Source organism: Columba livia, chromosome 5 (genome assembly GCF_036013475.1).
Source record: "Columba livia isolate bColLiv1 breed racing homer chromosome 5, bColLiv1.pat.W.v2, whole genome shotgun sequence".
Taxonomy (NCBI): Eukaryota; Metazoa; Chordata; class Aves; order Columbiformes; family Columbidae; genus Columba; species Columba livia.
Genome location: NC_088606.1, coordinates 47,576,185 through 47,713,368, shown reverse-complemented (window position 1 = coordinate 47,713,368; position 137,184 = coordinate 47,576,185). Strand labels below are relative to the sequence as shown.

At 40.1% G+C, this 137,184-nt stretch overlaps 4 protein-coding genes across 15 annotated transcripts in view; 2 read left to right on the top strand and 2 right to left on the bottom strand.

Moving 5' to 3' along the window:
• The window catches only part of TRAF6 (TNF receptor associated factor 6), a 26,168-nt gene extending 16,076 nt beyond the window's left edge, over positions 1-10,092 (bottom strand). For 2 of the 6 annotated variants that reach the window (XM_065064829.1, XM_065064831.1), the window contains exons 1-3: positions 9,945-10,081; positions 3,326-3,513; positions 945-1,271 (exon numbers count right to left, since the gene is read on the bottom strand). In XM_065064829.1, coding sequence (XP_064920901.1) covers positions 945-1,240 — 296 coding nt within the window. In that variant the 5' untranslated portion in view covers positions 1,241-1,271; positions 3,326-3,513; positions 9,945-10,081. Of the gene's footprint in view, positions 1-944; positions 1,272-3,325; positions 3,514-9,930 lie in introns of all 6 variants that reach the window. The other 4 variants (XM_065064830.1, XM_065064833.1, XM_065064832.1 and 1 more) reach the window with 2 other exon arrangements.
• Positions 10,093-17,162: 7,070 nt separating this feature from the next.
• On the top strand, positions 17,163-25,282 carry RAG1 (recombination activating 1). The gene has a single exon (XM_005500242.3). It carries the CDS (start codon positions 17,269-17,271, stop codon positions 20,452-20,454), a length of 3,186 nt encoding a protein of 1,061 aa, XP_005500299.3. The 5' UTR covers positions 17,163-17,268; the 3' UTR covers positions 20,455-25,282.
• Positions 25,283-26,108: 826 nt separating this feature from the next.
• Positions 26,109-66,746, bottom strand: RAG2 (recombination activating 2). Of its 2 annotated transcripts, none has more exons than XM_065064837.1 (2): positions 66,643-66,746; positions 26,109-31,478 (listed from the first exon to the last, which is right to left on the bottom strand). In XM_065064837.1, the coding sequence occupies exon 2, from the start codon at positions 31,462-31,464 to the stop codon at positions 29,857-29,859; it is 1,608 nt and encodes a 535-aa protein (XP_064920909.1). In that variant the 5' UTR covers positions 31,465-31,478; positions 66,643-66,746; the 3' UTR covers positions 26,109-29,856. The 2 variants fall into 2 exon arrangements, with proteins under 2 accessions (XP_064920909.1, XP_064920907.1); XM_065064835.1 differs by lacking the exon at positions 66,643-66,746 and adding an exon at positions 35,913-37,297.
• Positions 31,723-90,721, top strand: IFTAP (intraflagellar transport associated protein). Of its 6 annotated transcripts, XR_010473038.1 has the most exons (9): positions 31,725-31,897; positions 43,184-43,336; positions 56,275-56,432; positions 58,671-58,742; positions 58,928-59,032; positions 60,069-60,123; positions 67,459-67,589; positions 75,617-75,876; positions 89,377-90,721. XR_010473038.1 is itself a non-coding variant. In XM_065064858.1 (8 exons), exons 2-8 carry the CDS (start codon positions 43,234-43,236, stop codon positions 75,767-75,769), a joined length of 774 nt encoding a protein of 257 aa, XP_064920930.1. In that variant the 5' UTR covers positions 31,724-31,897; positions 43,184-43,233; the 3' UTR covers positions 75,770-81,875. The 6 variants fall into 6 exon arrangements, 5 of the variants coding, with proteins under 5 accessions (XP_064920932.1, XP_064920931.1, XP_064920930.1 ...); XM_065064858.1 differs by lacking the exon at positions 89,377-90,721 and having other exon boundaries at positions 31,724-31,897; positions 67,462-67,589; positions 75,617-81,875; XM_065064857.1 differs by lacking the exon at positions 89,377-90,721 and having other exon boundaries at positions 31,724-31,897; positions 43,154-43,336; positions 75,617-81,875.
• Positions 90,722-137,184: the final 46,463 nt, after the last annotated feature.

The following is a 137,184-nucleotide window of genomic DNA, read 5'->3' as shown; positions in this document are numbered from 1 at the left end:
ACATTGTCCTTAAAGTGCTCTGCTTTGGTAAGTGAATTTCACAGTATCACAGTATCACAGTATGTTTGGGATTGGAAGGGACCTCAAAAGATCATCTAGTCCAATCCCCCTGCTGGAGCAGGAACGCCTAGGTGAGGTCGCACAGGAACATGTCCAGGCGGGTTTTGAATGTCTCCAGAGAAGGAGACTCCACAACCTCCCTGGGCAGCCTGTTCCAGTGCTCTGTTACCCTCACTGAGAAGAAGTTTTTTCTCAAATTTAAGCAGAACCTCTTGTGTTCCAGCTTGATCCCATTACCCCTTGTCCTATCATTGTTGGCCACCGAGAAGAGCCTGGCTCCATCCTCATGGCACTCACCCTTTATATATTTATAAACATTAATGAGGTCCCCCCTTAGTCTCCTCTTCTCCAAACTAAAGAGACCCAGCTCCCTCAGCCTTTCTTCATAAGGGAGGTGCTCCACTCCCTTAATCATCTTCTTTGCCCTACGCTGGACCCTCTCCAGCAGTTCCCTGTCCTTCTGGAACTGAGGGGCCCAGAACTGGACACAATATTCCAGATGTGGTCTCATCAGGGCGGAGTAGAGGGGAAGGAGGACCTCTCTCGATCTACTAGCCACCCCCCTTCTAATACACCCCAGGATGCCATTGGCCTTCCTGGCCACAAGGGCACAGTGATGGCTCATGGGCATCCTGTTGTCCACCAGGACCCCCAGGTCCCTTTCCCCTACACTGCTCTCTAATATGTAATTTCCCAACCTATACTGGAACCTGGGGTTGTTCCTGCCCAGATGCAGGACTCTACACTTACCCTTGTTAAATTTCATCAGGTTATTCCCCGCCCAACTCTCCAGCCTGTCCAGGTCCCGCTGGATGGCAGCACAGCCTTCTGGTGTGTCAGCCACACCTCCCAGCTTAAAGTAACTTCCATAAATTTTCCTTTACCTTATTGATTTGACAATGCAGCCTTTGCAGAAACGGTGTCCACACGGTGTCTGCACTGCTTCCCGAAGAGCCATCAAACAGATTGGACATTCATATTTACTTTCCAAGGGCGGATCAAACTCCACATCATATCCTTGTGGTTCCTCTGTGAAAGAACTTGGAGGGTTTCCAGTCCCACTGCTGATGCTTATGCTGTCTTCTTTTGCTCCAACGCTGCAGGCACTGGCCATGGCTGCACAGCAGCCACTTTCCACGTCTTGGGCTCCACAACTGTTATCACTATATAGCAAGCTCATAGTAGCTAATCAAGTGCTACACAGAAATGCTCTGCAAGGTGACAAAAATATGTATTAATTTCAAATATTCCAAGATCTTCCTTTCCAGTCGAGAACAAATCCTATTTCTGACCAGGAATGCTGGAATAGTGATAGAGATTTGGTTCCACTCAAAATGACTGGTTTTGTCTTCTCCCAGTTTCTGTATCTATCTTTTTTACTTATCTTGTGATACATAGGAATGTGTACTGCATCCTGTCAGGCTAATTCAAACACAAACACTTTCTGTATTCACTTTCATCTGACTACCTAATTTCTGTAGAAAGAGGAATACTATTTCTTCTTGCTGCATTTACCGAAAATCCCTCTTTACCCTTTCAGTATTATTTACTTCTAAAGCATTCAAATAAAATTTGCATGAAAAATGCTGTACAAAACTAGGTTTTATTGGATGAAATAGCTCAATTCCATATTTTCCTTTAAGTGAATAAATGTTACTTAATTTTTTTTGTATATAGCAATTTACAGTATACGTTTCAAATCAGTTTAGGTGTATGTCCATAAATAGAATGCACATCCAAGTACCCAAATGAAGCAGATGCTGTGTTGCAAATGAAGTTCATATACACAACACTGCTTATAACATTTTAAAACTGCCAATAGGACTTTAAATTGAGTAAGAAGCTACACGAGATAAGGCTAATACTTCCACAGAATAACAGCTATTTGCAAATTAGTAGTAGTTGAAAAAAGTTCTTGCTCTCCTTTCCCTCTTCCAGTCTAGCTGGCATGGAGAACAAGGGACATGACTGGCAGAACAGAAGATAAAAGTCACATTTCCTTGAAGACTGATGAATGGTACAGTGAAGCCTGTTTTAAAATACTGTTCACAAAGCATGCTGAACTCACAGGTATGAAATAAAAAACATACTGGTATCTCCAAACAGATTGACAATGTTTCTACACAGAATGAGGGAACTTAAAAGAAGCCGTAAACAACAAATACAAATTCTAAAAGTCCAAGAAATTTTCCTCTCCCTGATTTTTTTAATGGTACAACCATTTTCTTAGAATCCTAATGTGTTTAGTTTTCTATAGATGACATTTCTCTGAAACATAGAGGTTATCTCCAGGTACAAGGCATTATGAGTAGGCTGAGGGTTACAGAGACAGGTATGCAAAACAAGCCCACTAAGCCCGGATTTGATCTGTTTTGCATAGCAGTATAAGCAAAGTTCTCTTGCAATGTTCACCTGCTGCATTCACGGTAATACCATCACATCATTTAAAGCATATTAGTGATGGAAATCGAAGGATTAATCAAGAGCTGAACTGTAAGGAATGTTGATCTGCATCACTACTGCAGACTCTGGGGCAGTGAGAGATGCAGAATGAATAAGGTTACCTTGACCACAAGCTCACAAAACCAAACTACTTCCTGCCTTGATCAGAATTTGAACATCACAAGTCATTTTAACAAAATGTTCATGGATAGGAGGAGGAGATACAGGTAGTTTTATTTGGGCACTTATTACATGACACCTGAAGATTACATCAACAGAAATACTAATCACACAAAAACTCAACTAGCATTTACTGGAAATATATTTTGAACACATGCAACACTACAGAATGTGCTTTAGGCCACGTACATGATAAACAATTAGCAATACTACCCATGCTAACAGTGTATGAGCTATTTTTTTTTCAGTTATCCAGACCAAAAAGAAAAACAACAAAAAAGGCAGATGTACCGAAGAAAATCAAACAGGCAAAGCTGCCATATTTCAGTCAGTTACAGTTATAACCAAACCTGTTGTGTAAATATGTGACTTTGCATGTTGTTGAGGTATGCAGAGGTATAAGGAGTATCTGAAGAGCAACGTTCTTGGCATTTCTAAAATACTGTTAAGGTACAGAATCTCAAAGCAGAGTTTGACAGTTTATAGAGTTGTACTGAACTGGTCAGCAATGCTCATTTTATGCAGAAATTACAGCAGAGCTGTTTGCATCCAAAGAGTAATGTCATAGATTAAAGGAATCATTTTGGTTGGAAAAGACATTTAATATCAAGTTCAACCATTAACCTAGCACTGTATTCCTTACCACTGCCCAAATCTCTGCAGCAAACCAAGCCTCGCCATCCTGTAAATTGGGTGGTCTCCCTCTCGCCGCCTCACTTATGTGTGAAGATCCCCATGGAGGGTAGACACCTTTCCGCACTGAAACCCTCAGTGTCAGGAGCTGGCAGTGTGTGCAGAGAGCCCCACAGCCACGGGCAGAAGACCCTACACCTAATGAAACAAGAATAACAATTTAAAACAAAACTTGGCTTTTTTGCTTTGTTTTTTTCTCTCCCCTTCAGCCTTGAGGCCTCCCACATGCCTCAGTGCCACCCTCCCCAGGCCTCCCTGCTCCTCATGACTGCTTCAGGGGCAGAGATTTGTGGGGTGGCTGGGGAGCAGGCCCTTGACAGGCATCTACCCTGCCTCTGAGGGGACTTTGCCTGGGCCCAGGCTGGAAACAAGAAACAAAATTACTTCTATTGTTGTTCTCTGACTCCGCGTATTATCCTATACATTATCTATCACAACAGGCTTTTATAATCAAGGCTCCTAAACACAACAGCAAAACAAAATAAACACCAGCTAAATTCTCAGCAGTTTCTTCAGGCATAGTCCAACCATAATCAATTTAATCCCATGGAACTGAGGAGCTCCCCCAATGACTGAGAATGGAAGCAGAAAAATCAATGCTTAGAAAGATTCTCTGCAACAGAAAGATTTTTTTAGACTGCCATCAGTACGTCTCTTTGTCTCTGAAGAAAAAAAAAAATCCAAAAAAACCCCAAACAACAACTTGTTTCTGTTGTTAAACTAACATAACTTCTATTTAACAGCCGCTGCAGAGCATGAGCCATATTTCACAAAAAAACACAGGAAGTAAGTTAGGCCAATGGAGTGGGAATGTTGGTGTGCAGGATATCAGAATCTACAGGCGAGCCTAGGACTGAAAAATGCATATTATTCTAAGCCATAAGGGTATATTTAGTAAGACTAAGAAAGGGAAGAGGAACATGTATCCCTTTACCAGTATCACAAAGGAATTCAGGAAGCTGCAAAGAGGAAAATATAATAGCTTTACCCAAATTCAGCTGTCACATTAATTGCAAAGAAGCGCACAAATCTTCTCTTGGGCTGTTCCTCGTAAAAATAGATAATGTTTGAAATATTGTTCTCATAAGGAAGAAAACAAGATCTGACTCAGTACAATCTTGATAGTTGAACACTTTTCAGATTTAAGCGCTGTGCAAGTAGTGTTCTCTTTGCCAATTTTTTTTCTACAAAGCAAGTATGTACATTCAGTTTACAGAAACAAAAATCCTATACCAGAGTAATTTTAATGTATGAGTCACCGCAACCGGTCAACATCCGAGTCTTCGCACAAAAATCCCCTTGTTCAGTGATACAATCCACTCCCACATGGAGCTTTTTGTCTACATATGAACAAGGGGTTCATAAAAAAAGAAATACAAGTATCAATGGCTCCTCTTTTTAAATAGGGAAATTCAGGCACAAAGAGGCAACTTAAACAAGGTTTAAACAAGCCAGATTTTTAATTTTGTTCATGTTTTATATAAGATAGGATTCCTCCTCCTACTCTCATCCATCTAATCTTATCTGTGAGGAAAATCCTTCTCTTCCACGTGCATTTACAGGTGTGGGGGAAAGCAGAATTTTCCAAATCAAAATCCACAGTGTTGTTACTCAGACCATCAACAGGCCTGATTGCTCTACCAGTTTAAAACAATTCATTTACAAGTTGTAACTACTGTAGTATGAATTAGTTCTATTTCCTGTGGCACTTTTTTTTACCCTCCAAGAGTAGGAACATAGATTCAACCTTCTTGAATAGAACTGTGCTAGAGCAAAACCAATTAGAGAAGAGTATACTTTGAATGTTGATGTCTTTCCCCTGATGAAGGCAGAACAGACAATTCATGAGCCTACTGCAGAAATTTTGCATGTTCCTCCCCTGGAGAATTTAAAAAAATTTCAGGCTAGAAGGGGATGGATTTTAAAACTCAAGCCAGTATGTCTGCCAAAATTCACATCAAATTGCTACCCTTTTAAATACAAAATAGATTACCAGTGAAGTAAAACAAACATCCCCCCAAACCACATTATTTTTTCTTCCTATTTATAATAGTTGTGATTCTTCCTTTGTGCTGAACAAAACTGAGTAAAATACAACAATATGTGAATATTAATTTAGAATGTATACATCACAGCCTTTAGAATCTATGCTTTTTTTTGTCATTGGTAGTTTAATACATTAAACATTTTGGTAGCCTGCTTTATGAACTTTTCTTTTTGGACAATATCCAGCCTTCAGATCAAGGAACAACTGAAATTAAACTGGATCATTCCATAGTAATTCATGTTTTCACTAGTGTGAAGTTCCTCAGGCAGATAGAGCATTAAAACTATGTTTGGTAACGCACCTGAAACACCCTTTTCTAGAGCTAGGAAGTCCTACCAGACTTGCCCTGTAGACAGATAATGGGTTTTAGCTTGCACACGTGAGGTACCCAAAGTCTTTGCACCAGCAAAGGTTGATTTCTCTCTCTGAGGCAACAGCTGTATTGTTTGATAATGGAAAGGAAGGTGCTTTCCAGGCCAAATGGTAATGGACAGAATTTGTTCGATCATTATTTCTGCTGCAGAGTCTGGAATGCCCTAAGGATCAAACCTTCATGCCCCAGAAAAGACACAGATAAGACTATAGTGAGTCCCCATACTCTTCCAACCTCAAGATCAAATCACAAAGAAAGTAAGTATCCTGTGCTATATTGGTATTTACACTGCTGCACTACAAAGTGATTAGGTTGATCTGAGAGAGCACAGTCAGATCAGAAGAGCAAACCCCCGCAAGAATAACGTACCTCATGATTGACAAAAACAATTGCAAAAGAGAATTAAAAATCACCCATATTTTAAATTAATGCACACACCAAAACTCAGTACTCTAATTTCAAGAGTCCCATAGTATAATAGAGTTTAGGTAGGACTTTCACGTATTTTTCATGCTCCAAAGCGCCACAGGATTAATTCAGAAACTTCTCTAAATCGAAAAATACTACTGGTACCAGAAGACATCTTCAGATTGCTTGGGAAATTACACTATAATTAGGATAAAAAGGTGGAAACAAAAGTAGGTGTTGTATCCTATTTGCACTAAAATATGAAACAATACCTTCAAGCATTTGGCAAAGGTGAAGAAACACTGTACAGAGAGAGTATCAGTTACCGTGAAATAGAAAAGGTTGAATATAAATCATTAATTATTAAGTACAATTAATTTCTACATGCCCTTTCCAAGAAAATTCCTACTGAGTAGCCATATAAATAAGAAAAATCAATGCAGAAATCTACTGGAAATTCCTTTTCTTATTTGAAGTTCATGAACTTAATTATCTGCTAGCAGCCTGGCCAGCACACAGTCAGCAGGGGAAATACCTTCAACACCACATGGACAGAAAAACGTGCCGAACTTTTCTGTTTTCTTCTTTTGCCTTGCTGAGAAGAGTTTTGTAAATATAGTTTTCTGGGTCATGAGACTGACAGACCAGTGGAGTGACTTCAGATAACTTGTTTATGAAGTGCTACTTGCAACACCTATTCCCAGGCAAATTAATCAATGGTCTACTGACAACTGATAAGCGCTGTGTGTTTGCATTATGAGGTTTGCAACTGTCATCACTGTGGCCTTATCCAGGCAGAACATATAAAATAATGCAAGTTCCTTTTAATTAATACTTTTAAAACACTTCAATTTCAAAGCTATCAATGGCTAGACAAGTCAAAGCAATAGGAAATCTGGGCAGAACTCACAACTGCGAAAAACAAATTCTCATTTCTTGTAAAAGCCTGCAAGTATATCGCAAACCTTTTGTTGAGATATCAACTCTTTTTCGTAACAGCATTAATTATTAAGACTCCCAATTCTTTTGGATAACTTAAAATAAGAATTTTTCTTTGAGGCAAACATAATTGAACAACAATATTAAAAGCTCATTAGACATTATGAAGAGCTCCTGCCACTGAAGTAGAGTGGCTTTCAGGGGTTTCTGAAGCTTTCCAGGTGACTTCTTGGAGGGAATGCAGTCAGGCTTTATTGACATATGTATTTTTATGCTTAAGTGTTACTTATGAAAATAGATGGTGGCATATTCCCACTTATGGTCATATTTTATCCTGCTTAAGTATGTCAAAACAAATTTAATTCTAGTGAACAGTGGAAGTGCACTATACTGTATTTAACACCAAAATCTTCCATGGGCTTTTCCATAATCAAAACCAACCCAAACCAGAATCCCCCAAACTCTACTCAAACTTCTTAACTTCTAGAGACATTTTACTGAGAATTGTTCAGATTAACAAATGCAAGCAAAGCATTGTTACTGAAAATAATGATACTCCTTCATTATTTGGCAGAGATTTTGCTCTTCTGGGTCTCTGCTCTCCCTTTGCACACTGAGAACACTCTGAGATATGCATTGTGCCCTTCTGTATCTCTCAGTAGATCTGCAGAGAATTTAAGATGCTTCCATAATGGGGACAAAGTAAACATCAGGACAGAAAGTACTTCAAAAAGAAGCAGGGAAAAAATATGGCTATGAACAAATGTCATTTCTGTGAGGCACAGTGTCCAGGCTAGATTTAATTACCATCTCAACAAGGATTAAACTTGTATCTGGCATTAGTTAAACTATTTGAGATCTTGGGAAAAGAAACAGTGAATCAAGTATACACTCTGGAACAACTAAAATATTTCTGCTTTTCACTCTACCTTATGTTTACTTTTATTTTCTATTTGACATGCTTTATACCCATTTATCATTAGTTTTCACAGTCTGCAACTCAAACTTTCAAATATTTGTTTAGCTAATTTGTGCTGCTGAGATTCAAAAGTTACTCTTCTTGACATAATAAACTCAACAAGTGAAGAAAAGGCATGTTCACCCCAGACTTTTTCATTCTATAAGCACTTGGCTCAGGAGCGAAGCGAGGTCCTCATTGCCAGGCAGAGTCCCCTTTTTGCCGAGCCCGGGCGGACCGTGGTGCGAAACCCTATGGCCTCTTGTGCGAGAGCCAAGTTCTATAAGCACAAGTAACTACTGTGTGCATTGTCTTTTTAAATATAGTAGTGCATTTTAAAAAATACTATTTTGCAATACTACAGAAGTTAAAAAGCCATTTGTGTCTTGATGACTTCCCATTCAGTGAAGCCTGACTGAGCTCCACAGATCTTTAGCTACTGGGAAAAGCTGAAGGTAATGTGGAATACGCAGAAGAATTACCTCCAAAGTGATACCTGCCATGAAAATAATCCAAGTGCTTTTATCAGCATACTTCCATTACCTTTTTTCCCTCTTATCCTAGTGGGAGTAGTTTTATGGCCCTTTCATACTATGGAACAATAAAGCAGTTTGCTTGCAAGTGTTAATACAGTTGGCAAAAACAAGGTAAAATGTACAGGAGATGTTAAACAAGCTGTTAGTGAAGCCAGTAACTGTTTCTGCTCCTCATTCCTTTTCCTACTTCTCCCTCAATGGAAGCTTTAAATCAATACTTTCTTAATCATTTTGTCAATGGTATCTAAGTTACAATAAAAACCACACAGCTCACCGGTAGCTCTGCAGCAGCCAGAGCTTGTCAGAGGCAAACACAGAGGAATACTCTTGACTAGCTTTAACTACTAGTTATAAGGGATATAATTAGAACATTTTCCTCCCACCTAAAGCTGAGATTTCTGTTTAAGTATGAAAAGGCTCAGTATGACCTACCTAAACCAGATGAAATTCATGTAAAGTACTATTGAAGTCATAACTTATGACTCGTCCTAATAAGTTTACCATAAATATTAAGTACTGCCAGTCTCTACTGAAAAACAGAGCCATCGGTTTTAGAAACAGTAACCTGTTTTGCAAATTATCCCTGCACACCTTTAAAATGTTCCCAAACAATGTATTGAGCATTTCCATTTCACAGTTGGAAAAACAGAACCCACTTTTAAGGTTACGTACTCGAGGCTGCACAGGAACTAACAATTCAGACTACAACTCGGAAGCTACCCGTTGCTAATGTTCCTACAGCTCACCCGAGCAGTTAAAAGGCAACCCCTCAGTAAATCAGCATAACTGAGCCCCTGCCGCGGACACGCACTGCTTGGCCTACAGCTACCCTGCAGCCACAGCACAGTTTCAGTTTCGGAGCAGCACAGGCTGGCGAGGCCCAGCAACCGCCCTCCTCCACCGCAGGCCCTCCTCACCGGCAAGTCCCGGACCGACACCGGCGTGAGCCGAGCCGCCGCGCCCTGCTCTCGCACAAGAGGCCATAGGGTTTCGCGCCACGGTCCGCCCGGGCTCGGCAAAAAGGGGACTCCGCCCGGCAACAAGGACCGCGCTTCGCTCCCGAGCCAACAGCCCCAGCCTGGGTGGGAAAACGCTCCGCGTCGCGGGCTGATACACGCCTGCAACGGCCCGCGCCGGCGGAGTCACAACCGGCCCCTCGCTTGCCAGAGTCCGGCGAGCCAGATCCGCCGCGATCCTCGCTGCAGAACCGCGGGCAGGCCCCGCCGCAGCCGCCGCCCGCAGGTCCCGGGCGGGCCAGCTGCCGCCTAGCAGCGCGCCACCCCTCACGGCCTACCTGCCCCTACTCACCGCCGACCCGCGGCCCCACCGGCCGCTCCCCGCCGGCGCCACTTCCGCCTTCTCCTCGGGAGGCCGACAGGCGGCTGTCGCTCAGACCAACCGGAGCGCACCGAGGCACCACGTCCGCTGCAACGCCCCCTGTCGCCGCGGAGGGGGCACGGCAGTAGGGTAGTGGCGGTGAGGTCGGTACAGGCCCTCGGGCCCCGCCCGCGGGCAGCGCTCCAGGTCGCGCGGGCTGCCCCGCGGTGCGGCACCGGGAAGCTTTTGTCAGTGTCAGGAGGCGGCGTACCGCTCTGTGTGCACCGGAGCGGGCAGCCTCGCCCCAGCTGCGGAAATGTGAGGCTGTCATCCCCTGCATAAAAAAGAAATAAACTGTCCCCAGTGTTTGTGTCAGCGATGAATTTTACTGCCATGCCAGTTTTCACTCTGCGCTGCTGAGGTTTCCATGAATAACCTTCAGGATTCACTCAGCTGCGCTGCAAGTGCTGTTAAAAATGAGGCAATGAAAGCTGGTTGAGGGGAGTTTTTGTGAATGGCCTAGGATTCGCAAAAAAAGCCATTTCCCAATGTAAAAAAAATTCTTAGTAGAAATACTTTTCTCTCTCAATCTGAAGCACTGAGGTTAATCTTCCCAAGTGGCTTCCGACAATGGGCGATTTTAAGGGAGTGGAAAACCGGGACAGTTCATTTCCTTAAAAAAGAACGAGGTGGATTTAGTCGTTTGCATCGGTGAGTTTTCTTGGTAAGAATCTCCAACCTACACATCTTTAATTCAACAAGCACTTATGTTCCCGCTGTTTGAGGGGATATGATCTGGAGAGGTTGTGGGGCCATAGTTCTCCTGTGATTTTCAGAGTCTCTGGCTACATGTCATGCTCCCTGGAAGCTGGGAACCAGTGGCTGGTGCAATTGCTAAGCCACCTGTCTCCCTCCTAGTGCTGACCTCCCAGGTGCAGGCAGAGTGCTACTTCTGGAGCAAAGGTGCATGCCAGACCCTAACATGCCATTCCAAGCATTGTTTTTGTCCAAAACATACATTTTTTTGTTAGAACCTGCCAGGAAGCTAAGAGTTAGAGGAGAGAGATACCTGGGTCATCAAACAGAGCTCCAACGTACCACAAGAAAGAAATTGTTATATTGAGAATAAATAAAAAAAATAAAACTTTGTGCAGTCTTTCCTGGACAACTGGCTGAATTTCAGAACTACCCTTTTTCTTCTGCCAAGTGAACAAACTCTATGTTACTTTCAGTAGCTGTAAAATGAGGAAATTTATCATTACATAGCTTTGTAACATGTATGTCCTTAGATGGAGTGTTTTCTGTGGCTGAAAAATACTATTTTTAGTAATCTTTAAAGTACCCAGAGCACTCATGTCCAGCTTATTTTAATTAAGGATTCAAGGAACTTATCTGGAGGTTTTATTCCAAGTGTAAATGTAATGTCTTTATTCAGAGCAGTTTCCAAATCTGAATGATTTATGGGAAGCTTAAGCTCATAATCACATATTAATGCTCATGCTGTAACACAAACCAGTGCAAAAATGCTTTTCTCCACTCGATGGTGCCAATTGCACAGCGAAAACATTTTCCATCACTGGATCTGTGCGGCTCTAACTGTTGAGCAATTATGCTCAGATGTAAAACTCACCCAAAGCTGTAGCAATTCAAGATCAATTAAAACCTTCAGTAGCCTACAGTATCCCTACGAGACAATGATTTTTCAAGGTGATTTTCTGGGTACTTTGGAAGTAAAGCACTTGACTAGGCTTACATATGCTCATGTGGTTCCCTGGATAACTAAGCTGCTGCCTGTACGGTGGTGTTTGCACAAGAGCTCAGGATCCCAGGGGAACAGGGCAGGTAGCCACCTATCCTGGGTGAAGTTTTGAATAGGCACCCCAGAGCGAGAGATCTGCTGAACTGCTTCTCAAAGAGCCCCAAATCCCTCAATACCAACAATGCATACTCTCAAGGAACTGCATCTGCCATTTCAAGATAAAGGAAGAAACTGGTATGTAACTGCAGAGCATGACTCTGATTGACATCTGGTATTGCAGCCCAATCTGATATATATTTGAAAAGGTCTCTCCAAATGCTAGGGAGTGAATAGTGAAAATAGGCAAGTTTTTAGGAAGTACAGGCAAAACTGGGACAGCAGAAGAGCTGAGCTCAGAACCTTGCCACCTAGTGCTCTCAGAGGTCTATAAACGCCTCAGCCGTGACATCTTTGCCCCATGCTCCCTTGGCCTGGAATAACCTCTATGAATTCTGTTCTGTCTTATTCTGACACTTCCATTGGTTGTTTCTGATTGGGATTTATTTCACATTAGGGTTTTGTGTGAGTCAGCATCTGAGCAATGATATCAAGGTTTGGCCCCAAACTTTGTTTCCTTTCTCCATGCATTACACACTCCATACATACTTTGTTTACTTTCTCCATATATTACTTGCTTTGGCATGAATCATTACACTTTGTTCCTGAGGGACTGTTTGCCTCTCTGTGGCACACAGACTCAGAACCTCTTCAAGACATCATCTTACAAGAATGGCTTGGGGAAGAGTGGCTGGAAAGCTGCCTGGTGGAAAAGGACCTGGGGGTGTTGATTGGACAGCTGGCTGAACATGAGCCAGCAGTGTGCCCAGGTGGCCAAAAAGGCCAACAGCTTGCTGGCCTACATCAGGAATAGTATGACCAGCAGGACCAGGGAAGTGAATCGTTCCCCTGTACTAGGCACTGGTGAGGCCCCACCTTGAATAATAGGTTCAGTTTTGGGCCCCTCACTACAAGAAAGACATTGAGGTGCTGGTGTGACTTCAGAGCAGGGCAACAAAACTGGCAAAGGGTCTGGGGCACAAGTCTTAGAGGAGCAGCTGAGGGAACTGGGGCTGTTCAGCCTGGAGAAAAGGAGGCTCAGAGTAGACCTTATCACTCTCTACAACTACCTGAAAGGAGGTTGTAGTGAGGTGGGTGTCAGTCCCTTTTCCCAAGTAGCAAGTGATAGGACAAGAGGAAATGGCCTCAAGTTCCACTGGGGGAGGTTTAGATTGGATATTAGGAAAAAATTTCTTCACAGAAAGGGTTGTCAAGCATTGAAACAGGTTGCCCAGGTAACTGGTGGAGTCACCAATGCTGGAGGTATTTAAAAGACTTGTTCATGCGGTGCTTAGGGACATGGTTTAGTAGTGGGCTTGGCAGTGTTAGGTTTATGGTTGGACTTGACCTTAAGTGTCTTTTCCAACCTATACGATTCTACGATTCTAAGAATTGGAAGCATCATAAGATCAGAGGGGATAATAGAAAGAGAATCTCCTTAACTCTTTCAGCTACAGCAGATGTCAAATATTACAATTTTTGCTGATTTTCCCTCTGGCTGCCATCAGTGTTTGTAAGACACTGCCAAGTAGGAGCTGTATTAACTGGGAAATCCCGAGCTGCAGTGAAAGCACAGTGTCTTCCCTCATAGTCACCTTGTCAAGGAAGAGCGTGCAAGTCAGAAATGGATTTGTGTCCTGTAGGATCACAAAGCCGCCTGATAAAGGGAAGCTTGGGTAGGTGCTTATGTAGTTATGCTGCTATTTCAAATTCCCACTTCTGCAGTGTGAACTCCTGTTCACATTTGGAAGGACTTGATAGATTGCTAGAATTTTTGCACAATATTATTGTGGAAATTGAAACTTTCAGGGTGCCCTCGTGTGGCAAAATTTGGTTTCTTTCCAATTTGAGTCAGTTTTTGAGACAGTTGCTCTGTGGAAACTAAGCATGGGTGTTCGACTGGGCTTCTCCAGAAAAAATACTTTACTGCCTACTCTTTGTGGCCACTTGTGGCTTAGTGTGGTATCTACCAGCTACTCAGTATGTATATAACTAGCTTTTATATTGTTGATTTGTCCTCCCTACACCCTCCCAGGGCCTTTAAGACCCTGGACGCACATCACCAAAGAGCTAATATCCTTGAAAATTATAATAAATACTGATATCAGGAGAAAGGATATTTTGAGATCCCCATTGTCAACTGACTTAAACCCCAGAAACAGGGCTGCTGTTGACCTGAGGAAGTGGACCATTGGCGTCCATTGAAATAGCTTTGATGTGGGATAGTGGTGTGACCAGACACCAAGTTCTCCTCTCTGAGAGTTAACAGTGAAGAAAACAGCTCTGAAACTATAAAGAAGAAAGCCAAATGCAAAATTTTGTGTTATAAAACAGTGCAGGTGCTTTTCAGAGAGAGAGTGCATATTTATCTCAGAGCCCAGAGGTCTCACACATTGTTTATATGAATTTTGTGGTTAAGCCTCATAAATTGCCAGGTGCCACCTGGATTTCAGAGTTCTGTATTGTGTTTAGTTGAAGTAACCTGTGGTTAGCACCAGGGTGGTATTGGGAGCTCGGAGAGACAGGGCTAAGTGAGATAAACAGCACTCAGTGTCTTTAAAAAGCAGAGAGAACACAGAAAGACCGAGAGCATGCATGAGAAAGTGAACAAGCTTGACATTTGGAGCAAACTGGGCAGACATAGCAGCAGCTCTTCAAACTGACAGTGAGCTAAAGGTAGGCTGGCAGTCCTAATGACAGCATCCCAGATGCTTGTAGGACATTGGAACGTTGGTTCCTTTTCTTGGTTTAATGTGGATGTCAATGATTTTATTTTATATGTGCTTCCTCACCTCAGAGGTTCTTCTGTTCATTTTGATGAGACTATCTATAAAGCAAGGTCTTCCTTGATGTAAGTAAAAGTATTGCAATCTTGCTTATCTCCAGAAATGTATGAAATGTTGTGATCTGGGAAGAAAAGGGATTTCCTTTCCCTTTTCAGGATAAAAAGAGGTGATATTGAACACAGACGTCAGAGTTGATTAAATGACCACAGCTGGGATTCATGTCAAGGGTTCACTCCCTAAGAATCTGAGTTGGGTAGGCAGGGCGAAGAAAGATTGTTCAGTGTTACCCCCAGCTAGAAGAACAGAACACAGGAAAATTTAGCATGAGTAGCAGGAAATGTTTCTAGCACTAGGAATGCTTCTAGCTCTCCCAAGAGAGCTGCTGAAGTCTCTGCTGCCTAGGAGCTAGGCAATTCAAAGCATTTGATAAGTAGTCAGCAATTGATAAACTGGCAACGATTATCTGCTGCAGGTCACCTGAAAGGGCTTCTTTGTCATTCACTTCTTCCAGGGCATGCTCAATGAAAGAGAAAAAAAATTAAAACAATGCTTGAACTTTTAGCAGGGGTAAGCCCTGTCTGATTTATTGGAGTTGGTGATTAGTAGCAAGAGTTAGGTCATGGGTTTGGAGATGAATATCGCACTATGGTGGCAACAGTGAAAGAAGAGTTAGAAGAGTAGCAAAAGTATTTAATATTTTGCTCTAAATGTACTCCATGCTGGCTGTTTCTTTATAATGATTTAGGTACTGCTCTGAGGAAGCATCATTGCCCATGGTATAAGAGGTTCTGAAGGTGCTGGTGGAGACGGTGAAATTACTCAAAATTTCATAGACTGTTAGGTAGAAGAAAAGGATTTGCGGACAGTATAAGGCAACTAGCTATACAATTACTCTGTAGATAATAGGAACACAGGACTATTCAGGGGCAAATGGGTTATTGCTCAGTGGATAGATTTTATGAAGTCTGTCACAGGATGCAGCCAAGAAAGCAAGACAGTTATAATGCTCTAAATACATCTGGGCACAGCTGCACATCACAGATCTATGAATAGCAGAACAGAAGCAAGCATGTTGCCAGGCTGGATCAGTGATGGACAGCAGGGGACCACGGTGTGGACGGAGATACTTAGCAGTGTAGGCACCTGGACGAAGCAATGCAGGCAGATGGGGAAACAGTATGGGCAGCTTGTTCTCAGTGGGATGAAATGAAGAGAAGCTGGGAAGAAAACAAACCTAAATTTTAGTTGCCAAGGCCTAATGAGTGATCTTGAAGTTAAACACAGCCCTTAAGGAAAGAGCTAGCAGACTGATACGTTATCCTGGATTTGGAACTTAATCAAAGCATGCAGTCCTTTCCCAATGGATTCTGAAAGACTGTACTGAAATGATGCTTTATTGAAAGGTTATAAATGAAATAATATCAGAAACACCCTAGGCATCATCACATAAGACCATGACTTGTGTGTATTTCTTATGAAGGACGTCTTCCTAATAGATACTGAACTGAGATACTGAGCAAGTTATGTGAATTGCTAAGTGGCAATATAATCAGTTAAAGAAACCACAGCTGTACCTACATGATTTCCAGTTCTAGCATATATTATTAATGTAGACTTTCCCTAATTTTTATTACTCATACCAACCACATCAGTAAAAAAATAAGATAAATCAGAAAATATAATTGAGTCTTCTCTATACTGTCTGTTTACTTTGTGCACTTCTCATAGTGAGGTAATGAAATAGTCACTTCTATTGTTGTTTCTACACAATTTTGTTTTCTAAGTCTGATGCTATAGCAAAAGTTTCAATGTATGAGGTGAAAGTCTTGTATTTATTTTTATACAAAACCATATTTCCATGGCAACGACATTCATATTACTTTTGGCTGCATTTCTGTGAAAGCTAAAATTGGGGTCAAATTTGAACAGACTTTTTCAGCTTTCCAATACCATTTATCCTTACAGAGAGAGTTCTCAGCAGGGTACTTAAACAGACTACTAATTTACAATGTATAAATATTCTCTCTGGAGCAAATATGCAGCCAGCATAAATCTCCTTTAGAGTCCAGAGAACTGTAGCACTTCGCATCAACAGAGGATATATTCCTCCTGCTTTAATGAAGCTACTCACATTCATTAAGCACATGCTAAAGTACCTTACAAAACTGGTTCCTGAATAAAATCTACACTGGGATGAAGTAGCATGTGGTACTCTGCCAATGTAGAATGGCAGGTATTAGACACTTCAGATCAAGGACTAACAAGTGGTGTGAGCACAGTGGTCTTGCTGATAGAGCATGAGGCAGAAAAAAAAAAATCTGTATTTCAGACAGCAATTGAGTTCAGTTTCATATTAAAAAGTCACCAAACTTTCAGAATGTAATTCTGTCATCTATAGTAGCTTTCCTTATGGTAAGGTCAGTCAGGTATAAGAAGGAAGGGGCAGATTTGGATATTTGTACTGGATGATTAATAGCTTTATGTAAGGTTGATTAGTGATCTAATAGACATGTGAATGCTTCAGGATCAAAGTCAAAACACATTTGGGTGCTTATCAGAGATACTGAGTGGACAGTCATGTCTGGGCCTCTCAATTCAGTAAGCATCTTGGACAAGTTGTACACTTTCAAAGAATTTCTCAGTTCAAGTGATTAGAACTGTTCTATGAAAAACCATGGCATTATTATTAATTTTGGAAGATAAACTTACAGCTTCTTTCTCTTTCTCAGGTAATCTGGTTTATGCCGCATTGCAGATGTCAGTAGACTCACAAATGGACCTGCCTGAAGAAATTCAGCATCCATATACAAAATTTTCTGAATGGAAATTCAAACTCTTTAAAGTGAGACCATTTAAAAAAACACCTTCTGATAACAGCCAGCACATAAACAAAGATCAGGCAAAAGAGATTGCTTCTTCATACAAAAAAGTTATACTGCATAAAGATGAAACAGTGCCAAAAGGTGAAAAGATGGACTTAATGGGCAATAGGCAGGCACTTGAGAAAGATGACATGAAAACACAAGACAATGAAGCTCATCAGAACAATCTGAGGCAACTTTGCCGTATCTGTGGAGTTTCACTTCAAACTGGTTGTTACAAGAGAACTCATCCAGTGCATGGGCCAGTGGATGATGAAACTCTGTGCCTTCTGAGAAAGAAAGAGAAAAAAGCAACCTCTTGGCCAGATCTTATTGCTAAGGTTTTTAAGATTGATGTGCGAGGGGATGTTGATACTATCCATCCCACTAGATTTTGTCACAACTGCTGGAGTATTATCCATAGGAAATTCAGTAATACTCCATGTGAAGTATATTTTCCCAGGAACAGCACAGTGGAGTGGCAACCCCACTCCCCAAAATGTGTTGTATGCCACACTACCAGTCGGGGAGTTAAGAGGAAAAGCCAGCCACCCAGTATACAACATGACAAACGTGTGAAGACCCTTGCAGAATGTGCTCAAATAAGCAGAGGTGTAAAGAACCAAGCACAGATAAACAACAAAAATGTAATGAAAGAGAGAATCAATTGCAAGAACATACATCTCAGCACCAAGCTGCTTGCAGTTGATTACCCAGTAGATTTCATTAAATCCATCTCTTGCCAGATCTGTGAGCATATTTTGGCAGATCCAGTGGAAACAACATGTAGGCACTTGTTTTGCAGAACTTGCATCCTTAAATGTATCAAGGTTATGGGCAGCTATTGCCCCTCCTGCTGGTATCCTTGCTTTCCTACTGATCTGGTAACCCCAGTCAAATCCTTCCTAAACATTCTTGCTAACTTGGGTATAAGATGCCCTGTAAAGGAATGTGATGAAGAGATCTTGCATGGAAAATACAGCCAACACCTCTCCAGCCACAAGGAGATGAAAGATAGAGAGCTCTACAGCCACATCAATAAAGGTGGCCGGCCAAGGCAGCATCTCTTGTCTTTGACAAGGAGAGCTCAGAAACATCGTCTGAGAGAACTGAAACGTCAAGTCAAGGCTTTTGCTGAGAAAGAAGAGGGCGGTGACATAAAGGCTGTATGTATGACTTTGTTCCTGCTAGCTTTAAGAGCTAAAAATGAACACAAACAAGCAGATGAATTGGAGGCTATAATGCAAGGGAGGGGATCTGGACTTCACCCTGCTGTCTGCCTGGCAATCCGAGTCAACACATTTCTCAGCTGTAGCCAATATCATAAAATGTATAGAACGGTAAAAGCTGTCACTGGGAGGCAGATCTTCCAACCTTTGCATGCTCTTCGCACAGCTGAGAAAGCCCTCCTACCGGGTTATCATCCATTCGAATGGAAACCTCCCTTGAAAAATGTATCCACTAATACAGAAGTAGGAATTATAGATGGACTATCAGGATTGTCAGTCTCAATTGATGACTACCCAGTAGACACAATTGCAAAGAGATTCCGATATGATGCAGCCTTGGTTTGTGCTTTAAAAGACATGGAGGAGGAGATCTTGGAAGGCATGAAAGCAAAAAACCTGGATGACTATTTGAACGGTCCTTTCACTGTGGTAGTAAAAGAGTCCTGTGATGGAATGGGAGATGTCAGCGAGAAGCATGGAAGTGGGCCTGCTGTCCCAGAGAAGGCTGTTCGCTTTTCTTTCACAATCATGAACATTGCTATAGCACATGGGGATGAAATCAAGAGGATCTTTGAAGAAGCAAAGCCCAATTCAGAGTTGTGTTGCAAGCCCTTGTGCCTTATGCTGGCTGACGAATCAGATCATGAAACTCTGACAGCCATCTTGAGCCCCCTCATAGCAGAAAGAGAGGCTATGAAAAACAGTGAACTACTGCTTGAAATGGGAGGCATCCTGAGAACATTCAAATTCATCTTTAGGGGTACAGGATATGATGAGAAACTTGTGCGGGAAGTGGAAGGGCTGGAAGCTTCAGGTTCCACTTACATTTGTACCCTGTGTGATGCAACCCGTCTGGAGGCGTCCCAGAATTTGGTCTTACACTCCATAACCAGGAGCCATGCTGAAAATCTGGAGAGATATGAAATATGGAGGTCCAATCCATATCATGAATCTGTTGATGAGCTCCGTGACAGAGTGAAGGGTGTTTCAGCCAAACCTTTTATTGAGACTGTTCCCTCCATAGATGCATTGCACTGCGACATTGGCAATGCAACAGAATTCTACAGGATTTTCCAGATGGAGATCGGTGAAGTTTACAAGAATCCTGATGCATCTAAAGAGGAGCGGAAGAGGTGGCAGCTGACTCTTGACAAACACCTCAGGAAGAAGATGAACCTGAAGCCTATGATGAGGATGAGTGGAAATTTTGCTAGAAAGCTCATGTCCAAAGAGACAGTAGAGGCAGTATGTGAATTAATAAAGTGTGAGGAAAGGCATGAAGCCCTAAAAGAATTAATGGACCTTTATCTGAAGATGAAGCCAGTGTGGCGATCTTCATGCCCTGCCAAGGAGTGTCCAGAATTGCTGTGCCAGTATAGCTACAATTCACAGAGTTTTGCTGAGCTCCTGTCTACAAAGTTCAAGTACAGATATGAAGGCAAGATTACAAATTATTTCCACAAAACCCTTGCTCATGTTCCTGAAATAATTGAAAGAGATGGGTCCATTGGGGCCTGGGCAAGTGAAGGAAATGAGTCTGGAAACAAACTATTCAGGAGGTTCCGAAAAATGAATGCCAGGCAGTCTAAATGCTATGAGATGGAGGACGTCTTGAAACATCACTGGTTATATACCTCCAAGTACCTCCAGAAGTTCATGAATGCTCATAAAACATTAAAAAGCCAGGGCTTCACCATTGATCCAGAGGAAAGTTTAGGTGGCTCCTTGCCATTGGAGGTATCAGAAAGCAATGATTCAGCAGAACTCTAAATGTAGAGTGCATTTGGTATTGAGTTTGTGATGGTGTCTTCCTGCAAGTAGGCAGCTTCTTTTGCAGGCCTGTAGAGATACAGGGAAGTCTGAAATGACCACTTTTACATTTCCTGTTAAATGTGCTGAGTGGAGTTTAATAAACACCATGTCTGTCAGGAGTTTCCAAGAGGCAATGCAGTGATGCATTTACCAGTTGTTATGTGAGATGAAAGCAGAAACAAATTGCAAAGAAGGGTCTTCAGTATATTTTGGTCTTATTTGTGAGAAAGCAAAAGTAAACAAGGTTTTATATAAAGTAGTATTTTGGAATGAATATGATTCTGGAGAGTTATGACAGTTCCTGCAAACAGAAGCATGGCTATTTGTTCTGTTTGTCTTACTTTTTTAGAGGGTTTGATTATTTTATTGACAGTCCTTTGGCTTTTTAAAGTAAAGATTCATCAGTGAGACACTTGGGTAAGTGTTTTGGGACAAAGTTCAGTTATTTTTTTATAAAATACTTACTAAAGAGGCAAACTTTGATCTCACAAGCTCTAAAAAAATATTTTTAACATTTATATTGTAGTACTTCTTAGGAGCACATAGTGGTATCAACATGCTAATTTACTATAGGGAGATATAGGAAAGGTAGTTGGAACTTTTAAATTATATTTTTATTGTAGTCTGTTTACTCTAAAATGTAAACTTGTGCTCTTAAAACAGGACTTAGAGTGCCATATGGTTATCTCACTATACAAAGTACATTCAAGCTCTGCTATGTAGCTTGTTGCTTCATAAACATTTTAGATTTCTATGGTAACTTCAGTATATAGTACAATATGTATTAGTAGAGTTTTATTGGGTGAATTCTTGGCCTCACTGAAGTCACCAGTAAATAATAATTAATACCAGCAGGCCCACAGTTTCGACAAGTCACTTAGCACACCCATTTCTCGAGAGACAGATATTACCTTGATCAGATACATGGCAGTGTTCTGATCATCTTCTCTATTAGGATATTTCACTGACTGCTGCTGATATGTTCCAACTGTATCCAATAACAAGCTTTTTCAAGCCTGGGACAGACCACACTCACAGTCTTATTTTCCAAATCTGTAAAAGAAGAATTACATTTATTAACCTCAAAGCTGCTTCGCATGCAAGATTAGTAAAAAAGCAATGAACTGTCTTGAAATTACTGCACACTGTATTTTATATTATTACAGCAATATTTAGTTGGCATTCCTTTGTATTATAGTAGATGATTAGATGAACCATTTTGTTTGTGGATTCTTTTAGATCCATATGAATATACTAAATACCACTTCAGAAGTATATTCATATACTAAAATTATATTATTTTAATTCAATGACATGTTCATGAAATATACTGAAAAGTACCTGAGATGCCCTAAAATCCTCTAGCGTTTCAGATTTGCACCTATAGCTAGGGCATTACTGTATTTGCAGTAATATTACTGAAACTAGATTAAATGCTGAAACAATCAAAAGATGGATCTGAAAGAATCCACTTTTTATTTTTACGTGGCAGAAGCTGGTTTGTGAGTGTAAGTGAACAACAAACTTAAGGAATTAATGGTCTGATGTTTGTTTAGTAGCATCTTGTTCATGTTATTTACTATACCTTTGAGGGTCTGGTATTTACCATTTATGGGCAATGAAAAAGTAGATTCAAGCATTAGTAATTAGTACAAATAGTTTCATCCTGATTATGTCTTTCTTTCAATTTTATTAATTAAAATACTAATCTTTAAAGTATTTTGTAATTTAGGATAATGTTTTAATATGGTTTCTTTAAACATAGTTTAACATTATGTCAAAATTTGCAGTTGGAAACAATGCCTTTTACTTAAAACATTTAATTTTCTAAGCAGTCATAAGGACTGCAGTGTCTTTTGTATGGTGGACCATTTGCATCTACTGAGTGTTCCTTTCTAGATTTTTTTTTTAATTATTTGAATAGAACAAGTATTTCTCATAGAGCATAAATACGTTTACATAAGCATCATTCCTTACGAAGAAATGCAGACAATGTGTTTTCCAGGGAGTATAAATATCAGGTACAAAGTGCACCCTTTAGCAGTAAATGCAGATGGGGGATATGTGCTCTTACCAGCTGAGAAATGCTGCTCTAGACCATTGGCAAATGACTAAAGCAATGTTGGAAGCTTGCCTCACTGTTGATTTCTTATTTTTATTTTTCAAGGGCATCTTTCATTATCCCATAGCCTAGAAGGTTACACCTCTTCTGTCACCCTCCTCCCTTTTTGTGAAATAGTTATTTAGCCTCTGATCATTTCAGACATCTGATTTACGAGCAGAACATAGGCAATTGTTGCTGCACCACTGGACATGGAGGGCTGTGACACCCAGCAGGCACAAGAAAGAAAGGGTGGATGCCTTCATCTTCAGCCTTCATCTTCAAACCAGACCTTCTCCTGCTACAGCTATCAGCTGAGCACTGCTGGCAACTGCTTATGTTCTTGTAGCCCAACCACAGGCAAAATAAAATGTTAAGAGCTTAAATCAGTAGGAATAAAAGAATCACAGAAAGGCTGGTGCTGGAAGTGACCTCTGGAAATCATATAGTCCAACCCACCTGCTAAAGCAGGTTCACCTAGAGTAGATTGCATGGAAATGTGTCCAGGCGGGTTTTGAATGTCTCCAGAGAAGGAGACTCTCCAACCTCTCTGGGCAACCTGTTCCTGTGCTTTGTCACCCTCAAAGTAAAGAAGTTTCTCCTCATGTTTATATGGAACCTCCTACATTTCAGTCTGTGCCTGTTGCCCCTCATCCTATCATTGGGCAACACTGAAAAGAGTCTGGTCCCATCTTCTTGACACCCACCCTTCAGGTATTTATAGGCATTGATAAGATCCCCTCTCTGCCTTTTGCAGGCTGAACAGACCCAGCTCTCTCAGTCTCTCCTCATAAGAAGGATGCTCCAGACCCTTAATCATCTTCGTAGCTTTCCACTGGACTCCCTCCAGTTGTTCTTTGTCCTTCTTAAACTGAGGAGCCCAGAACTGGATACGGTACTCCAGATGTGGTCTCACCAGAGCACCGTAGAGGGGGAGAATGAAGACTGCATTTTATTTGCCCTTTGGACTGGTCAAAGAGTGCACAGGTACTAGTGCTTTTAGCCACAACACCTGGATCTCCTGGAATAGTGTGTCCATAGATGTGGTAGATGCCACATCCCTGGAAACATTCAAGTTCAGGTTGGATGTGACTCTGAGCAACCTGATCTAGTTGAAGATGTCCCTGCTCATTGCAGAGAGGTTGGACAGGATGACCTTTGAAAGTCCCTTCCAACCCAAACTATTCTATGATTCTGTATAGTTTGTATTTTTGCTTGGCATTTATTTCATTATGCAAATAGTTGCTCACTTTTTTCTCTGCATGTATATTTCAGACAACTGTATTACTTTATGTTTTATCCTTGACTGTGCTTGAATAACCCAGGGCCAAGTTTAACAATCTTGACTCACCTCATGGTGATTTTCACTCAATTTAAGTGGTATATACAGTTTTTGCTGCCTTTTGCACAGGGATGAGTTTCACTCCCAAGTAATCCAGACCCATTAATTGCAATACATATGTGCCACTGGAGTGACAGACCAGACTTTTTTCATTTTGCACATGTAATTTCAGTGGCTCTGCTGAAATTTTTTAATTCCAAATTCACTTTAACAAGCTACTGATTTAACAGCAAGTGATTCATCTCACTGCCTTCAAAAAGGGTTGACTAACTTCCACCCATATATGTAAGATTTCTCAAGACAGGGCTTATATCCTGAGATAACCTGTCAGCCTGAACACAACCTGGATGGGGGCAAAGGAATGCAGTGGCACGTGAAAGTGTTCTTTTGTGAAATATCATTAAGCCATTAAGACACATTTCACATTCTACCAGTTCTGGGCAGGATAGCTGACACACAGATCCACTACTATTATTTTTAAATTTTATTTTCTTTCTTTACACTTGAATCTATTTCAATCTTCCTTTTCCCCATTGTTGACATCTGTAAATCAAGAGACTCTCTTTGAACTCATTAGAACAAACAGCACTAAAAGGGTAAGTACCTGCAAGTGAAGCTTTTGTAAACAGGGATAATAATGCTGCATGCACATAGCTATACATCAGAAGGCAAACAAATTCTGACTGCAGACAGGTGCATCATTTGCTTATGCAGTCTGTTATTAAGCTTTTTGATTTTGAAGAGACTTTAGAAAAATTGAGTCACTTTTATTTATAGTAGTCTTTCAAACCTTCAGTAATTCACGAGAAATAATTTTCTTGTTCTGGAATTATACTGACTGCAGTTTTTATAAATCACATTATATATCTTGTTTTGCTTGGTTTTATTCAAGCACTTTGTATTGTGAATTGCCATGTTATGAAACAATGTGAACTATAGTAAAAGCCATGATTCTGGTCTCACATAAATTTTTCCTCACAGGAATAATTCTATTGACTTAAAGCAAATCAGCTTTGACTTTTAGTCAGGTAGTTCAGAAACAAATTCTAGATATTTACAGCATCCTAATTTCTGACTACATGGAGTACTGTGCTTTGTATCACTACACAACTTCATAATTTTACTTTTTTTACTGTATTACAGTTTCTTAATTTATGAAACCTGTTTAAAATAAAGGTCTTGTAAATATTGACATTTCTGCCTTTGTATTTCTTACCTATTTTTCAACTATGCAGATCATTTAATGGTTACAGTCTTACGTTTCATTCAAATTGTGGATGCTTTTCATATTTAGGCTGTTCTAATACCCAGAGACAGCTGTGATTCCAGCCCTGTTCTGGAAGTCAGTAAATTAACACAAATGAAGACTACTCTGAGCCTCAGCAGTCCTTTTAGCATCTTTCCTTACAGGCAACTGTTTGACAGAAAACTAAACTAATTTAAAACCCATTTTATTTAGTCTGTAAATGGCTTTTGCTTCATTACCATGCCCACATGTGTTTAAAATCAGCCTTGCACTGTTATGTCTATGTTAATATGTTAAGCCTCTTTACTGGCTTCTGCCCATCCTTTGCATCAAATTTTGGCCCTTCATCATAAACTGAACTGCAAAGATTAGTTCCAATCTACCTTTAAATTCATGATTTGTAGCTTCCCTTTATTGCACTTCAGAAAACCTTTCTTCCCTGCAATGATATCTCAGGGTCAAAAGACTTACATAAACCAACTGGTTTGGATGGAATTAAAGATGAGCAAATTAAGCTACCTGATTTCTTTGTGCAATCAAGTAATTAGACATCTAATTGCTGGACTTTATATCACCAACTTAGTTATTTCAGCTGACCTTGAATAAAAAATGTTGGATGAAAACACAGAACCCATGTCAAACAAAAAAAAAAAAGCCTCAGAGATTTTCCTGGTAAATTAGGATGATTTAACTCCTTTATCCCTAAATCTATAATAACTGACTGAATTTTACTCTCCATGTATTCCTATTAGAATTGGGATCAGATTAAGCATTATGAGGCCTGTCACTGCTTTTCTTCAGAGTACTGCTTTAGGTGACCGAATATGGCATAATTTTCAAACATCCGACAAGCTGCAACTCTTAAGTATGGGAGCTTTTTTACCTTCTGCATCAAGCTTAATGTTGTCCATAATACAAAAAGACACATTAGAAAGGATTTAATTAGTACCTTTTCTAGTAGCATTGGGAGAGACATCAAGAAGTGCATTTTCAATGTGCAGCTCTTCCTCTGAAGATGAGCATTCTGAGCCAGTGTACAAAGGAATACACAATAACTACCACCTGAAGGAGGTCCTGCACACCTGTGGTAGTAGCCAGTGTCCTCTTCTTCCTGTATATGTGTATGTATTGAGAAATCTGAAGGTTTATAAGGTTATTGCCTTACTTTTTTAAAAGAAAGAATGGGCTTCATTATCACAATTTTCAAAGGCCAAGCAGATACATCAAACTGGAGTTTGATTTTCAGAGGCTGTTGCTCAAGCCTTCCCTAAAGTTAGTCTTGTTTGACGTGGGCTAAAATAGGAAACCAAATATGGAAGGAGCTATAGCCAGCAATCGTGAAAAAAAAAGAAGCCAGTAGTTTTGTCTTTAATACATTGAGTCTAGCAGTTAATAACATTACAGATTCCTTTTCAATTTGAATTCAATCTTTTCCTTTTGCTTTGGGCTTCTCATTGTATTATTTCCACTCCTTTCAATGGTCTGTTTCTACAATTAGTCACTGTCAACTATGACACATGCTTTAGTGCTGCCACTGAAGACTGTGTTGTGCCTTTCCTGTAGATTAATCAGGCACTTCAGGGTCCAAGCACCTTTCAGGAGCAGTTAAATCCATTATTATTCTCATAAAGTTGGTAAAAACAACATAGTGTTTCTAAAATATAGCTGGGAAACATGATGCTGCTTGTTGTGGTTACAAAACACACAGGTCAGTTGGACACAGATACAATAGACATTTACTTCTGCACTCAAATCTACTTCATTTTATCTTCTAATTCTAACCTGCCTGATGAGGAAACATCTCATATTGATTAGTTGGTTTTGAGACAAGCAATGCTCTAACAAGTACATGACTCAAAAGTGTCAACAGAATTATCAGGGTTGATTCTGCAGTCTTGAACACTATGTCAAGTGTCTTCTTTACAGGCTGATGTTCATATATATCTCTTTATGTTTGAGTCCTTTGGAATATGATATTTTACTTTGACTTCCTTCTTCTGCAGTGGCTACAGCCTCTGAGCTGTGATTAATGCTGCTTGTACTGCCCTTCACTATGAGGCTGGGATATGGTTTGACCTAACAATTTCTCCCACTTACACAAATAAGTCATGCATTTTAAAAAAACACAGCTCAAGCATACGATACATTAACATTATGGGTCTGATAAGGCAGATTGTAATGCCTGACTGTGAATTGCCTTTTTCATAGCCACAGCCTTAAAGAAGAGAACAACTCGGATAAGAATTGAAAGGGGCTGCAACATGTTCTTGTGCTTACTGCGTACTGAGTGTACCTGCCCTCGGCTCATAGGAGCTCAGGGAGTCCCTGCAGCTTCAGGAGTCAGTTCTGCAAACTCAAGAGATACTGCAACAACATACGGTAACCACACCACCAGAGCCTCAGCCATCAGGCTTTATCTCAGGTTGAATGTCACTTTTGCTAGGCCAGTATCAAGCTTTCCCTTTGGAAAACATTTCCACCATTTTATTTGTCTGTACTATCAGACAAATTTGTCACGCAATGTGGGCTCTGAGGAATTTGATATAATGATAGTAACTGGGAGAAGTAACAGGCAAAAACACGATTGGGCATTGCCAGAGAGTTCAGTAATTGTGGGCAGTCTTGTTCTTGTTAAATGGTGAAGGGGCAGGGAGTGGAGCTTTTTTGTGAGAGCATATTGTCTCCCTTTGCTAGTATTGTGATGATGTGGCTTTAATTTTTGTGTGTGTGGTGTGGTTTTTTTTTTTTTCTTTGGTTAATGTAAATGAAGTGTATGAAGAGTGTGTGATAAATATATATTTTAATGACAATTCAGCTGAGTAAGACTTACAATTAACCTACAAAAGACATTAACTATTGAATTTCATCAGTTTGAAGGGACTTTATATGGGCATTATATTAATTTATTCCTTTGAAAAACATATAGCACTATATACTCTGAGCTTAAGTAAAGTAGCATGACAAAGGAAACAGGAAGTTGGCATTGAACTCTATGAATTTATAGCAATATCAAGCTGGTGAGAGGGGAGTCAAGGTGAGATACTTCCCATTTATAAGCTCTGCCTAAACTATAGCCTCTCTCAGCACACGAAAAGCTTGGAAATAGAAAATTTCTATGGTTGCCCTTTATCTGCTGTTGACTTAGTTGTGAAGGTTTTAAGAGGAGTACTGTGCATACCTGTCTGTGTTGACAGGAATACTCTGCTACACATGCTACACATACAGTATAAAAGAGTGGCTGCTCAGGGTCTGCACACAGCGATCAAATGGCTGACAGCTGCTCCTGGTTTTCTTTTTTATTCAGGGGTCTGCCATGAGACCTGGACTGTGAGTACTGAGCTATTATCACCGCTCACAAATGTTGAGCTGATTTTTTAAAAATACATTTGGAACGGTAATAGAAATAAAAAAATAAAGTCAAGAATTATGAGGTTTTACAAATAGTCAATAAAAGAATCCACGAAAAAGCCAGTAATCTCTTGGGCTATTCAACCTCGACAACGTCCTTTTCACCCTGAATCCAATATTCTCGTTGTCCTTTGAGCAGCCAGTTGCATTTGTTTCCACTCTCAAAATGCTCCACTGTCTCAACCAGTCACTCCGAGCTACAGCTTTCACTTCTAAGCTTTCACACTCTACACAGTCACCCTGGGAGAGCAGAGAAAGAAATGCATAGTGCAGGACCTGGAGTAAATGATCGAAGTCCTGTTCTTCAGAAGAAACAACTTCTGAAGTCAGTGGGAGCTCACAGCATGGGGTGGCTGTGAAGCTAGACCCCTTATCAGAATTCAGGTGGACCTCCCAAGCACACATGCTGTCCTTTTGTAGAATTTGGGATTTATAGTGTTTTATTTACCCTGTATGCGAAAAAAAAAGGCAGTAATTTTTATCATAAACTTTATTAGCTCACTAAATTTTTAAATATACAAACAAGTTGTTGAGCACAGTGGTTTAAAAAAACAATTTGATTTTTGCTATGATACTCCACAACTGTAGCCAAAACTGACATGCAATCATTCAGTACCTCTCAACATCAAAAATTAATTATCCAGAATTAAATGCTCTATATGTAAACTTTCTATAATGGAAGTCCACAAAGAAAACTGACCTTCAGCACCTGAATAGTTCATTATTTCTGACACAAGGGACTTTAGCCACCACTTCAATTTAAAAACAGAGTAATTAGACTAATTTTATTTCATTATAGCAACATAAAATTGGAGTAATAATAAATTAGGCCAAATATTTATAGAACTACTCACTAAATTAAAAAAATAAAAAGGGTAATATCCTGCTCTTTATGGACACATGCTAACACCACTGAGTACATGGGATAATGTCTTATACTACTGGCAGTTCCATTAACCTCTCTGGGGATAACTGAGGAGTAAGTTATGGCATAAAATATAGCACAAAGTTACCAGTATCTGGCTATGTGTCTGCACAATGCCCCCTATGACGGGGTTCCTATCTGGATGTTACAAAACTACACATAAGAGACAAAATAAATTCATGAACTTTGAAATGTAACTGAAATATTGACATAATTGAAATCAATTGACTAGAAATATCTGTTTGAGCTTCAATATCCCATTCTGTTTCAACCATTACTAGCTGTCTTTGAATGTGAATTTACCTCTTCCCAGGTGAATACAAATCAGCAGCATAAATCTATTCAAACAATCTCCGAAGAAACGACTTTTTCATGGGTGCTGTTAACTTCATAATTGATTTTCTGCGCAATGGTTTCATAGGTTGCTTTTTTGGGTGCACCACTTTTTTGGGAGTTTGTAGCCCTTTATTAAGGTCAACATGCTCATTGCAGAAGTACTTGACATTTGACTCTGAGAGATGTAGGAGCATGCTCTCTGAGAGATCCATACATTGTGCGTGGACCCAGTGGCCAGCCCTGCTGGAACACAGGATCATTGCAGGCTTGTTGAGTTCTGTTGAATAGAAAGGGACCCAGGTGTTGATGTCAATATTGCAACTGGCAGAGCAGGTGATCCAGTAGCCTGTTTCTGATTCATCTTCTTCATCATCTTCATTGTAAGTGTCAGTATCATCAACATCAAAGCTATTGGCCTCAGCACTAAAACAAAACTCTTCTGAATCTTCAAATGGAGTGGAGTCTCCAGGGTCTTCAGTTGACGTCTGACTGCAAATTTGTGCTGTCAGTTCTTCCTCCTTGTCCTTTTCTGCTCCTTTGCATCTCAAAATGTAGAAGTAGTTTGCATCTGAGATGAACTGTTTGTTGGCCCCTGGAATGCCCAGCAATACAGACCCTTTGCCCATATCACAGCCAAACCACATCCTGCAATGTTTAATATCTGGTGTCCAGTCTGGGTTGGCCCTTTTAACAATCTCTATCTTATTATCTTCCAGAACTATGGTGTTACACACCAACCGTTTCTGGTTGTCAGACTGGTACCCGCCGACAAGGACAAATTCATCATCACTGGTTTGAGTCACTATAGCACTTGACACAGATATCCCTCCCGGCAAGATGGTGCAGGTCACAGCTGGGCTGCCCAGTGGGAGATCAACTTTTAGCTTGTACAAGCTAGGCAATCTCGTGTTATTTTGAAGTGAATGGCCTCCCAAAATGTAGACTGTATCATTTCTGGCAAGTGAAACGTGGAAAGCAAATCCGTCTTGAAGCTCTGGAAGTATGTATGATGTACAGCATCCAAACTCAAAATCAATGAGAAACACAGATGGCAAACAGTCAACTACACTGTTCCATTTTTCAGTGGTTCTTTGTGCCAGAGGAGTATATGATCTCCCTCCAAATACAACGCTTATGCTTTTTCCCCGGCTATGAACTACATTAATTGTATGGCCATATCTAGCTTCAGGGACATCTCCACCCAAGTCTTTCTCAATGCATTGGAACGTGGTTTTCTTGCTATTTTTGCTTACCAGACTTATAACATAAAGCTTATCAGAAAGGTCATTGTTAGGTGTTTTCCCACCGTGAATGATATACTGGTACTCATCAGGCTCTGCATTGCCTCTGTGTGTGCAAAGAGCAGGATAGCGCAGAGGGGGGAGGTAACAGGAATCTTTAGAGAAGAAGGCAGGTTTCAGTTTGAGCTCATTCTGTTTTATATCAAGGAGGAAAACACCAGTGGGACAGGATCTCTTTGGCCATCCTTTCTGTCCAAAAAAGAAAACATCCCCATGAAAATTCAGGAGAGAGAAGCCTGGCTGAAGCAAGGCCGAATTACTGACAGCTGATACCACCTGCAATGACATTTCATCTGCTGACTGGGCCATCCTGTGATCAATATCTGAGAAAGAAACACAAACGAAACAGATGAAACATGCTTTAGACCTTATGAGAGTTGCTAACAGTACTTGAACAAATCGTATTAAAGTTGTATTTCAGTTCACACTTTGAGACCCAAAAAGAGATAATTTTCTGCAGCTCAAGACGTGAATCAAGCAAGAGCTGTGTACCAGTGCCGCGGGATTTTGTACCAATTTTTGCCTCTTAGCCAGTAAAACCTGAACATTTGAGTCTGCGCTGGGGCGACCTCCCAGCTCCGGGCCCGGCAACTCCCACGGAAATGGCGGCCCCGCCGCCTGCTGGGGCCCGTAGTTCGCGCTGGGTGCGTCGGCGCGGCCTGGCCCGGCGCGGTGGGGAGTTTCCTGGACGTCGCTCCGGTGTGAGGAGGCGGGAGTGGAGGGATTAGCGGTCAGGCTGCGGGTGAGTGCAGCTATGGGGTCGGGGCTGCCATCAGGCGAGTCTACTGGCGATGGGATTCGGCTCCCAGGCACCCGGGAGCGGAGGGATCAGCGCCGGGGTTGACACAAGGCAGGATGTTTCCTGCCCGTTTCTCGCCCCGAGGCGGCTGGGCCGTCCGGGGTTTCCGGCCTGGTGCGCTGGAGCCGCCCGGGGGCCGCAGTCCGCCTCAGCACGCATGGCGGGATCTGCAGAGAAGGGGCGCGGATCCCACGGCCCCTGGGGGCCTGCCGGGAGGCAGCCACCTGCCTGCGCCTCGCTCCGTCCTTGGAGGCGCCTGCCTGAGGGGCTCGCTTGCTCCCCGAGAACGGCACTTGTGGGAAGGGTGGGCAGTTCCCCTCCCATCCAGGCCCCCGAGCCCGGCTTCTGGCCGGGAACACGCCGTCGTGCTCCGTAGTCAGTGAGCTGAAGTAGCTGAATGCAAACTTCAGTTGAACGTTTTGCAGGCTTACAAGGAAAACATCAAATTTGTTGAAGACGTTTAGGAGCAGTCGATGCCAGCTGTATTTCTAACCATGTATGTGTGGCTGAAGCAGCAGACGTAGGAGCTGTTAGTGCTGGGGTGAATCTCACACACTTGTGCTGCAGAACTCGCTGCTTGGGTTTATTGTGTGACTTGGGAGACTTGCTGCCAGCTGTTTTCATAATGTGATCAAATTCTCTATCTTTGATGTTTCCTGTCTGCTGATGCTTTTGTGAGTAGGTTTCAACAGGTATCCTCTACTTTTTTACCTGTTTGTTCGAAAATCTAAAAGATTTTGTGCAGTCAGCCTGGATAATTACACTGGCAAGAGCTTTGAAGAGCATAGACACCAGAGAGGGAAACAACTGCTTGGTTCCCTGGCACTGCCCTTTGATGATTGCAGAGTTGTGCCTTTTAGTAAATATCCAAGTTCACTGTCCCAGGCTTTGCCAAATCCCCAAAATTTAAAGATGTGACTAGCTTTCAAATACAATATTTGAAAAAAACCGAAAACTCTACATTTTAAAATATAATTCCGTGCTTTTAAATCTTTTGGAGTCATATTTTCCTTGCTCCTGCTTTGCATTTCCTATAACAACAAAACCAAGACACATAGGGTTTCTTTTTTAAGGAAGGATTGGTATCTTCTAGTTATATGACATCAAAACCTGCAGACTCTGGAACAAGATAATGTACAGTGAGAGTCACTGTAAAATCCCGGGGACTGGTGACACTGGCTACATGAAATTGCTCTCAGCTGGTGTTCTCATGCACCATAGGAACTGCTGTACCACATTCTTGTACTGTCTGCCTGCTCCACTTTCTAGTACGCAAACTGCTTTGCTAAAATATGGATTTGCCATTAAAAGCTTTCAAAGGTAGGTGAGCCTGGTCATATGTGCTTAGGCCAGAGCATTTTGGCAGAGTAGGCATAGCCACTGCTGAGTCTATTTTAAAAATAATCCATGGAATAGCTGTCTTTTAGCATGCTGTGGATTCATGCAAACGTCATGGTCAAGTTCTGTTCACTGTATAGCCAGTCCTAATGCCTCTGCCCAGAACGTGCTATATTTTCTGTATTTAGATGCCTTTTCAGAAGCACTGCACTGTAGGTGAAGTTCAGTTATGAGTTAAATAAATGAGCGAACCCTGTTCTGAGCATGTCAGTATACGCAACAGTTTTTGTTCTTATTATCTGCATGAGAAATATTTGCAACGTCATTTTACCTTCAGGTGATACACTATACAGGAATCTCTGCTGCTTGTTTCTTATAGCTATTCAAAAATGCTGTCATTAGAGGAGCTTGCACTAAGTTTGTTTTACTGCATTAGATCTCCTTTGTCTCTTCTTTCATATTGTGTGGTTACTTAGCATCTTTCCATAAGCACACCTCTTAAGTTAGTGTTCCAGATTGTAGCATTAGTGTTCTACATTTGACTACTTGTTTATACTTGAAGTCTTAACAAGACTATTAAAAATGGCTAACAGTTTAACTGAAATGTTAGTATTCATCTTATATCCTTCCATATACCTCAGGAATCTCCAAATATGACAACTGTTAGTGTCCACAATGTCACAAACTATTTCCCAAATATCAAGCAGTACTCAGTTCTGAAGAGTACTCTATCTGGAGAGACTGTTGTAGATACAGAGTGGAGAGAAGACCAATGAAAATGAGTCTGTGAGACTGATAGACACACAGAACTTACTGGTTAAACACATTGAAACACACTTAAACACATTTACTTCTTGTCATCCCTTAATATTTCTTGAACTTTACTTAAGCAAGCAGTTAATTAAGTAACATCTTAGATTCTCTGACAGAAGTAGCTCCTTAGGCACTTGCTGGAATTGCTCTGGCTTTTGAGATTGTTTCATGCTAATTATGGTGTGTTAATACAGCGTGGCTGATCTTTAACTATGCTGACCTCCACCATTATTCTTCCAACACCACTGATTCCTTTGGGCCAATGCTCATCTGACCCTGAGCAGCTTCAGGGAGTCTAAAAGGTTGAAATCTAACCTTATAACCAAAAAGTTTGAAGTTTTTTTGCGGCTTTATGCTCAAAACCATGTCACTGTGAAGTCAGATTAGTGTTAGTGCCACCATGGAGGGAAACAGTAAATGCCTTTACTGTGGTGCAGCACAAGATGAGGGGAAAAGACACTATGAGAAGTAAAGATACATAAATAGAGAAGGGTGGAATTACATAAACAATTACCAGTTGTGGTGGCTTTAGTCATGCTTCATCATATTTGGCTCCAAAGATTATACAATAAGTGAGAATCTCAGCATTACTTTTATAACCCCTGTTTTTCAGAAGTGAACTGTAGAGATCTGAGCTAGAACTCGGCTAACAGAAAAAAAACTAATATTCTTGTCTGAAATTTATGATTTTGAGCCTTTTTTTCAGATAATAAGCGTTTGTATGGCAACAAGAGATTACAAGGAATTCAGATTTAGATAGATTCGTTAAGAGATTTGTTTACAGAAAGAACAAATGAAGAAAGAAGGTTCTTTTTAAAAGCACTAGCTAATGTAATTTGAAATGTGCATATTATGGAAATAGATTGGGACATAGTTACAATTTTGTATGTGGAGTATTATTTCAGAAACTGTATTAAATGTTCACTGAGGAATATAGGATGAATGTATTTTAGAAACAAGGGGTAGGATTCAGGTGCCTAATATCAAGCAACATTTCATATGCCTTTGTATATTCTTCTTGTCTTCTAGCTTCTGCTATAGAAGGCAGCATGTCTCCCATAGGTCCTGTGTCCTAGGTCCTAGTAACTCTATGGTTTGTAAAATGTCACTAGATTAGTATATTTAGGCACTAAGTCACTCCCAAACTGTGTTTACTACTTATTGTTCTCTTTGACCCTCTGTAGTAATTGTTCACCTATGTGCTGTGCCTGTCACCCAGTTAGGCAGCAAATACATTTTAAGTAGGAGAACAAGGAGGAATTAGTCTTGTTGTTTAGTGTGACATTTCATATTAATATTTTTCTACATTAAAAAAATACCATATTCATAATAATTTCACAGTAATATAAACACTACCAAATAATGAATTATTTGATCCTACGAACTGTAGCAAACAGCACTGATGGGTCACTGAGAGAATGGATTGCAGAACAGCATGTAATCTTAGTTGATAAATGCTCATTGCTGATCATTAAATTCTGTCATTAGTTTGCAGTTATTTTTAACTTGGCATGAACACAGATAGCTATGTTAGAATTAAATTTATTCTGCAATATTGTATATTGGGTTTTTTTCTCTATCTGATCTGCAGTCTCTCCCTTTGCGGAATGAAAAAGCATACCCCTGAAAAGCAAGTGCTGGCTGTTCCGAAATTCTTCACAATCAAAATCATATCCAGACACACACAGAGCTTTTAAGTCCTCTGTAAATAGGCTTAAGGAAGGAAATCTTTCTACAGTATTTCTCAAAACATTCACTGAGTGTATCAACCAAGGTTGCTTTGGGCAAAACAATAAGTTAGACATACCTGGCTGATAGGGCCTTTTTGCGTCTCCTCTGAAATCTTTCTATGTAAGTGGGATTCAAATGTGAGCACTTTGGGGAATCTTCTCTGACAGCACAGGGTGCTTGTAGCATGGAGAGACAGCCTGATGGAGGGGAACCTATCTTCTTAATTTGCAGATGTGCTCCTGAGAACTCAGTCTACTGTGGCTAACTGACTGTGACGGTTGTTTTTTGTTTTGGTTTGGTTTGTTGTTTTTGTTTTTTTTTTTTTCTTTTTCCTTTCTTCAGATGGCACAACAAGAAACCCACCAGCCTCCAGAAGGTTTAACTCTTTGTAGTAGAACCAGACCAGAATAACAGTAGATGTTAGTTAGATTTTAAATGTCTGCAGTGTATGCTCCTTTGTAGTTTATTTTTCACATTGCTAAGCCTGTCCAGCTCATTATTTTTTTTGGAATTTTTTAGTGCTATTGGAATATAAAAATGTAATCTAAAGTAATTTTTGAGTTGAAAGAAAAATAATTTCAATTGCTAATGAAAGAAAACAACTCCTGCTGATAGGCGTAGTGTTGCTCTCCCCAGGAATGCTCCCCTGCAAGTAGGTCATGACATTGAAACAGAGCAGAGGAAAAGACAAATGCATGCAACTCAGTGAGTGAGGGCTGACTAAAAGTCCAATTTAAGGTCCACTGAAGTCATTATGGATGTCTTTTTTACTACTTCAGTGGCCCTCTGATTAGACCTTAAAAGACTAAAAAATTTTGTATCCTTCTGTGGCTTTTTTTCATCAGTTTCACAGGGCTTTTCTCAAAACAAAAAAAAATTAGACTCTGGAAAGTCCTCTGGGAACATATATCCTTTCAACAACTAGCAGTGCTGGGACATGAGAGTATAAGCCACTTCCACAACATAGCACAGCAAATGAACAGAAAAACCTGGAAAACAGTTCATTCTTTATATCTCACTTCTTTTGTTTTCCTGGAGCTACTTTACCCACTCCTGAGTTACAACATCTGCTGCACAGTATTTTAGAAATACCTCATCTTCCATTTCAAACTGCTGTGAGAAGTAGAAAGAGCTTGAAATGAAATTTGATCAGTATAGCAAAGCAAACATACTGAATGTTTGTGAAAATTGTCTTGAGACCTTGAATAACTGTAATGCAGATAGGATGTGGTGATGTTTCTCATGTGAAATACGGCAGCTCTAAGGAGCTGTGCCTTGTAGCATCCATATGGGCCTATTACTTCTGAAAGAAAGATGAAAGTAGACTGTACTACAGAGTTGAATGCTGAAGAACTTGACTTCACCCAACTTTAAGGGCATTCAGATCACATTTATTTCTGTTTTCAGTAGCGCCTAGACAATGTTTGACAGCTTCTTATCTGCGTGCTTGACACAGGCTGATTCTTGTTTGGGTCTGTGATCAAAGATCTACTGGCAAAGGAGACACAAATATTTAAGTGAAAAAATCCAATCGCGAATTGTGTCTTATTTAATATTTTACATTCATTTTATTCTCCTTCTGCCAATTGACATGCTTTATCTTTAGAAATTCTTTTTCCAGTTACTTTGGCTGAGAAGATGGAGAAATTAAAGTTTGTTGGCAACAGCATGTCAGTTTTAGATGAGAACATGGCCTGTCCAAGCTGGTCTTCTGTAACTGTCAGGGACAAACTGCTTTGGAGGAGGTGCAGGAAGTAGCTTCAAAATAATGTGTCTACGAGGTGGGAAAATCATGTTCAGAACTGTGCAGGTCATAGCAAGAATATCTAGGATTTGCATCCTGAATTTATTTGGCAGACAACCCATGCAGAAATGAATAAATAGACTATCCTTCACAATTTTTGTTTTAATAACATTGACATAGGCAGTATGTTTTCAATTTTCTGTCTCATCTAAAAACATCAGTAAACAGTATTTAACATGTGAGGGACAGGGCTTTATTTGGAGTCCTCATCTAAAACAGTTGATTGAATCCAGCAGTGCTTTGACTATCAAATCCAGGACGATTGCACTCCAGTGTGCAGTGGCTACTCCTGTCATAGGCCTTCAGGTGCTCTTTAGAGGGAGCAGTGCTGTTGAAGCCATTGGAAATTTGTTAAAAAAAACTCTACTCATGTATAGGACTGCCATAATAGCTCTGAAATCAAACTGGATCAGTGTGCTTGCTTGCAATTAGAGCCCTTATATACATATATTTCCCTTAAGAGCTCATGGAAGCTAGGCACAAGAGGCACATGTTTTTGACCATTGCGAAGGTTGTCTCTGAGGCTCAGTAATGCGCTTATGCAACCAAATGCAGCTCCCATTCACACAAATTGCTGATGCCCTTAAGGCCTCCTGTTGAAGGCAGTGGCAAACATCCAGTTGATTTAAACAGAATTAGCTGTTGCAGATTACATTGAATTGAGAGATGCTGCAAGAAACCTCATCTGAAAGTTTTTGTCCTTTGTAATTGGAACTTGTTCTTTTAGTTTGTTCCCATAGTTCAGTTGACCCACACCTGCTTGGGGCCAGAGCTTGCTGCCATCAGGTTTACTCCAGGAGCTCTACCTCCCTGCAGGTGGTGGGTAGTGGGGAGGAGGAGGGAGAAAAGTAGAGCAGGACAGTAGAGCAGGGAGGGCTTTTTTTTGCAACTGTAGTTTTGCAGCTGTCTAGACAAGAAGGAAACAGTTGTCTGTGTTCTGGAAGGTGGGTAACATTCCTGTGCTGCCCCACTGAAAATGTTTTATGTCTTTCTTGGGGCAGAAACTCCCAGACTCACTTCTTTTACTTGGCCCACTTTTGAAGTGCCATCCTGGGATAGTGGACAGTCCATAGCTAGCCACAAACATTTATTAAGGACAGGCTTGAGTTCCAGATTTGCATGCCTCTGCACCTTGAACACTGATGAGAGAGGTGATTGTCTCGCCCTATTCTGCTCTGGTACGACCTCACAGGGAGTACTGTGTGCAGTTTTGGACACCACACTATGAAAAGGATATAAAGCTACTGGAGTGCCCAGAAGAGGGCCACAAATTTGTTGAAGGGTTTAAAGGGGAAGCTGTATGAGGAGTGGCTAAAGTCACTTGGTTTGTTCAGCCTGGAGAAGAGGAGACTGAAGGGAGACCTCATTGCTGTCTACAGCTTCCTCACAAGGGGAGGAGGAGGGGCAGGCGTTGTTCTCTTCTCTGTGGTGACCAGTGATAGGACCCAAGGGAATGTCAGGAATATGTGCCAGGAGAGGTTTAGGTTGGACATTAGGAAAAGGCTCTTCACCCAGAGGGCGGTGGAGCACTGGAAAAGGCTCCCCAGGGAGGTCGTCATGGCCCCAAGCGTGACAGTGTTCAAGAGGAGACTGGACAACACCCTGAGACCTATGGTGTGGTGTGACATGTGTGGTTACTGTGCTAGCTCTATAGCAAACAAAGATAAAGCACTGTCCAGCAGTAACAGATTATGATATGTAAAAATAATGTATTTGTGTTCAATCTGATTTGTGCAGACAGTAGTTATAAAATCTTGACATCAGCTGTATCTAGTGACGTTTTCCATGAACCTCTGAATATCCCTGTTTTTATTGAGAATGACTTTTAGGAGAGCAAATTCATAGTGTGGACACCTGACTTTAGCTTATTCCAGAAACACTAGGGAAGTATTTTTTTTTTTACAGAAAAATAAAATTATGTGAGGTTTTAGTGAATTTGTAGAAAGGATTAGCTTATTGTTGCTTCCATTTAAAATTCAGAATCTTGATTTTTCTTTCTTTGCCTGTGTTATATTTAAAAGAAACACAATAAAGCATTTAAAAATGCACCATAAAACAGGAAGCCTATATTCCACCACATTTTCTCTTTAATACAACTAATAACTGCATAATCGAAATCATGCTAATACTCACTTGCCCTGCCTTTGTGATTCAGTACAGAGATTTCTGGTTTGGCTTAAACTGCTGGGAAGAAGACTACATTTTAAGAAATAAAATTGATTTTGCACAATTTGGATGAATGAGCAGGAGTGAAATGCAAAAGTAAGAAAGTATAGTTGCTGCTTGAATGCATCACATAGTGGTATTTGACTCTAACTATCCAGGGCCAGCATGGGGAAGGGGCCAAATATCCTTGCCGTACTTTCTTTGAAACCTCCAAGTTAGTTTGATGACTTTTGGGAAAAAGAAGATAAGGTTTTTATTTCAGTAGTAGTTACTCTCTGGCAGAACAATGCAGCCCTTTCATTCTAGAGGTATGATTGTATCCAGTTCATAAATTGTGGATGATTCCAATCCATTGTTGTACATTTTTTTCTTTTTTTCATAGAGTCATAGAATCATACAATAGTTTGAGTTGGAAGGGACCCCCCCCTCCACCAGCTGGGGCACCTTCCACTAGATCAGGTTGCTCAAATGCCCAGCCAGCCTGGCCTTGAACACTTCCAGGGGTGGGACATCCACAGCTTCTCTGGGCAGCCTGTTCCAGTGTCTCAGCACCCTCATAATGAAGGGTTTCTTCCTTATCTCTAATAGAAATCTAGCTTCTTTCAGTTTAAAGACATTACCCCTTGTCCTATCACTACATGCCCATGTAAAAAGTCCCTCTCCAGCTTTCTTGTACCCCACCTTTAGGTGCTGCAAAGCTGCTATAAGGTCTCTGCAGAGTCTTCTCTTCAGGCTGAACAGCCCAGACTCTCTCAGCCTGCCTTCATAGGAGGGGTACTCCAGCCCTCTGATCATCTTGGTGGCCTCCTCTGGACTCACTCCAACAGGCCTGTGCCCTTTTTATGTTGGGGGCCCCAGAGCTGGATGCAGTACTGCAGGTGGGGTCTCACAAGATCAGAATAGTTGGCGGGGGTCTCATATAGTGATGCCTGTAACAACTATATTTACTATAGGAGAGCTACTCTGGATTTATTGCTTTGACTTGGGTAAAAATTTGGCCTACTTCCTGGTTAAAAAAGTCTTGAAAAAGTAGTCTTTTCCCATGCTTGGAATATCCAGGGAATTTTCTCTGGTTTTTTTTTAGAGTGATACTGTTTTGGTGATGCTTCTCCCAATGCATACATATTGAAGTGCATGCTAGATGAAAATTTATAGGCTCAGTGACATACATGTTTAAAACCTTTAAGGATAACTTCCTACTCTCCATACATCGGGAGATTTCAGGTATTAAATGTTAGATTATATTCTAATAGCATCCAGTGCTTGCTTTTTCATGAGGGTGATGTTCAGGATTTTACGCTCAGAGTTTGGCTAAAACTTTGTTAAGTTGAATTCACCACTGCATTCCCTAGCTAACTGTGATGAGTCAAAAGCTGGTGTTTATCCGAAGTCTGTTGCTTGTTTACAGCTTAACAGGTAGAGGATATTAAAATCTGAAGTTTCCCAGGTTCTGTAGGGAGCAGAGGCTGCAGAGCAGAGTGAGAATTGAGCTATACCATTTTGCTAACACCTGGTCTGGATGCTTAATCTTAGACAGATGGCCTGGTGGCTGTAGAACTTGGCATTCAGTGAGAAAGCTGCCATTCAGCTTGGGTAAAGATAAAATAGTTTACCCAAATTGCTTATCAATTTTCTAGCTTTCTAGAGCATTTTAGAGTAAAAAAAATCTAAGCTTTATTGCCAGCCCTCCTCTGATTTGTTTATGTCATTTAAGCTCTTGCTGACTCAGTTTTTTGATCTGTTATTTGGTATAATATTAGCTTGCTCTTCCTCATGGGACTATTGTGAAGTTTATTTCATTAGTTTTTATAAAGGACTTTGAGATCCTAGATGCCAGATGCCAAAGAAAACCAAAATGGTTATTGCCATTTTCTTGATTAATTATATTCATTATTTTCCTTTGCACTAGCCTTACAAATCACTCCAGACTTTCATATAATGAAGTTTACCTCAACGACTGTAATGACAGAAAAATAATGAGGAGTAGAAGGCATTGCGTGCCTCTGAAACTACTGTAACTTGCATAAACCACTGTGGGAGTCTGGTGAATTATATTCTGCTTGGTCTGTCCACAGAGAGATTAATACTGGTTCGTTTTTTTTTGTAAAACATTAGAAAACTGCAACTTTAGGTCATGTGGGCTTGCGTGTATACACATCTTTGGAACATTAGTCTTCTTTACAAGCTGACAATCCAACAAATTTATACCTTGGCATTAGAAATCATGCACTGTTTTCTTGCTGGGCTCTAAACAATTTTTGTTCAATCTTATTTAACTTAAAAATTAGATTTGTAGCCTTTCTTTAGTGTAGGTGATTGGAAGTTTTGCCGAAGAATTAAGTTTTCATTCCAAAAAGGTGCTTTTTCATGCTGTGGTAAATCAAGAGAAGAAACATGGGAACACGTGAAAATCAGGCACTTAATGTATCGTATATTCTTGTATCTTTATCATGTTTATGTATGTAAGCTGGTTATTTTTTAGTGAAGTTGCCACCGTGTGGGACAACGTGGCCATTACATGTGTCTACGTCCTCATCTGTGCTTTTCTGCTTCTAGTAGTCTGGTCCTATGTGTACAAAAAATCAGTAATACTATTAATTATTTGGCATCACACAGCTGTTAAAATGTATTTACACAGCTTTTATAAGTGAGGGTCAGGATTAACTTAAGCATACTTCACCGAGAGCTGCTTCAGGGCCATTACTTCCCCTAGTGTCTGGTGAAGTGATGAAGATGGGCTGGAAGACTGTTGCTATGTGACTGAAGAGTGGAGCTTTCAGGTCCAGAAAAGCTTTGGTGGGGTTCTCTCAGCTCTCCACATTTGTTCTCTTCTCAGGGGTGGCGCTCACCTTCTACATGGCTGCCCAGCTCCATCATACCGTCTCCATCCTGTGTATTGTCTCAGCGTAAACACACATCTCATAATGATTTAACATGCTCTCCAAAATCTGGGTTTAGTGGCTTTGATGACACAGTGAACAGCGCACCTGCAGAATGATGGATTCAGTCCAAGTTTTGAATGTACAGGTGTCCCAGTTCTTAAATCAAGCACACAAGTGGTGTTACTGTTTCTGCAAAAACGACAGGGGTCCTAAGACTAAAGGGGGATGAACACCACTGAGAGACGCTGGGCCGTATTACCTGAGTACATACATTTCAGGCAGAGGTGATTACAGTCTTTCCCTTTGCACTTAAAATGACTATGTTCACTTGAATTTTGGGGGAAATGTTGTGTGGAGTCCCACTGACAATATCAGAACTTCACAAGAAGAGAAGAAAAAATTTACATTCTGGTGCTCATCTGTGTGAATTAGGGACTCGTTGGTTAATTTGTTTTCTGCCTACAGGTACGTAAGACTCTCTTCTTTCTATTGCAGAAGCAGCCTACTAAGGCAGATATACCTGTTCGACTGTCAAGTTGTGGATCATGGGAGAACAACTGTCAAACAACAGCATCCTTGATCAATTTAGTGATAGCCATGAGCAGTCATATGAAGAGTTTCTAAATACATTCACTTATCTTTTGAAAGGTATGTAATTCCCCAAATCTCCCATTAGAAATTGCAGCCAGAAGGGAAGGTAAAAAGAAGAGCAGTAGTATTTTAGTGTTGTTCTGTTACTTACTTGCTTTGTGACCTTAGGCAAATCCTTTTGATATTTTTGTTTCTCCTATAAGCAGTAGGATCCCTGAGGATGACTTTCCTTAGCTTGGTTCACAGACTGCTAAGGTAGGTCAGGTGTTTAACCATGTTTTGCTTGCCTTAGGGATGTGGGGAGTGTGCGCTATTTGGAACGATGGGCTTTTCCTAAGTATGTTCTACATTATTTTGCTAGAGAAGTTCCCATAAAAGAAGAAGAGGCTGAGAAAAGTGCTTAATAGTATGAGATGGCCTAAAATTATAGGTGTGCAATTTGGATACTTCCACAGATTTACTAATACTGGCTCTCTGTGTTATGCTGTTGTGTGTGCCAAGCTAACAGATAACAAGGACGAAGGCACATCAGGACATCAGGTTAGGACAATTACACTGAAACAGTCTCATACTCTGCAGATAAATATAGGTGGGGCTTAACCTTGATCTGACCATTGGTGAATTACAGGCAGTTCAGATCTGGATCCAAATTCTGTAGCTCACGTTCATTGCTTTTGGCCACGTTAAGTAAGGTATTATAAAAATAACTGTGAGCTGCATATTACTCACAATTCTCTTCACCACAGCTTTGCACTAAAAATGATGTCCTCATCTGTCACGGAGGTACCCCGAGGTTAGCTTAAGGGACAACAGGGTCCAAAACAACTTTTATTAAACCGGTGAGAAACAGGGTTTTAACACTCCAAAGTGACTTAAATAAAGGTTCGGATATCAGTTGAGGAAAATTATTAAGGGGCAGCAACTAATACAACAGGCGGTCCACAGTGTGCATGCACGTGGCTTCACTCAAAACAATGCCGGAGCCGGCCCTGGGTCCGAGACGAATACACACATGCCTAAACACGGCGTGGGATTATTTTTAAAGAGATACGCGTACTCGTACTGAGTATGGGAAGTGTACACTCTCGATGCTGCGAGGGTAAATTTATAATACACTCGCAGTCCTGTGAGGGTTAATTTACTTACACGTGCAAATGTGCACGGAATATTACACATGCTTATGTGGAAGCACGGGAGGAAAATACACTCGCGATTGTGCGAGGAAATAATTTATACACGTGCTCGTATTGAGCACGGAAAGTTACATGTGCAAATGTGCACGGAAAGTATAAATATACTCGCAATCCTGCGAGAAGTTTTACTCACACCCATGGTGGCAAGGCAAGCGGGGAGTCTCCATCCCGGGGAGGGTTGCTCTCGGCGGCAGCATCTTGCTCGTGCTCCGAGAGACCCGCGACAATGGGCGGAGTCTCGACGAGAATCCCGTTTTTATACTGGCTGATCAGATCTGACTGTAGGCATTCTAGGAGCTTCTCTGCACCCCCACCCTGGCTGTGGGTGCCCCTGAAGCCTCCAAACCTCCCCCACACTGGCCGTAGGTGCCCAGTGGCTCATTGGTGCCTTGGCACTCCCTTCTCCTAATGGCCCTGGCCAGGGTGCTCTGGGGCCAAACAAAAGCAGCTGTTAGCCTCAAGTAGCAGAGAGAGGGAGATGTGCCTACTCCTTCCATACTGAAGGAGGGAGGGGGAGAGAGGGGGGTTTGCATTCTGCCACATCATCTTATTGCAAAAGAACTGTATTTTTCAATTACAGCATGTGGCATGCTCCATTCGTTGGCATTCAGAAGTCTGTCCTGTCCTTGTGCTTGAGGCAGAACTAAGTGTCGGTTACAGGCACTGAGCAGAGAAAACCAGTGGGGAGTCGAAGCTGCTATAGAAGTAATCTTGTGACAACCTTCCGTCTCCTCCCAACAAAAAATGGAAGAGAAAGGAGACGCTGAAGGATGAGATAGGAGGATTGAAAATTACGTTCTTGGTCTTTATGTATGATTGATACACTAGGGATAGCTCCTATCTTAGAAGCATACTGCATGTCATGATGCTACTTGCAAAAAGCCTCAGTGTGTATTTCAGTCACTTTCATTGTCATTATGGCATCTGCCACTAAAACTGTATAAAAAGCAGAGCTTTTTATGCTTAGAAATGCTTAGAGATGCAGTTCCCTATGCTAGTGTAAACAAAACAGCTCAGCTTGTTTTCCTCCTACCTTCATTTTCCTTTAAAAATACCCAAAGATGTGGGTTTGCATTATGAACTAATGACCTGCAAAAATTCCACTCAAAGCACAAGGCATTTTAGCATCAGAACAGTGCAAGATACTTTATAAAATATCAAATTATTAGTTTATTAATTTTGCATTTGGAAAATAGTCATTTGATAGCTTAATAAAGACTGTCTGCTAATAGGCTGCATGTGGGAATGGCAGGATGTGCAGCTCCAGCTAAAGGGCCTTGGGACAGGTTATACAGAAGTATGTTTTTTATGAGTGTAAGGAGTGATAGCCCAGGCCAGTGAGAATGGTATCTAGGGTCGGAAAACCACCCCCGTATGTATGATGTGTGAATGTTGGGCCTGGGCATGTGAATGAGTGGGTCAGAACGCCGCCCACGAGATATGCATGGGAACATGACTGAAAACAGTATCGAGTGTGGTGTGTTTGGGATAACATTTTTTAAAAAAACATCCTGTCTAACCTCTTAGTCCAGGTCCATATCTGTAAACCTATAAATTGAGAACTGTTAATAAAAGTCAACTCAGCCTGGCTCTGCTCTCGCTGCTAACAAGAACTCTGTGTCTGTGTGTCTGTATGCATCGTTCCTCATCGCCACAGCTGCAGAACTTTTCACATTTATGTATGAGTTTATATATTTACTGTGGGGTCAAGTAAAATCTAGAATAAAATCGAATTGAATAATTTTGGTTAGAAGAGACCCTCAGGATCATCGAGTCCAACCATAACCCAACTCTAGCACTAAACTCTGTCCCTAAGAACCTTGTCTAAATGCCTTTTAAACACCTTCAGGGATGGTGACTCTGCCACTTCCCCGGGCAAGGCATTCCACTGCTTCACCATCCTCTCAGTGAAGAATTTTTTCCTAATATCCAATCTAAACCTTCCCTGGTGCAACCTGAGGCCAGTTCCTCTTGTCCTATCACTTGCTACCTGGGAGAAGAGACCAACCCCCTCCATGCTGCAACCTCCTTTCAGGTATTTGTAGACAGTGATAAGGTCTCCCCTCAGCCTCCTTTTCTCCAGACTGAACAGCCCCAGTTCCCTCAACCACTCCTCTTAAGACTTGTGCTCCAGCAACAACCAAGTTAAGTAAATCACTTGAGCTTGCTGAGCTTCCCTGCCCTTGTCTGTGTAAACTGCCTGTGCACACTGCTGCACTAACTGCTTCACTCCTGTTAGCTGGACCTGTTCACTGTCTTCCTGGTCACCTGCACTCCCTCGGAGGGCATTTAAATTTCCCCCAGTTGTTCCTGGCAATGCCCCTGCCACGTCAGCCCCTCTTGTGAGATCAGCTGCTTTCATGGTGATTCTCTTGGGATCGCCTTCTTGTGTCCTCAGTCCATGCCCAGCCTTGGCAATTACTATAGCCGCTGCTGTGCATGTCGGTTCACCATGTTCTCCTGCCGTTGCTCTGTAGCTGCTGTGCTCCTTACTCGCTGCTGATATTCTGACCGTTTTTAGATTACCTTTCTGAATTTGGCCTGATAATCGTGTCGATCCACACATTAAATCTTTGTTCTATGAGCCTTCATGTCAGAATTTGCTTAGTTAGATATGGAGATAGCTATTGGTATACACGAATAACCAAGCTCATTCAGTTGTGTGGGTAAATATATAGGAGCACTTTAAAAAGAATTCCTTGAAAAAGTTCACTATCTGATAGATTTATTTTTGACTGTCATAACATTGGAAGCAGAAGACACACGTAAAACTGTTAATAGTTGGATTGTACTTATTTCACAGGGTACCATATTCATATAAGGTGATTTTCACTGGTGCATGAATTTGTTATAGCTCTCTAGTTGAGATTGGTAAGCTATTTTCTCCTGGAGTTTCTACATTATTCTTGAAAGCATCTCAAAAGAATCTGATTTCCTAATGAATGTTTAATTTTTCTTCATTAGTTAAATTTACACACAGTGAAATTGAAAAGAATGTACCTCGAGTACAAAAACCTAAGCATCTTTGACTGTTCTGACCTATCTAAAAAGAACCCTTTGAGGTTATAAATGTAGCATGGAGTAAACCTCTGTGAGCATATTAGGGTCTTCTGCTGACAGAATAGTTCCATTCCTGTAAATATGGCAAACAGTATTAGTGAATTTTTGCATTCCTGACTTTCATTGGCTTTTTAAGGTTTGCTAATATCCTAATCAAGAAAATAACATTTTTAGAATGTTGTCTTATATCTGATTGTGAGATATTACCTTTGGCTACTCTATAGAGTAAGAATAGAGATCTTATTCTTACTTGTGTTATCTGAAAAGACTTTGTCTTAGCTCAAGTAGAACAAGATTTGGAGTAAAAATAAGGTCCTTCTAAACTCTGTGTAATTCATGTGATATGCAGTTTAGAAGTAGACTCGACAGTGCTAGGTTAGTGGTTGGACTCAATGATCTTAAAGGTCTTTCCCAAACAAAACAATTCTATGATTCTGACATGCTATGTGTATGACTTAAGTAGCACACAGATACTTTATAACTTAGTTGGACCATAAATTATATCTTTGAAATAGGAATTTAATCTTCCTGCTTTTAGTATTCCTGAAGCAACAATGATTCTGTTTTTTCGAAGTGTGCTTGGTACTGTGACAGAATGAGGATTCATAGACTAATTGACAAGTAAATCCTATAGTAAACCTTTTACTACTCTTCTACTAGATCTAATGGAACACAGATAAACATACGTAAATGTCATTTTAAAACTCTGAGCTCAGCATTTTAAACTTACATACTCCAACAGAACATGGACTATATATCTCAAATGCATAATATTTTAAAAACTATAGGAGCACTCCCTCTGTGACTGGAAAAATTTGTAACCCTTTTCTTTGATTCTGTAATGGATGGGCACTTGAGGGCTAGCTTAAGATCCCAGTAAGTCTCTTAGTTTTCTTACATACAGCATCCAAAGTATGTTTTTTATCATAAATTAATAAATAGATGAAAGGGCTGGTGAACCCATGGGAATATGATTTAGTAATTAGAGCACAGGTCCAGAAAGATGCAATCTTTCATGCTTGCTGTAAGGCTTTGCAGAAGTTTTCAGCATCTGGAAAAGAAATTACCACCTCTTGTGCAAATCCAGAGCAAAGATGTTGGTAAGAGGAATAATTTTATTATTCATTTACTTTAATACATTAATTTGTGCTGCTCTTAGAACCACTGAACCCCCTTATGCTTATGCCAAGTTACATATTTAGTTTTGTTAGTTCATTTTAGCACTGAGTATAGAAACAATCTGATAATAAAACAGCTAACTGGCATTTGCTTTAAGGTTGTACAACTCCACTATGTTTTTTAAGTCCAAAAAAATCCCTTAAGTGTGTTTTCTTGATTATGCAGTTGAAGAAGCCTCATAAAATTTTGATTTACAAAGGAACTGATGACACAGATTTCTGTAGATGTTGTCAATGTATGTTCTCTTCAGAACTAAACACTTCCTAGAACCAGTGTGGACAAAATCTCATGGAAATCGACCAAATCCCCACTTTTTAAAAAAAGTACCACACAAGGCAAGAGGCTCTTTCAAATCTAAGGAAGAGTGTTTGAAATCTGGTGGAGAGAATGATGATGTCCAAAATTAGAAGCAACATCTGCTCGTTTTTCTAAACTTAGCAGAAGATTTGGAAATTCACTGGAGCATAAAGTATCTCCTTTGACCTTCTAAAAAAATATAGGAGAAAAAAATGGTCCAAGCTTCACATTTTTCATCTACATTTCAAATTACTTCTCTTCCACTTGTAAAAATATGTTATCCATGATCAGCCAGCTGCATATGAAAGTGCTGCCATGAATAAATTTCTTATCCAAACCCAAGTTTAGATTAATAGTTTTTCCATGGTCCTGGGTATTTGACCACTAGAATTAAATTCAGTCCATTCCTACTCTTAATTTTGCTTGGCAGTGCGTTGAAGTCTGAGGGCTTTGATCAGACCCATCTCTAAGCATACTGAACCTTGGATATATATTTTGTAGCCTCAGTGCAGTCATTTTGATGCTTCTGAGCCGAGCAAGCTGTCAAGTGGCGGAAGTTGGAAAGTGGCAGACCCCTTCTCTACTTCCAGGTGGCGTGCAAGAGCCTTATTCTTTGTTGCAATCAAATTAATTTAATTCCCCAGTGAAAGCTGAGTGATGTATTTAGTTCAGAGTCCATTTGATGGTAGCTGTCTCCTTCCTTTTTTTGTTAACCACACTTAGGAAGAACAACAACTTTAAACTTCCTATGTAAGTGTCAGTGGATGCACTTTACAAATGTGAGGCTTAACAGCAGAAAGCATAGCAAAAAATTATAAGAAATGACAGTAAATTCACTTCCGTTTTTAAAATGGGCCAGTAGGACAATTCTAACCCCAAGAGAAATTTCCAGCCTTCTTCATATGAGTGGTTTTGCCAATAAAAGCAACTAGGCAGTTCAATAAAACTAATTAAATTAATCTGTCATCCACAGGGAACTTAAACAGGGCATGAAATAGCGAAACAGTGTCAATTCAGAGCTTTTTATTGATGTGTTGTGCTGGATCATTGAAAAGAACTGGTTGAGAGAAAAATTTTGCAATTTTCTATTGATCATAAATTCGGTAGCTATCTCTATATAACCTTAATTTCATGTAGTGTAAAATCAAATATCATACAGAGTCCCTAAATGTAGGAAAAAACCACATAGGGATGCAAACGTAATAGATTATTTTTTAATAATAGCTGATCTGTTTTATGGATATGTGTTGTACTTAGATCTCAATCATATTTGCTATGCAAAGTACTTCACTGTACAGACAGAAAAAAATTAGGCATAAAGAGGGGAAATGACTAGTGTTTGTTTTCACAGTAGCTCACTGGCAGCACCAAGTAAGGACAGAGGCACTTGGACTCCCAGAAACTTTGACAGCTCTGGAACAATAGCACTTCCCTAATAGCAATTCTTTGTTCTTTTCTGTGATGCTTTTATTAGTAAAAAAATTCTAAAGGTTGTTTCAGATGAAAAAAAAGGTATTTTCATTCTGTTGCGTAACTCAGATTTTCTAAAATGTAGAAAAGGGAAATATTTAGTAATTTTGCTGTTGATAGTTTGATACAGATTCCATCCTATTAAGTGGCATGTTGGCTATGGTTGAATTCTGTAGTACTAGAAGAAGCAGTAACACAAAATGAACTCTTGTTAACCTCATCACCTTGCCTTGAAAGGCATTGAAGTGTGCTAAATGCAGCTGTTGGCTAAGTTTCATGTCATTGCAGTGAGGTGAAGAAACACTTTTAGCCCTTTTTCAGATGTGGAAATGACACAAAGCAAAGAATGTCGGAGATCAGAGCCATATAGTGGCTCATCAGGACAACCAGAAACAGCAGTCAAGTGACCTCACTGCCAGTTTAATGCTGAACTCTCTATAGAATTGTGTGCTTTTCTGTGTCCAGTATAAAATCACATAGAAATGCCTGATTTCAATTAAGTTATTTGCCTTTAAAAAGAAAATCAGGCCTTTTTGAAGTTGACTTAGTGCCTTAATTATAATATCCGAAGTCGAGCTATTTTGAAGCTCTTGGGCTCTCCAGCATTTTATTAATTTGTTCCCACCTGCTGTAATCTTTTTATGATATTACTTGTTGAGAAAGGAGTAATTTATACGGAGATACTAGATGCTTTTAATTATATAGAATTCACTTGTTTCTTATAGTGTTTATCTACTTACCTGCTAGTGCTGAATTCTTCTACAATGCAAGTACACAGAAGGTTTTAAAAATCAGTTTTGTCCTGATTTATTAGTATATCACCTGCTCTTTTACAGTGCTCCCAACATATGTATTTAATGTGGTTTCTTTGCTCTGAGGATGAATTTAGGCACATTTGTGGTTGCTTGAACTGTAAAAAAAGGTGTAACCAACGCAGTGCTAATTTAGGTGATCAACTCACATTCTGTTTCTTTTCACCAAGGTTCAAAGTGTAGGAAAGACTCAGAAAGAAGTGTGGAGTTCCTGTACACTGAGCTAGTATTCTCCTCTTAGTTGCTGTCTAATTTACAGCTCTTCCTTCTCTTAAACACAATTTCTGAAATGTAACACTATTTACATTCTGCAAAAGATAGTGTAGTTTTTCTGAAGCTAGTGGAAGCAGGCCAACCTTTATAAACTTCTGGAAAAAGTCTTCCAGCTTTTAGATCCTGATACACTGTCAAGTTATGATTGCAAAATACTATCATTTGTACAGCCTGTGACTTTGTGAAACCTTCTCCCCCCCCCACTAAAACTCTTTATTGTTAGAACCAGAAATCTAATCTAGTATGTTGGCATTGCTTGGTAGTGATAGATACCACTTGATCCCTGGTAGACATTAAGATGTGTAGCTCCCTTTATAGGATTCTGCTAGTTAATGTCAGCTGAGGATCTGCTCTAAGGTTTCTGTCATGGTTTTCTGAATTTTGTAAAGATTATTTTTTATCATCATCTGTTGGGAGAAGCAGGATTTTGCTCACGGCAGGCTGCTGAAATGGTCAGGTGGACATTTGCTTTGTTATTTAACTGATTGCATTATAATATTCAAATGGAAAAGGTATACAGCAAGCAGCACTGTTGAACTGTGGAAGAATAATACATATTTTTAAATGATCAGCTGGGGTGAGTGTGGTATAAACAGGAAATATTGCCCCTTTTCTAACACTGGCACTATCTAAAACACAACAGAGAAACAGACATATTGATACAGATAAATGATACAGATAAACACCGCACAAAACCAGAACATATATGTTCCATTAAGGAAAGAGGGAGAGATACTGATACAGTAAAATAACAGTTAAACTTTTGAAATTAAAGAGCTGAGTTAGTTTTGAAGAAGTATTGCTGTACATTAAGCTAAAGCAGGTGTGTGAGAGTGCATGAAATATATTGGGAGTGACAGTCGTTTGTCTTTCCCCTGAGGAGCATGTACAAAACAAAAGTCCTTTCCTGTATTTTTTAAACATCCTACAGCAAGGGAAGTATCCAAAAATTGCTGTCCAAGTAAGAAGAGACCAACACCCTCCATGCTACAACCTCCTTTCAGGCAGCTGTAGACAGTGATAAGGTCTCCCCTCAGCCTCCTTTTCTCCAGGCTAAACAGTTCCCTCAGCCGCTCCTCATAAGACTTGTGCTCCAGAACCCTCACCAGCTTTGTCGCCCTCCTCTGAACGCCCTCTGGTACAGGGGTGTTAAACTCATTTTCACCAGGGGCCACGTCAGCCTCACTGTTGCCTTCAAAGGGCTGAATGTAATTTTAAGACTGCTCTAGTACCTCAAGGTCTTTCTTATAATGAGAAGCTCAAAACTGGAAGGACTACTCAGCCACCCAGCCATAGTCTAGGAGGTTCCTCCAGTGCTTTGACGATAACTTTCTGATGCAAAGGGTGGAGGAGCCGACTAGAAGAGGTACACTGCTGGACTTCATCCTCACTAACAAGGAGGCTCTGGTTGAAGTGGTAAAGGTTGAGGACTGCCTTGGTAGCAGCAACCATGAGATGGTGGAGTTTATGATCTCATGTGGCAGGAACAGGATAGCAAGCAGAATTGCAACCCTGGACTTCAGCAGGGCAAACTTTGGCCTTTTCATGCAATTGCTAGGGAAAATCCCATGGGCAAGGCTGCTTGAAGGTAAAGGGGCCCAAGATAGTTGGTTAGTGTTCATGGACTGTTTCTACCGGGCACAAGATCAGAGCATCCTGACATGTAGGAAATCAAGGAAGAGAGCCAGAAGACCTGTGTGGTTAAACAGGGAACTGCTGGGTAAGCTCAAGTGGAAGAGGAGAGTTTATAGATCATGGAAGGAGGGGCTGGCCACTTGGGGAGAATATAAGGCTGTTGTCAGAGGGTGTAGGGAAGCAACTAGGAAAGCTAAGGCCTCCTTAGAATTAAACCTGGCGAGAGGGGTCAAGGACAACAGGAAGAGCTTCTTCAAATACGTGGCAGATAAAACTAACAGCAGAGGCAATGTAGGCCCACTGATGAATGAGGTGGGTGCCCTGGTGACAGAAGATACAGAGAAGGCAGAGTTACTGAATGCCTTCTTTGTCTCTGTCTACTCTGATGGAGGCTGTCCTCAGGAGCCCCATACCGCTGAGGCCCCAGAGGAAGGCAGGACAATGGAGGAGTTCGCTCAGTTGATGGGGACTGGGTTAGGGAGCAGTTAAGCAATCTGGATATCCATAAACTATGGGTCTGGATGGGATGCCCCATGGGTGCTGAGGGAGCTGGCTGAGGTCATTGCTGGACCACTCCCCATCATCTTTGCCAAGTCTTGGGAAGCGGGAGAGGTGCCTGAGGACTGGAGGAAAGCAAATGTCACTCCAGTCTTCAAAAAGGGCAAGAAGGAGGACCCAGGTAACTATAGACCGGTCAGCCTCACCTCCATCCCTGGGAAACTGATGGAACGACTTGTCCTTGGTGCCCTCTCAAGCCAGATCAGGGATAACAGGGTCATTATGGTAGTCAACATGGCTTCACCAAAGGGAAGTCGTGCTTGACCAACCTCATTGACTTTTATGAGGACATAACAAGATGGATGGATGATGGCAGAGCAGTGGATGTGGTCTACCTTGACTTCAGTAAGGCATTTGACACAGTCTCCCCCAGCAGTTCAGAAATGAAACTGACGAACTAAGTATTTCATCCCATTCACGTGATACTTCATATAAAAGTGGAATATCACGAGGATCTCGCCCCTTTTCCTTATGGCCGACATTAGGAGAGGACCTTGTAAATCGTCCCTGTGAACTGAGGCCTAGTGACAGACTGAATCCAGCTCCAGTTGGCTGCAGGGTCGAGTCCAGGACTTCGGGTGCCGGCCCTACATCTGCGGGAGCAGTTGCTGGGACTTTCAAGATTGGTTTTTTATATTTTGTATTCTCTATTTTTATTAGTAGCATTAGTTTTTAATTTTTCCAACTCTCTTCTCTCTGTCCTTCTTTCCCTCCCAGTCGCCTGTCCTTATTGGGAAGGGAGAAGAGGAAGGGGATGAAGTGGGGGAGAGTGGGTTAACAATACATCTGCTACAGTTCTATTGTCACCCTGCAATCAAACCTTGACATCTGGAGACATTCAGAACCCACCTGAACACATCCTTGCTCAATCTACCTTAGGTGAACCTGCTTTAGCAGGTGGGTTGGACTAAATGATCTCCAGAGGTCCCTTATAACCCTAACCGTTCTGTGATTCTGTGAAATATCACCGGCGTATTGCTGTTTGTTAGTCTGATCCCAATTAAAAAAATATTTACTTGCAAATTTTTTCCACTCAGTCAGGTCACTGATATAGGGGAGATATCAAATAGGTAGTAAGCTAAGTCAAGGGCATACTATAGTTTTTAAACAGTGAAAGCAGCAGTACCTAAAGAAATCAGCTCAAATGAGGTGTTTCACTAACTAAGGATATGGTGATTAGGTCATAGGACCTTTCAGTACATCTGTACTTGTGGAGGTTATGGCAGTGGTGCCCATGAACACCCGAGAGCTCTGAGGGTGCTGGCCCTGGGTGGATTCACAGCCAGTATCACTGTCAGCACTGACAAGAATTGCCAAGGCTCACTTCTATACTAGGCAACATGGGTATTTGCTCTAAGGGTTGTGAGATGTACACATGGGGCACATGTTTGGGCTGATAGTCAGTATAAACAGGATGATACCAAGATACCAAGCTAGAAAATACAAGAACTACTCAATTTTTGTATTAGTTCATCACTGTACTCTGATCAAAATCAGAGGTCTTTCTTGTGCTTGATAAGGAGGTACTGAAACGAAGAAATAAACTTAACAGCATAGTGAGTTACACTGTTAAGCGGCATTCTTTTATTTTTTTCAGTGCTGGGGAACACTGGGGATCATTCTCCATAAGTGCTCCAGTGACTGGATACTCTTCTGTTGCTTATATTCACATAATTATTACATATGCATTACAATTTTTGAAAATTTTGACATACAATACACCTATACTAAGAAATAATTGATTATGTTAGTTATAATTGTTCTGTTTCTTACTTACAATACACCTGTTAATTATTAGTTAAATATAAGCTAAGCACTCTGCTTCAAACAATGTATCACTTAATCTTCTGTCTCCCTCTTGTCATGCAGAGGATCTAAAACTTGAAAAATATCCCCTCATTTTGCAGGTGGTCAGAAAGCATTTATCTCATGTCAATTGGTTAATGATGGGTATGTCTTTTATAACTTAATCACAGTATACATGAATTTGGCAGGTTCTCTTCAGTATACCATCAGTTAGGTATGTAAAGGAATATGTGCCCTTTAACTGCTTAAGATATCAAGTGATTTTGTGAGCACAGATCGCATGTCTTCATACATGCTGGCTTTTGTAGTGCCAGATGAAGGCACAGACACATTTTGTGCAGCAATCAGAGACCATTTAAACAAAGGTTTTAAATAAAAACTAATATGTAACCTTACTTACTGTCTTGCTTGTTTTGGGTGTTTTCAGCTCTCAGGTTATTTTATCATGTTTTCTGTATATTGCATAAGCTTTTGAGACAATTCTTCAATATTGAGGAGCAGGTGATACTCTGTGTACTTGAAGTTCAAATTGCGTATTGGATTTTATCATAAAGATTGCAAAATACAGGTATGTGATGCACATGGAAGCTCTGAGCAGGAGAGGAAAAGTAAATGTGTAAAATAAGTCAATATTAGAGCTAATGACATTCACAGTTTTCTTTTTCCTGGATAGTTCATTATGTTTTCTGATCTGGTGTGATTCTCCTTGCAGACAAAGAGGGGAAGACAATTCAAGGAGTTAAAGCGGACTCCCTGAGAAAAACATTTTCTACTTCTGAATTATCAAATGGAAATAAAAATGATGGTTCACCTGAAAGAAGCAAAGAAATATGGGTGTCTCTGCCACCACAGATGTCAAATAAGAATGAGGTAATGAGTTAACATTTGTTCACGTGGACAAGCACCACATTCAAACAGATGAAAATATGGGGAGATACACTGTCCAAATGTTAGAGGCTAGTGATATTTATCTCAGCTAAGGCAAATATTTAAAATACTACCTAAATATACAGTGTTTACAGAGATACTTGCAGAGATCACACTTGGCAGTGGCATTTGCTCTACTGAAGAGCTGCCATAATCTGACTAATAAATAAGGCAACCTGCAGAGACCTTATTAATGCTTTCACTGAAGACTGCAGTTAACAATAGAGGTTAGCAAAATCGAAAAAGCCTTGAGAGTATGGATGCCACCTGTCACATCCCACCCAGAGGTATGAGTCGGGGGGAGAAGTGAGTCAGGTTCATGGGTCCCCTTGGCTGGAAAACGGTACATACAGTACTTAAGGTCTGTAAACAAAAGGCTTTTATTTTGCAGCTTGGCCCAATTGGCATGTGATTTGGTGGCAGAAGAATTTATGTTATTGTAGGTTCAATTGGTAAACCTGAAAAGTTTGCGGCATATGTGGGGCTGTCAATCTTATGTCACTATATTACTTATAAAAAGGGAAGCAAAAGAATAGAAGTATAGGAAAGAAAGAAAAGAGAGAGAAGAATTTCACCATCCTTATGGCTCTGCTGTATGTGTGATAGAGTTCATAGTCTCAGATCCAGCCATGTGTGACATCCTCCAGTGTCTTGTTCAGTTCATGTGATGAGGCTGGTGTGCAGAGTGGTGCTTGCACAAGGTGGGCCTTTATAGCCCTCTGGGTTGCCTGCTTGCATAATTTTTGGTCTTTTGTGGAGGTGTTATTGCAAGATAGAAAAGTCTGAGGGGGGAGTGACTGTGAATGATTGACAAGTCTTGGGTCATCTTGAAGAGTCTCAGCTTTTCCCTTTTGCCATGCTGGGTATATCAGAAGGCAGAGCTACGTGCCCTCTGGCACATCCCCCACCTCCTGTATCAGCCAACCAGCCTTGTCTGTGGCTTGTTAGCTTGTTGATACGTAAATCGCAATTCACCTTATACTGAACGTACCATATCCTGTGGCTGGATGAACTGGTTTTGCCACTATGTTTGAGCCATTATCCCTATCACTCTTTGACACCAGCATGCACAGATATATTTTGTTTCTTGAGGATTTTAGGAAGTACTGAATTCTGTGTTACTGAAGCTAGATTGCTTCAGATACCTAAAGTAAACAGTAGGCAGGCTAGAGGCATTTTTAATCATCTGAAACACATGAGATTAAGGATTTGATGTGTAGGGACAGGAAAACAACAGACATCATATGGAGAGAGCAAGATGGAAATCTGAGACCTCTTGTTAAGAACTTCTGCCCTCCTGCCTGAATAACAAATAACTAAGATGTGATCTAGCCTGTACTCAAAAATCCCCTTCATTAAACTATTAAAAAAGAAGTAGAAAGTAATTTTGTGCAATACCCAGAGCAACACATTTAAGCACCTTCAAATTATGGGCCTGCCAGGCCTCAGTCAAAAAGCACAAGCTGTAATTTTCCTTCCTACTAGCACATCCCTTTGAGATGGAATCAAGTGAGGCTTTTAGAAAAAAAAAATGGATTCTGTCAGTTGATTGTGTAATAATAATGACAAGACTCTTTTTGCCATTTTTCTGATGAAGAATATGGATTGCTTATTGTGATAGACTGCCTCTGCATGTCTTACTCTAGACTCTTCGAATTTGCTTTCTGCCCCATAAAGCAATGGGCAACTTCCATTATCCTTTATTCAATGGAACATCTTAATGTTTGTTGCTACAGAAAAAAAGTTTCAGGCATGGCTGCACATTTTTGTCACATTAGCAGTTTAAGAAACAAATAAAGTAGTAGTAGAATGCATCAGAAAAATTACTAGAATTATAGCAAGAGGAGGCTGTAATGCAGTAAGTTCGCCACTGTAACCTTTAAGCCTGCCCTAATGAAGAAGAGAAAAAAAACTGGTATTGAAAACAGTGCGTCTGTTCTGAATGCTGCTTTTTAGGCATGTTACGATTATTTGCACTGTTGTTCCCGTTGATTCAGTCTGGTCCTGTGTAAGATTTCAGAGGACTACCTGCATGCACTCTATTTGCAGGAGCACTGCATTCAATTTTTTCAAAAATTTAAATACACAGTAGAGGATCTATATGTGTAAATCAGTAAGAGCTTTGACTGTGATTTTGTTTCTGTTTTGTGCATATAAATATTTCTGCCTATCTATCTACAGGCAGTGATGAGTGAGAGCTGGAAAGCTCGTGGCTCTGATGGAAATAATCTCAGTCTGTCTGAAAGAGTGAAGGTGAGTTTTTCTTTGATTTTTACAAATCCCCATTATGATTTTCTTTGAAGTGGGCATTATGAGTAGAACATGACAGATTTTTGCTTTATTAATTTACAAAGTACTTACAATTTGTTGATGTATTTGTTTCCAAATCTGTGGGAAAGAAGGATGAGAGCATTGCCATCCAAAATTTTTTTTCACAGAATCACGGAATGTTGGGGATAGGAAGGGACCTCAAAAGCTCATCCAGTCTGATCCCCTTGCTGGAGCAGGAACACCTAGACGAGGTTACACAGGAATGTGTCCAGGTGGGTTTTGAATGTCTCCAGAGAAGGAGACTCCACAAGCCCCCTGGGCAGCCTGTTCCAGTGTTCTGTCACCCTCACTGAGAAGTTTCTTCTCATATTTAAGTGGACTCTCCTGTGTTTCAGTTTGAACCCATTGCCCCTTGTCTTACCATTGGTTGTCAGCAAGAAGAGCCTGGCTCCATCCTTGTGAAAGTCACCCTTTATATATTTATAAACATTAATGAGGTCAATGATAATGTTAATAAGTATGTACTTTTAAAGTGTAAATGTTATGTAAGTGTTGATGAGGATGGTGTCAAATCAGGTTGCAAAAAATATCTAAGAGCATGTCTAATTACTGCATGGAAACACAGAAGACTACCCAGTGCATATAGTAAATCTTCCATGGTAACACTATTTTCACATAGGCTGGGAAAGGCCTTTCACTCTCACCCTATGCATCTAGTCAGAGTGCTACTTGAAATAAGAAATGTGTTTTGTTGTTTTAAGTTTTAGATAGTTTAAGCTGTTTTGAAGGGACATCAGCCTGATACAACAGTAGCACGGTATCCCAGATGGAATACTAAACATTTCAGAATTCTTAGCTTTTTTTATTTCCTCTTCAGTTCACCACTAGTATCAAAACAGAAGGATCAAGCTCTGCTTTGCCTACGGCATGTATTGTCTCTGTGCCGTATGTGGTGAGCTTGCAAAACTGCAGAGTACCTTACCATGTATCTTTTTCCTGTGGAAATATTTTACTTCTCCATTTTCCCACTAAGTTCCTGGAAAAGTTGTTGTAAAGCCTGAGCTTCTTACCTATCACTGTAGTTGATATGCTGCAATTGTGACAGCAAGTCTTTCCCTATACTTAAAAGTATTTCCTTTGGGTTACCCATTTCAAAGAAAATTCATATGCTTGCTTGGAAACATGCAGAGGAAACTTGAGAAGATGAAGGAGAGAATGTAATACTTTTTTGCTTAGCTCTGGATTCTGCTGTAATAAATGGAATTCCTACATTGTAATCTGTTTCTAATTTGGGGTTTTATACGGCAGATGGACAAGTGCTTAGATTTGGAAGATACAGACACAGACGAAGAGACATGCAGTGGTAGGTTTCACTCCCCTTTTTATCATTGTTTGTCTTTGGATTCAAGTGTATAGACATTGTGTAGACCACCTCTAAAAAAGAAGTTCTTCCTCAGTTTTTCTGTTACTAGAAAATTCCACAAATTGCCCAAGTTCCCCAAATTAAAGTACTCATTTCCTCATGCTAAGAGGTAATGAGATAATAAATTATAAGGAATATTTATCATACTGTGTCCTGATAAGCAGTTTTTCTTTCCCAAGATTTTTCAGAGTTACAGAACACTTCTTGTTAGCAATGTTTCTACATTTTTCTGCACTTCTATTTTGTATTGAAATTATTTTAATTACAAAAGTTTTTCCACAAAGTAATGTGGGTGCTGAGAGTTCTATGAAGTGGAAATATTTAATTAAAATGTTGTGCCTGTCTATTAAAATGATTTGATCCTGGGATTAAAATAGATGAGACTACTTTTGAATTCACAGTGAACTTCTTTACAAATTCCCATTATGAGCATTTTGAGTTGTGTTGAACTGTTCCATACACCTATAATAATTTTAGCTCTACCAGCTCTAAGAAGTAACTAGAAACATAGTGTTTGTAATTATTTGTCTATCACAGGTGCTTGTGTGGTCTTTATTACCACTAGAGTTGATGACCTTTTAGTGATTAAATGTGTTTTCCTCATGTATACCTGCAACTGCACAAAGAAACCAAGCCACACAGATTAAGGGATTTACCTAAGGTCACTGAAAGAAGCTGTTACAGAGCAGGACTTTGGTCCTCAATTCCTTGGTTATTGGCATTTGAGTAGTCTGTCTAATCTTAGATTAGTCTTTCTGCATGCGCAGAATTCCTATTCATAGTTAGATGGCTTAGAGACTTTCAGTTGATTAATATTTGGATCTTGGCTGTAACTCAGAAGAAAGTAATAAACCAACATATGTCATGTTTACAGCAAATATTCTTTCCCCAGCCTGGGCATTTCAGGAAGGAGGGAGTGAGATAGCAGTCTTGTATCAGGTACAGACTTCAAAGATTTTTTTGAGTGCAGTGTTCATATGTGCCCATTTTTCCATTTGTAGGACATTGTTTTATGTTTTTCTTAAATTATGATCATATCTATTAAAACAAACAAACAAAAAACCCCAAACCTGAGGCTCACTGATGGAAGCCTAAACCCACATTTCACTTGTATCAGAATGAAATGAGAATTGTCTGTATCTATTTCATAAAAGTATTCTTGTATAGCTCTGGTTCAAAACAAGCCACAAATTAGATGATGAGAAATAAGCCCAACACTGAAATACCAAGGAAGGCAGTGAGGAAAGGAGAGCTCTGCTGGAGCTTGCTTGCCACTTTCTGAACTATGCCAGACCTTGCCTCTCTGGGGGCTTTTCACTTATTTCTGTGTATTCATGTGTATTCAAGAGTAAATGTTAATCACATATGTTTAGAAAACACTAGTAAAACAGACTGCATTTGAACAAGATGAAAATTACAAAAACAGTCATCTGCTTTTACTGTCTGAATAGCACCTTATGCAAGCCACATTGGGAAACCTTTCAGTTAGTGCTTTTATTGGTAATTTTAAGAACAATAAACATAACATTATACCCCCACTACTGTAGATTATCAGTGTGCTAACTCCTCGCTTTTTACGTGACGTTTGATTTGGCTTTCAATCTCTGTTTTCCTCAGTTCTTCCCATGAGACAGAACTCCCTGCACAGACTGCCTCAGTGCAGAAAGAAATCATATCAATGCCTACGCAATCAACAGTGCTCACTAACAACATTTAGCATTGAGATTGTATTTTATACCATCGAGACTGCATAGCCAGAAGATATTTTATTCCTTCTAAACTCTGTAAGGAAAGTGAATAGCTTGCAAATTTATATCTGGAAAAGCCACAGCCTGGATCTTGCCCAGGGCTTCTTCAGTGGACGTGGTTGTTGACTCAAGATGAAAAATTTCCCCTTGACTGCTAAGTGCAGAAAAAAGGACTTACAGTTTGATAGTTGTCTTACAAGTCAAAATCCACTTGATAGGCTTCATAATAAGAAAGGTATAACCTTACTGCTGTAGAAACCAGAGCAACAAAATGCAAATTAAAATATAAAATGGTGTTGCTTCTATTGCTTGTAATAATAAAGTAATATAAAATAATATACCTCATGACCACCTTAATAAAGGACTAATTCTGAAGAATTCCAGTTAGCTTATAAGCAAAGTGTGACACAAACTTGAAAAATATTCTGTTACTGGTCTTTCTAAATGCTGCCACCTGTATGGCAGAACAAATGATAGTTTTAAGTGAAAAATATCATACCTTATGAGTATAATTACAACAAGCTTTTATCTCTACGTATTATTGGCAACAGTTGAGTTTCTCTGTACTTTTTTTAGCTTTAAAGGGCAGATCAGTTAGCTGAGTTAGCAACTGTACATTAAGTGGCTCAGAGTTGACAGTGTGAAAAGCATGATAGAAAATAGGTATTAAAACATCCATCAAAACCGGTGCTTTTTGTGAGATGTCCTGGAAGAAACACTCTAGTGGGTTTTTTTTCCGTCTTTTTTTTTTTTTTTTCCTCAGCTTATTGTCCTAAGTGCAATGTCTTTTAAGGTTTGAATGAATACACCTGCTTCTTAAAAGAAAAAAAAAAAGGAAAAGCAGCCCATAGATTTGGCTATCATGCAAATTAATTGTAGCTGTTTTCATTAGACAACACTGGGCTGAAAGCCTGAAAACAGGGCAGTGCTTCGCATTGTGGGATTTTGGCATAGTAAACTGTGATTGGCAGAATAAAATTGTTGCCCTAAACCATAACTTTAATGCATCATGTAGAGACAGCATGTGTATCATAGACTGTTTAATCGCTCTTTCTTACTGAATTTCATCTGTAGCTGTAAGTAGCTTAAGGCAACAATGAAAATGATGAGGCTTTCTCCAGGGATGGATGGAGAATGCCAAGTACCTTTGTGTTGGTGGCAGAATTCCTTTCCAGGACTGGTGACAAATCACTTGCTGCAGGGCTTGCAGGATAGTTAGGTAATAATAAGTAATATTTGTATAAAGTACAAAATATGTAAAAAGCATGTCTAGAGACCTTGAGTGTGCTATTTTTGAATGCTAGAGAAAATTAAAATAGGACTAATTAAATGTATGAGTGAGACAGCATAGGCAATGATATCAGATTCTCATCCTAATCTGTTTTGGAGCCCTGAAGTACTGTAAACTTGCCTTTTCAAAGTCCCAGTTCTCTGTAACCCCACAGAGATTGAGGAGAACCTAACTGACTCAGTTACTTTGAAACTGAGGCCAAGCATAACTATTTGATTATTTAAATAATTATTTAGGCAAATTATATCAATATATGTTATTTTCCATTATCTGTGCCTTTCTATTTATTTTTTGAGTCTGTACAGAAAAATCAGGTTGAGAAAGGGGATTCATTATTGTATTATGTGGATTTTTCCAAGTATTGGGCTCACCCCAGCTGGTTAATTTCTTTTCTTCTATAGTCTCTGCAATCCATTTAACACTGCCTCAAGATGATTCCACACTAGGGAACTCTTTGGGGCTAAAAGCCTAAAGCCTGAGAATCAGAGGAGAGAGCAAAATTTAGCTTTTAAGCTTCTTTCGTTATCACTACCTCTTTCCCCAGCTCCTCATTAACAGCTTTTTTGTGAAATGTAGTGTCTGAAAGTGGCAAAACCTGTAGCTGGGCATCATTTGGCTACAGTAAAGCTAAAGAATCAAACAACACTTTGAAATTCTTCAGTCTTGAAAGTTCAAATCAGGTTTGTGACAATAGATTCTTTTTTCTATACTTTTAATTAATGTCAGTGGTACACAATGAGCAAAAACTAAAGAGAGGAGAATAGATCAGTTTCCAAATATTCCTGCGTTAAAGTATGCTGGACTTGAGTAAAACCGTCAAAGCTCACTGCCATGTCATCCAGGAAGTTGATGCCTCATGGTATGAGAAGAGGTACATTTCAAAATCTCTTCTCAGATTTTTGATATCATTACCTGCTCAGTTTATCTATGGTGCTGTTGGCAGTATCCAAGGCTTTCCTGTTGCTAATTAATCACCTCCACAGAGAACATAATTAGCAGTGTAATTAGGATCATCATCCACTAGTGCTGTAGCATCAGCCTGAACCAGCTGTGAGGTACTGGCTAGATCTTACAATAGCCTACGGTTCCTTTGGGAGCTCCCACTGAGAAGGAGGACTGTCAAAACTCCCCAGTTTTTCTCTCTGAAGGAGTTTCTTGATTAAACATTATCAAGGAAAGCAGCATTTACCAATTAGACTTTCATATGCTGTCATGCAGCCAGGATAGAGAGACAAAGCTCATTTCTGGCATGTCTACTGGCAAAGAAAGGTTGATTACCGTGTTCTTATGGGATGATTGGAGGGAATTTGAAATTTTGTTTGCATTAGTAATGAACCTTAAAATAGTGGAACTGACGTTCTGAGTATGACAAGTGCTTCTTGCTAAAAGCAAAAATAAATTTCCTTCTGTTCTAATTTTTGTTGTCTTTCTGAGCCATTGCCAGATTGTTACATAATAGTGCTTCCTCCTCATCTTCTCTCCGCAGATTGGTCTATTGGCAAGGGGGGAGCTGATAGTACAGAAATAATCAGTGCTTCTATCAGGAGGTGATAGAGACCTCCTGATGTCCAGGCTTTCCTGCCTTCAGTGAGGATATATATTTAGGGTGCAAGTTTGAAACAATAACAGAAGAAGTCATTGCCTTTAAACAAATATTCAGATCTTCCTTCTGTCCTGCAAACGGTTTTGACCAAGTTCTGGAAATTCAAAAAAACCAAACAGTTGCAGAGCATTTCAAGACATAGTATATATACCAGTGAACTTCTCGGAAAGCTTTCTCACTTAACCGATGCAGAGTAAGAGTAGATGCTATGCTGAAAACAAGTACGGAAAGCGCACAGATGACTAGAGATAGGTATAAGCAACCAACAGAATAGGGATGAAAACTGGAAACCACTTATACATGAATCATGGATCAAAACCCCAAAATCCAGGAATGAGTTATCCAAGGGAATGAATTAATCTCTTTTTAAAAGAACATTCTACTTTTCAAGTCTAAAGTCCTGCTGGCTTTGTAATATCACACAATTGCCAGAATAAAACTAAATGAAGAATTTGATTATGGATTTTTTACTTAGGCTTAGCTGGGAAATCATTATTTTCAAGTGTAGATTTACAGGAGAATGAGAGGCTTGTAACTCCACTACTGTGATAAAAGTGTGCAGGTAGAGAGAAATTGCTGCTTCTTCCTTTTCACCCTGCGTCTATGTACCCCTTGGTTCTATTCACTAACATTGAAACAACGCTTTGAAAATATATTCTGAGATTTCAAGAGGAAATGAAACTACTAAAATGTAGAATGAAGCTGTAAAGAAACTTGTGTATCAGCCAGAAAAAATAGTAGGTAGATTTGCATAATCCTTTGACTAAATTGCAAGACATATGGTTCCCTTAAGTTCCTTCATAAAAATGTTACTGAGACAAGATGAATACATCTGAGATGTAGCACAGCTGAGTTTGATTCATATTACAACATATTTCTAAACCTAAGGCATGTCCTTCTGAGGCTGTGATAGAAAGCAAACCCACTGTTCCGAGTATGAACGTTTTGCTGAAGTATGCTAAGGAAGAGTGATCCATAAAGTCTGTGCATTTGTGAACCGTGGACCAAATCCTGCCCATGTGGGAAGCTTAAGTAGTCCTGTGTCCCAGGTATACGGAAGTCCTCTCAAGTATCTATTTTTGGAAAGCTCAGAGAGGGACAAACATCCATGAAATATCCTCAGACAAGAGAGTCATCTGCTACTGTACTGGACGATATTTGTACTTCTACCAGATATTTTTATTTAATGTTTTGAGAGAGTCCATGTAAAGACACTTTGCAAAGATTCTTTATGTCAAATTTACAAGTAGTGAAACTCTAGCAAAAGAGAATTGAATGAGACTGTCCAGCTAATCAATGGCAAGACTGGCATTCAGTCTGGTATCTTATAACTCCTGCTGCAGACATCCCTGCTCAGGACCTTACTTCTTTCTTATGAAAGAGATGAATCTAATCCCAGGTGTTCTCTGAGTTTAGGACCATCTATATCTAGATTTTTGATTTGGTCTCCTCCACAAAGAAGAGCTACCAGTGTATTCTCAACCGAGTTCGATTTTTCCTTAGTATAGTTGTCCTGTCCCAACTCAACTGGGGTGAGTGCAAAGTTTAACTTTTGAATGCTCTGTGCAGTTACACAAAGTGACTACAATCACCCAAGAAGTTCAATTAAATCACAGATTTACTAGACACCACTCAGTGGGATTACTGTGAATAGTGGCTTGGCAAAAGTTTGTAACTATGTCATAAAAACTTAGCAAGACTTTAACAACAAAACTCACAAGATATTACTCTTACTTGCCCAGAATAAACTTAGAAAGAGAGAGAGAGGAAAAAGAGAGAGATAGGTTAAGATATCAGAAGAAAAGGTAAGATCTCACCACTCTGTTGTTCTCTGTAGCTGGCTTGGTGGTGGTTGCAAAACTTCGTTAATGCCGTGCAGTGCACACATACGTGCACACACACACATATACAAACACATATGCAAAACACACTGACAAAACACAGACTAAAAAGTGTCCCAAATGAGGAACTTTTATAACCCAATCCATTTGCATGTGAGATAGGAGACGGCAGTTTGTCTCCTCCCTCTGCTTGCTCTTCATGCTAATTAAGAAGACTGTTCCAGGAATGAGTTGGTGGTCAAAAAATTAGAGAAATGGTTGTAGTGCTGACCAGAAGTGAGTTGTTTTGTCCATTAGGGGTAGCTGGTGGTTTGTGGTTTCTCCTAGCGGCTGATTGTGTGCTCAATGACCCATCTTGATCATCCCAGTTTCCCAGGAATGAAACACTGTTAATTGTCTTTATCTCAAAAATGTATGCCTTTGTTCTGCGGGACCTTAAGGTGAAAAGATAGCATGTCTGCCTTCGCAGCCATTTGACTTTTCCTGGCAAAAGCTGCAAAACCCAGCTGTTTAAGGCATAACATAGACCAATAATGAGTCCTTTGTTTTTCAAAGGATGGGGGGCACACTTCAAGGCTCTCACAGTAGTACAGTTTGTTATCTAGATTTTAGCTCAGGACTGCATAGATCTGTTTTAAAGACAGCTGCCTATATTACATATCATGAAACAGTAAGTACAGCACAATTTGACTAACAAGCTTCTGCCTATGTCTGAGCACCACAAGATTTTACACAGGATTTTTCTAGTTTGTGCGTTGAATGGAAGGGCAAAGTTGACTACTTTTTATTCAGCAGGATCATTGGTTCTCCCAGGAGAGGTGGAACAGACGGTGACTTCCTGTACACCCTTTTTTGATAAGCCTATTCAAGTGAAGTTCAGAACCTCATTAGTTCCACAGCCCTCAGACAGCAAAGCCCAAGAGGTAAGAGGTCAAAATTGTGGTTTTGTTGTTTTTTTTTAAACATCTTGGCCTCTAGTGTTATTTCCACAAGAACAGAGAGATGTAGATGGAATATGTGGAACTGTTCTGAGTTAACAAATCAGATTATTAATTTTAAAATTATTAATGAATTCTTAAATGCATTAAGAATTGAGATAAACATTCTAACAGAAAGGTACTATTTTATCTTGCACACTGCTACTGTGTAATCCTACATTTAAAAAATGTGTGCTTCAACACTTCAAACTGTATGTAGGCTTTTTAATATTTAATTGGTGTAACACACAGAATATTCAAGTAAACTCTTGCACTTTTTGACCTTTTAACAAACCTTTTAGGTAAAGAATAACGAGCCAGTTAATTATCCAGCAATCTCAAGATCTTACAACATCCTGCAGTTCTCATTTGGCTGAATATAGAAACCATCTTTTGCAAAAAGGAGGGAGTGAATGATCCCTTTGATGTGAAATGTAAAAAAAAAAAAAAAAAAAAAGTTTTAGAATATATTGTGATAAGAATTGGGATTTGTCCTCTTGGGAATTAGTAGTAGTGTGTTTTCTAGGTCTGTTGTGGAGGAGTTTGTATTATGGAGTCTGAGTCTTTTAGCCAGACACAAAAAATACAAGCTTTATTTTAGAATTGCCATTTTCCCTAAAAATTTCAGGTGTTTTCAAACTGGAACAGAAGCTGTGGATTGCTCACAGGCTCATTTTAAGTCATTAAGCTTCCTATCAAAATAGTTGGTGTGAGCATTAACTTTTGGAGATGATTCTATTGCAGAGGATTCTTCACAACTCTTTTCCCCTGCCTAATCATTATAATAGAAGCTGAAGTTAGCCTCTAGCTAAAATGGGCCAGTTTTTGTAGTTTCATATGCTTATTGATGTCCCATGAAGCTCAAATCAAGTTTATAAGTGACGTGTGACCAGCGAAGTATTGATGTTATAGCAGTGCATATGGTGCATCCTTTCCTGAGCTTAATTGTGTTTAGTTCTTTGCAATAAACTCTTTACTATAAGGAACAAGCCTGCTTAGGGAAAAAGTAAATGTTCTAAAATGACCTTTCAAGCTTAAACACCCATCATTTTCTGAATGCAAATATTCTTTTCCCTAAGAATTGACATAATTCAAGGTTTTTGCCATGAGATATATCCATTGGTACACACACACAAAATTAGAATGAGGTTTTGTAGTTTTCTCATTTCATAACTTTTGTATAAAACCAAAGAAGAAGGAAGGTTGTAGCAGCCTGCAGTGTTCATAAAGGGTTGCGTATGACTCTTTAAACTATAATTCATGAAAAATAGATAAAGATCCCATTGCATGCAAAATTCATTTCCATTTGAGGAGAAGTTGGATTATGAAAGAGAAACTGAGTATTATTACATTGGTTAAGGGTTGCTGCATTTTTTAAGGACAAAGGCATGATTTTCACAACCATTTGGCTGGTGCCAGGCTGCTCAAGATAAAGGCCGTCATCCCCCTGAACTATATGCGTAGTTGAGACTTCATTTATATAATGTAACTGTGGCCTGATTTTTAGAACTGTCAAGACTGAACAGGTCCATTTTAAAATCCCTTAGTGCTTCAAGTTGTCATTGCCTTGAAAATAAAGTCTTGCATTGCTTATGGCAGGATTTGGTTAGAAATAGGTTTTCCCTGAAATAGAATGATAAAATCATGTAGCTTGGAAAAGACCTTTATATCTGAGTCCGACCATAAACCTAGCAGTGCCAAGTTCACCACTAAACCATGTCTCTAAGTGCCAGATACACGTCTTTCAAATACCTCCAGGGATGGCAACTCCATCACTTCCCTGGGCAGCCTGTTCCAACGCCTGACAACCCTTTCAGTGAAAAAAATATTTCCTAATATCCAATCTAAACCTCCCCTGATGCACCTTGAGGCCATTTCTTCTCATCTTATTCACTTGTTACTTGGGAAAAGAGGCCAACACCCACCTTTACTGTAACCTCATTTCAGGTCTCCCCTCAGTCTCCTTTTCTCCAGGATAAACAACCCCAGATCGCTCAGGCGCTTCTCATAAGACTTGCACTCCAGACCTTTCACCAGTTTTGTTGCTCTTCTTTGAACTCTCCAGCACCTCAATGTCTTTCTTGTAGTGGGTGGCCCAAAACTGAACACAGTATTCAAGGTGTGGCCTCACCAGTGCTGAGTATAGTGGGACAATCTCTTCCCTAGTCCTGCTGGCTATACTATTTCTGATACAAGCGAGGATGCTATTGGCTTTTGTGGCCACCTGGGCACATTGCTGGCTCATATTCAGCTGGCTGTTGACCAACACCTCCAGGTCCTTTTCAACCAGACAGCTTTCCAGCCACCCTTCTCCAAGCCTGTAGTGTTGCATGGGCTTCTTGTGAACCAAGTGCAGGACCTGACCCTTGTCCTTGTCCTTGTTGAACCTCATGCAGTTGGCCTCAGCCCAGTGTTCCAGCCGGTCAGATCCTACCCTCCAGCAGCATAACACTCCCACCCATCTTGGTGTCGTCTGCAAACTTAATGAGGGTGCACTTAATCCCTTCATACACATAATTGATAAACAGATTAAATGGAACTGGCATAAATACTGATCCATGGGGAACACCATTCATGACCAGAAACCAACTGGATTTAACTCCATTCACCACAACTCTTTGGGCTGAGCCATCCAGCTAGTTTTGTACTCAGCAAAGAGTACACCTGTCTAAGCCATAAGCATCCTAGGGGAATGCTGGGGGAGATGGTGTCAATGGCTTTACTAAAGTCTAGGTGGACAACAGCCACAGCCTTCATTCACTAACCGGGTCCCCTTGTGACAGATGGAGATCAGGTTAGTCAAGCAGGACCTGCCTTTCATAAACCCATGCTGTCTGGGTTTGATTGCCTGGTTGAACTGTTTGTGATGGCACTCAGGATGATCTGTTACATAATCTTCCCCAGCACTGAGGTCAGACTGACAGGCCTGTAGATCCTTGGGTCCTCTTTCCGGCCCTTGTTGTGGATGGGCATCACATTTACTAATCTCCAGTCAACTGGGACCTCCCCGCTTAACCAGGGCTGCTGATAAATAATTGAAAGTGGCTTGGTGAAGCACCTCCACCAGCTCCCCCAGAACCCTTGGCCTCATAGACTTATGTGTAGCATGTCAGTCACCATTTCCTTTTGGATTATTGAGTCTTCATGCTGCTCCTTGTCCCTGTCTTCCAGCTCAGGTGGCTGGCTACCCTGAGAACAACTGATGTTACTATTAAAGACTGAGTCAAAGAAGGCATTAAATACCTCAACCTTTTCCTCATACTTTGTCACATCCACATCTCACATCCGCTAAAGGATGGCGATTTTCCTTAACCCTGCTTTTCTTGCTCATGTATTTGTAGAAACTTCTTTTATTGTCTTTTACGGCAATAGCTAGAGTAAGTTCTAGCTGGGCTTTGGCCCTTCTAATTATCTCCCTGTATAACTTCATGGCATCCTTGTAGTCCTCTTAAGCTGCCTGCCCCTTCTTCCAAAGCTCGTAAACTCTTATTTTATCCCTGCGCTCCAGCCAAAGCTCTCTGTTCAGGCAGGCTACTCATCTTCCCTGCTGGCTCATCTTTTGGCACAGGGGGCAGCTTGCTCCTGCACCTCTAAGATTTCCTTCTTGAAGAGCAATCAGCCTTCCTGGACTGCTTCGCCCTTTAGGACTACCTCCCAAGGGGCTCTGCCAACCAGCCTCTTAAACAGGTCAAAGTCTGCCCTCCTGGAGACATCCCTGCTTTGAAATGAGTCTGTTCTCTCTCTGTCAAAACATCCTATGAAATATAAACAGGCTTCATAGTAAAATGTAGGATGTCAAATGTCTATGCTATGGACATATTTGTGAAGAACTTCAGGAGAAGGTGTGTATCTCTGAACATACTGCTAAGGAAAGTTTAAAAGAAGAAGGTCTGCTAAGAGCCAGTGTACAATTTGGCTAATTGTTAAAGAAAAGTTGTCTCCTCGAAAAAGTTTCTCTGTCAAAAGCTGTTGGGAAGAGGCTCAGTGAATAAAACAGCCAATTATTTGTGTTGTCCACCAATGTCGCTTCGTCTTTCTTCCTGGGTTTTAGACATAAATATATTCCTGGATTCATTATCGACAAAGCAGCATAAGTGACCTCCCACAGGCCACTGTGAGTTGAAACAGCATTCACTCCATGGTTCAAGTACATCATCACAGAACATTCACCTTTCCTACCTGGGTATTTATTCTCTCCTTTTTTTCTGCCTAATACTGTCTTTCACAAAATACTTTTTGTTTTGTTCTATTTTAATTAACAGTATATCTTAATGTCTGCTTCCTGGGGTCTTTGGTTGTTCTTATTTCCCCCCCTGCATACATGTGAGCACAACTGAATGCATGTTTTCCATCCACTCAATAGAAGCATGCATTCAAAGTGGGGTTCATCTCACCTAACTTAGCTTTAAACTTGGTCTAATTTAGTCCTGTCATCAGAAGGTGGAGTTAAGCACCTTCAGAAAGTAATTCATCCCACTTGCTGTAGCCATTTGCCCTAAGATGTAATATATCTCCATCTGACTCTCAGGCTGGGTCTTTTTTGGCTAATTGACTACCTTAATCTAGAAGCCTAATTTTTATATGGCTGGTATTAGGGAAGGTGAATTCTACCCTTCTATTCTCTATTGTTTGTCTTTAGTTTGAACATTCAGCAAAGTATTTTCCATGCCTATCATTTTATCTTTATCTGTGGAATGGTGGCATTTATAACCTAAAATACAGCTTCCATTGAGTTCCTTTGTTTAAGGTTTTACTGATAGGTCTCAACTGAGGTTCGTTTCTGCTAAGTGCCATGCATAAATACAACAAGAACAAGGAAGAACTTAAAGACAGGACTGACTAAATGAAAGGAAATGCAAGAGTTACTTTTTCTCAGAGGCCAGTAAAGACACAGAGATGGAGTTACTTGTGCAGAATTAGGAAGCAGAAGTGGAAGACTGGTGAAGATTTACTAACTCCCAATCCAGTGCCCCAAATTCAATACAAACTTTTTTTTTTCTCCCAAGTACCCCAGTATATATTAAACTTACGTGAGTTAATAGCATACATACCTTTCCCCACTGTTGTTTTTTTTTAATTTATTTATTGTTATTGAACAAGTAATTTTTCGCTTAAGTATACAACAAAATAAGGGGTGAGTGTGTGTGCATCCTTTACATAGTTTGAACAAGAGAATCAGTGCCATAATTACACAGAAATAAAGGTTTTAAAAGGACAGAGACAAGCTGTTCAATTAACTGTAGCTCCACATAGATTAATAAAAAGAACTGAGTTGCCAATTATTAATAGACTGAACTTTAAGGTATTTTATTTACAACATCGCTTTGTAAAACAGCCTCTAGCAAAACACTTCTAGTTATTAATATGAACATTACATTCTTTCCCCCATTAATTTGGACATGCACAAACTGTAAATGAATATGATTTTTTTTCTTCAGAGAGTAAGTCACAGGAGAAATCTTAAGCAAACTGGCAGTGTTCTAATAGAGCAAAATTCTATTCCCAGAGAGCTCTCAAAAAGATTTCAATTAGATGTTAAATTAGACACCTGAAATTCATATATTTCTCTCAGCTCCTTATGCAAATATAACAAGATAATAACTTGATCAGGTTCTATTGTAAAATCTCTTCCTTTGGAAACAGATAAAAATTGCAGTTTGCAGTATAAAAGTTTCAGATTGCTTCTCTGTGTGGAAGGTTGGTGTGAATGGCTTATTGGGAGAAGAAGAAAAAAAAGATCCTCAGTGCTATGAGTACTCACTTGAGAGATGGAGCACACTGATAAATTTACAGTGTGAATACACTTTTCAAATGTGCAATGAGTGTGTAACAGAAAAAAAAACAGTGAAGTTGGATGTGTTCTTCTTTGGCATCTAATTCCACTTAACATTTTGGGATCGTGATTTTTAAACAGAAGTTTTTCCAGTATTTCCCTGCACATGCATAAAATGTTCCTGGAATGACATGAAGTTCGACACAAAGGCCTACTGAATGTGCATATACTTTCCATAACTATGTTGGCAAAGAAAGAATAGATTTGTTTTTCTAGAATCCCTATGAAGGCTTATTGTAATTTAAACTCTTCTTAGCTTAGTTACCTGTAGATGTGGTAACAAATACTGTTACAACCAAACAAACCGAAAAATAATTGCACCTTGCACCACATTTTAGAAGAGTGTTCCGTATTTCTGCAAAGGAAAGACAGGTATTGTACCCTGAATGCTAGTATCACTCGTTACCCAGTTGCTGGTGCCCTTACTGGCATGGAATTTTAGGAGTCTTTTCCTGTGGAAAAGCTGAAACTGGACATGAATATGGCGAGGAGGTCAAGGAATTGACACTAGCCTTAATGGGAAGGAGAGTTTGTGTGCAGGCTTTATTTTATGTAAACATTTATTGAATGTGCTCTTATAAATGTTAATGATGACTTATCTGGGATAGTCTATGGACATAAGCAAAATAATCTTTACATGCAGCGTGAATACCATTTTCTAGACCAACTCTGTCTGCAAAGTTTGTTTTTTTCTTGTTTCTAAGTGCTTATGGTCTACAGGTCTGCATCTAGGATGATTTATATATTCCACCATCTATTGAAGCCAATGTAAGCTGTTCCCTTGAACATTAAACAATACAGGTGAATAATAAAATAAAATTATACAAAACCAGAAAAAAAATATTTCCTCATCAATCAGCCAGTATTACAGTTTATTAATAAAGGACGTAGATACTTGCAAGATACTCACTGCCATGCCTGTCAAGTGCCTGGACACAGTAGAGGAATCCAGCTAACACTTCTCTGACTAATTAAATGGCATTAACTGTGTCAATACAGCTTCTTACAAAATGCTGCCAGAAATTGTGTGGGATCTTGTGCCTTCTAAGCTGTGTAGTGACCATAATATGCTGAGTGTTGTTCTTCCCTTTCAGCAAAACAAATAAGTGTATTCTTAACATAAAATGCGTCAGTAGTCATTGTCTTAGTTGAGGATTCATGAGGAGTTTGGAAAAAATAAGCAGGTGCTTAAATATTTTGCTGATTTGGTTCTGAAGTACTTAAATCTTTGAAATACACAACCCTTGAGGAGTTGTGCTATTTGTCATTGTCAAAATTTCTAGACACTTTATATTAATGTCTCAAAGAATAGGTAGCATTCCTGTACAGTGGGTTGTAAGGATATGTCTCCTGTGTAGCACTGGAAATATTCAATGTAACTGCTCACCATAACCTTTTGTGTCATGGCCCCCTGCAGTTCCTTATCAATGTGCAGCCTGCCATATAACTTTGTTTTCATTATTTTATTTCATAGGCAGAGCATTTATTCTAAGATATTGCAATGAGAAGCAATACAGAAATGCTATATACTATGTCAACAAATCAAATATTGGCAAATGCAGTAAGACTCTTACGTTCATCATGCAAGAAATCCAAACCAGCCAATTTCATATCTCTGAGATGGTGAAAATAAATTATTAGAGTCTGAAAAATGATTGTGTCATTTTGGTAATTTCAGGCATTTCCTTTGCTGAAACTGTGTTCTGGGAAGCATGTTACATTAGTGTCAGATGCATGTACACTGAAGCTTTATGTGATACTAGCCCAAATTTTAAGGATATGGAATCTGTCTTTGAAATCTAACATAGTTGTACATAACTTGTCCATATCCCCACAGCCCTGCTGCTACAAGTGGCAGGAATGTGACATTTATGCAAGGTAAGTTTTCAGATTCCTTGCCTTGAGCAAAATTAGCTAATGATATTTATTCAGATACAATACAGTACAAATGGGGCAAATTTAATGGCTTAAATTAGGTCAAATTGAATAATCGAATTTATACTTTTACTTAAAAAGAGCTTAATCAGCTGAGAGTGCTAGAGTAAAAAAATAACTTAATTAAATATTAATTAGAAGTTTATGTTTTGAGCTTCCTTATCTCTTGCAATATTATTTTTGTATCTGTTTTTCCTCACTGCAGCTACTATGGAACAATGTTCAACCATTCTCACTTGATGAAGAATTTGATTATGACAATGTGGCACTGACCCCTAAGTTCTCTGAAGCTGAGCTGAAGTCCATTACAGAATTATCTGAAGAGAAGAAAATGCGGACAGATGTCAAGTCAGCATGATCTGAAGAATGAGTCAAAGACATTCTGTGCAGTGTTGTTGAAATAACATTTTTAGGGGGTAAATCTAGCCCTTCATGGTACTCCTATTTAGTGTTTTTATCTATGGGGTGAGTAGTGGCATCACTGAGATTTTTTTGTTTGTTCTACCAAGGTGCCTTGGAGCCTGAGTTTGCCTTTTCTTGTACCTCCTCCTAGTCCTAATGAAAACAGAATAGGAAGATGGTGCTTGTGCAGAGTTGCTTGTATAGTAGCCCTTTATCCACAGAGGAGGTATTTCCATCCTTTATATATATTTCTGTACAGGTATTTGCTTAGATATTCAGGTTGGCTAAGGAGGTCTGTGTTTGTCCCTAAATCCAACGGGTTTTTTGTATAGATCAGTGACCTTTAATATTTTAAGGCCCCAGTGCTCAGCTACTTTGTTGTTTTCCAGGTGGTACAAGGCAGTTGGAAGAATATGTCAAATGACAGCCATAAATTCACTTTTGTAGAAAAATCCTTGAGCGGGGTGAATCCTGTATTGGCTCAGACTAGGTATGCTGGCGTAATTGCTCCATAGGACCAAAACAAGCTGTTGAAAGTCAGAGTAGCACTGTGGCTACTCTGGCTTATATTTGGTACTGACTCATTTCCTGACTTGTGCAACGCGAGTCCTAAAGCTGCCTTTTACCTAGATCTTTCAGTAGTGTAAATAAGAGCTTTTTGCAGCTGACCAATCTTTCTCTTTCCCTATAATTATAACACTTACATAGACAGAGCTATATGAGTGAATGAATCTGGGAATGCTGGGTTTTTTTCTGTCCTTTGGATTACCTCAGTTCTGCAGAGAAATATCTATTCTTGTTTCCAATGAACTTTTTGAGTTCATCGGAATCGATGTGGTGCAACTCCTAACAATTAAAACATGAACTGCTACAAAAGGCCTTCCTCAGAGGAAAAAATAGTGATCTTATAATTTAAAGGAACTAGCATTGAAGGGCTGTCAGATTTTACTTTTTTTTTTTTTTTACAGGAGATGATTCCAAATACCAGCTTATGGTTTACAGTCAGCATTGCTGAAATACAGTAGACTCTGGGGTTCCTTAAAGGTCAGCTAGTGTGGCTGGGAGAGAATAGTGTGCATCTCTCACACAAGGTAGTATGTACTCTTGCTATGAGGTGTTTAGAATTTTTTTTTTCCAGCTCAGTGTAGAAGCTTTGCTATTGAGGCTTGTTGTAACATCACAACACTGAATTGTATTTTTTTTTCTGGTATAACTGCATTAGCTGTAGTTTTTTTATCAACATTTTGTCCTTGACCTACCTCCATTATTTCTGAAGTGGAGGATTAACATGATGAATATGGGAAGAGAGCCTGAGCAGATAGACTAGAGACCAAACCACAGGTTTTTTAAAGGCTCTGGATGAAATCACTGTGGCTCATTGCCTGTTCCATTGTCACCAATTAATAAAAGCAAAGAAAGGTGTTTTGATGCTCTAAAGGAAGTTTTCTGGATCAGTAGTTTTGTAGACCATAATAATGTACCACTGAAATCTGAATAGCATTAGTTTTGAGGAATGGTATTTACCTCAATTAGGGGGATATAATTTAAGAGTGAGATTCACCAAAAAACAAACAAACAAACAAACAAACAAAAAAATCCAGAAAAGAAAGTGGTCTTAGACAAGATGCTTAAGGAGAGTGATATAAAACTGCAAAAGTGTTGTATAGAAAAACTGGTCTGTATAGGACCTTGCTGGTAGCATGTCCAGATGTTAAAAATAAACTTCCATCCAGAAGTTTGTTTTGAACATGTGCAATCAAAAGGATGCCTTGCTGTAGTTAAAGCAGTTTTTGATGTAGTTTACTGGATAGCAGACTCTGCTGTCATTTGGGACTTTTTTTTTTTTTTTAATGTAGATTCATTTGAATTCAATGAAGTGTTTTGTTGAACCCAAGATATTTTGATTTAAGTGCTTCAGATACAACTGGAATTTGCCAGTGAATTGTTCAGATAAAAATTCCTGAGTAGATCTATTTATTAATTTGTCTTCTTCTGGAATACACAGATAATGTATATAAATGGGAGGGATAAGAAGTAAGTTCTGGAAGAGCTCCATGAGTGAATCTGAGAGGAAGAAATTGCAAGCTGCTGTACAAAGATAGTAACATCAGCCTTTAAAAGCCTCAACAGAAAAATAAGGGAGACAACCCTATTAACATATGTATGTATAGCAAAGATAAAGGAAGCTTCAGTCTAAGAGACGTCTGCGTACAGGGTTTGATATCCTGCAAAGAATCAACCATAAGTTAAGGTGGACTTTTGTGGGTTTGTGGAATGATGTATTCAGCAAGTTTTTTCTGTGTTTTATTAGAAACGTATGAAACATAAACTATGAATCAGTCCTGTTGGAATCCTGTTGCCAGTAGAGTCAATGAGAAAACTGATCCAGGGATTCATGATGATCTTCAGGCCAAATCAGCTCTGGAATCTCTATTTTCTATTCATTTCATTATCAGTTTTTCCCTGTCCATTAGGGATACATCTAGCCATTCAGTTCCTTGTCTCATAGGCAAATGATTCTCTTACCAAATGTTCAGAGTACCTATTTTGCTCTGTAAGTGTCATTCAGTACAGTCATTATATAGTTCCATTTGATATAAAGAAACACTTTGCTGCAGCATACCCAACAAAATTGTAACTCTTTAGTGACATCCATCTTACTCAGAGAAATGGGGATAATTCACTTACATTTACACTACTCATGAGTAGATTTTGCTCTTTGTTAACAGAGATGAATATCACAGTGGAGATTAGGCAATGTAGGCTACATTTTCTGAACATGACATTTTATTGGCTTGCTCACAGAGGAAGCGTATTTTTCACTTCTCCATTACCAGGTTGTCATTTTTACGAACTTGCTTTATGTGCAAGTTAAATTTTGTACATGTGCATGGAATTAGTTACCTTGGATTGTTTCAGTGTTTGCAAGGTTGTTTGGCGTACATATCTTCTCCTCTTGTAGCTTGTATTCTCTTTAATATTCAAGATTTTCAGCAGGGGCTGGTAACAGACAGTCTCTATTTATGGTCTTTTCTAAACATTTTTCCTGTTTCCCAAAAGAGCTAAAGGCAAACTCGTGCATGGAACAGGGAACTTCAGGTATTATTTGGAACTGACTTAGGGGCTGTTGCAGTAGGGAATAGGATTTTCTCCCTACTGTACTGGCAAGGATTTTGAAATGCAAAATCTCTGATGTTGGTTGAACTTGTTGGGAGTGAAGGCTCTGTGATGCATCTCTCTAATCCCTTTGTATACATGACTTCATTGATGTCTCAAGTGCAATAGAGATATGCATCTATATCAGCCAGTGAGCTTTTCTGTATTAAATTTGTTGTTTACTTGGGTGTTAGCAGAAAGATATTGACTGCTTCTTTCCACAGTCTTTATGGATCCTGAGTTATGGGGAGAAACTCCTTGAGTTTTATGGGAAGCATAGTAGTCCTTCCACTGGAGCAAGAATCTGAAGGATTGTTTCCTTGGCTGGCTGTAGTGCAAGCTTGGATATTACTAATGCTCAGAGTTACTCCTTGTGGGTGTAAAAGCAAGAGTCATTATTTGCTGAGATAATGGTTGTGAAAGGATACAATATAAATTTAAGCAATAAAAAGAGATGCAGACAAATCTCACTCAGGCATTATTATGGTTCTAAATATATTTCTATTAATGAATAAAGGTATTATTATGTACAGACAGTGCCACTGACAGAAAATAGTTTTAGTATGGAGAGTACTCACCAGATAATTCAAAATGTTTTGAGGAAAATGTCTTGGAAACAAATCCCTGCTCTTATGGAAAAGACCCTTTGGCCTTGATTTTCTGCTGTGATGAACTGGCAGAACTCCTATGAGACCATGTATATTCATACAGAGCAGATAGGATCCTGGTATTTACAGTCTTAGCTGAAAGAATACAAGGCCAAATATATTCCAAATTTAACTTTACTGAATATAAAGCTATATGTGTGACCCATTATCATTATGGGAAAATATTTAAATGCAAAGACAATACAAATAAAATGTAAAAGACATATCTTTAACTTTCAGTTATGAATTTTACACAAGTAATTATGGAATTTTGGTAGTATTTTGTGCTTAGAACATTGTTTTTTGCTTTAACAAAAATCTCACATACATTTTTCAAGTCCTGTTCAAATCATGAAACTTGATTACATCCATAATTACCAAAGATTCCCACCTCCTTTAAAGCTGTTTTTCCCTCTGCATCTTGTCAAAGATTGGAAATGGACTTTGCTTTATTGTGGAATTATTTTAAAAAGATCTCACTTCCTTTGCAAAAGCATACACTTTCTTAAAAAGGCAGACTCTCTCAGTGATGCAAAACTAAATGCAGATGTAAAAATAGGACCAAATTCCTACTTATTCAGCGATTTCATATACCTCATGGTGTTGCTAAACAGCCACTTAGTATCAAAGTATCTGCTTGGATGGCAGGCTGATTTGTATCCTGTTGTCATCTACCTTTGGTTTTACTCAGGAGTCTAAGCAGCACCTTGGTCCTACCCAGGTATGAATTCTTACAGCCCTGCAAAGAGACAGCAAGACAATTCAGTTAGGCTGACCAAAGAAGCTGAAGCAGCAGTCTTGTACCAGGGCTCTATGCACACTCTCTCCTGCTGAATAGTTTAGATGAGTGTGGCTATTCTCCTCTTTTCAACAGATTTGTGTTCCAACTGTTGTGAATGTGATACCCCTGAAGACATGCGGTGGAAAAGTGATAACTAACCTGTTGACTTACTGTGGCTGTGCTGAACAGGCAGCTTACTACCCTCCTTCACAGGCTGCAGCTCAGCCTCTGCGTGACAAGCACCCAGTAAAGTGAGGAAATGTGTGACACGGGTTCTTACTGGCCTCAGGAGGTGAGCTCCCTGTACAGCAGAGCCAAGCCCGTGTGACAGCAAAGGGCATTCCCACCACAGTGTGCTTTCTTGTGGTGAGGTGTCAGTTAGCACAGGTGGGTGTGAAGTGCTACATGTGTCGTGGGCTCTTCTGGGAGGGGGGATGCACCCACCCATCCAGGCTGCCTTTGCCTGTCTTGGGCACATGCAGTTCTCCAGGTGCTAAATGTCTGCCCATATACTTGGGAAAACACGACAGACAGTTTTCTCTGAAATAGTGTTAAGTTGTAGAACATCTCAAAAGATCATGTGTTCGGTAAATTTGTGATTGCTGGCTGTTGGAAGTGACACCTCATGTTTTGCTGGCAAGGTACTGTAAGCCAATGTTGCAAGTGTGTGAGCTGTAAAATGCCATGGAGTTAGACTGCAGTTAGTTTTAGTGCTTGTTTATGACAAGTCTGAAAGGAGAGAAGCAAATCTTCAAAGGTACCATCACATTTGTAGACAGGCTACTTTATTTGAAATTGCAGTGCCCCACAGTTAAAATGGAAATCTATATTAATGCCTCGTGAAAATGCAGAAATATTTATCTCATTTACAGCACTTCAAAAAAGGACAGATAATAAAATCCCTGATCAACAATCTATAATTTATGTATGTATTTATTTATGTATGTAATTATTTATTAATTTATGTATGTACATATTTTATGTATGTATTTTATTCTGTGGTGTCTTGTTCAGTGTATCTATCCATGTAAACTTTTCAAAGTAATAAAGAAAGACAGATCTGAACAAAATCCCTAAATCTAACTTCACTCTGAATTTCAGGCTGTAGAAAATCTCTTTGATTGGAATATTCCCAAACTTTGGGGAAGTAGATTCTCTGCTTTAAAAATCTCTAACCAAACATTTCTCAAGCAACCACTTAGTACCCATGTGGACTACAAAAGCAAAGCAGTCAGGGACCTACCTATATAAAAAGAAGCTATGGAAATGGTATTCTATAAAAATACTATAAAGATAGTAGAACTAAATGGAAGATGATATTTTTCTAGAGACGAACCATAATAAAATGTTCTGTTGAATTAATACAATTCTTTAAAACCTTTGAATGCCCAACTGGAAAATTAGTCTAATCATTTTGTAATTAATGTGAATTTACAACACAGTTATCTCTTGAGCCATTAAAATGAGATTAAAAATTGTGTGGGATTCTTCAGTGTATTTTGTGGCAGTACTAGCAACATAAATTAAGGCTTTAGCTGCATTCTATCATGTTACAACAGACTTTGTTCTTCTGTGGCTCTTGTGGTTGAGGACTCTGCTGGCACTGTTTCTGGAGTGCAGGTGTGTGCAAGTAAGCCTTAAGTTCAGTAAGTTTTCTTGAATGCATCTGCTTTTCTGTCCATACATGTAAAACCTTGTAATATACAATATGGTATGCGTAATTATTAGAAAGAGGCAAGCACCATTTATTACGTTGCTTATGCTCCGTGGAATAGCTTAGCTGGAGGACAGATTCTACTGATTACTTGGAAGTGTTGACTCTCATTTAAATTTGCTGCAGATTGCATATTTGTTCTTTGAGAGAGCAATGTTGAAATGCATTTTTTCATTATCTTTTCCTTATTTTTGTTTTTGTCTTTCCTACGTCAGATTTGCAACTAGCTTTCCTAAACTTGACAAGACACTAGATTAATCCAATTAGCTACTTTCCTGGTGGATAAAATTTTAAACTAAAAAAGATGGAAGGCTTGTGTCTGGGCCAGGAAACATCAAAGCACTGTTACAATTTCATGCACAAGCTTAGCATTTGCAAAGCTTTCAAAAAGAAACAATCAGGAAAATACAAGTAATGGTCAGCCTGCTTACTGAATAAAAATTTAATTCCAAAATGCCTTTGTTTAAGTCAGATGCTTACACTTCGGCTCTTCTGCCCATCAAGGATTCTGTTACCTAACATATTTCAAAATCCAGACTGTCAAAAATACTGACAGCTTGCACTAGCTGAATAGCATTTCCCACAACAAAATTGTGATCTTAAGGCTCTTTGTTTTGGGTTGTGAAATACTTCCTGAATTCCGCAGATTTATTTGCTATTCATGAACATTAATAGAGCAAACTGTCCAAAAAATAATGGCCCAGTGGCTGTCTTTCTGCTGAGAGTAGGAAGAAGGGAGCTAGTGGGAAGAGAGGTTGGTTAAGCAGCCAAATATTGTCTGTGCTCTGAATGTGGTATTTGTAAGAGAATCTTAGTTGTCAAAAGAGCTGGCTGAATAACACCCTACCACAACCCTAAACCCACATATATGAATGTGCTGGCAAACAAGCTATCCAAATTAAGTTGAATACTATTCCAAGGGTAATATTATTCATTATGGAGTGTGTTTCATAAGGTGCTTGCAACTGAGAGGATATACTAATTGGCAGGATTATGCTCTGATCACAAATGATCAAATGAGTGTTTATTTGGTACTGCTTGTAGTCCTACACTTACCCAAATTTCATTTTTGAAATATATATATTATTTTGATACTTTTCACTCACTGCCCCTGAACAAACAGATGAAAGTCATCCTTCAGAGATGATACTGAAAAAACATAACTTGAAGTGCTCTGAACAGAAGTGATGAAATTAAGATCGAAATAAAATTAAGTAATATTAAATTTAAGAAAAACAACTTGCTGATATCCAGATATACTAGACTCTGCAACTACCACAAAGGAAGTTGGTGGAGCTGATTTGCTGAGGTCAATTTAAAAAAAATCTGAAAAAAATATTGGAGAATATGCTGTGGGCACAAAATACTGCGTCAGGCAGGAGTTTGTTTTGAATAATATCTTTCCTCTAAGACTGAGGTATGTGAGAATGAATGGTTGAAGTCTGAAGAATTTTACTTGTTAAGATGCCTATCATCTTGGGACTCCAGTTTTCATAATGGAAAAAAAGGTGGTTCAGTTTAGTGATGCAGGTTCAGTCTCACTGTTTTAGTTCCAGAGCATCTCTACAAACTCTTGAGTTATACACAGGCTGTGGCAACCCATAAATGAAGCATCACTGCCAACATTTGCCAAAATGAGAAATGATGTGTTATTTAAATATTCTGCTTTTCTGAACAGTCTAGTTGCATTACAATTTCACAGTAAGATAGGAGAGCAGGCTTTTTTTTCTGCTCTTAAAAGAATAGCTAAATTTAGAGGTGAGAATTTTGAAGTGGAATGTTGGATCAGAAACACATCAGGGCTTTGAGAAAACCTGTGTCTGCATGTAGACCTGTGGCTCATGAATCATTATATCTTGCCTTAATCTCTTTGCCTGAGTAAATGACATCGTATTTGATCATACTATGGAATACGTGAAGTTATTTTGTTTTCCAGAATCTAAAACAACTGAAAAATTCATATTTGCAGGGTATGCTTCTTTTACATTTTTCTCCTTTCCTTTATTGGTCTTAACTGCCACGCTATACAGCAATCAATATAATGTATTGCAATATGCAGGGAACAGGGTATGGTGTTCCTACATTTTTCAACAGGAAATGGGAACCTTCTCCTTACTGAGAGCCGAAGGGGCCATTGAAACCCTTTGGTTGGCCACTTGTCAGTTGGAATAGATGTGTACTAAGTTAAGCCCATATTTTAGGGAAGCATTTGTACTACCAAAATCAGGGAGTTGTAATAATTTGGAACAAAACTCAGTTCAATCAACTTAAAAACAGTCTGTCTTTTGATCACTATTAATTCCTCTTGATACTCCCTTCCCACTGTAGCTGTTTCAGAATCAGCATAGCAAACACACACACTCTCACTGTTGTCTCTTTTAACTGGGCTTATGTATAGTGCTTCCAGTTCTCTGGGACATGTTCAGGGAGCTACAACTTACCAAGAGACACCTTGGAGTAGAATGGGGTTTTTAAATCTATTTTCTGTTCCAAAACATTCCTCCATGTAACCCTGATTCACCCTGTCCTCCCCAAAGGAATGGCTAAGGGAGAATGCCAATGCCTAGACTCAGTATGGCTTGTTGGTTTAACTGAATGTTCAGTTTTACCTTTCAGTTCACCTTCCCTAACCTTCCTTTTCCAGACATAATTTTACTTTGGCGCCAAATACTGATCACACAATAATGTGTGTTTCTTCAAACCACTCGCATCTTATTAACATTCAGAAAGGTGTTTGTTGATGTATTCAGTAGGAGAGGAAACTGATTATTACGTCACAGTAAAATTTCTCTGGTTTAAATGTTAATTGGTTTAAGCACTCTGGAGTTTTCTGTGACCTCTAGCTAGTGTTTCTGTTTGTTTGTTTTGTTTTGTTTTCTGTTTTGTGTGTTTCTGTTTGTTTTAAATTACAATTTATACAATCTTCTAGAAGAAGGGGAAAAAAAAGTACTTTGCTGGCCTAGTTTCAGGTAACCTTTCAAAGTTCAAGTGGACTAATTACACATAAATGAACAACAATTTTTGTAAAGCTTCATTTGAATCCCAGAGGGGAAAATTCATAGAAAATCAATTAACTTTCCACATGAAAAAATAGCTCATATTGCTAAGCTTTTCTTGCATAGTTTCTTGATTATGTTTGGAAGCAAATTGCCTTGATTACGTTTGATGGGAAGGAAAGCCTTTTAATTAATTTAATACATGCTATAGCAGTGCTAAATTGTATCATGGAACAATTAAGTGGGCCTTCATTGGTATTTTTGCCCTGTTGAAAAAGGATATTGCTCACTTAGTGAGGCATGCTCTTGCTGGGTTGATGCAATTATCTGTTCATTGCAGAGCATGTGACATAAAAGCTATTAAGGCCTTTTATATAGAAGAGAGGCTAAATGGAATAAACAAAAAGCCAGTTTCGGTAAAGAGTCTGAAATGTCTCCTGGTCAAAGATTTGGATAAATGCGAGCTAAACTTCAGAGTCTGTACCCACATGGGACTGAACCAGACTCCTGTTCTTTCTGATTTCTTAGAGAGATGAGCCTACTGGTGAGGGATTTGTTTATAAAAGGAAGCTAGTAACTATGGTTAGTGAAAGACTCGAGATGGGAGAGGAAGCTTTCTTGCAGCTGTGTGAAGGCAAATCTGTGCTAGAAATTAATTTCAGAGGTGCAGAATCTTGGCTCTGAGTGCTGTACCACGGGACTGCTCTGTTCTGAGATAGTGCTTTCTACATTATTTAGAGATTTAATTTAATTAGAAATCTTAAATTTAATAGCTAGCATTTTGAATTGTGACAGAATTGGGCCGTAAAACATCAGTATGCAAGGAGCTCTGTCAGATGCACTCGTTCAGCTTGTGTACCAGTAAAAATAATTTTTATTGACCGGAATGGCAAAGGCAGTAACCAGAATGGCTCCATGACATTGCCTGGCATTAAGTAGAGAGGTACAATTTACACCACTTAATTCAGGAAGGATTGACTTCCTCGAGGACAGGTTTCAAATCTGCTTGTGTCTCACTGAGAGCTAACTCAGCACCTACTGTCCCTGGTTTCTGCCAGTCTTTTGGGCCAGCTGGGGGACTGTAGGTTCAATGACTTTGTGATGATCAGGCTTAACTGACTAAATGCAGTCTGTAAATTTATCTGAGAAAGCAAATGTATTTGTTTTCCACACTGCTTGTAAAAACATATATTTGCTCTTTGCATCTGTGGCATGAATGGTCCTATGTAGCCCTCTGCCTTCCCATCAATAGGGATTACAGAAGAATTTCATTTTATATTATTTGAATTTGTCTTTCCTGTCATCACAGATGCTAAACATTTGTGTACCTTTTTAGTTCTCTGAAGTGAAAAATAGCAAAAATAAAATATGCATTCTCACTACTGTATTTTGAGTGCATTAAAGGTTCTATTTTTAATGTTTAGCCTTCTTCATTAAGATTGAAAAAAAAAAACCCCACACCTCATCTTGTTGAAAGGCAAAGATAGATGGTTTGGGAACTCTGTTAGTGCTGGAATCAGCATCACAGATAGCCAAGACCTAACCCTTCTGAAAGATGGAAGAGTGTGTCAAAGATGATTGAAAATGTCACTGATCCATAAAGGCAATCATGCATGTCTAATCATTTCCACTGTAAGTGGAATGTGATTTCCAATGGGGATACTCTAGGAAAGATGTTGCTTGACAGTTTCAGCAAAAACATTAAAAACAGCATTTTTGGAAAAGAAAGTACTGATCTATTTCAGTTCTTGAATTTTCCACTTGGGATCATTAATTCCTAACTCCTGTTGTGCCCCACGAGAAAAACAGACCAGTAAGATATGCCTAAGTGTACTGCTAGCTGACTGACTCTCTTAAGAGACTAATGAATGACCGGCAGGGTTTAAGGGGAAGCCAACAAAGGGTTCCCCTCCCCTCCCCTCCCCTCCCCTCCCCTTTCTCCTTTTCTCTTCTTTCTTTTTTCTTTTCTTTTTTATTTTTTCTTCCTCTCTCCTCCCCTCCTCTTATTTTCTTTTTATTTTCTTTCTTATTTGTCTAAAATAACAGGAAAACGAGACCAATTGTATTGCCACCGTAAAAGCAAATCCCAGTACAGACCACATGGAGGCAGTGTTGCAGCACTGCTGAACAGCTGTTGTGTGGCTCTTACCCAGGCAACATTCATTTACTGAGCAAAAATAGGTAGATACAAGACAGCTGCTTTACCTTGGAAATATTATGCTTGTACATGGTAGCACTGATTGTTTTTTTCTATTAAAATAGAGAGTAATGTATAGGAAAAATAAATTTTTCCCTTTCTGTTCTCTACTCGTATTATTTGCATGCATCCTGAGCGCTACTACAGTTTAACTTTTGCAGCAATAATGTAGCTGGTATTGGAAGAATATATGACTAATTAGTATAATTCCATAAAACCAAATACACCTGCCTCAGAGGAGCACTTAGGATAATAAAAACCTCTACCTGTCATACACACAGAGAAATCAGGAACTGTGAAGGTTTCTCCCTCTCAGAAGAAAACTTTACTGTTCAAACAATCTAGTCACTCTAACCGAAATATAAGCTTTTCTTAATGTCTACAAAATAGTGGCATTGCAGAAGAACTTAGTGGGAAAAGTTTTGGGCACATGTTTCTGTGTTCAGTGGCTGTGGATGGCTCTCAGCACAAAACCCCTCAGAGCTGGTGTGGTTTGGCTGAACCTTTCAGGAGATCACTGCAGCAGAGCAGCAAAGGGTTCATGCACCTGTGGCTTTCTTCTCTGTTTAGCCTGACAGGAGGGCCCTTCAGAGTCAGACTGAGCAGGAGAGGACTTATGCTACAAAGACAACACTCAGTGCCAAGTACTTCAGGTCTCTGGGGCTGTTATCTTTCATATTCATCCTGCTTTCTGTGTGCTGTTGCAGCTCCACCACTTCAGTTCCCAAGCCACAGTTTTCCCTGCTTTTTCCTTTACCTTTGTTGAGCTCTGTTCCTCTGTGGAAAAACCCTTCTCTGTGCTTCTGTCACAGCTCAGCTGATTTCAGTTTTACCAACACAAAATTAATGAGGTTTTTTTCATTTTTTTTTCAGCCTCTTAGGCCTAGACGTGTTATCAGCCACTGCTGCATTATTCCAATCATCCTTAGCTCTAGGAGTCTGGATGCCGCCTTAAAGTTGCAAGAAAGAAAATGCAAGTTTTTTTCATCTAACCAGCAATGCTGTGCTGTCTTTGTTCCTTTCTTCTCCTTCTGTCAGACACAAATGTAAAATAAAACAAAATAAATAATCCCAAAGCATGGGAGCAGGGGCTCCAACTAAGCCACACTCATGCAACTGCTTAGATTCATGCTTGTGATATTAGTACTTTCAAACTGGTTGGTGTAGGTTGAGTAACACCCATCAGGCTAGCAAAAATACAAATGTTAGGAATTAAACAAGTGTTTGGATCATGTGGCCGGTAAGGTAGCTGTATAATATAAACTGTCTAAAACCACTGAAAATGTGTTGAAGTAATTGATACAGTAATACCAGGGATTTTTTTCAATGCCTAAAGTCCTTTTTGTGGGTACATTTCCAGGATGAAGATCAAGAGCCACACAATTCCCTGTCTTCTTTATTGACTCACAGAAGGCATGGTTTAAGTGGTAGTGGAAAAGATCAGAATGGAAATTTGCTAACAACTGCTAAACAAGTCTTTGGTATTTTGGTAGTTCCTGCGTCTCCCTGCATCCAACAGCCAAGACCAAGACTAAGAAATGTATTGAAAGAGGAAATATAAGTGACATACAATTCTTTTCCAGGTGCATAATATAACAAATACATTATGGTCATTATGAGGTGTGTAACATAACCTGTGTGTTATAATCATAACTTTCAGTAATTTTTAACAAGATAAATGAAGTGGCCATGGTAATTAATTTTCTTGAAATGTGTTGTTCTTGAGTAATTCAGCCGAGACTGTATAGATCCCACTTCAATCCCTGCACACGAGCCAGAAGACCTACCTCCCATACCACTGTTTCCTCAGAGCAGATTGACACAATTACTAATCTTTCAATCCTGTTACCCACCATAAGCGCAGACTCTATGTCGCTGGTGAAGCTGTTTCCAACTGCCCATCTTCTCTGGCTCAGAAATGCAAGGATAGCTCCCATACTCCTTCAGTCAGTGCTTTTTTGTTTTTTTCTTTCATTCAGCCTCTGCCAAATCTCCATTTGCCCAACACCTTTGTCAATAGTGCATTGGGATTGTACTACTTTGTGTGATTTTCTGCACTCTTTGCTTTACAGGCCACACTGCTGAAGATTAACAATCTGGATGAGTTTCATTAGGAGCCTTTGACCCAGCTGCAAGGCAAAGAAATGCACCACCCTGTATGCCTAAGTGACTTGGTTTACCTGTATCTTTTATTTTAAACCTGAGCTTAAACTGACAAGAAACAAACTCAAACACTACTAGTAAGAAAATGATAAATCCTTTTTCTAAAAATTATCATCTGTGAAGTGCGGAGAAATAGCTAAGCCCAATATATGTAGTTTAGAATGAATGACATTAAGGAGATTCATTTCAAAACACTTACACATCTTAAAAAAAAATCCTGCTGGCTTTTGCTTGTTTTTTCCCTTCACACATAAGTAAAATATCAGTTCCCTATTCTCAAACAAGTGCTAAAACCCCAAACATTTATCACTTGCTCTGTTATCTATTAGGATTAAAAAATTATGCTTTTGCACTTTGTATTAATAGCACGATGACCTTCTGCAGCATCTTCTGACAATCATTTTTAAAGGACAGTATGAGTGTAATTTTTGTAGTACGGGCATTAAGTCCCCAGGATATGCCTAGCAAGGCCTCCTTGGTGTGCAGTTTTATTTCCACTGAGCAGCTAGATGTATTTCAGCAAGGGCAAGATACTGCAGTAGCTATACGGTAGCTATAGATATTAAAGGCTGATGCTGTAGAGTGCGGATTGAGAGCTAGAAAGTTACAGAAACTGTGATATTTAATGCTCAGCTCTAGTTCACAGCTGATGTACCTTTACTGTCAAACCCAGATAATATTTCACTTGGTCAGGGTTTAATGGTAACAAACAACAAAATCCATAGTGCATCATATATTTTGTCTTCCACTGTAACAGCACACAGAAAAAGTGTGAATTTCACATACAGATGCTGAATTAACAATACTGTTTTTATAAAGTACATAGAAATGATTTATTGGGCAAGTTTCAGATGTAATATAAGCTCTTTTAGAGTCAGAGGGTGAGATTCCCCATTCACTTCGGCAAGTGTGGATGGGATAAAACCTCCTCATATGAAGTGACAGAGGCTACAAAATGGCTCTGCTATCCTGATTATATTTATTCTTCTCTACTACCGGGCAATCTGTTTAGTAGGAAATACAATTTGAGGTTGCATCGTCTTTGGGTCACTTCCTTCTTATACTTTATTACATCTCGGTGGAAGCTGTTTGATTTGGGTGGCCTGGGCATCTGCAGCAGTACAAGAGAGCTTCTGCAAGATGCTTAAAATATATTCCAACATTTTCCATGCTATTCTGTGATAGATGTTTTGTCCAGTTGTATTAATACACTGTCTTGACAATTATTTCCTATTAAAGAAAATACAGACCTCATTTCCCCACCTTTTCCTTACTTCGAATATCTGTTCAAGTGCTTTATTGTGGTCAGAGTAGTGGAACAGCAGTAGCGTGCATTAATTTTTACCCCTTCCATAAAGATATTATCCTTCTGTTCACAGTCATATGATATTTGCCAAATTGAAAATTTGTTAAAAATCCTTGCTACTCAGCTTGTAGCTCAATCTATTGGGTTTTTTGCAGTTCTGGGATGTGCATCTGTTGCACTTTATTGAGATCACTGGGGGTTTGCTTCTTCTTCAGAAGCTGTTATTCTACTTTTGAGATCCTCAGTTCCATTAGCAATCATGTGTTTGCCCTCATGTTCAACCTTGCTGTTGCTACTGAGAACAAAGAATGCATTTTAGTTTGTGGGCTATAAATAGAGTGGTTTTGATCTCCCTGCCATACTCCTTGCCCACTGCATCATGATCTCATTTCTTCTTTCGTTAATATCTGTAATACAAAAAGGATGTGTCTGCTAATAAAAATTACTTGTGGCAATTCTGGGAAGTGCTTTCAATATAGAAAAGGCCTGGAACACCACTCAGGGGCAATGATTTCTCTTGAGAATAGAAGCAACATGAGTTAGATGAAATTCAGTAATATAAAGTGAAAGGAAATTCACATGAGGGGGGATTTGCCAGACTCACTGGACTTCCAGTAAGAAGAGTGGGAAAGGGGCTTTTATGTTATCAATGTAACAGAAATTCAGCACAGCCTCAAGTCCCAATCTTCTATCCTGGCCCTTTAAAATGTAGGCTTTCTTAGCAAGTAACATCTTGGACAATAACAAGAAGTTAATGTTTGTTTTTTTTTTTTTTTTCCCCCACATGATATGATAAAAGCACGTATCTGTTCATTTAGTGTAATTAATGGCTTTTTGGTGTCTTTGCAATAGATTTTTGCTGCTCCAGACATTTGAAAGACACAGGGAAAGAAAAGTCTATTTTCTAAGTTTTCGTTTTCTTTAAATGTTAACCCTGAAGGCATATGTATTTGAGTCACAACTCTGATTTGAGCTGATGCGTTGCCTGATTTTCAGGGGTATGGGCACTTCAGTGGCTAGTAAACTCCAGCCTAGAAATACTCTGGCCTTTTCAGTTCCTAAAACATATTTCATAAGCAGCATTTCCCTTGTGGCCTGCAGCAGGAAGATTTGACATTTATATATTGCCCCACACGTACATCACATGATGTTAACAGATTCTTTGTTATTAACTGACATAATTGACTTCTGAGATAAAAAGAACTTTATATGGGAGAACCCACAGAATAAAACAAGGTTTTGATTTTATTCCAAAGTTGAAATAAAAAAAAGGAGGAAACAGAACATTCCCGAGGACAGCCATTCCTTCAGGAAAGCAAGCATAAGAAAACCCAGAGCATCAGTACTGATGAGAAGCAAGGGCATGCGAAATTTATCTCACACCTAGGCTGTATGTAGGATCAATATATCAGAGAGAATGTAGGAAAACATAGAACAGACATCAAGGAAGTCATATCATATAAGTAGCATTCTCCAACTTTGCAGCAAGTCTTCTACCCTCAGGAAGGACTCGCTCACACTTTTTTTGAACTGAACTTTCACTGCACAAATGTTAAGCTTACTGGTATCATTATGTGCTACATCTGTCTAAATACACTCGTGTTGCATGTGGATGTATTCCTGGTGTTGTTAAAAAAAAAAAAAAAAGGAAAAAAAAAAGTGAACATATACCGTGGATGTGAATATCACCCAACTTAAACATGAAATTGCAGAGCTTTTACTACCTGATGCACTGAATGGATTTTTGTTACTGTTATGTTACTTTTACTGTTACTAGGAGAAGTCCACAATTAAAGCATTGAGCCCCACTCCTAACAAATATTTATAATTTGCTTTGAAACCACCTGAGTACCTCTGGGCTCGCAACTGCAGATTTCTGCAAGAGCTATGTTCATTCAGCAACAGGAATTCAAATAAATGGGAAACAGTAACAGCAAACTTCAGTGGTGTAGGTGTAACACACAGGATGTCAGACAGGAGAGTAGAAATTTGAACATTGATAATATTTCAGATCGTATTGCAAATATGATGAGAAGAAAAGGTTTTTGTTGGTGTCCTGAAGGCTTTACATCTTTGCTTGCTACTCTTGCCTTTTAGCACTGTGTGCCTAGACAAAAGACTATCTGGATGAATATAATTTTACGTTTGCTTGATGATGAAAGTGTGTCAAATTAGTCAGAGTGATAGGAAAATGGCTTTTATTGATTTATTTATTTTTCCCATTGGAACCCAATGTGATTCTAGAAAATTTGTTTTCCTGATGAAGACAAACAGTGATTTCCCACAACCCTGCAGAGATGATCAATGATTCTGGGGTAATTTGTATCCTGGGAGTGTTGCACTGTGCCTGTTATTCGAGGAGCTGAGGAAGTCTATGTAACCTTCCTCACTGCATATACTAAGAGCTGCTCATTTTGTTTCATATTGCAGCAACCAACTGTAAGGAATGACAGAGGCTGTGTGACCCCCCAGCTAGTTAGTTTTTCACTATATCGCTACAGAACTGAACTTCAGCAAAGAGAAATAAATAAGAATACTTCAAGAGCTAAAGAAACCTCTTGTTCTTGTGTTAATAAATTAAAAGTGAATGAAGGAAGGAAGAAGATAGAGAAGGTTGTGACTTCTTTTCTTGTAGCACGGTGACATTTGCTTATCCGTCTTAGAATTCATGGCCAGCTCTAGTTGTGTTAGTAAACTTATATATTAAAATTCAAGCTACTTGCTGAACTTTAAAATATTTTCCCTAATGCCCATTAGATTGAAAATAAATCTTCATTATTTCCCTATTTGTGAATGGCTTCCTTCTGTCAATGTTATTTTGTGAGTCACCAGTAGCTGATGCACTGCTTTATCTTTATTTAGAGTATTTAGAAATACAGTGGTACGTACTATGAAGTAAGTACTAATTTATGACAAGGTGTGCAGTATGCAAAATGTCATATAGTTTGCAGAAATTAATGCATGAGCCAAGTGCAAATACATTAGTTTGACCAACTATCTGGAAAGCAAGTTTAATGAAAAAGGGAAATGAATGCAACATAAGAAGAAAAAGGCATTGTTAGTGTCAGAAAACTGTATATAGCATATGTATTTAATATAGGGACCTCTATAAATTATTAGTTCGTCTCTGAGTTCAAATACACAGATACTTGTCTCTGGTAGGGACAGTCATATAATTCAGAGTGCACCAGTTATGCCTCACAATGAAAAACTGAGCACTGGAGGCTGAGTTTAGCAAATTTTAAGTCTGTTCCAGGATGTCAGACATCAAGTATAGCATTTCAAAGCACGCTTCTACTACATTTTAAAGCAAATACCCATGTCTCATTCTGCTAAGTCGTATTTCTACAATACAGGTTAGTAGAAAGGGTAAGACAACTCAGTGTCTTGAAGGCTGTGCATTTCTAATGAATTGCAGCATGTTGAGATCTTTGGGAAAGATCTGCTTATACTCCCAGGCACACACATAAAACCATGGCTGCAAATTTTTTGAATGTGTATCTGTGGTCCATTCTGAAGTCAGCTTCCAAAGACTCTAGGTTTCTTGGTTACACTCTAAACCTGGAGTATCTTCCGTGATAACACCAGAGTTTACACTGTATAGCTCTTGACCTTCAAGTCAGGCATTTTCCCTGAAGTCTTTTGTGTTGACACCACTCATCTTTACTCTTTACTATGATTGACACATGTTAATTTCAGCCTTTACAGACACCAGTAAGGTTAGGCTTAATGAAAGCCATTAGAATCTCAAAAAAACCCAGCATCAGAAATGTAGACCTTCCATCTTCTCTCTTCCTATAGTGCCCAACTCTGGTTTTCCCCCAGTACTGCTGTCCGTAACCACTACAGCTTGTTAGGCTACAGAAGTCAGTCTGTATTTCAGTCACTTTTTACAACTGTAGGCCCACAACACATGAACTTTAATGTGAAAGCAGCAGACATAAGAAAGAAAGTAGAGCTTGAAGCAACAGGTTTAGAGAGAAGCATCCATTCTGGTTGATGCTTTTCTTCTGCCCTAGAAGCTGTGGCAGTCCCTCCCTGTATGCCCTGCAGGCTCTGCCAGTGTGGTTTCTGAAACTTATTACAAATTGCCTTAGGTGGTATAGATGACTAGCTATTTATTTACTCCTGTGTTGTGTGCTACAGTGTGAAACTTAAAAGCCCCTCAATATGTAGAAAGTCCAACTAGGGTATTGATTGAGCCTTTCTAGCACCATGACTATCCGTCTATAAATACATAACCATTAGGATCCAGTTTTCTGTAGACTGCACCATTAAATTTATATGACTTGGCAGTCTGCAGAGATAGCTGCCATTCTGTGAGACAGAACAGATGCTGCCTGCTACAGTGAACCACGTAATATCTTGTTCTGAAAGTCTTTGCAGGTCATATTAATATAAAATAAATCAAATATATAAAAATATATCCTAACTTTAGGGGCAAGGACAAATATAACTTTGTTTGACTGACTTATCTCCATTTGCAATTTGGAGCAGAAATCATAAAACTGTAACCAGAGGATGTCCATCAGAACTCAAGATTTCCTCCCCTGGTATTTTATCTTTGCTTATAGTTTTATTTCCACAGTTGCTATTTGGAGTGAAGTCTTAACCATTCAGATACAGTCTCTCTTGGCAGATAATGTTCTCAAAAAAAAATTATGGAAAAGACTATCACAATGACTGTGATAATATTAATACACTGTTAACTTGAATATGCAAAAGTAGAAGTATTAAATCTTACTAATCACTAATACAGTGATTATCTATGTTTCAGGAAAATATAGTTTTGTATGTGTAATTAAAAAAAGAAAAGGACACTAAAAACTGAAATATTTCCTATTTTAATCCTGATTTTAACTGATGGTAAATAGAACTGCTGACAACAGGAACTATTTTTCTGTATTACTAGCAGAAGAGTAGGTGTTGTATGTGGAATAAAAGAACTGCATTATAGAGTGGAAATCGTATTTTTTAGGAAAACATAACTTGGAAACTATTTACTGCAATTTTTTACTTCTCAGTGACTAAAAATATGTGTGGTCTCAGTTTTAACGAGCTCATTCATAATTTCCTTAAATAGTTTATTGGTTAATATGATGAAACAAGATATTCTAGCTCCTTTTTTAACCTTTCAAGCCGTGTGTCTGTAGCATGCATTTATTTTGAAAGCACATAGTAAAAAGCTTTTTACGTGTATGTAGGCATGACTGAAAACTAAGAAAAACACGTGAAAAATGCCATGTCTTCTGCTTTGTCTTTGCTGCTAAACTGGCTTGTACATGGATGAACCGGAACAAAAGTCACCTTGGCTAATGTCAAACAGTGGGTCTTAATTTTACAATCAGCCCATTTCTGGGCCCAAGATTCAGGGAAGTCCCTTCAGTGAAAGTCATTTACACATTTTTTTCTCCCCACACAAGTTAGGAATTCCATGTATCCTTCACTCATAGCTGTCACTAAGCTAATGTATCTCAAAAGTCTGTGTGCATTATTTCTTGTTTGTAACCTTCTACTTGGAATCACTCTTAAACTGGCTTTAAAATGTTTTCATTTATTATTGTTTATATTTAGGATATGGAAGGCAGTTCAAGGAATCTACTCCTGATTCACACTGGGAAAAGATATTAAGTGAATTAAACTACCTATTTTTAAAAGTTGAAAATCTGTAAGGTATCTTTTATTAATGTATGTCTGTTGATGTTCTGCTCTTAGTGCCATTTTGTCAAACAGACTTGGCACACTGAATCCTGTCAATTTTAACTATACTGCATTATGATGCTTACTATGTTTTTTCTTGAGGTTTGCCTGGGGGACTCTCCCAAAATGAGATTTGCTACCCAGCTGGAGAGCCTGCCTGCCAGTGAAGCCCAAGGGCACGCTCTGGATCAGGTCTCACTGCCACCCTGTGCCTGGGCTCTCCTGGCAGCATGGCCACAGCCACACACAGTTGGCCGTGCCGGCTGCCACATTGGCAGCTGTGGCCATGGGAAGTGAAGTGGTGAGCTGTGCAACCATGAATCATGGCTGCTCGGAAACTTCTCTAGAGCAGCCATGTTCCTGTCTCAGGGGGCAGTGGTTGCAGTCCAGCTGGGGCCAGGCTCGGCTTGTGAAGAACACCATAAACTTAACACTGGGCTGTAGGCAGGGCAAAAGGAGAAGAAAGGAGGAAACTTGAAGCAGTGGGAATGACCGAAAAGGAGGAATGGGGACTCACTCTGCAGCATGATGCTTCTAGTGTCTTGCATCATATTACTCTGGTGGAACTACTTTGTCCTCCTGAGGAGCGCAAACCCTCCTGAGACCACTCAGGCAGGGTTTGCTGAAGGGACCCCATCCTATTTTTTTTGCCTGTCTTTCAGTTTTTCTAGTGGCTTACAAATATACAAGAACCTTATATTAATCCTCAGGGGATGGACTGTTTCCCTTGCTCTCCCTTGGCACGCAGTGCTGGATGATCTCCATGGTGCGCTAAGGGGGCAGAGAGCCATCCAGATCAAGTTGCTACTCTTATGACAAGGCTACAGGGGTGTACAAATGAACTAAACCATGTATGAGATCAGTATCTGCATGCCTGAAATAAGACAGAACTTAACAGGTGCAATTTAAAGAGAACTAGTCATTTCTACGTGGTAAACTTTGGAACAGCCTCTGGGTTTGGTTACATACTTGCATGTATTTGGTGTCTTCTTACATGTTTTGTGAAATTAGTTGTCATTCTATAACCACTCTATAGGTGAGGTTAACAATGAGCAAAAGTATTAGTTTCTTTTATCTTCTACTCAGTAAATGTACTGTGATTTTTCCTAATTTAATTGACCAATAAATGATATAGCTTTATTTATTTTGTTAGTTTTCTGATGTGTAAAGTTTTGATCTCATTATGTTTAACTATATCCATTATAACCTGAATCAGCATCCACAATGGAATCATTGTACACTGGGCCTGCATAGTATTTATCCTACAATTTGTGGCTCTTTTGAGTTTTGAGATGTAGATAATCACCAGATCTTTCTGTTTCTTGAGGGATGATAGTGAAAAATACTGGAAGAAAACTTTATTTAATGAATTTTATTTCAATTATCTCTATTTTGTCTGCTAATAAAAAGGAAAACTGTTTCAGGTAAATATTTTACTACTTGATGAATCCTTTCAATTGCTGTAAAATCTTTGAGAGATAAATACTTATCTCGGTCCCTTTTGTTTCTGTTCAAATATATCCAGACTAGTAATACTGTCTGTATTCCTTCCACTTAGATTCATAACTTTTCTTTCCTGGCATTTATCTTATAGCCAGAAATTGAGCCATATCCCTTTATTATTTTGAATAGTTCTCAGATTGATTGTGAAGAGATTGAAATATCCGATAATGCAACATCCACATGAAAAGCAAATTTTATGAATGAAATTTCTTGGTTTTATTGCCCTTGTTTTTTCTCACTCTCTCTTAGACTGTCTGTCAATGATTCTGCTGACACGGCAAAAGGTGCTGACAGATATCCCCTTGTGGACAGGATTCAGCATAAATAACTGGGCTGTATGTGAAATGTCCCTACTCCTTCTTTCTATATCTTCTTTCTCTCCAAATAAAAACCTGCAGCAAACCATAGGGGTTGTTGGGAGTCATGATTCCAAAAGACAGCAGGGATAACAAAGGGAATTATTTCCCACATGGCTGAGTCATAGGGGTTATAAGAAAAGGGGGGAGGGGGGTGAAAATAAGTTGGAGACACGGGAGAAATCTTAATCTCAGAAGATCCCCTGGGAAGGATATTTCTGTGGTTACCCTGCAGAAGTGGGTGGTGAAACATGTCAATTCACTACCCTTTTTTGCTACAGGATTCTTCCTTCATTTTGGAGTGAAGCCAGATCTGCAACTAGCTAAAAATCTACTTCTTTTTAATGGCTCCAAAAATCAAATATGGAGGGTCTGTTATTTTCAACAAGTGTTTAAAATATGCAGAAACTCTATGATTATTGGTAGACTAACAGATTTAATATTCTCAAATATATCTACTTTTATATTTCTCTCCCCTTCCAAATTCTACATAATGCTACAAAACCCACGGAGTTTGCGTCAAGTAGGTGTCCAGACAGCTGGTTTCTTATGTCTTTTAGTACAATGTTCTTTCATGTAAGAGTGCAAAGGAACTGCCTGTGCCATGGCTCGTGAGCCCTGTGATTTTGCACAGTGTATCACTATTACTGAAAAACTTCTGGATATATAATAATGATCAAGAACTTAGAATTTTCCATTTCATGTCTCCTGTGTAATGGTTTAACTGATAGAACAGACTGCTGTATAAATCATGAACAGAAATGGAAACCACTAAAATTACATTCTCACAAAGCAACTGGTTAGATGAGAAATTTTTCTCTCATTCTTTGCCATTTCTCTGCCGCTAAGGCTAGCTGTAAGTTTGTGCTGGTTTGACTGAAAAGGAGTTAATTTTCTTCACACAGTTACAAACCTTTCTTTTTCATAGCTAGCACTGTCATTGTTTGGACTTAGTTTGAGAACAAGGTGATAACACCCTGAGACAGAGTTGATGTTTTTAATTGCTCTGGTGTGAGAGCCAAGAACGTTCTGAGTGCTCTGCCCAGGTGTGAGGCATCAAGGAAGCGGGACATGGATGGGGCAGACCCTAACATCCAGAGTGATCAATAAGAGTATTGATGAAGAGTATTGAAGGAAAGATGTGATATGGAATTTTACTAATCAAAGATGGTTCATTTCTCAAATTATTCTGCAAATATAACAGACTTCTAGCAAAGATATAGCTGCTCAGAAAGTGACACTCTGCAATCCAGATTTGTCACTGTACATTGTGGAAGAAGAAAACTAAAAAAGGGAAGGGAAGGGAAGGGAAGGGAAGGGAAGGGAAGGGAAGGGAAGGGAAGGGAAGGGAAGGGAAGGGAAGGGAAGGGAAGGGAAGGGAAGGGAAGGGAAGGGAAGGGAAGGGAAGGGAAGGGAAGGGAAGGGAAGGGAAGGGAAGGGAAGGGAAGGGAAGGGAAGGGAAGGGAAGGGTACCTGACAGTTATTTTTTCAGTCATTATCTCAGATGCAACTCTAACATCAGAAGGTCTCACTCACAAAAGAAAACAGGGCTTTTGGTGACTGTAGTTATAGGCACAAAGCTGATAACTGGTATGACTGAAATTCAGTTCTAATCTTTACTGGTTCTTTGGGGTTTGTTATCCAGTTTTCAGCACTCCTGCTCATTTCACTGTCCAGCCAGTGCCATTGGATGAACTAAAACAGGTGTATAAAAGTAAGTGCTGGATAGTCTCTCCTCAGCCCACTGACAAGATTGAGACTGATTTACACTTTCCACAAACTTTTCTCTGATATGTTAAGCTCCCAAACTCCATAGGAGAAGCAAACCTATGAGGAGTAACTGAGAGAACTGGGGTTGTTTGGTCTGAAGCAAAGGAGACAACCTTATTGTTGTCTATCTGGACTATCTGAACAGATGCTGTTAGTGAAGTGGGTGTCAGTCTCTTCTTCCAAGTAACAAGTGATAGAAAAAGAGGAAACAGGCTCTTGTTGGGCCAGGGGAAGTTTAGATTGGATATTAGAAAAAATTTCTTCACTGAGAGGGTTGTCAAGCATTGGGACCGGCTGCCCAGAGAAGTGGTAGAGTCATCATTCCTGGAGGTATTTAAAAGATGTGTAGATGTGGCGCTTAGGGACATGGCTTAGTGGTGGACTTGGCAGTGTTAGGTTTATGTTTAGACCTGATGATTGTAAGGGTCTTTTCCAACCTTAATTATTTTATGATTCTATGATTTTATGAATGTGCCACCCCAGCAGACTGTCAGGTAGGCACTGGATATTAGAGTGAGACCCTGGTGTGGGCTGAAGATGGCAACCACTGTATTGCCTTGGAAGCTGCACTGCAGCCAAAAGGTGGATGGGCAGTGGAATTCCTCTGTCCATTCCCCTGTGATGTGGCTCTGCAAGAATGAAACTGGCTGAGGAGGATGGAAACCTTTTTTTTCTGGCGCCATCTTTATAGTGTGATGTGTGCCGAGGTACAGCCCAATGTGCAAAAACATTCCTAAGCAACAAAGAAGACCCATTTTGTAAAGAAAGCCATGACCTCCTTCTGTGAAGATGGCTGTTCTCTTTCTGGTAGGGAGAACATGTCTCTGGAAGCTCAGCGTTGCTGCGAAGATGCTGTTCCTGGTAATCATGGTACTCATATATGTGAGCTTTTGTGCCTCTCTGGGAAGTGCCTGACTGGCGCATTTCATTACAGAAGTCATACAAACCTATTGATTCAGATGCAGTTAGAAACACAAGAGATATAACACTGCTTTGCCCCATACCTGCCATAGTATTAGCAAAAAACCCTGAAGTTATTGCTTGGCGACTTAGACAACAGTGGCATAAACGCCGAAGTCGCGCTTTTGCAAAGCTGCAGGTAGGGGACTATCTCTTGAAGCAAATGCATGTGGAAGAGGAAATTCTGGATGCAGCTTGCCCTGACCTGCTCGTGTAGGATAAGAGAACTGGAGTAAAATAAGGCTAGATTTTTAATGTGATTTTCACACAGCCACGCTTTGTAGCCTTTAAAACCAGTTTGAGCATTACAGCTCAGACAAATATCAGATGCTTGGTCTTTTGTTCGGTATTGGTCTACCCTGACATCTGGAGAGTCAAGTGAGTTGTTTAGGTCAGCTAGAACTTTGTGTGGAGATGTACATACAAGGCCATTAATACCTTTTCAGTAGCTTAACATCAGTATGCCCTGCTGCATTGATGTTTTTGATTCTTTCAAAGGTTCTCAAGGGCACATGTTGAAACATAAGAACTCAACAGGCAGTGAAGTGTTGAATCTGAAAAGATGAGATGCAGTGAACATTAGACAGTAAATGTGTCTCATTTCTCATTTCCTGGATTATCACAGCTTGGAGCAGAGCTGCTGAAATATCTTAAACCTTTCTGTAAACTGAAAGCAGAGCTTGTGAAGCACAGAAAATCATATTTAAAGATGTTTCTGATATCTGTCATTTTTTTTTTTTATAGCAAAGCAGTGAAGGTATTTTAACAGACTAAACCTTATATGCCACCTTAAAAGGAAGAAAGCTGTACAGATCCTCCTCCCCTCTGGCTTCCCCCACATCCACCCCCTGTCCAGCCTACCTTCCTCTCTCCCCTCCCCCCGCAAGACCAAACAATGGATTTCTGCATTTCTGTGTGTAAAATGATAAATTCACAGTAAGTTTATTCCTCTTCTTGAGTCTTGTAAAATGAGCTATGGAACATGGACTACTTACTTTATTCAACCTTGCAAAAAACAAGGGCATGTGAGCAATGAATTGAGGCTGTGCATAGAACCAGGAGAATTCATTCATCCAATACATTCATTTCAGAAGGCCATGCATTTTTGTTGCCAGATGAATGCATTAGCTTTCAATAATGCAAATGGAACTGAATGTGTCAAGGAACCCAATAGTATTTTAACATACCGTTAGAAGATCTGTGTTCATATCCTGAGGTAGATTTACTCTGTTTAATTTTGTCTGTTGCAAAGGGGAGGTTAAATCTAGATACATTATTAAGCAGATAAAGCAACTTTTTAGACAGTGCTTAGAAGAGCAACATCCGTTCCTAGGAGATTTGTCATAGTGCATAGGACAAACGGCATGCTTATCAAACAGCTCCTGGAGCAGCCTCATTATCTCTCTCTCTCTCTCTCTCTCTTTTTAGTAGTAGCTCTGAATAGGAAGACAGTTTTCCATTATTTTGAAATCAATCATTTTTTTTTCATTTTGTTCCCCCAAATATTTTCTTTTTATACTTTTTTAAGGGGATGAGAAGAGTGCAGAAGGAGTCAGGAAGTGATGAAAAGTGAGAGAACAAACTCAACAAAAGTTGTGTGGTTAGAGGTGTTTCCTGGGCTCAGCTCCTCCCTGAAGTGAGGGGACTCAGAACTACCTTCTCCATCTCAGCTGTGCCCGGAGTTGGGGCCAGGCACACATTTCACACGGGAGAGACAGCTGAATGCCTGGCCTGGAGGTAATGTCAGTCTCAAAGATCTTACGCCTGATTTCAAGCAGTGGAGTTGAATCAAAATTAGATCTTTTCTGTGCCATCAGATTAAATTAATATATCCAGACAGCTAAATCAAACTTTGTGGCAGAAGGCAGGGAGCTGCCACCAGGCCAAAGTCCTGGAAGCTGGAAGAAAAGGCAGGATGTTCCTAACCATATGTGCTGTGAGCACCTGGGTGATGAGTTGTGTAATGCGCAGGTTTGGTGTACAGTCTTCGAAAGTGCACAGTGAAGTAGTAAATTGTTGAAACCATTTTAGGCATAATGTCTTTTCAGTGTATTTGTTCCCCAGATAACAGCAGTTACTTTCTTGAGCTTGATCTTTCCCATGGCAAAGTTCACTTTTATCTGATTTTTGGAGCTCTTAGAGGTCAAATTTGCTGCCTACAAGGAGAACTATTTTGTCTGAGTACACAAAGTATTTCCCACCTTTACACTGATACTCAGGCACAGAGGATGTTAAAGAGGCAGCTTTAGTCTAGCTTGTCCTCTTCTTATCTCTTTCAAGCTTATTAATTATTCCTTGGCAGATGGACAGGAACTAATCTATATTTCTGTTTCCACAAAGCTGAATGATGAATGTTGCCGGTAGCTTCATAAAATTCACATCAGATTGTTGTTATGTTTTATCTGTTAGAGTTGCTTAGGTTGTGACAAATACGGGGCTCAGAATATATTGCAGTCTTCTCTGGGAGTGCAAGAGAGGCATTTGCCAAAATGGAGAGCCTGTTGTCTTCCCTGCCTGTACAGCCAACTTCTCTTTGATATGTGTCTTCACCTCCCTCAGCATCAAAGGGGTAAACTGATGCCCTACAAATTTAATAGGCCCAGGGTCAAAGGTAAAAAAAGCATCAGAAGGCACCAAATTGTAAATAAACAAATACGATCAGCCTTGACTTCCAGCATACTACAGCATACATACAGCAACTGTATACTTTAGCCTGTGAGAAAGAGCAAGAAAAAAACAGAGTCGTATTTGCATTGAAGCTACTACACTGTTTCATAAAACATATAAGCATTGATACACATAGCAAAACCACCTACCACTCAAATCAGGCAATTTTGAAACATATTCTGACTTTTATGACTCTTTATAAGAGTAGATTTTTTTAACAACAAAAGTACATGTTTTTTATGGTAGTGACGTTTCAATACTTAGGCTACTGAGGATAAGCACCTGAAAATGAGAGCTGCAATAGGAGTTGTCAGGGATGCATTCCCTATGAGCTAAGGTAGCTTGTCCAACCTTGTGGCAGATAACAGAAAGTGTTGATCTAGTGTCTTCGCCTGCATCTATGTTTACATGGTCAGTTAGACCTTTAAAAGGTTTTTTTACTGGGACAATGCCCTGCACTTCTGCATATGTATGTTGAGTACTGAGAAACAAAGTGTTCCAAAATACCTTGCCACTTTAGAAATGCAGATCATTTGGCCTTCTTGCAAGAAGCGTGGTTCCTTATTACCATAGTGTATTACAAAGTTATGAATTCATTATAATTTTTATCTCTCTTTCCATAAGCCAAAACATAACACAAAACATGGAAGTCCTTTCACTTCTGCCTCATTTCATTACACTACTGTTAGCAGATGATAGTTTACAGTAGTGTCACTGGTCCTTATTTCTGCTCCATATAGTCTAGATTATTCATCTTTTGTGTCTTATTCATTAATGTAAGGCCCTTTGAAATTTACAGTGACTTAGCTTCTCTATGAACTTCTAATAATCCAAAAAGGAAAAAATTATATTAAGCATTTACATGTGTGAAAAATGAGGGGGAACACAGAATACACAGAAGGCCTACCAAACTCTGGTTGCTATAAAACTGAAAATTTCATTTTATACTCCTCAGGGGCAAACTGTAAGAAGTAAATCCCATTACACTATCTGTTTAATAGTGTGTATTTCAAAAGCCATAAGAATGAAGTGAGAGAGAGAGAGGCACTCAGTGTGTGTAAGAGAGGTGAACATGGAGAAATGGGAATAACTTGGTGGCATTAAATTAAATGACAGAGGAGTCCAATATTAACCGCTCTGCAGCAGACCTATTCAGAAGCTGTATTTCAAAGTCCTAAGCCTGGAAATGAATAGCTTATAGGGAAAAATAAGACTGGATAGTATTAAGTTGGTGCAAAATAATGACGGTTTTGGACTGTGAATTTTAAGTCATTATAACTAGGCTCAAACACATCTTTATTAGTCAAAATAGGAACCATTACAGTCAACACATTTTTGCCAACAAGAAATTAGTTTATTTATTCCTATAGCATAAAAATCCATGCTTCAGGATTCAGCAGACTCTTGGAAAGCATTTTCTGCATCCTGCTCATTGTGAAAACGTTTTCCTTGCAAAAAGTTGTTGAGATGCTTGAAGAAGTGGTAGTCGGTTGGCAAGAGAATATGAATATGAATATGAATATGAATATGAATATGAATATGAATATGAATATGATGGATGAGGCAAAACTTTGTAGCCCAATTAGTTCAGTTTTTGAAGCATTTGTTGTGCAATGTGTGGTCAGGCATTGTTGTGGAGAAGAATCGGGCCCTTTCTGTTAACCAATGGTGGCTGCAGGCGTTGGAGGTTTTGGTGCACTTCATTGTTTTGCTGAGCACACTTCTCAGATGTAATGGTTTCGCTGGGATTCAGAAAGCTGTAGTGGATCAGACAAACAGCAGACCACCAACCAGTGACTATGACCTTTTCTGGTGCAAGTTTGTCTTTGGGAAGTGGTTTGGAGGTTCTTCTCCAACCACTGAGCTGGTCATTGCCAGTTGTTGTAAAAAATCCACGTTTCATTGCACATCACAATCCGATTGAGAAATGGTTTGTTGTTGTTGTGTAAGAGAAGACGACACTTCAAAATGATGATTTATTTTATTTTTGGTCAGTTCATGAGGCATCCACTTATTGAGATTTTTCAACCCTTCCAATCTGCTTCAAATGCCTAATGACTGTAGAACGGTTCATGTTAAATTCTTTGGCAACTCCTTGTGTAGTTGTAAGGGGATCAGCTTCGCTGCTTGCTCTCAATTTGTCATTGTCAACTTCCAATGGCCGGCCACTACACTCCTCATTTTCAAGGCTCTTGTGTCCTTTGTGAAACTTCTTGAACCACTGCTGCACTGTACATTCTTTAGCAGTTCCTGGGCCAAATGCATTGCTGATGTTGTGAGTTGTCTCTGCTGCATTATGACTCATTTTGAACTCCAATAAGAAAATAGCTTGAATTTGCTTTTTGTCTAACATCATTTCCATAGTCTAAAAAAAAATATGAACAGCAAGTAGTAAGTCAGTAGCAAAAAAGTATAAAGCGGAAAAGCACATTCAAATTATGTATAACATAACCACATTTTTTATTTAAGAATGTATTTCAATATCAAACAGCAAATTTCAACAATCCACAATTCCGTTTAGACCAACCCAATAACTTGTTGCATATATGTCAACACTGCATAGACAAACTTAATGCAAGCTTTGTTTATTTTGTGTGTGGATCGATGTTTTACAGGGACAGGCAGAAGTTTGCATAGAAATGGGCCCCTAAAGTGGATCTTTTACAAACTTTTTAGGTGAGCAGTTTTCCATCATGCTATAAGTCTGCTCAGGGGATACTTCAGGCTTACAGACTCAAGCACAACTGATTTCTGTTGCCCTGAGGCTGAAAAGCCAGGGATGGATAGGAGAGCCCTATGGAGAGCTGGGGGGATCCTTCTCCTCAGCGTCTACTAGAGCCAGCCTTGGGCAGCAGATTTTGAGGCAACAAGAGCAGCTTCTGGCATGGACAGCACTATCAGCCCTGCCCATGCCCCACATCATCTCCCCATCACTCTGGAGAAGCAGCTTTGGATTTCCAGGATTGTGACAAGCAAAAGAAACAGGCCAGGTCCTCCTATTTTGCTGCCCTTGCAGGGGAGCGCTGCAGAGAACTGTCTTCTTTGCTACAGCCTGAGTTTTAGTTATGTACTTACTATGAAGGAAATAATTTACAGTTAGGCAAAAAGAAGCAGCAAAAAATGTGGGAATAAGACTTCTTTTCCTCTCTAAATTTTAATAGCTAGGTTGGCCAGAAGGATGAGTCGTTTTTAATGTTGAAGGAATGACACTGCAAGGCTGAAAGGATTTTAAAATGGAGATGGGGGGCAGGGAAAGAAAGAAATAAATTATTCCAGAGATGTTAAACTATTAGCAAGAAATATTTTTTTGGTTATTCTAGTCAGAGAGTGCCTTTCTGCCAAATGCAGTACAATAAATTTGTTAATTAATCCACAGAGATACTTACGCATTTAATCAGATTCAAGATACCTCTGTTCTTGGCACAGGTAATGTTTCCTCATTACTGGTGTAAATTAGCATTTAGCTGAAGCTAGCACCTGCACTGAACACATGAACTTTTGCTTGTCAGTGAACTACCACGAACCTTTTTGATAAGAGAAGCAGAGAGGAAGATCTAAGAAAGTAGGAGATGCTGAAACCTTCAATCCCACTGGTAAGATCAGACTGTACAAGCTGTATTTTACCCTCTTCCCCCAGAAGCTGCATCCCAAAACAATTACCAAGCTCCAGCTCTAAGCACATAGTTCCCATGCCACCTCACTGCCCAATGTGAATAAAGGCTTATTTGAACTCCAATTATGATCATAGAATGTCCTCAGTTGGAAGGGACCCACAAGGATCATCAAGGCCAACTCCTGTCCCTGCACATAATGATCATTGTTACCCTGCAGTCAGGGGTGTGCCGGCAGCACTGTGGCTATATTAATATGAGCAGGAAACTGTCCTCCGGTCATGCACTTTGTTATGGGGTGGACACTTCTTGGGCACAGAGTAGTCTGCAGCAGACCGAGGAATGTAATCTGTTCTCTTCGGCAGTCTCTTTAAAAGTAGTTCATCTTTTTTTCTTCATGCTGAGGAAAGATGCAAGGACAATAGCTGGGCTTCATCATACCTCGCTTAAACGATTATGTGCCTTGAGTTAGGGATATAGGGGCTATAGGTACCTCGTCCAGCCAAGGAAAAAGGGAAATTCTGTCCATCTGTCTTACTGGAAATGCATTATTTATTTTTGCTGACTGAAGGGAAGCTTAGGGCATTTGTGCTTCCTATTTAGAGACCTTTGTCAGGTGCCTGAGGTTAGAGTGGGTAAAAATGTGTCTACAAGGGCTCTGCAAGGTGCTATGATTAGTATATGCTTTGTAAACCCCAAGGTAAGTTTCAGGTTATTGGCTCTGTGCTGTAGTGACTGCATATGTAAGTATGGGAAGATCAATATAAGTCAAGCAAAGGTTGCAGTCTTCAACAGCTGGTAGAAAATAGCAGAAGGCAGCCACTGGCGATCAGCAAAACTTTAAATGTGGACCACTACATCCGTCAATCTCTTTGTTTTAAATGTTCCAAATAGTATCTATGTAGTGATCTTGGTAGACAGTGGAGATTTGTTTAGGGAGCAAATGAGACTCCTGAACAGTCATCTCAAATAAATATTCAAACTAAGAATTTTTAAGGACGTAGTTCAGCCTGATGCTTTAAATAACATTTTAACATGATTCACTGTCAATAATGCATTGTGGCAAAGTGGAATTGTGACATTAAAATAACACTGGACTCAGCCAAGTAATTTCAAATTCTTTATACTTCATAAGGCACTAAAAATAAACTGGAAAAAAATCTGATATCTCTCTCTAAACTTAATATTTATAGTTGAGAATAGACTCTTGTTGCAAGGCATATTTAATACTGTCATTAATCCACTCTCAGAAATAGTACAAGGAGCAAGAGGTTTATTTCCCTCAAGAGCTAGAAGTTGGTGAACAGTAAAAAGAAAAAAAAGGATATGATATTCCCATGGATAAATTCCACTTAGCCCATATTCATTTTGACAGAATTGAGAATCCTTTCATCAGCTATCCATCTAATCAACAAGTTTTTTTAAAGCAAAAAAAATCATCACAAGTATTAGTCCAGTATTCATACCTAAAATATCTGACATTTTTAACAAAACAATTTATTATTTTCACAGGCAAACTAACTTTCCCTAGCAACTAGTGGAAGCAGTAAAAAGTCTTCAAAAAACATAGGTTATCCAGTTTGAGAACCAAAAGCTACCATGTCACCTTGACACCTGACTGCTTGGTGTGAATTATGTGCTAAAAAACATCAGCATGTACCAAAACAGCAACTCAGTCTCAACAGGTCATAAAAAGAATAAGTATTGCTGATTGATTGTCAATTCTTGTCTTCACAGGAAAACATTAATCAAGTAGAAAGGCCAGATGAGGGGTTCAGATTAGACACTGTGTGAAAATCACTGCTCTCATGAATTAGAGAAAGTGAACCTCTGGACTTTTGTGATAGGTTTTTAAAACAGAGGTGACACAGTCTTATAATATAAAGCTTCCTATAGTCACAAAAATGTGCTTTTCTTTCTTGAATGCAGACAGATTTTCAAGTAGAAGCCGCAGTATTACCAAGTGATTTACATATAAATTAAACCATATTAGACCATATGAATCATTCACTCCTTTAAGGGAATGATCATGATCCAGTTGGTCTGATCACCTAAGCCAAGGGAATATATGATGTTAATTGTGGTACACACTCCCTACATACCCATCATAATAATCAGTTTTAAATCATCAGGTTGACACTCCTGTTAATGGGTCTTGTGTTGCAGTTCTACCAGAAATGGGACTAAATAATAAAGTCCAGTGCTGTGGTTCAAGTTTCCAGATACTTGGCAAGGTCAAGAGTGATATTATATGTGTGATGATGCTTCAGACCATGCAAATATGGTCTGATGTGCAAGAATGCCTGGGAAAGTCTGGTCCTTACTGGCCCCCAATACAGACTCTGGGTCAAGGTAGTAATGCTGAATGCTCTTCTCACACATCGCCCAATCTTCACTGCTTCCAGCCTCTTATTTAGCAATGACTGCCTCTAATTTCTGCTTAAGAAACTGCTCAGTTACCACCTCAGCACCAGGAATTTAATTTTCCTGGCATACAGTTCTTTCTTTGAAGTGAACCTGCTTAGGTTAAGGTGTAAAGGTGTTTTGAGAAACCAGATATTGGTGAATACTTGATCTATGAGCCTGATAATTGCCAAACTCACCCATCTCCCTCTGGGAGTTACATGTTGGTTTTTATCACAGAAGACAGTATTTCAGAACTAAAACCAGAACCAACCCATCAAACCTGCCCTGATCAATCTTTACTAATTTGCTGCAGCAGACAACGTGAAAAATGCATGGTATTAAGGAAGGACCTTTTATTTCTTTTTTCCTTTATCAGTGGAGTCAAGTTAAATGGAGCGAAGTCATTAAAAGGTTATCTAGTGTAACAACCTATCCAGTAAAAAGCAGAGGGAGAAGGCTATATTCTTCCGTGAACTGTTTTATGAAGTATCTAATGACTGGCAATCAGTCAACTAAATCCTTTGACAAGGAGAGATTTACAAGGACTTGTCTGCAGCGACAAAGTGTTTCTACAGACTTCAGGCAGTCCTGGGACCTGGCATTAGCAGAACTGCACATAAAGATGGCTTACAGGTACAGAATGCCACAACTGGGAGACTTCAATAGGAAACTATGTGTAAACATGCCTATGGAAACAGGCTTCACATGCTGATCATGAAATTTTCAGAGTTTTAATAGTTTTACAGACCTTTGTATTGGACTTTGAAAATATACTTTCCTTCAGTAATTCACACTATGTTATTTATGCCTGTAGAATTTTGCTGTCGGACACTTTTTCGTTCATGGCTATTTTGAAGTCTCTCACTTGGAAAATCTCCAACCTGTGATATTTCTGTTTGAATCAAGGCTGAGTGTTATTCTTCACCTAGCACTGTGTTCTTAAGGGGCTGCATTTTTTTTTTTTCTATTAATGAGTGATGAACATTAGAACATAGATCAGATAAAATTTAAATATCACAAGCTGTTAAACACTAAACACTTGAGGAATACTTAATTAAGCAGCAGTACGCAGCAGGCGGCAGTCAGGTTCTGAACAGCTATTGCATGCATGGTACCATGCTAAGAAAGTCTGTCTGATTACCTTTAACTACCTCAGAGGGGTAATAATTAACTACTGCAGAAATTTACTGTCTAAAAAACACATTGTTATCAATGAAAAGATGCAAATTTTCACAACACTGCACTTAATGGGCGTTAATGCTACACACAAAGCAGTACTGGCACATCATTTCGCAGACCATTTGTGTTCAGGTAATATTAAAGCTGCTACATAATACTGACTTTAAGCAGGATTCAGCTGGATAAGTAAGTGGAGTAGAGATTGCTGCTACCTGTGTAGTGTTGGTAATTTGTGACTAGCATCCTTTCATAAATGAAACTGGTGAATCTGAAGTCTGGTCTTCAGAGACAGTAGCTACATCCACCTTATGAAAACGTATTCTTATTGCATGACTTTGACATTAACTGCTGAAACTGCATCCACTGTGGATTTGATGTGGCTATGCATATCATTACAGTGAAAAATTCATTCAAGAATCACCATGTCGGGGCAGCATAGTGATTGTGGTCTGGTGTGCTCCTGAAAGTACTGAACTTCCTTTCTGAGCAAGGGAAGCTGTCACATCCCAAGAATTAATGGTCACTTCAGTCACTAAATCCTCCATCACAAGCTGGGGCTCCTAAACCCATGTGTTCAACAAGGGACAAGCTATTTTCCACATAACTAAATCCTCAGCAGAAGCAAGGAAAGATCCACACCAATGTACCACAGCTGCTGATTAAACATGTCTCTGCATCAGAATCTTAAATTGTCTCTTTCTTCTTTCAGCTGGATGTAGGATCCTTTTCACTTCTTGCCATAAGATGCTGGGCATCATGCCTGTGTACTGCAAAACAGTTATTACATATACCTCAAAGATGATTGCTGGGAAAAGTAATCTCTCAATTTATTTAGTTCTGTCTTTCCATAACACAGTAGTACACCAATTAATGAACTACTCCAGCCCTCTGAGCAGTTTCAAGGATCCAACATCTCTTAAAATCTTGCTGACAGAAAATATGTCTTTCCTCTTCCCTCAGAGGGGAACAATCACCCAAGCCACCCAGACGGAGGCCCAAGACAGCAAAGAGTTTCCCAGACATAAAAATGACATGATTTTGAAGCCCATTTTCCATTTGAAACAGGAGAATTGCAACTTGCTAGCACTTGCTTCTGAACTCTGGAATAGGCAAAAACAAAACATGTAATGTCATGACACTGGTACAGTTAAAAAGTAACTTGAGAAAGGATGTTGTGATACATGCTGACCCCTGTACTATTTGAGTCAAAAATACTGAAACATTTGGCTCTACTCAATGGGTTAGGAAAATTCTCAAATAATTAATTGAAGTCATCTGAAGTGTTCCTGAAATAGACTTTTTCTAACTGTTGTAGTGAAATGACAATGGAAGGAAATGGTGCACATTTGTATTATGACCGTTTCAAACGGTGCCAATCATCTGCGTGTTATACTTCTCCAATATCTATTTCTTATATATCAAGTTAGCAAAATAGTATTCTTCAGGATTATAAGCATTACATCAGGGCAAGATATTACTATTTAATAATATATTTAATACATTTGTTATCAAATACATTTGTTATCAAATAAATCAATATTACACACTACAGGTTTAATATTGGCTCTTTTCTGCAGGTGAAGAAGACAAAAAGGGAAAACAGTAACTTGGAAACCAGAAATCATCTTTTAAACATGTCTTTAAATTACACTATTTTAAACATCTGCCTTTAGCAGCTTTTTCTCCCTCAGCACAATTACTAGTCAAGACATTTTACTATTGTGTATGTGATGAGAATGTAGCATGCTTTTTAAAAAGCCTTATTTTAAAGAAATAAAATCTGTAAGCACTCTCATTTCCACCCGCACAGTAGAAACTTTTATCAAAAACAAAGCAACAAAAATCTAGGGACCAGAATATGAAAAAAAACAGGAGTTCAATTTCATACTCATTAAACAGTTTTTTCTTTGCTATCTGTACTATTTATTTCTCTTATTATGAATAAAAGGTTTGAGTTCCTGAAAGGCAACATTGTAGATGTTCTAGCATTCAAAAGCGATTATAACGAGACTGATAGTAAAAGTGGCAGTCGATAACTTGACTGACACTGGTTTGCTACTGGAAGTACTGCACCACTAGCTTGCTTGATGTACAGGTAGATTTTTTCTTCAGTTCCCAGTTTCCTGCAATTATGTTGTTGTCTTAAGCAAAAAATATTTCTAATACTGACAGCAATTAACAATGAAAATGTACATTATGGGAGGCATGCACTGTTCTCAACGCATAAGCACACACAATTCTGCTTTCTCTTGATATTATGGAAGTATCTTTACATTGTAAGACAGCATTTAAAGTCTTCATATATCCTTTTCCTTTCAGGCTTGAAATAAGAGCTTTGCACTGACAGAGTGAAGTCTTCAAAGTATGTAAGGGTAAGGCTTAATGTCATTACCAAAAATGAGCTCTCAATATTTAAGACTCACTGAGCACCAGGGGAACACAAGCATGCTGGAGCTTTGCAGTCAGACCAATAGCAAAGGCCTGGGTAACCAAAGTGAGATAAGGTGGCGTTGACATGCCTGAAGTCCAAGGCTGTGGCCTTTAGACCAGCTCCCAGCTCCTTATAGAGATGAAGTTTGCAGGAACATGAGCTTTTGGCAGGAGTATTTCCTGGAAGATCTGTCTCCACCTCAGGGGTGATCTGCACCTTTTCCCTTCTCAGCCTGAGGAGAACCAAGCCTGTGAGCAGCGTGTGCAGAGCACTGTTTTGCTTTCACTGCACTGCCTGAACCCTTGCTGGCTCCTTCAGATATCCTTACATGAGCACAGCACTGGAGATGGAAATTAGTTGCAAAAGCCACTGTCTGATACCAAACAAGCCTGTAGGAAATAAAGGGCATATGACGTTAGTGAAATGATGTGTCAATTGCAGGCTTGTTGATGAGGGACTGGAGATGAGTACTGAAACACAGACATCTCAGAGAAGTTGCAAAATCTTTATAGTCCTGAGGCATAATATCACTGAGAGAAAGCAAGCCTTCATCTAGGTGAACCTGCTTTAGCAGAGGAGTTGGAATAGATGGTCTCTAGAGGTCCCTTTCAACCCCAAGCATTCTGTGACCCTGTCATCTGTCATTGTTCAAATTCTATTTTATTGTTATACCAACCAGTGTTAGTGATTGGGTTTAAAAGAAGTTAGAACTCTGTGCTATTAAAAATATTTCAAGCTGGTTGTTCTTGAAACAGATTTTTCATGCTGGATACTTTGTATCAATGAAGCTTTCTCCAACAGGTAAAAATGTTAGATTCTCTTTAAAATTAGCAGTTTAACAGGAAAATTCCCCTTCATGCTACAGTAAATTTGTTTACTCACAGTAGGTATTTAAATTTTTAACATGTTTGTGCTACAAATGCATACTCTTATCCTCAAAGCACAGAGACCAGCTTCCCCCCTCCCCCCCTTTTTATAAAATAAGATTTTGATTCAACTAAGATTGTGGCTAAATGCCTTTGACTTGCTGTCAAGGCCACTCATTGGCTACAACTCCCACTGAAGTCAGTGGGAATTTTTTAACAGACTTCAAGAAGAGATTAGATATGACCTGTCTGGCTCAATTAATGGTAGCGAAAGTACTGCTATAAAAGCAGAATGTCATGACACCAATTCGGATTGCTCATAGTCAGTTATGCTGGTCAGTCTGGGGTCAAAGTCACAAATGAATTTAGGAGGCTAAACACGAAGGAAGCACTGGCTCCTTTGAAACACATTTAAAAGAAAGGTTACAAGAAGAGACCTAACTTTTAGGAGAAAATGGAAATAAATACAATGTTTTAAAAGAAGCCATAAGAGACTATCTGTCCCCTCATTTGTAAGACAATTTACAGGTATTTGAGCTGATTGAGGCAGGAATGGAGATATTGCTAAAAAAACCTGGAAATGGTGGCTAAAGTCATGCAAACAGCTGAGGTTTCAGAGACACCAATACAGATGGGAAATGCACATTTACAGGAACTCTCATGACTCATTGACAGGCTTTGTGCTGAATTGACTCCTTCCTGGAAAAGCCACCGCGTGCTTAAGGTGTTCCCTCAGCTGGGGTCTGGAGAGCAATGAGAACATTGCTCATGCAAATATTTAGATAACTTTAATTATAGGGCACCTGTGTCAGCCTGGTTCAGGTCATCACCCTTCCAGTCCCTCCAGGAGCCACAGGCTACTCTGTAGCTAGAAAGAGACTTTTAAAAAAGCTATGTCTCCTTGATGAAATAGCATTTAAACTGACAGGAGGAGGTAGGGGATGTTGACATGCTTAACGTAGTTTTGTGGTACTCTGTGAACAGAAGATATCATCCAGAAAGGTTTGTAAACCCATGAAGATTGCCTGTTCCTAATTATTTATTATCTTTGCTGTTACAGACTTTTCCTGTCTTACATTTAGGACACGGCTTCTTTTGCAGAATCCTGTGATAACGTTAATAATCCCCTTCTTTCATTTGTGTTGTTTCCTTGGAAGTACTTATAGACCATGTTAATATTCCCCTGAGCCCTTCTTTGTGCAGAGAGAATTAATTTTGTTTCCTCAATCACTTCCACTCTTATTTGTTAGCCTATTATCCTCCTGTAGTGTCATTTTCTTGCCCTTGTTTGCATTGTCTCTGCTTCTACAATACCATTTTTAATCATGGACAAGAGAATTACATATAACACCTTAAATATAATCGAATAAATATCACCTGCTCTTTTAGCTCCTTGAATTAACAAAGTGTAAGGTCAATATCTCACTTCTAACTTCTTGTTGTGCAAGAACTCCCATTTGAAGACAGTATGTTGCTACAAACCCCTGAAATTATCCAATAGACATATGGGAAAATGCAAGAGAAAGATCTGGTTGTCTCTTTACAGTCCAACGGAAGGCCCACAATTCAAAATGACCAAATGCAATTAATATCCATTAACAATCTTGGACAGGCAGGATAATAGATATGGTCCAATCTTATAATATTATCAAAATGAACAGCACTAATTAGAGTAACAATATACTAAATTGTGTGCATTCTTGATACATTTATGTGGCTGTGTTAGCATTCAAGACACATAACCACAGGTGCAGTTATATGCGGTGCTTTATTTCAGCGCTGGGAAACCAGGGGTTCGCACCCAAAGCTGGTTTCTGCAACTGATTCAGACTACACTATATTTATACAATTTGGTCACATACATATTAATTACAATTCTTGACAACCATTAGCATATTCCACACCTATTCTAACACAAACTGTCTATCTAAGCGATGCTAAGTAACATTCACATGTTTCAGTTATTTCTAAGTTACCTGTTTTAAAAGAATATGTCATAAATCTATGTCAATTTTAAGAATAGGTATGGTTATATAAGATTATGCTTGAATGCACATTCTGAACCTGGATACAGCATCAAAGCCAAGAATCTTGGATACGGTCTACAGAATCAAAACACAGCCCACAAAATTCAATTTAACTATAACAGCTGTACTCAGCTCTGAACTGAAGGAGAAAGACCACACTGATAAAGAGTTTTCATATTTCTTCAGCTTTATATAAAACAGAAAAAGATGCCACCCAAAAGAATTCAGGATCTCTTGTGCTGGCTCAAGATGACTCCTCAGGGTCTCTGTGCCAATTACATATGGCCGCATGGCACCAGAAGCCATACCAACCCATATTCATCTCTCTTGGCACAGTAAGCAGCAGGGGCTGGACCCTCCTGTACAGCACCACTCCTAAGATGGGGTGTCTGTAGGGAAGGCAACACTGGCCTTTGACAGCAGAAGGACCAGATGTCCCTCATTTGATAGGACGAGGCCTACCTGAGTAAGACAGATTATTGATGAAGCATTTTTACTCTAGCTACAGGAGGGATTGTGCTCGCAGGCTCTTGTCCTGCTAGGGGACTTCAACCACCCCAATATCTGCTGGAAAAAGTACCAGGGCAAGTGGTAGTCAATTGAGAAAACTCCTGGAGTGCACTGAGGATAAATTCCTAAGCTAGGTAATAGAGAGCCCAGAGTGTAAGCAATACTGGACTTGATGTTCACCAAGGCAAGTGAGCTAACTGGTGACATCAATATTGGAGGCAGCCTGGGCTGCAGTGAAGATGTGCTCGTGGAGTTCACAGTCCTGAGGGATGTGGGACAGGTGAAGAGTAAAGGACCCTGAATTTTAGGAAAGCCAAATTCCAGTTCTTCAAGGAGTTAGTCAACAGGACCCTCTCGGAAACTGCTCTCAGGGACAAGGGAGCAGAAGAGAGCTGGCAGATTTTTAAAGATGTATTCTGTAGAACACAGGTGTAAGCAGTCAAGTAAGGAAGGAAAGAGGCCATCAATGGCTGAGTCAAGACCTGCTGGTCAAACTAAAGGATGAGAAGGAAATGCACAGGCAGTGGAGGAAGGGTCAAGTATCCTGGGTAGAGTATAGGGACTGTAACAAGCAGTTCCGAGAAATGTTTGTTCGTTAAAGCTCCTGAAGATGTTTGTTTGAGGTCTGAGAAGTGTTTGTATGCTTACTTGCTTTGTCCTGCTTGATGTATTTACCTAACAAGGAGATGTTTGTTTGGGTTCTTACTTGCTTTGTCCTGCTTGAGGTATTTACCTAATAAGTAACCAAAGTAAGGCGATCGAAACTGGCTACACAGCAGTCAATGCCCACCACAATACGAGCCTTCAGTATGAGTGGAAAGTTACACCCGGAAGCTGTGGACTAGAGATGGACTATAAAAAACCCAGTAAACTGCATTAGTGTGTGTGCGTGCCGCAAGGGAGACTGAGGTCTCTAGGACACACCCAGCGCTGTCTTTGCTTATTGCTTGATTAAAAATAAAACTTTTGTTACTTACAAGACTAAGTCAAAATTTATTACAATTTGGTGCCATGACTCGGATGAAGGATATTCGGCAGCGATCCTTTTTGAGGGAGGCGCCCCACTTCTTTTTCTAGCGGCCCTTGGAGGATTTTGCCGCCATCCTTCACCAATGAACCTTCTACATTGCAATAAGCAAAGTAAACGCCGGCAGCCCCTTAAACTTTGTGCACGAAGACCCGAGTGAAGATGCAGGACGCGTGAGTATAGGCTGGATTTCCACTCGGGTTGGGGCTGGGATTCCTGGTGTGCGACGACTGAGACGTCCAATTGCGGGCGAAGCGAGTGCAGACCCTCCAGTAGTGCAGTTCTCGTAGCCCGCGAGGGAGCGAGTCACGAACGAGGGGAGCGTGTGTGAGTGTGCGTGAGTGTACCCTGGAAGATGGGACAGAAGAAAAGCAGGCCTTCTGGTCCCATGGGTGGAGAGCAAGCAAAACTCCCAGGACAGTCCATTAGGATTAATGATTAGATATTGGAATGATTACCCCTCAAGACGGGGTAAGAGTAAAATAAAAATGATACACTATTGTATGGAAATTTGGGGTGGTAAGGAAATTTGTAAGGACCATTTGTTTTGGCCAGTATTTGGGTCCTTTGAGGACTGGATTTGCCAAGCCTTGAATCTTTATGTTAACTCAAAAAACCATTTAGTCAAGAGGAGAGTGATTATGTGCGCTTATGGATAGGGTCAGAAACTAGGATCAACTTGTATCCGTTAAAAGAAAAGGGGGATGAAAAGCACGATAAACGAAGAAATAAGCAGCATGAGGAAGAGATTCCCTTAACTCCCCCATCTTATGTGCTGCCACCACTACCCCCGGTGCCGGCCCCTAGCCCAAATGCTCCACCACTAGTACCAAACCTGGAGAAAGCGGACCCTAGTCAACCCACAGGACCCGTCACACATAGTAAAACTAGACAGCAGCAGTATCAGGTGACGGGACATTTATATCCGTTGCGAGAAATTGCAATGGGATATGTGGCGGTGCCCCTCAATTCTGGAGACGTTAGAGATTTTAAAAAAAAGGAAATGGGGAGTCTTTTAGAAGACCCTCTGGGGGTTGACCAATTTTTAGGGCCCAACGTATACACTTGGGACGAGTTACAATCACTAACAGGAATATTGTTCATTGCAGAAGAGAGGGGAATGATCCGTAGGGCTGGTATGCGGATTTGGGATGAACAGCATCAACAGGGTCCTGCAGCCGACACTAAATGGCCGCTGCAAAGGCCTGACTGGAATAACCAGGACCCGTTACACAGGGGTCATATGCAAGATCTGCGGACTATATTAGTCCAGGGTATTAGAGAATCTGTGCTGACGGGGCAGAACCTTGGAAAGGTGTTTAGTGAACACCAGAAAAAAAAAAAGATGAAACGCCCACAGAATGGCTAGAATGGCTCAGAAAGAATTTACAGTTATACTCAGGATTAGATCCCAGCACCCCTGTAGGGGAGGCGTTGCTAAAGACTCAATTTGTAGCAAAATCTTGGATAGATATTCAGAAGAAAATGGAAAAACTTGAGGACTGGCAAAATCGTGGATTAGATGAACTACTAAGGGAAGCTCAGAAATTGTATGTCAGGAGAGAGGATGAAAAAGAGCGGAGGACTGTACGAATGATGGTTGCAGCAGTCAGAGAAGGTACAGCTCAGAAATCCAAGGATCAAAGGGCAAAGTATAAGGGGCCTAGTCCTAAGACAAGACCCCTTAATAGCGAGACTACAATAGAACGGGGTGAGCTAATAGAATGTTTTTACTGTGGAAAGAAAGGGCACATTAAGTGGAACTGTAGGAAGAAAATGGCGGATGAGGGAATGTTTAAAGCAGAATAGGGGTGTCAGGGGCTCTTTTTGCTGGGGACCCAAAAAGGAGCAGAGCCCTTGATAAAATTGAAAGTGGGCCCCCAGCAGCAAGAAATTGAATTTCTTGTCAATTCCGGGGCAGAGCGATCTACCATACAAGCCTTGCCCAGGGGATGCAAAGTATCCTCCGACACCATGCAAGTAATTGGGGCAAAAGGGGAGCCATTTCGTGTTCCCGTTGTAAAGGGGGTAATTATCGAAACCGACTCCAAAATAGGAGTGGGAAATTTGCTTTTAGTTCCAGAAGCTGAATATAATCTCTTGGGGCGAGATTTAATAATCGAATTGGGTATCAATTTAGAAGTAATAGGGAAAGAAATTCGAATAAGATTATGTTCCCTCAAAGTGGAAGATGAAAATAAAATTAATCCTGAAGTATGGTATACAGAAGACTCAGTAGGGAAGCTGGACATAACACCCTTTAAAGTTAAAATTTCTAGTCCAGAAATACCCATTCATGTAAAACAATATCCAGTATCCAAAGAGGGCCAAAGGAGATTAAAACCAGAAATAGAAAGATTACTAGAAAAAGGCCTACTCGAGTCCTGCATGTCTCCCTTTAAAATGGAGACTAGTACATGACCTGAGGGAGGTGAATAAAAGAATCGTGAGTTGATTCCCTGTAGTGGCCAACCTGTATACCCTTCAGAGTCAATTAGGTCTGAATAATCAATGGTATAGTGTTATAGATTTAAAGGATGCCTTTTGGGCTTGCCCGCTTGATGAAGAGAGCCGAGACTATTTTGCTTTTGCGATGGACTGTGCTTCCCCAGGGGTTTACGGAGTCACCTAACTTGTTTGGGCAAGCTTTAGAACAAATTCTGCAGGGATATGAGCGCAGTCCAGGCATAAAGAAAGAGCTGATAAGTGCCCCTGTGTTGAGCTTGCCAGATGATACGGAAACCATTTTATTTATTCACTAATATAGATTCAGGGACTGCATACGGGGTCTTGGCACAAGAATGGGCTGGACATAAAAAAAAACCTGATAGTTTATTTATCTAAATTGCTAGACCCTGTTAGCAGGGGTTGGCCAACATGCCTACAAGCAATAGTATCAGCTGCATTACTAGTAGAAGAAGTACAGAAAATAACATTTGGAGGAGAATTGTATGTTTTGACACCACATAATATACGAGGGGTTTTGCAACAAAAATCTGATAAATGGATAACAGATTCTAGGTTGTTAAAATATGAAAGTATTTTAATTGAATCCCCTAAATTAACCCTAGAAATTACTTCCTTGCAGAACCCTGCACAGTTCTTATATGGGGAATCTAGCAAACAATTAACACATGATTGTTTGCAAACAATTGAAGAGCAAAAATAAACAAGAAATAAGGAAACGAGTTCCTGGCGGAAGGGAACTCACATACTGGCCATTCTCAGGAATACAGATTGAGTTTACAGAGTTACCAAAGGTCGGGCGATACTGCTATTTATTGGTGCTTGTAGACCGTCTCCCACACTTTGTGGAGGCATTTCCAACAACTAGGGCCACTGCTCGTACGGTAGCAAAAATATTGTTAGAAGAAATAACTCCCCGATGTGGAATAACTGAAGCTATCGATTCCGACCGGGGCCCACATTTTTCGTCAAAGATTATTACAGAGACCTTCCAAGCACTAGGTACCAATTGGCAGTATCATACTCCATGGCATCCACAAAGTTCAGGAAGAGTAGAACGAATGAATGGAGAGATAAAGAAACAACTCACAAAACTAATGATAGAAACCAAAATGTCATGGGTAAAGTGCTTGCCCTTAGCACTATTAAACATACGAACGCAGCCGAGAACAGACCTCGGGATCTCACCTTTCGAGATGTTATATGGTATGCCTTATGATTTAGAAATACCACAGGACCACCCAGAAATAAAGGATTTCCAAATAAGGAGTTATCTAATACAGTTATTAAAACGAAGAAAATACCTTTGGTAAAAAGGGTTGGTGGTACAGCGTCCACCTCTGGACATAAAAATACATACCCTAGAACCTGGAGATAAGGTACTCATAAAAACATGGAAAGAAACATCATTAACCCCTCTATGGGAGGGACCTTTTGTTGTTTTACTCACTACAGAAACAGCCATCTGAACTGCCGAAAAGGGGTGGACACACGCCAGCCGAGTTAGAGGTCCAGTCAAGACTAAAGCCTGGACTGCAGAGCCTACAGATGACCCTCTGAAAGTTAAACTACGGAAACAATAAATGGACTTGGGCTTGTTGAATCATACCGTGCAAGTAAAAAAAAAAACGATGAAGTTGTCCCATTTGTAAAAATCATAGAGTTATATGTATTAATATAAGTTGTAATTGTTATCCTTTTATATGTTTTAAATGCACAGTGTGCCAAAAAAAAAAAAAAATGGTGGTTGCATTGCCTAGACGGTATTCCCCTTTGAGGGACTTGTGATCAGTGTTATTCGATTGATCGAGAAATTACTGAATTGGCATTAGAACTTAAAGCCGTACGAGGAGAAATTGAGGTCAAAGGCCCTAGTTGGGGGAACAAATACTGGAACGAGTTTGTTCCCACCCTAATGAGCCGACTCCCCTGAAATTATGTGTGTGTTGCTGAACCACTGTAAAGAAATAATGTGCCATTCCCCCTTGGTAAAAAGCTGCAACTGGGAAGCTTACAAGCGACGGTGCAGTCGCCGGAAACATTTGGGGCCTCCTGAAGAATATTCTTGCTGCCGAGAAGATGGTTTACCCTGTGGCTCGAAGCAACCGAGTCGATGGGCGAGGCAGAGGAATAACACAAAGTGGGGGTAAAAATCCGAATGGAATGATGCAGCAGTATTAGCAGAGCTACCACAGTGCTAGGCAGCACAACAAATTGCAAAATCAAAGCACGCCAAACCTGGGGAAATGCAACCCCCCCCACCTGGTATACTGTACTAACATTGTTGTTGATGACAAATAATGGAGAGATGGCACATCGACCATATAAATGGACCCTGATCCAAGTAGAAGAAAAGCCAGGTAATCACAGAGAATACTACTGTAGGATCTCCAAGATTTGACGTAAATCCTTGTAAGTATCTTTGATAGAGTCATACGGTTTGGGGATCAGATATCGGGAACCAGGAAAGGACCGGGGAGGGGTCATAAAGATACAGAAGGAGCCTGCACCTGTGATCTTAGATAAAGTAATAGAGATTGTGAAAGGCAGGCTAGAAGCCACTCACTTGATGTTGATTAAAGCAAAATATGAGAAATTGCATCATCAAAATGACACCGAATTATTAGTATTAAGTGATCAAGAGTTGCAACGCTTTAACGAACAAAATAAGTAAAAAATAGAAAAGGGGGAAATAATTGTAACAAGCAGTTCCGAGAAATGTTTGTTCATTAAAGCTCCTGAAGATGTTTGTTTGAGGTCTGAGAAGTGTTTGTATGCTTACTTGCTTTGTCCTGCTTGATGTATTTACCTAACAAGGAGATGTTTGTTTGGGTTCTTACTTGCTTTGTCCTGCTTGAGGTATTTACCTAATAAGTAACCAAAGTAAGGTGATTGAAACTGGCTACACAGCAGTCAATGCCCACCACAATACGAGCCTTCAATATGAGTAGAAAGTTACACCCGGAAGCTGTGGACTAGAGATGGACTATAAAAAACCCAGTAAACTGCATTAGTGTGTGTGCGTGCCGCAAGGGAGACTGAGGTCTCTAGGACACACCCAGCGCTGTCTTTGCTTATTGCTTGATTAAAAATAAAACTTTTGTTACTTACAAGACTAAGTCAAAATTTATTACAGGGACACTGCCCAGTTGTGCAGAGATGGGGTTGGGAAGTCCAAGGCGCAGCTGGAGCTGAACTTGGCAAGGAGAGCAAAGAATAACAGAAGGGTTTCTATAGGTATGCCAGCCAGAAAAGGAAGGTCAAAGAAAGTATATCCCCTGTGATAAGCAAGACTGGTAAACAGGTAACAATGGGACGAAGAGAAGGCTGAGGTAGTCAACAACTTCTTTGCCTCAGTCTTCACTGGCAAGCTCTCTTCCCACACCTCTTGAGTGGATGAACTGCAAGACAGGGACTGGGGGAGCAAAGTTCTTCCCACTGTAATTGAAGATCAGGTTTGTGACCAGTTGGGGAACCTGAACATAAATAAATCTGTGAGACCTGATGAGATGCATCCTAGACTTCTGAGGGACCTGGCTGATGTAGTTGACAAGCCACTGTGCAATGATATTTGAAGAGTCATGGCAGTCAGCTGAAATTCCTGGTGACTGGAAAAAGGGAAACATCACACACATTTTTGAAAAGGGTAGGAAGGAGGACCTCAGGATCTACCAACCTGTCAATCTCACATCTGTGCCTGAGAAGATCACAGAACAGGTTCTCCTAGAAGCGATGCTAAGAGACTTGGAGGACAGAGAGGTGATTCTGGGCAGTCAGCGTGGCTTCAACGAGAGCATTTCCTGTCTGACCAACCTAGTGGCCCTCTAAGATGGAGTGACTACATCAGAGGACAAAGGAAGGGCTATGGATGTAATCTATCTGGACTTCTGTGAAGTTTTTGACCAAGTTCCCCACAACATCCTTCTCTCTGAATTGGAGAGATATGAATTCAATGGGTGAACTGTTTGGTGGATTAGGAAGTGGCTGGGTGGTTGCACCCATAGGGTAGTGGTCAATGGCACAATGTCTGGATGGACACCAGTAACAAGTGGTATCCCTTAGGAGTCCATACTGGGACCAATACTGTTTAATATCTTCATCAATGACATAGACAATGGGATTGAGTGCACCCTCAGCATATTTGCAGATGACACCAAGCTGAGTGCTGCAGTTGATACACCTGAGGGATGGGATGCCATCCAGAGGGACCTGAACAAGCTCAAGAACTGGGCTCATGTGAATATCATCAGGCTCAATGAGGAAAAGTGCAAGGTCCTGCACCTGCATTGGGGCAACCCCCAGTATCTGTACAGGCTGGAGGATGAAGGGACTGAGAGCAGCTCTGATGAGAAGGACTTGGAGGTACTGATGGGTGAAAGATTGGACATGAGCTGGCAATGTGCACTTGCAGCCCAGAAGACCAATCATCTCTTGGGCTGCATCAAAAGGAGCGTGGCCAGCAGGTCGAGAGTGGTGATTCTGCCCCTCTACTCCACTCTGGTGAGACCCCATCTGGAGTACTGTGTCCAGCTCTGGAGCCCCAGTGCAGGAAAGACATGGACCTGTTGGAGAGGGTCCAGAGGAGGACTACAAAAATGATCAGAGGTATGGAAAACCTCTCGTATGAGGACAGGCTGAGAGAGTTTGGGTTGTTCAACCTGGAGAAGAGAAGGCTCCTGGGAGACCTTATTGCAGCCTTTCTGTACTTTAAAGGGGCCTATAAGAAAGATGAGGACACACTTTTCAGCAGGGCCTGTTGCGACAGAACGGGGGGTAGTGGTTTTAAAATAAAGGAGGGGAGATTCAGGCTACATTTGAGGAAGAAATTTTTTACAATGAGGGTGGTAAAATAATGGAATAGGTTGCCAAGAGAGGTAGTGGATGCCTCATCCCTGGAAACATTCAAGGCCAGGCTAGGTGGCACTCTGAGCAACCTGATGTAGTTGACGATGTCCCTGCCCATTGCAGGGGAGTTGGACAACATGACCTTTGAAGGTCCATTCCAACTCAAACTATTCTATGATTCTGTGATAATATGGGATGATTATTTTGGGGTTATGTTGAGTGTAACATTTCATTTCAAGTGCTAAATTGCGCTCAGGTTATTTTAGTCTCAAAATACAATGGATAAGAGTTTCACTCACACAGTATCAACATTTCCAACAGGTGAACAAAAAAGGGCAGACAGAATGAATTTTAATCCTTTTTAAAAAATTCACTTGCAAAAATGGCGCCAGAAGCAACTATCATCAATACTTCTATTGAGCATTTTTCAAGACTTATTGAAACAACCCCTGAGAATGATATTGTCTGTTAATTGCCCTTTAATATTTGGTAGGTGTCCAGCTATTGTCCTATAATTTAACACCTAAGCCTGCACTTTAAGTTTCATTCAGATGGATGTTCTATATGGAAGTACTGGTTCAGTGTAGATTAGAAAAATTATTAAGACTGTAATCCATTCCCGTAATTCATATGTCTATTCATTTGTTCCTGTAATAGTACCACATCTACCAGCCTCATTAACTGTAATAGACCTTTAAGCTCCTGGTGGCTTATAGGTTTCTAAAGTGTTGCAAAGTAATTCTTGTCACTATAATTTAAACCTGATGTGTTATTAACTGAATTTATTTTATGAACTTTTTTTCCTTACTAGATATATGCAGAAATGCTTGGTTGTATATTGTACTTGGCTGCAATGGTAACAAAAATATGGGTAACTACAGATCATGAACGGTGGATACTGAGCTCTTGAATAACTAAAGCAACCTTCTGCGCTAACACAACTCATAGTGAAAGTGCTCCAACTTAATACTAATGAAGAATATTTTTTGTGGTTTAACTTGGCAGCCAGCTAAGCATCACACAGCCGCTCACTCACCTCTCCCCCGGTGGGATGAGGGAGAGAATCAAAGAGTAAAAGTGAGAAAACTCATGGGTTGAGATAAAGGCAGTTTAAATAGCAAAGCAAAAGCCACACATGCAAGCAAACTAAAACAATGAATTCATTCACTACTTCCCATCAACAGATGTGTGTTCAGCCATCTCCAGGAAAGCAGGGCTCCATCATGTATAATGGTTACTTTGGAAGGAAAACGCCATAAGTCCAAATGCCCCCCCCTTCATTTTTCTTCCCCCAACTTTATATGCTCAACATGATGTCATACGGTGTAGAATATCCCGGTGCTCATTTGCGCTCAGCTGTCCCAGCAGTGTCTCCTCCCAGCTTTTTGTGCACTCCCAGCCTATACACTGGCTGGGCAGCATGAGGTACCAAAGAGGCCCCTGACTGCTTAGCAACAACTAAAACATCAGTGTGTTATCAACATTATTCTCATACTAAAACCAAACTACAACACTATACCAGCTACTAGGAAGAAAATTAACTCTATTTCAGCCAAAATCAGGACGGTATCTACCCCTTATTCTATAACATTTACATCATGCTCAGGTCTCACACTATCCAATGCATTCTCATTACCCACCACCATCCTTCCCATTCTTTGGTACAACACACAGATATCATTCCCTTGGTCTATGGACCCTCTCTGTGAAATGTCTGTAAAATCAGCACATAGGTCCACAAAATGTTTATTGAGTTCATTTAGTCCATGACTCTGGTCTCCATCTGTTATGGTGGTCACCCAGGACAGGAGAAGTGGTGTGTTGTTTGGAGTTACTGCGCACCAAAGACAGCTCAGGTCAAGTCACTGCTGCACTTGTCCTGCTTCTTGTAAGGCTTGTATCACAGGATCACAGTATGTTTGTGATTGGAAGGGACCTCAAAAGATCATCTAATCCAATCCCCCTGCTGGAGCAGGAACGCCTAGGTGAGGTCGCACAGGAACATGTCCAGGCGGGTTTTGAATGTCCCCAGAGAGGGAGACTCCACAACCCCCCTGGGCAGCCTGTTCCAGTGCTCTGTCACCCTTACTGAGAAGAAGTATCTTCTCAAATTTAAGCGGAACCTCTTGTGCTCCAGCTTGATCCTATTACCCCTTGTCCTATCATTGTTGGCCACCGAGAAGAGCCTGGCTCCATCCTCATGGCACTCACCCTTTATATATTTATAAACATTAATGAGGTCCCCCCTTAGTCTCCTCTTCTCCAAACTAAAGAGACCCAGCTCCCTCAGCCTTTCTTCATAAGGGAGGTGCTCCACTCCCTTAATCATCTTCGTTGCCCTACGCTGGACCCTCTCCAGCAGTTCCCTGTCCTTCTTGAACTGAGGGGCCCAGAACTGGACACAATATTCCAGATGTGGTCTCACCAGGGCGGAGTAGAGGGGAAGGAGGACCTCTCTTGAGCTACTAGCCACCCCTCTTCTAATACACCCCAGGATGCCATTGGCCTTCCTGGCCACAAGGGCACAGTGCTGGCTCATGGTCATCCTGTTGTCCACCAGGACCCCCAGGTCCCTTTCCTCTACACTGCTCTCTAATATGTAATTTCCCAACCTATACTGGAACCTGGGGTTGTTCCTGCCCAGATGCAGGACTCTACACTTTCCCTTGTTAAATTTCATCAGGTTATTCCCTACCCAACTCTCCAGCCTGTCCAGGTCCCGCTGGATGGCAGCACAGCCTTCTGGTGTGTCAGCCACACCTCCCAGCTTGGTGTCATCAGCAAACTTGCTGATAGTACACTCTATTCCCTCGTCTAAATCGTTAATGAATATATTGAATAATATTGGCCCCAGCACTGACCCCTGAGGCACTCCACTAGATACTGGCCTCCAACTAGACTCCACACCATTGACTACCACTCTCTGGCTTCTCTCCTTAAGCCAGTTTGCAACCCACCTCACTACTCTATTGTCTAGACCACACCTCCTCAACTTAGCTGTGAGGATGCTGTGGGAGACTGTGTCAAAGGCTTTGCTGAAGTCAAGGTAGACCACATCCACCGCTCTGCCATCATCCATCCACCTTGTTACATTCTCATAAAAGGCTATGAGGTTGGTCAAGCATGGCTTACCCTTGGTAAAGCCATGCTGACTGCCCCTAATAACCCTCTTATCCTTGATAGGCCTTGAGATGGCACCAAGGATAAGCTGTTCCATTACTTTCCCAGGGACAGAGGTGAGGCTCACCAGTCTATAATTACCCAGGTCCTCCTTCTTGCCCTTTTTGAAGACTGGAGTGACATTTGCTTTCCTCCAATCCTCGGGCACCTCCCCCGTTTCCCAAGACTTGGCAAAGACGATGGAGAGCGGTCCAGCAATGACTTCAGCCAGCTCCCTCAGCACCCGCGGATGCATCCCATCTGGACCCATGGATTTATGGATGCCCAGACTATTTAATTGCTCCCTAACCCAGTCCTCATCAACTAAAGCAAACTCCTCCATTGACCTGGCTTCATCCGGAGTCTCAGGGGTACAGGGCTCCCCAGGACAACCTCCGGCAGAGCAGACAGAGACAAAGAAGGCATTCAGTAATTCTGCCTTCTCTGTGTCTTCTGCCACCAGGGCACCCACCCCGTTCATCAGTGGGCCTACATTGCCTCTGGTATTAGTTTTATCTGCTATGTATTTGAAAAAGTTCTTTTTGCTGTCCTTGACCCCTCTCACCAGCTGTAATTCTAAGGAGGCCTTGGCTATCCTAGCTGCCTTCCTACATCCTCTAAAAGCAGCCTTATATTCTTCCCAAGTGGCCAGCCCCTGCTTCCATGACCTGTAAACTCTCCTCTTCTGCTTGAGCATACCCAACAGATCCCTATTCAACCACGCAGGCCTCCTGGCTCCCTTCCTTGTCCTCCATTGGTTCATGTAGCTCCTGCAATAGTGATTCTTATAACATGCAACTCAAATAATGGGTTACAGACATTTAAAGAGAGCCATGCAGTGGTGGCAACTGTAAGTTCTGAAGCTGAGCACTATATCAGGGTGGACAGCAAGGTTCCCAGAACCAGAGAAATCCAAGGAAGAGTCTGCCGTGGCATTCATGCCAGGAAGCGGCAGCTCTCATGAGTAAGGCTGACGAGGCTTGGGCATTGCCAGGAGTAACTGCAGGAGGTATAAGTGGTCCTAGGGAATGTTAGTGACCAGGAGCTCTGCAACCAGAGTGGGCAAACAGGGCCGTAGCAGTTTGTGCTGCAGTTTGTGCAGGAAGGGTGCTGCAGGCTACCCATATGACCACAGCTGAGGGTAGTGCTCTAGGTCGCTGCCATAATGGTGAGCACTTGCCTCAGAGTTAAAAACAGTGCTCCTGCAGAGAAAGCCACTGAGATGTCTCATGTTTCCACCCAGACAGAACCAGTAAGGAAGGAGACTTCAGTAGAGGCAGTAGGTTGCAATGTGTGCCCAGACCCTACTTCTGGAGAAAAAGTGAGTGCTTGCACAAGGTGTGCACAGGTTGATGATCTGATACGTCAGGTGGCTGAGTTGCATAAAACAATTAAAAGGCTGCACAGTATTAGAGGAGATGGGATGGAGATAGATGGGTGGGTTTAGAACGGTGCTCCTTTAGAGGACATCACTGAGAATGAGGCACCATGACCCTGGTGACCTGCAAATGCAGTTTCCACCCTCCAACATCACAAGTGAAAACAGATATGAAGCTCTAACAGCTATAGACAGTAATGAGCAAGGAGAAGCTGTGCCAGCAGCACTCAGTGGATACCATAAAAAGAAATGAAGGGTGTTCATAGCTGGTGAGTCTCTGTTAAAGGGCACTGAAGCATGCATTTGCTGTCCTGACAAGGAGTCCCAGGAGGTATGCTGCTTTCCAGGAACTAGTATCTGAGATGTTACTGAAGGGGTTCCACAACTTGTCAAGAGCACAGACTGCTATCCACTGCTGTTCTTTCATGTGGGCACAAATGACACTGCAAGCTGAAACCTGGGTAGAATCAAGAAGGACTATAAAGCCCGGTGGCAAGAGAAACATATTGATGTCCAAGTCATCTTTTCCTCCATTCTACCAGCTGGCAGAAACATGGTAGCCAGAAATAGACACACAATGCACATCAACTCCTGGCTTCAAGGCTAGTGCTGTTATGAGGGTTTTGGCTCTTATGACAATGGGACATTCTTTTGTGACTATAACCTGTCAGGGAGGGATGGAATCCACGTGTCTAGAAGAGTCAAGGGAACCTTTGGCAGTAGGCTGGCCAGCTTGGTGAGGTGGACTTTAAACTGAAGAGGTCAGGGGGTAGGGTCCAAAGTGGCAATGCCCATGGAATTGAATCCAACTGGGGAATAAGCCAGGCCAACTAGAGCAGCGAAAAATATTCCTTATCTGCCTCCCAAGATGAGAACCACAAGGCCTACCACTGAAGGGTATGTATGACCATGGTGGACCCTTCTGCCTCCGTCGTGGGAAACCTGCATGCTTGATTACTCCTCTGAAGTGCCTGAACACCAATGCATGTAGTATGGGGAATAAATAGGAAGAATTAGAGATCTGTGTGTGGTCACAGGGCCATGATCTCATTGCAATTACAGAGATGTGGTGAGACAGCTCACATGACTCGAATGTTGTCATGGAAGGCCATGTACTTTTTAGGAAAGACAGGCCAGCAAGGTGAGGTGAAAGAGTTGCACTTTATGTGAGAGACGAGCTGGCATGTATTGAACTCTGCCTAGAGGGGTATGAAGAATGAGCTGAGTCCTTATGGGTAAAAATTAAGGGACAGACTAACTAGGGTGATACTGTTGTGGGTGTTTACTACAGGCCAGTAGTTTCACTAAATTGACTAGAATTACTACTTGTGACTCAGAAAGCTCTTCCACAGAATTGATTTCTGATGTTGTGTAATTAACATAAACTTATGCGTTATTTAGTTTCTCCATACTTACAACAGGTAATATGTTCTTACCTCCCAGGTGAGCTATGTTTGACAACCATGTTGGTATACTCAAATATTTAAATTATTATGGGTATCATAAAAGTCTAAAACTGCATAATTACATGTGACAGCTAGTTCTTTTTCACTGTAGCATAGAAAATACTTAATTGTGTGCCAGCTAGTCTATGAAAATGGAATTCTCAGAAACATTGTTATGTGTTTGTTGAAATTTAATACAAAGGAATAAACTAAATGACATTAATTTCTTTTGCAGAAAAAAATAATGTTATATTAACAAATAGATAGATATGTTTAGCAAAACAAAAAGTTGTCTTCTCTAAAATAGTGTCATTGAAAAATTAACTGTCAAATTAACACTGGTCAAATGCTGTTCTTTCTGCAAGGAATATTACGCATTGGTGAGCTGAGAGCGACAAGCTGAAATTATTTTGAGATACTACATATTATTTCTTTAGAATAACACAATCAATTATTCTATCTCAGGCAAACTGGTCCCTTAAGCTATAAAAGTATCCTGATTATTTATCTTAGCAGCCAAATGGAATAAAAAAACCAGGAATCATATTTCTTACTGAATTTCTCATATGTGGTAAACATGCTGGCAGAAACAATTAAGCACCCTGGAAAGAACATCTCTCATTTCCTGAAGCATAGCTAAATTTGAGAACCAGCATCTGTGAATACAAAAAAATTGCTGCAATACCTGGTCAGTCTTTACATATTTATGAAGAAATTGTTGTTTACAATGACCTTCAATTAATATGAAACATGATCATGTTTATTAGGCAATTTTATCTTCTTTGTTTTCAGTGAACTATACAAATAGATAAAATACATTGTGTGATATATTTTAGAGAACACCTGTCTTTTATTGGCATATGTCGAGTTAGACCAGGCCTGAGCCTGCTTGCTTATTTCTGCCTATTTTCTAGTAAAAATCTATGGAAATATTCTCATTCTTGATGGAAACAAGAAATGAACTCCTCCATGTTACTCCTGCACTGTAGTTCCTAATTTCAAGGGATTCTCCAATTGGAGCATAGCTCAGTCATCCCAGCTGCTGTTTTCAAGCCCACAATCTGAGGGCAGCTGGGGAGAGATATGCACACATCATAGAACAGCCACCAAGCTGGTGCGATGATGAGGGGTGCTGGGGAGCCCAGTGTACGGCACAGCCTTTGAAATTCTGCGAAGAAAGGCTGGAGATGAAAAGCATGTGCTAAAACACTGGAACTTCTTTGTCCCTAGTAAGTTGCAGAAGACATTCACAAAAGTTCATCTGAATGAAAATCAGTCCTCTGTGGGCCTAGTGAAGTATTGTAAATATGATCTTGAGCATGCCTGGAGGCAGACTAATTAACTAGCTAATTATTACTTGGATAATAATAATGCTTATCTTCACCTCCACTCCTTCCTAAGGGACTGCTTGGTATCTAGTGGAACTTGGACTTGCATTTTTTGTCATTTTTATAGTAGGATCTAAATGCAGCTTGGAGGAAGACTGGAAGCTGTGGTAATGCTGCTTTATGCTAGCAGGGCTTGTTGACTAGTGCCTCAGAGGACTCACTGTCCATAATGAGCATCACGTTGCCCTCCTGCCTTGTGTTTTCCTCTCCCTAGAGAAAATGGTCTTGGGTCAGTCAGAGCCTGGAGCCCCTTCCTGCCTTGGCTCTCCTGCGAGGTCTTGTAGGCACTGGTGCCATGCAAGTAACGCGGGGGTGCAAGCACCCAGGACAGAACAGAGGGTTCAGTCTAAGTCTGGGCTGCATTTACAATGCTCAACCAAGTTGCAATGCTTTCTGACTGCAGAATTTCTATACTTGCTCTTCAGTCAGAATCACCAGCTTGGATTGGGCTTGTCTATTTAAACAGCTTGAATGGGCTCATATAGAGAGAGGTTATTTTCAAGAATTTTCTTCCTTGGATCATTAATGCTGTGAATTTGCTGAGCTCCTTCAGTTACATTGAGTGCTCTGTCTCATCAGGCTAATGTGACAGTTTGCAAGAAAGAAATTAAATGCTAAAATTTCAGCAGCTGCTGAAAAGTAGCATCTTAAAACTACCTGTGCTACAGAACCAATGAGAAAGAATATTTCTATCGAGCAGTAAAAATGACTGCTGTAAAATTTATTTACTTCCCTCTCTCATCTTCACACCTTCCCCCACAGTCTTGCTGACTGCACTGGCCCCTGTGGACTGAATCAGAAGTTTTGAAGCACAACAATTCATTGAAGAACAGCTGAAAAAAAGCCACTTTCTCTGTAAGAGGACATAAATGGTATTTATCTGTTACTGGTGAACAATTAGCAGCAGCTGCCTAACAGTGTTGAAAATTTTTTGTTTGAAAGCAGGCAAAATGCCTTAATACAAAGTCAGCTCATCACCTAAGCCAGCATGTTGGCTCTCTTACCTCTGTCCTGGTGATAAGGCAAGGTGAACAGATGTATGGGCAAGGCTGGGAAAGGCCAGGCTTTTACACAGGAGTGGCAAAAAAGCAGCCATAGGTGGTGTTTTTTTTTTTTTTTTTTTTTTTTTTTCCACTAGAGCATTTCTAAGTAGCAACAAAAAGGACAGATGCTGATGCTGTGGCCTGTCATCTTGACTACCATAGGCTGATGTTGTCACCAAGACCAGGCTCTTGTCCCCCTTGCCACAAACCATAGCACTCTTTCCCTCAATTCTAAAGGGTGCTGTAAAGCTTAATTAGTACAAAGCCCTCTGAGCAGAGATTAAAGGAGAATGGTGGCAGATGTTCTTTCTGCTCTGACTTCAGGGCTGATGCTGATACAGACACTTTGTCAGCTAGTGCTAGTCGGGTTCCAGGTAAGGGCACAGGCTACCCTTGGAGCCTCAGAGAAATCCCCTGTTGATGGACATACAGTGTTGGCCCAGCTCCATTTCAGCCAGATCCAACTGTAAATGTCATGTTACTAGAAAAGAGCAGAATTAGAGCACATACTGAATCCACCTGGACAGTAAGAGAAAACCTTGGATCTCAGAGATTTCCTGAGGGACAACCCCACCAAAAAAACCCCAAACATTTCCTGTGGTAGGAGGTCACTGAATGTGTTTTCATTAAAAAAGCCCCAAATAAATAAATCAATGCTTTATTCTCATAGGGTTAAAACCTGTGAAAAATCTGTGAACACCTAGCTGTTTAAAGCATGTCTTGAAATTCCACCCTCCAATAATTCAACAAAACAGCAGTCACAGTTCCATTTATACATCATTGTGTAATAAAATCAGTGGAAAATGGATGTGAAAATTGGGGCTGATAGTGCCCACTGGGGAACGGATGATGTAGAAAATACCTTAAGAGGTTCTAAAAGAAAGCAAGCAAAATCACAGAATCACAGAATATTAGGGACTGGAAGGGACCTCGAAAGATCATCTAGTCCAATCTCCCCATCAGAGCAGGAACACCCAGATGAGGTTGCACAGGAAATAAGAATAATCGAGAAGACAACGTGGCATCTACATAAATGTCACAGATGGGAGGCTGAGAAAAATTGTAGTTTTATTACTTAAACATATGTCAGGAATAATTCCCATAGATCATTACTACTACATAGATAAATACCAGTGAGAAATCAGAATCAGGCTCAGGATATGGAAAAGTAGTGAGAGCAAGCAGATAAGCATTAAAGGGTGCACATTTTTAGCTGGCTGTGCTAATGTGTTCTAATTAGCAATAGTAATAGGATTTGTGCAGCTAAATCCCTGCACATCATACTGAAAATTTACTCCTGATACCTGCCTGTAAGGAGATGGGTGGGAGGAGAAGGGAGGGAGAGGTGGTAGAAGAATAAAAATGACATTTCACTGAGGAATCATCTCATAATTACTGAGCAGGATTGGCAACTCCCTTTAATGTTAGATTTTCTGGAGAGGGATCTCTTCTTTTTTTCTGTAGGTGGGGTTGCAGGGAGGGAGGGAGGATGAAGTGAAGGAGCAGTGTAATCTGGGTAAACAATGAAACCTGAATCCGGATGGTTTAAAACTCAGTATAATCCTAGCAAGTTGGCAGCTGTTCAGTGGGATAATTTGAAATGTAAATGTGACATTTTCCTCTGTAAATTAACAAGATATGACTGCAGGCCTTCCTTGTTACTGCAGTCACATTCAGAGTCACTCACTTCCTCTCTTTTTGCCTAATGCTATGACAATAGACAATCACCAGGAGCATTCTTCAAATAAACATCAAATCAAGCCTTTACCATATCCAGAAGTGACATATGCATTGAACTATATCTTATTCATGTTACACAGAATCTTTCTTCACCAAGAAAAGCAGACACCCCCAAAAGAATTGCACTCAAAAGACCCCATGAGACCCAAAACAATAAGGGTTGGCAGGTTCGGGCCCTCACACCCAGACTGGGCAGTCACTCCTGTGAGAGGCGTGTTCCACGCCGGCAGGTCCCCTGGCGTTCCACCTTCTCTTTGCCGCGTTCCCCTGCAGCCAAGTGTAGCGGTTGGCTCCCCCTGGTGACCAGAAGCAGCCACAACACTCTAGTATAATGGCCTCGGCAGTGGAATCACGCCAGACAGATTGTTGTTCATGGAAAAATAAGACATCCCCTGAAAATAAGCCCTAACATATCTTTTGGAGGAAAAATTAATATCAGACCCTGTCGTATTTTCGGGGAAACAAGGTAAGTATATTGACAGTGGTAGAAGGATCTTACTTGTAAACTTGATCAATAGCTCCACGACCGTGATATATCAGTATTTCAGAAACAAAAATACATTTTAATATAATATCTTGAGCATCTTTTTCTCTTAACCTGAGAGCTGTCTTACTTTGTTGCTTATAACTCACAGGCTGTCTAGAGAAATCTTCTAGTCAAGTTTGCTGCATTATCTTAGACAGCCATGCAGACATTGCCTTGGTCAACCAACGCTCCTTTGTACTTGTGACATGGTGGTGCACTACATGCTCAAGTTTGGACATCTGCATCAGAAATAAATGCTGATCTTTGCAAAGCTCTAATGAGCATTGTGCTGGTTGTACATATCTGCAATAAGGAGATAGCCATTTTCTGCCTATGGTATTGGTATTACTTTTCACATGTATTTAAAAAAAATATTACAGAAATCAAGGTGTCTGAAAAAATATTCTCGGAAGGGAACCTTACCAGTGCTCTAGCACACTCATTAATCTCTCTCAAAGCTAGATTGCTTCACAATAGAAGCTGGCCAATTACCAATAACAATCCTTTCCCAGAGGGTTTCATCTAAGTTAAGTCTTACTCATGTGCTAAAATAGCTTCAATTAAATATTACTTTCCATGTGCTAGCACAAACTTTCATGTGTTTAAACAGGGATTTTTTTTTTCCATTGATGATTTTATGGACTTGTAAGACCCCTGGTAATAACTGGCATTCCCGGTCCTGAAAAAGGGATGTGAACATCTTGAGGCAGAAGCAAGATAATGTGTGCTAACAGAAACTAGCCACATCCCCACTACAGCAACTCATCACAATGTGTACCATTCAATGGCAACTGGAGGATGAAGGTTTTAGATATAAAGGTCACTTCACTTCCTGGCCTGTTTGGGTATGGTAGCAAAACTGAATCCAGCTAAAAAAAATAACCATAAACACTGTATTCCCAGGAGAGATACAGTCATAGAGTTTCAGTGCTGCAGACGAGACAGTAAGCTAAGGACAATGCTTTCTGAACTATTTTCTGATCAAATGCCATTTAAAATTCCCTTGATCTTTTCTCAAAGGGAAGATATGAGTTTCTGTATTTATATTGCTTGTCAAAATAACATGGGGACTAGAGATCTGGGGCAGTTCTACTGTTTAAACAGGACATCATGATTTGTGACTTTGAGAGTCTGTTCCCTGTCCCACAGTAGCTTATTCAGCCAGTCACTCAGAACCAGTCCTACACATACTCGGATGCCTCACTTGACTGTGGTTGAAGTTGCTGTGAGATTTCTCAGTGCATCTGCAGTGTATTCAGCAGCTCAGTATCTGCTCTTTCTAGGTAAGGCTACTCAGCGTAGCATTGTCCTGAGGGAATGAGCTTGCCTGATGAACCTGTCTTTTTGTCACATTCATGTGATGTTTGTCTGTGGCCAATAACCCTTCTGATTCTTATAGCAAAAAGAC

Bases quoted from the DNA above. Each gene is read 5' to 3' on its own strand.
- RAG1 (XM_005500242.3), top strand. From the start codon at position 17,269: ATGGCATTATTATTAATTTTGGAAGATAAACTTACAGCTTCTTTCTCT.
- IFTAP (XM_065064857.1), top strand. From the start codon at position 43,234: ATGGGAGAACAACTGTCAAACAACAGCATCCTTGATCAATTTAGTGAT. The intron at 58,743-58,927 runs GTGAGTTTTTCT...TTTTTTTCACAG, and splicing joins GTCTGTCTGAAAGAGTGAAG to AATCACGGAATGTTGGGGAT. The intron at 67,590-75,616 runs GTAAGAGGTCAA...TCCTCACTGCAG, and splicing joins CAGACAGCAAAGCCCAAGAG to CTACTATGGAACAATGTTCA.
- RAG2 (XM_065064837.1), bottom strand. From the start codon at position 31,464: ATGGCCCAGTCAGCAGATGAAATGTCATTGCAGGTGGTATCAGCTGTC.